Source organism: Mesoplodon bidens (assembly GCF_964165515.1).
Source record: "Mesoplodon bidens genome assembly, chromosome: 8".
Taxonomy (NCBI): Eukaryota; Metazoa; Chordata; class Mammalia; order Artiodactyla; family Ziphiidae; genus Mesoplodon; species Mesoplodon bidens.
In genome coordinates, this window is record NC_138165.1 from 36,996,467 (window position 1) to 37,140,645 (window position 144,179).

Genomic DNA, 144,179 nt, shown 5'->3' on the forward strand with positions numbered 1-144,179 from the left:
CCGGATCGTGATCCTATTCAGTGCACACAGAGCGAGTGCTCGTGTACACGCGCCCGTCCGCCATCAGGAGGACTGAAACTGTAAACACAAGCTGGTATTTTGGTGTGATCACGCTAATATGGCGGCTTGCGAGGTCAAGGGGTGGAAGGTGAATTATGGATCCAGAATTTCCTTGCTTTTGTCAGTTTAAGTCAGGCTGCTTACGTAGTTGCTGCTTTTCCAACTTGAATAACTCGGCTCTTTTAAAGAAATGAAGACCTACCTTAAATAATTAGAGGGACTGCACCGGAGACCTGTCTTCCCAGGAAAGTAGTGGAAGTCTCATTCCTCAGAACCTATAAAATTAGACCATGAAAGACGTGTAACAGTCTAGTTCAGAACGTAACCGTGTGTTGGTCACGGCAAAAAAGTGTTGGGTAGGGCTTGGGTAGGGCTTCCCTGGTGGCGCAGTGGTTGGGAGTCCGCCTGCCGATGCAGGGGACACGGGTTCTTGCGCCGGTCCGGGAAAATCCCACATGCCGCAGAGCGGCTGGGCCCGTGAGCCATGGCCGCTGAGCCTGCGCGTCCGGAGCCTGCGCTCCGCAATGGGAGGGGCCACGGCAGTGAGAAGCCCGCGTACCGCAAAAAAAAAAAAAAAAAAAAGTGTTGGGTAAAATAATCCAATGTCTCCTAGAGAATGGCCTTGAGGACACAGGGAGGGGGAAGCGTAAGCTGGGACGAAGTGAGAGAGTGGCATGGACATATATACACTACCAAATGTAAAACAGATAGCTAGTGGGAAGCAACCGCATTGCACAGGGAGAGCAGCTCGGTGCTTTGTGACCACCTAAAGAGGTGGGATAGGTGGGATAGGGAGGGTGGGGGGGAGATGCAAGAGGGAGGGGATATGGGGCTATAAGTATGCATATAGCTGATTCACTTTGTTATAAAGCAGAAACTAACACAACATTGTGAAGCAATACTCCAATAAAGATGTTAAAAAAAATAATCCAATCCCTCTATAGGACTTCATATCTCAAAAGAAAACCATTTAGGTGGCTTGTTTTCCTGTGAGAAGTTCACTTAACCAAGAAAATTGGGGGGGGAAAAGTTGATTAATTGTTCAGTCAGTGTACCCTATAGAGAAATGGACCAAGTTTGAGATGTAACTCAGCATACTTTTCCCACCTTATTATTGAACAAAAATTTATTTTTGCCATTCAGTTACAGGTAGATAATATATCCTTAACCAAAGTTATGCTAGATGGGATCTTCAAGATTATTTGGATTTTGAAGTACTACAGAAGTATCGTCAGTACAAAAAATATCAGAAAGGTATCCCAACTCACCCCAACAAGGACAAGAAAAAAGATCATTAAAAGCAGATTTGCTGGAGCTCAATTCCTATAGAAACATATGCTAGCTAATAAATAAAATTATTTTTATAGTCTCATTAATTTCTTCATACAGGTACAGGGAAATATAATCCTTTCAGCCTGTTACTTTTTTTAAAGTATAAAATTACTAAAATCATCAATGTTAGAAAGATGAATGGTGGTTTCAATACATGGGATGCATTTATCTTGCTCTTGGCTCTTTTGAGTGAAGGTTACATGAGGACTGGTTATATTTTTAGTAAAACAATTTAAAATTTCCATTCCAGCTGACAACAGACATTTCTTTCAATGTGTATTATTTAGATTTGTGTGAAAAATAGTCCTAAAGTAGAATTCAGTTATCAAACTGTGTTTGTTTGTTGTCTACGTCTGTTGTGCATGTTTGTTGTTCTGTGTACAGAAGTGGAAAACAGAAAGAAAATTTTCTTCTTTATATGTGAAGTCATTTCCAGTTCATTAGAAACAAAACTTTGAAAAAAAGTTCAAAGAAGGGAGATTTTTCATCTTAAGGTGAACAGGCCAATAATAATAATTGTATATAATAATTTTCTATATATTCAATATATATTTTTTAGTTGTTCCATTAGGAACAATCATTCCTGTGACAACACTGCAATTTCTAGAAGTAAAAAGTTCAGGTAGTCCTTTGGTCCATTATAATCTTAGAGCTTTCCATAAGCATGAAATTATCAGCCAACCGTACATTGAGATATGTGGAATTCCCTTCTCTTAAAACCCATTTCTGATTAATGCATAACAATTGACCACTTCCTCCTTTCATGTGCATGTGTTCATATGTAATAATATATGTAATGGATGTATGTAAATAGCTATATAAGAAGCAAACCTATAAAAATAACTAGAATAACTAAATAATCCATACTAGCTTATTTTAAGTAAATTCATTTTGGGCTTATCTTGTCTATCCTGTTACACCATCAACTGTTTCAAAATCTGAACTACATTTAAATGAAGGTTATAGTTCCCTCAGTATCATTGATTCTGCTGGCCTCGGTCAGTAATGATTAAAAATGGAGGTGGAGGGAGGTAAGAAAATAGAATGTAAGGAGAGGCCAACGTCCTGAAGGACTGTAAAGACCTCAGTAGAATTTTCCATATTTTTAGAAATCACTAACATATCTCTTATTACTTGGTCTACAACAACATCTTCAGTTTTCCATTGATTGTAGACAACTGTTTTTTTTTTTGGCCGTGCCTCACGGCAAGTGGGAACACCAGACAGAGAAGTCCCAACATACAACGCTTTTAGGAGGAGAGAAGAGAGAAGTAGATTTAAAGAATAAAGAAAATAATATGAATGATGAAAAACAAGCAAAAAGCCACACTATTTCTTGCTGTATTTTCCTGCTTTAAGGGTTTTACCTGCCTCTTTCTTCCTTGGAATGTTTTAATAGAAAAATGTATGAAAGTAGCTTATTTTCTACTTATTTAGTTAAAATTCTTCTCTTCTTGATAAAATGGGTGGCGATTTCTTAATTTGAATAGTTAGAGCAGAAGAGGGTAGCCATCATTAGATTTTGTATCATTTTACTACCTTAATGCCTTTTAATTTGAAAAACTGTGATAAGTTTTATGAAATGATTATTTGGCTAGTGGTTCTTCTACTGACTAGATCAGATTCTGTAGAGGCTAAGGGGACAGGTGATGCCTAAATTTGCTTCTTAATAATGTTAGAAGTCAGCTCAAAAGATCATTGAATGAGACAACCTCAGGCCTCAATCATGAAAAAATTTTCGTCTTTTCAAGAAAGAAATCTGTTCAGATTAAGTTAGGCTTCAGAGAAAATAATGAAAGACTTAGTTTAGATATTAGAAGTTTTAAAAAGTGGAGATCAAAACCTGTAGCTGAAATCTAAGTGAGAGTTTACATAGAGCAAGCATAAGTTTAAGCATTTATAACGTTTAAAAAGTTTGCCTTCTTTCGGGGGCCTCCCTGGTGGCGCAGTGGTTGAGAGTCCGCCTGCCGATGCAGGGGATACGGGTTCGTGCCCCAGTCTGGGAGGATCCCACATGCCGCGGAGCGGCTGGGCCCGTGAGCCATGGCCGCTGGGCCTGCGCGTCCAGAGCCTGTGCTCCGCAACGGGAGAGGCCACAGCAGTGAGAGGCCCACATACCGCAAAAAGAAAAAAAAAAAAAAAAAAAAAAAAAAAGTTTGCCTTCTTTCGAAGGCAATTTCTCATTATATGTGAGAATTTCTCTTCCTTATTCATTATTTAAAATATTTCTCATATGATAATATAGAAATAGGAAAATAATTTTATAACAAAACATTAGATTGTATACAAGTATATGTAAAAGAGAATAAGAAATGACAAGAGATAAGTAATGCTTTTGTATTTTAATTTGAACAAAGGCATGGACAAGACAGTCTCAGCAATAAATACCATGTGTGAGGCAAATAAATAGGAAATAATATATCACAATGGAATATACATTAATAAATATTAATACCTAGTGGGATTAAAGCAAAGTAAGATAGACTTAAAGAAAAATATTAAACTACTCAGATATTAATCAATATAAGACAATCAGATAAAATCCTAACATGGGATGTATCTACTCATTCAAAGAACTATTTAAGAACTATACTATCTTTAAGTCTTGGTAGAAATGATCAGCTGCATCTCCCTAGAAGTTTACCAGGAGGGACCAACACTCCAGGTTCACGGTGGTCTCAACACCACATGTATGAATAGTATCCATTGGATTAAATAGAAATTTGTTACTTTGCCTCTAAACAAAGAGGGGGACATAATCTGTACAAGGCATTTTCTAGGCATATCTTGATTTATTTCCCTTTTTTATTCTTAAGAGAGTTTTCTTTGTTTACTCCTTGTAGCCTTGTAATGGGTGGGATGTGTGAAGAGAGGAATGGCAGAAAAGACAGAGCTGTAGAGAATAATTATAAATACATCATACTTTAACCATTGTTTAAGAAGGAAAACTTTCTTTGTATAAAGAAGTATTGTTTAAAAAATCACAGGTTTTATTCAATTATTGAATATACAAGTGCATGCTCGTGGTTAAAAAATTTTTTTTTTTTTTTTCCTGTATGTGGGCCTCTCACTGCTGTGGCCTCTACCGTTGCGGAGCAGAGGCTCCAGACGCGCAGGCTCAGCGGCCATGGCTCACGGGCCCAGCCGCTCCGCGGCATGTGGGATCCTCCCGGACCGGGACACGAACCCGTGTCGCCTGCATCGGCAGACAGACTCTCAACCACTGCGCCACCAGCGAAGCCCTCGTGGTTAAAATTTAAAACAATATACCAATACATTAGAGTAAAAAGTGAAAGCACTTCTCAGCACCTTTAAAACTTACCATTTTGGGCTTCCCTGACATATGATTAAATGAAAACAAAACAACTTTACTTCATTCTTGCTTTCTACCAAAACACATTTCTTATGATTGGATCTAAATTAATTGACAGGTTTGTGTCATATTTTTGAAAAATGACATTTATTCTTCCTTAAAAATTCTCAACTCATATATATATCACACTCACACACACACACACAAGAAACAGTCAGTGCCTCATAAGACTAAAAGCAAAGGATGTTTCATCTCCTCCCAATCGCCTTTTTACTGGGAATTTCTTGGGTTTTATATTACATACCCCTTTTTAAATGCTTTGAAGATGCCCCCTTTCAAACTTCAGTATTTCAGAACTAGCAAATAACACTTAAGAGGGCATTTTATTTTCAAAACTTGGGTCTTTGGAGGACAACTTTGAATATATGGCTCTAAGTCTCGAAGTGATGCTTAAAAGTACATTTAAAACCCTGAATTTCTATGTTATAATCAAGAATGAATGGGTATACTTTTAGCAGCATTTTATTGGATGCTTGTGTATAATAGCCCAAAATGATCCACATAGCATAACTGATGTATTTCTAATATATTCATTGCTATTTATTAAGAGGAAATAAGAGTAAATTAGACAACTCTGCTATTTTGTTGTTTTGTTTTTTTTTTTTTGCGGTACGCGGGCCTCTCACTGTTGTGGCCTCTCCCGTTGCGGAGCACAGGCTCCGGACGCGCAGGCTCAGCGGCCATGGCTCACGGGCCCAGCCGCTCCGCGGCATGTGGGATTTTCCCAGACTGGGGCACGAACCCGTGTCCCCTGCATCGGCAGGCGGACTCTCAACCACTGCGCCACCAGGGAAGCCCTGCTATTTTGTTTTATGTTCAAAATGTACATAAATGTGTCAGTTTATTGCTATGATGAAACCATATAATAAATATTTATGTTAATTCATTAATGAATAATACAGATTAAAGTGTTAGGCAACTTGGGACTTACCTGGTGGTCCAGTGGTTGAGACTCTGCGCTTCCAGTGCAGGGGGCACGGGTTTGATTCCTGGACGGAGAACTAAGATCTCACATGCCGTGCGGTGTGGCCAAAAAAAAACGAAAAGAACAAAAACCTCTCAAATGACGTCTTTCTTTAAAAAAAAATCTTTCTCTTTAAAACAAAAAGAAGTGTCAGGTAACTTGAGATAAATTCATAGGCTCACACTGTCAGAAGAGTTCATTTGGTTTGTCACTGACCTGCAAATGACAGTTTTAACCAGACTGATAATTGCTTATTCTCTTACTTATAAAATATAATATTTGTCTTTCCAGGAATAGAAATTTTTAAATCTTTCTTGGTATTTATCTGTAGTGTTTCCTTGACCTAACAAACAATGCTTCCTTATAAAAGTCACATAAAACTGTCTGTTTTAATAAACATCTTTTTCTTATTTAGACATGAAGAACCCCTGCTCAGCATCTTTCCTCTGAAAATAAATCTTACAGTTGAATACCAAGCAAGTCACACCTTAGTCTTTTAAGACTGACTAATGGCAATTCCTTAGCTTTCCTGAAGGACCTGAATTAGATCTTCAGCTATTTTTTTGTTGTTATTTTTTCGACTCCCATAAATTTCTCCACATCCTTTAAAAATGTGATATAAAACAGGAAGTAATTTTCAAACAAAAGTATAACTAATACTTGACTTGTAAGTAGTTCCTTAAGTAAGTAATGTAAGTACTTACTTAAAGTAGTTCCTTAATATATACTCCAGAAGAAAAAGAGGAATCAGATAAGATAGTTAATTCACAAATATAGAGATAATAATAGACCATAAAACATATGAAAACATGATAAAATAGACCAAAAATATATGAGAAAATGATAAACCTCATTGCTAATCAAATTCTGGAAATTAAGAGAACAATGAAATACCTTCCCCACCCATCAGATTATAAAAGATTTTTTAAAATAATATTAACACTCAGTATTGGGAAGGCTTGAGATAAAATCACTATGACTTTCTGGAGGAAAGAGAGGCAGTATGAAATCAAAAGTCTTAAAATTATGCATACTCGTTGATCTAGCATTTCTGTTTCTTAAGGAAATAATGTGTCAAATGTCAAAAGATGTTTTAGAATGTTCATTGTAAAATACTGAAAACTAAACGTTGCTCAATAGAGGATTGATCAAATAAATTATGGAACGTCATGAAATAAAATATACATTTCAATGGTAACCACTAAGAATTATGAAGATCTGCATTTATGGACATTAAAAGGCAGCAGTGATTATACATTAAAAGAAAAAAAGAGGCTATAAAACAGTAGGTATAGTGTGGTCTCATTTATAAATATATGAAATATATATGAATAGAATTAATTCTTGAAGAGTAGGCAAAATATTTTGTTTTAATTAATTTATTTATTTTTGGCTGCATTGGGTCTTTGTTGCTGCACACAGGCTTTCTCTAGTTGCGGCGAGCAGGGACTACTCTTTGTTGGGGTGCGCGGGATTCTCATTGCGGTGGCCTCTCTTGTTGCAGAGCACAGGCTCTAGAGCACAGCTTCAGTAGTTGTGGCGCACGGGCCCAGTTGTTCCCAGGCATGTGGGATCTTCCCGGACCAGGGCTCAAACCCACGTCCCCTGCGTTGGCAGGCGGATTCTTAACCACTGCACCACCAGGGAAGTCCCTAGGCAAAATATTGACAGTAGTTTTCTGGATGATAGGGTTATGGTTGAGCTTCAAAAAAAGAAAGTATTTTTTCTATATTTGAATGCTTTTTACAGGGAGAATGTTAAATATTTATAGTTAGGAATAACAGGAATAAAATACTGTACTTTTGAAAAGAAAAAATATGAAAAATAGCAGTATCTTCTGCTACAAATATGGCAAAAAGTCTACAGGACTCAAAATAGGTCATATCTATAGTCTCTTCCTTGTCTAGGTTCTCATAAATTATTCATAGAAATCTTATCTATACTCTAATAATCATTTTTGTTCATTACTCCTTTGCATTTCTTTTCAGAAAATGACAAGTATTATATTCTACAGTCATTCATATTTCAAGGGATTCTTCATAACTGGTATTTTCTCAAGCCATGTTTCTATGACTCAAAAAATCATATAAATGAAAACAATTATATTAAGTAAAATTAGAATATTTCTACCTAAACTAATAATTTTAGCCTGAACTTGAACTGACCAATTACATTAGGATTATTTTTAAAGTCAAGAAAATTAAAAATCAACCATTTCTTTCATTTAAAGAAAAAACAATTAGAAAATAGTCTTCCATGAGACAAATTAACTTTACAAACAATGGCAATTATGCAATATTATTTATGAAACATATCTTTATATTTCTATATATCAACCGTTATAGATACATAATTTACATATAGTTATAGATATATAACAGATAAACTACAGGGCTAAACTAATAAACTACAGGGCCTGTGTAGTACCCATCTGAAGAAAATTACAACTAAATAAACTACAGGGCTTGTGTAGTACCCATCTGAAGAAAATTACAAAACTTTTACTGAGGAACATAAAATTTTTTGAAAAGTGTTCTTATATGGGAAAATGATGATATTATAAGGATGTCCCACTTCATTTATAAATTTAATGTATTATAATTCTGTTTAGAATTTCAGGTAAATTTTTTAATACAAACTGCTTAAAAAAGACTACTTTATAGTAAAAAACAGAAGTTCCACTTTCCCACAATGTCCATTACCATTCGTCAAAGGTAATCACTGTTAACAATTTTTTTGTCTATTTTCCAGAAATTTTGTACATATCTATAAGGCATGTACTCACATACACATGGGCATGCAGACACACTTCTATGCTCTTTCTTACTTTTTTTTTAATTCTAGGAGGGATAATACTATATACACTGTTCTACAACTTGCTTTTTTCACTTAATATATCCTGGGCATTTTTCCATAGCAAAATATATGTTCTCAAGTGAATTTTTTAACTTAGTAAAGTAATTCTGAAGGATATAAAGAATAAATAGGCAAGGATGACAAAGAAAACTTTCAGGGAAAAAAAAAACTACTTAAGAGGGACCTGCAATTCCAGATGTAAAAATGTATAAAATAGTATGGGAATTCCCTGGCGGTCCAGTGGTTAAGGCTCTGCGCTTTCACTGTCAGAGGCATGGGTTCCATCCCTGGTCGGGGAACTAAGATCCTGCAAGCTGTACGGCGTGGCCAAAAAAAATAAAATAAAGAAAGAAACATACTATTAAATACATCCACAGCACAATGTGGTCCCTCAGATAAAATAATCAAACAATACATACACACACACACACACACACACACACAAACAGTATGGTAAATTAAAAAATAAATAAATAAAATAAAATATTGTGATAAAAGTGGAAGATAATCAGTGGAGCAGAAATTAATCTAAGGATTGGACCCTGGAACATAAAAGTTTTCATCTTGATTCAAAAAGTCTTTTTAAATCAGTAGGAAAGAAGTATTATTCAGTAGACATCCAGAGACAATTGCTTAACAACTGGAAAAAATGATCAAATCCTAACTTCACATGATAAACTAAAATAAATTGCAGATTGATTAAAGCATTAAATGCATGAAATGAAAACAAAAAACAAAACAGAAATAAAACAAAGTAATCAAATGTATCAGAGAAAAATATAAGTGAATAATCTTTGTGAGGAATATTATTTAAATGTAATAAGCAAGGATAGAAATTTTAATAAAAACATTTGAATGAGAATTTTAAAATAAAGTCAGTAACAAAATATGATATTAGCTTAGAAAACTACTTGTAAAATGTATGGAACAGGGTCAGTGTATCCTTATTATATGAAGAACTATCATAAATTAATTTAAAAATATAAACATCCCAAGAGAAAAAAAAATGGATGAGGTTTAGGAAAAAGCAAGCCATAATGAAATGATATAAATGGCAAATAAACATATGAAATATATTAAAAATTTCAAGTAACCAAAGTAACAAAAACTAAAAGAACAAAATGTTTTTCAAACATCGAATTAAAGAAGATTAAAAACCTGGTAACATTTAGTGCTGGTGAAGGTTTGGATAAGTGGACACTCTCATACATTTCCATTCTGAAGGACACTTTGAACTTAAGTAGCAAAACTTGTAAAAAAACAACAACAACAACAAACTTTTTGACCCTGAAATTCTTCTTTAGGAAATTTATCTGTAGGAAATAATTATAGATGTATGCAAATATTGTCTACAGAGATGTTCATCATAGCATTGTTTATAACGCAGGAAAATTAGAAACCACCAAGTACAGTGTCTGAGAACTTAGACAAATTATGGTGCACTAGATAGGCATTCAAAATAACTCTGTTGAGAAATATTTAATGACGTGGGAAAATATTTATGATATATTTTAAGTGAAAAGTGTAGCTCATGTGTCCTAGTTATTTTAAACATATGTTAGTGCATAGGAAAATATGCTGTAAGGATATAGTCTAAAAACTTAACAGTGGTTCTCTCTCTAACTGGCTAAGTTATGAGTGATTTTATTTCATTATATTAATTTTCCATAATTGCCAAAATAAACACTTACTAGTTTTATAATCAGAAGTAATGTTACAAAAATAAGGTACGTTAAACAATTATTGAAGATGTAGACATTGAAATTTATGTTTTTCCTCAAGAGACTGGTGGTTTTGGGTTGCTTTGTGTTGTTTAGGAATGATCCGAGGCCAGCTTCTAGGCATTTCATTGAAAAAAAATCAAATAAAGCATTATAATAAAATTATATGTTGATTTTGTAAAAAATAGGAATCTTTTTTTCAGAGGTAAAATATATTTTCAAATTAGTATAATTAAAAGAATTCAATTAGCATTATATGCCTTTAAATAAAGATTAAATGGCTCTCCCTTAAATTATATTATGTAGTTCAGCTTCATTTTTTAACTAGTGGGAACACAAATAAGTATAATTTTATAATTTGACAGTAGCAGATCATTTTTTAAATAAAAAATGTCTAAATATTTTTCCATATACTATCGCTAGAGAACAAGTCATACCATAAAATATGGCAAATAACTTCTAGGAAAAGTCTTCATTTGTTCTTTCCAGAAATTGCTGACAACTGATTTTGTGACAAGCATATGTACATATATTATACTGAAAATAAAATTAATGTAAACTTAATGAAATATTGAAATTATGAAGGGCAAAGCACTTGATAGTTAAAACTTCATAGTTAAAACGACCCATTCTTGCTCATATACCCTTTCATTTTCTATTTATGTTAATAAAACAAACTTTGCACAATCCTCAAATGACAAATTAATATAGACTCCCAAATAGCAAATACTGTGCATTTGCTATTGTGTAATTTGGCTGGCAGTATGATAAGCAACAACCTGAATGACAGGTAAATAGGAGGGGGTAAATTCCAAGCACTGTCTGAATGAGAAGTGCAACTCATTTTCCATAACCCAGGTGCCTTTTTAACACATCAATGCATTCTCCATCTGAAAACTGGTGTTGGTCCCAAAGGAGAAAACACTGCCCTCCAGTGGTCTTCACTGGAAAAATGGAAATAGTTTCAGGTACCATGACTGCAGCATTTACGTAAAACACTGTGAATATTTATCCAGTCTCATCTCTGGCTATATTTCTTAAGCTGAAGCCTATGTCTACAACCGAGCATAAGGACAAAACATCCAAAGTAAATTCTAATATATAGGTAGTTACTCTAGTTAAATAGAAACATTAACTAGGAGGAATAATTGTGGCATATGATCGCCAAAGCTGACCATTTATATGACTATCACAATTGGATTATGTTAGCCACCTATAGCTTCTCACTTCCCAGATAAGGGAGAAGAGATTTCATCTCTATGTTTCCCTTGTTGGCCAATTTTTTAGCTAAAAGACATTTAAAATTGTACAGCAGGCAGAACCCCAGGGGACCGAACAGTGTTCCAACATCCTTAAAGGCTTCCCATCACTTGAAAAACCAAATTCTTCCTCCTGTTTCTTAAACTAACCAAAGTAGGCAAAAGCAATTTTGAAAAGTCTTTGTGTCTAGCATTGGAACTTTCTCGTATTTCACACCATTATATAAATGTCACTCTAACCTATATGTATCACAAATGCTACGCTAAATTAGGGCCAAATTTGCAACCTAGTTTAACTGGGTTTCCTCTTTTTGCAAATGCAGTTTTTGTGTCTGCATTTAGCAATGCATACAAAACTGTCCATGTAGCTAACTGCTTCGAATTGCTAAATTTGAGGATGGATGTGTAGATCGCCTGAGTCTTTATGCATGTGCCAAAGCAATCCTGTTCCTAGTCATATAAAGACTTCCCAATCAGATGGACCTTGACTACACTGCTACATTCTTGAACTACTTCATTGACTCTCTTTGATTTAGTAAAGGAAAAATGGAATTTTAAGAGGAGAGAGATGGTTTTCTACCCTCCATGCCTCTATCCTTCAGATATCAGAATGGAAGTGCCTTACATGATGAGAGTGCAGAATTGAGGGTTCCACAGCCATAGGGGCTCATCCACTACCAGCTATTTGATTTAAACTTAGCCTCATTTTCCTCATCAGTAAAATAATAATGCTTGTCTCATAAGGTGGTTATTACGATTGAATGAAGAAATGTATGTGAAGTACCTAGCACAGAGAACCAAGAAATTATTTTATTCTATCACCATAATTTCCTAGACTATTAATCCAATGGCCAAGGGCTTCCCTGGTGGCACAGTGGTTGAGAGTCCGCCTGCTGATGCAGGGGACACGGGTTCGTGTCCCGGTCTGGGAAGATCCCACATGCCGCAGAGCGGCTGGGCCCGTGAGCCATGGCCGCTGAGCTTGCGCGTCCGGAGCCTGTGCTCCGTAACGGGAGAGGCCACAGCAGTGAGAGGCCCGCATACCGCAAAAATAAATAAATAAATAAATAAATAAATAATCCAATGGCCAAGTAGATTACCTAGAGGCATGATTTTCTAAAAATATTATTCTCTTAGCACGTTGAGTAAAGGCTCCTCATTCAGTTTATTATATAGAGTCCTCCAGATAGATTCTTCAAAACAAATACCCTGTGCTAAGATAAAATATTTTAGCATCATGTTCAAATATAGCACCTTTAAATATGAAGTTTTTTTTCTTTTCACTCGCACAGAAGGTGGTGTCTATTATATATTCACCTGGATTCACAAAGTGCTTTAGAGTTAAAAAAAAAAAGTCAAACATAAAACTTATAATTATTATGAAGGTGGTATAGGAATTAGACATATCTGGGTATATTGTAGTGAATTATAATGTTTCTGGGCTTGAGAATATAGAGTTCCACAACCATGCCCATTCTGGTTATTTAACTCAACTGAGAAAATATACACTTCAGAAAGAAATATTGCTTTCTTTCAGAGATTAATGCACCTTCCTTTAAGATGAAGAAAAACCTACAGACACATTTTAATAAGACTTCTCACTGGCTGTTGTAAAGAGTTTTTACTGAGCCGTGGTCCCACATCTCCATCTCCTCCCACTGTGCACAGCTGCAGCATTAGAAAACAGGATTTCTATCTGGAGAAATTAATTGAGTGCTGTCCTCACTGTACATGACATCTCACCAATCATCTCATGATGCTCTGTCAACGTAGAATTTTGATTAATCAATATAGCTCTTATAATGCAAATTGTTTGTGATTTAAAATAGTAGGATATATTGAATGGAGAATACAGTGATTTAATAAATATTTTATATTTATCAAACTCAGAAAATTTTGAGATGAAGTTTCGTTTAAAGATGGAGCAAAGTAAGTACAGCTAGATATTGCAATAGTGTATATGTGTTACACTGAAGCCCATATATAAGCTTGATCTGTATATCAATAAATGCAAAGAAAATAAACTTTGGTTAAAACAGTTATAGCTAATCTAAATTAATCTCAAAATTCGACAATGAAACATGAATTTGTGACAAACATCCTGAATTTTTAAAAATGCGTCATATTTGTAACATTATCAAAATAATCTAAAGTCAGAACACTTTTTCTGGGTATAATTATATAATTATTATAATTCTCTACCTTAACAGATGACAATTTTAGAAAACTCTAAGTACAGTTTCTAGTATATGTACTAAAATAAAATGTAACAGATAGACAACTCATCATAGTATAAGTAACACATTCAAATTTAGTAATTTATTTTCCAGGTGGAAACCAGGCTTCTTGGAAGACTTCAAACTATGCCAAATGGTCTGATTTTACCATAGAGGTACGCACTAAAGGACTAAATTTACTTCTGTGTAATTTTTGTTAACTACATTTTACATGCAAATGTCTATACAACCATGTTAATGAAGTTATGGAGAAGGAAAGAAAGTTGGCATTCCCATTGTTCTGTTTTATTCAAAAGCAACTTGTCAATTGACTATATATCATTTTAAACTAGTTTTCATTTAGTCATAAGAAAACAGAAAAGTCTAAGAATGCATTCTAATTGGATCACAAGTCAAGAAAAATAATACTTATGAATAGAATTTAGGCTTGATAATTTTTCTCCTATACCTTATAATCTTCAGAACACAGGATACTTTTATTGGAATCAGACCAAAAAAGTTCTGTTAATCATAAACATTTAGAAAAGTGCAATCTACCGACCCAGAGGAACGGAGTTTTGTGCTTCTAAGGGCTAAAAATTTTCTGTACCCCAAATGGGATTGGTGGTTGAATTGACTGTTATCCAAAATTTTTTTCCAAGTAGTGTAAACAAACATATTTAAATTCCACACGAGTGAAATTCCTATTAAAAATTTGATATTCAAACTTCCAAGCGTTAATAATCCAAAACTTGCCTCAGATTATAAAAGAAGTGTTTCCAGGGTGTAAGAAAAAGAATGTTTTTAAGCTAAAGGCACACTTGATTTGCAGTAAAACTGAAAGTACTAATGCCAGAAGCATAGGTGATAGAAGGATAAAAAGGCAGAAATAATGGTCGCAATTCTGCATTTATGGTACATGTTACAGCTAGGACTGTATCTCACCCTGAGACATCTTGAAAATAAAGCAAAATAAGACCTACTTCACCCTTACACACTGAAGGGAATCAGGATCCTGACCCAAATTTCAAACTCCCGGAACTTGGAAATATCTGTAAAACCCCCAACACCAACATTTCTGAAACCTGCCACATCCCAGAAAGAGGCAGATCTTCAACCATGGAAATATGACTATTAAGAATTCACAGATTATCTGAAACATTTGCTAATCACCTCACCCCCGTGCTAGAGAGAAAGGCTCAAAGCACTGGGAAAAGCCTGCTGTGAAAACGCCAGGCCCTTCTTGGGGCTTAGGTTGTCAACCTATTCCCAGCCACAGCTATTGTGTGACTGTATCAGGGGAAACAGAGTACTTGTGTGTGAGAATTGGGGTGCAGTGGGGGGACCAGAATGTTAAGAAATTTAACAAATTCATACGATTTTTTTCTTTAAACATTTTAGAGTGTTGTGTTTATACATGCTGGGCAACATAAACCATAAATCTTGCTGGATTTCTGCAAACTGCTGCGTGAAGCCCACAAACGGCATTCCTGTCAATGGGAGGAAGAGACAGACAGAAATCAAGACACAGACAGGCAGCACCCCAGGACGTGAAGCCTGCTCCCACTGCAAGCTGTAGTGGAAAGAGATGATGACATCCAGAACAAAATGTCTTTTCCACGAGGATGCTAAAGCTCTTCCTTTGTGTTCTCTGTGCAGAGAAAGAATGATCAGTGTGGAAAGGGCTTCATTTCCACCCTTTTCTGGAATCAAAATATAAGGGGTTTTAGTTATTTTTAAACTTCTTCCTTTAGAGTCTATTGTTATGTTCCACAAAACAGACAAAACTCAGCAAGACAACAAAGACTTGATCTGTAGGAGAAAAGGTAATACAGAGCAAGTCCTCTCCAGAGGGTAATTAATCCTTAGTCATTCATCCTAGAAGTCCCAGTTACAGTTAAGGTTAATGTTCAGGTAGCTTCTTTCCATTTTCTTAAAAAAATTTTTTTAAACATTTTTTTTTTTTTTGCAGAATGTTATACTATTAATTGCCAATTTGCATATGTGTGCAGCTGCTGTTTTGGCTCTGAACTCAATCCGATAAGCTTGCTGGAGGTATCGCAGAGCACTTGGCAGCTTTCCTATTTGAAAAGAAAGCCTCTCCCCACTACAGAACAGCTGATCGTCTATCAGCGATAGACCCTGATGGCGTGAATTACAATTACACTACTTTTCACACTAAATCTGGGTGATAGCTACTTGGAAAGAAGTTTCATCATTTTTTACCACAAACTGGAAAAAGAATTACATGGTCATGCTGTGCTTTTAAAGGCAGTTTGGTTCACTTTTGTCTATTTAACACCTAATTCCAAGAAGTCCATAGGCATCCAGATATCTGAATGGCGCGTAATGAATTCACTGTTTAGATGGAAGATTTTAAAAATCTACCTCAAATTACATTTATTAACAAGGCGACCAGGAAGTGTTAAAGTTGTTAGACGCTTCATTTATTAAATAATTTGTGGGTATTTTCAGTTGTCATATCTAGAGTCATGGGGTTTGCTTATTTTTTTTTAATTAGCAATCCAAAACAATGCTACTGCAATTTAACAATTCATCACATAATCTTGGGCTCTTCAGTTCTGCTGTTAACGTTAGATAATTCAGATGGTTATTTTGATCTGTTTATAAATGATTTGGGTTGCACTGTGTTGTGAGGGGGCTGCAGCAGCCCAGGCAAGTCTTTCTCATCCTCCTTGCATTGCTCAGGGTAGCTGAGGGGCCTTCCCAAAATGCGTTTGGGGAGTTTAGCGTCTAGCAGGAGGAAACCAGGGATGGGGGCAGGGAACACTAAAATAACTGGATTTAGTATCATTACTAAACTTCTTTATTAATTTACATTCCCTGTCTGCTTGGAAAACTGAGGAAAGACCTCTTTGCCAAAGTGCCGTCTTATCAGATGCAAAGAGCATGTCTCTCGTTTCCTGGGAGGCTAGAAAGTCCTTTCTTCCCTCTCCTTGCCAGAACAACCCAATCATCAGAGAATGTAAGAAGCCCCCAAACATCCCTCTTCTTCTCAGTCTCCCCTCAAATCTCTTCCCCTCCCATCTGACATTTAACTCCATTTGTTTAAAGTAAACTCCCGCCCGCCCCCCCCAAAAAAGGAGTTAAACCCACCTCAAGCATCAGAAGTGGAACACACTCATCCTGACGTAGTGAACCTAAGAGAAAAATAGATTTTGTTTTCCTTTTTTAGTCGCTAGCTTTATTAGATTTCTCACTCTCACAGATTATCCGAAGATTACCCATTGATTGATCGCCCATAGAGCTGCATTTGGTGTAAAGAAAAAACTCACAGCTTTATTGGCTCCCAGGAGACAAAACAAACAGAACAAGATATTCATATTAATGCAAACAATGCAACAAATGAGGGGAAGAAACGCCCGGCTGAAGCGAGTCGTCGAGCGGCCGACCGGGCCGGGAAGGGCGGGGCGGGGGGCTGAGGGTTCCGGGCGCCCCCAGCCGTCGGTGCCCGCGTCGCCCGCCGCCCACAGGGGCCACGGGGCCAGGCGCCCGGCTCCAGGCCTCGCGGGCCCGGGCAGGCCCCGGGCGGCGAGATAAGGCCTCCAGGCCGGGCCTCCGGAAGGGCCTGCGCGGGCCCTCACCCCTTCCCGGGGCGGGCCTGGAAGGACCTAGAGCTCCTGGCTCCTCTCCCTTCCCTTCTTCCCGACGCTTCTAAGGGCCCAATTCCCGAGTCTCAGTTTCCCTTGGCACCTGGGTCAGAGGTTGGAGTGAAGAATTCCCGCTGCGCCTCCTCGCCCACCTGGGCAGCCTGGAAGGAGAGGTTAGCAAGACTCCAGAAAACCCAGGGGCAGGGAGGAAGCCAGGCAATACGCGCCCTCTCTCCCTTTGAAAAGCTCACCTTATGCTGGAGGAGACTAGATCAACACACACGCGTTTCGACACAACGCAAAACATTGTAAAATCAAAAGCGAGGAGAGCAGTGTGTACGGCAAAGCCTGAGAGCTATTTTAGAGGCACTGAAACTCTCCTTGTGGAATGAGAAAGGAAGAAAGAAAATTCCGGGCACAATAGGGGTATTTGCTCTACCCCTAATTCCCTACCCCCCACCATGTACAAAAAAGCAAAAAAGTACGGGAAAATCTGTTAGGTAAGATTTGACTTCACATCTTTTTAGTCAACAAGATATTACAAATAGGGGTGCATAGGGCATACTTACGGTAAAAAAATTATTTGCTGTTTATCTAAAATTCAGATTTAACTGGGCATCCTGTATTTTTATTTGCTAAACCGGGCAATCTTAACTAAAAAATACTTTATCGAGGAAAACTGTACGAGAAGCAAGGCTCTTTCTCCGATGTGTATTAATCAGGATATTCGGGACATTTTTAATGGGACTTTGCCTTGGAGAGGAAATGAATCATCCCCACAGCACACTTTCCCAAGGACATGGTGGGGTGGAAGAGGATGAAATGACTGAAACACTTGGAAACGTCCTTATATTTTGGAGGAAATGGCAGAGTTTTTTGACTCTTGTTGACTCTTATCTGGTCAATGGACCAGTGTCCCTTCCCTGAGGCTGGCTCCTTTCCAGGCCAGTCCAGGGTACCATAACACCGCCTAGAAGTGGAGTGTCAATTACAGTGGCACTCCCATATTGGGATCGTGTATTTTTTTCTAACTCTTACTGTAGAGCCACATTACTCCTTGGTATTAATTGTATTTCGAAAGAAACTAAGTTGGGACTTGACAACTTTAAAGATGGCAGGGTGGAGCAAAATCTACTTTGAAATTTATCAAGCATTCTAACCTACAAGTAGATCTTATCCAGGCCTTGCCTCCTAGATGCTGAAGGAAAAGACTTTCAAAATGCCAGTGGTAAAACCTCAGGATATTGGAGTGAGTGTGTGTCTGTGTGAGAGAGAAAGTGTGTGTTTAAGTGTGTCACAAAGCTGCTTAGCAGAGGAAGCCTGCTGCTTGCATTTCTTCCTCAGTCCTGGTTGGAGAGAGATTTTTCAAGGAAGCTTTATCACCCTTACTGATACTTCGGATTCCTAGTGAGCTTGCCTTCCTTTTAAGCCAGTTGCTTGAAGTTGTATGAATACACCCACACAGGATGCCCCTTTCTTGCTGGCAATTAGTGCTATTTAACAACTGCAAACGGAGAAACTATTTGTCTAATGAGAGCTGTTTTCAGTGTTGATTCACCAGCACTCTAGCGAAGACAGTGTAAAGCTGAGACCTCCTGGTGAGTCTCAGGTCCATCAAGACAAGTGAAGGCCACCTCTTGAAGAAAATGAAGTCTCTGTTTGCTTTCGAGAATGTTTTAGTCCCAGACTAATAGTTTTAGAAAATATATAGGCTCACTTCCAGCTCATACTGGTTTACTTTTGTTTTTCTTTCCCATACAAACTATAACCTTTGATTTAGAATTTGGATTATTAAACGGTTAGCATTGTGGTTTGGGTGTCACGGTGAGGTTTTAACCCCATGCTTTAGAGGTACAAATCCTTTTTACCTTCTCTCCTACCTCAGATTGTGTCTCACGCTGCAAAATACATTCCAACACTTGCTGTCTGTTCATTGGAGCAGGCATGAGGTATCTCAACACTCAGTTCGCTAAGATGCTTCCTCTCCCAGCAGACACGTTCTGGGGCCCTGTGTTAGGGTGGTGATAAATTGATAATCCCCCTATAGTAAGTACAACCCATCCCATGGTCAGGGAATGTCAGGCTCCCTACTGTCTCTGTGGTTTAGCATAATGGGTAGTATCTTTGTGTACAAAAGATTCCAGATATAAGGTAATTTAAGCGTCCTATGAAGTCAAGTACAAAGCCAATGAAAAAGTATATCTTTTTTGAGGTAAAGGATTATTATGGGAAAAATAGTGGACTGAAATGCAGGAGAGCTTGAGCTGGGTTCTAGCTTTCTGAGTGGGTTTGAAGGACTCATTCATTCTCTTTAGACACAGCTTTGTTTTGCTGTTTTCTGGGTTGGTTTTTTTTCTTTTGGTCCACACAAAAAGAAAGTTGGATTAGGCAATCTATAAGATTTTATTTCTAAAACAATTATTCCTTGAATTAATAAGCAATAACTCATCTTTTGTACACTGTTTCCAAAAGATATAAGCAAGATATTTTAAAAATTTATTCATGATATAGCCCTAAACAACAAAGAAAGCACGGGCAGACTCCAGGTTATCCGGGCATTCCAGATCCCAAGGGGATATTCAAATGAGGGAGACCAGTTCAACATCAAGGGCTTGCATAATCAGGTGCAAATACTCTGGAAAAGTGTGAGTGACTTAAAGACAAACAGCCCTGTACAGACAGGACAAAGGGATAACATGTTTGAGAACTTATACTTCAGTCCTATTTGGGAAACTTGACCTCAGAAAGAAGAGAATTGCAATAAAGCAAAAGCTAAAGTTATTTAATAAATATACGCAGCATCCTCATTCCGAATATTCTAGTGCTCGCTGCACTTTAAGTGTATGAATTCACTCTGAGACTGGAGGAAATTATCAATCTAATTGTAACTGGTTCTAGAAATAACCTAAGAGACTTGCTTCCTTATATATTATCAGTGTCATTAGGTGAAGTGTCTTTTAATTTGAGGCCCTCCTTGAACTGTAAGCTCCAACAAGCTTTCGCTAAACAGACTTCATTCACATTCTGAATCAGGTTTTTGTCTCACACATATTAACTTTTACAAAACAGAAAGAAACAATAGAGCTTATTAGGAAAAACTTGTTTTGAATAGTAAATTAAGCATAATGGAAATAGGCACATGTTTTAGCACGGTTTCCCCCCACCTTTTTACCAATTGAACATTTACATCTTTTTCAAAGTGCTGTGATTTTCCCCTTAAGTCTTAAGCTGGCACCACACACTTTCAATAAATGAGACTTAACATCACTTGTATTTACTGAGAGTAATCATTGTAATACTGTGGATTCCAAATGCACAGCCTTCCCTAAAAAGAGTTTTAAGTAGTCACCCCTAAACTGTATTAATCAAGTCATTGTGGCATTCTAAGAATACAAAGAACTACCTAATTTCAAAGACAGTGTAAAATCAACTGTCAGTTTTGACTAGATTCAAATGATGCCCTGTTCTCGAGACTGGACACCTGTACATTCAGAGGTACACCTGACTACATGGTTTGTTATTGAGAGATATGTCCCAGGTGGAGGCACTTTCAAAGCCAATATATTTTCTTTATAACTGGTGTCAAATTGATGTATATATTAAAAAATCTTGGAAAATGATCTCAAAAAGGAAGTAACAGCCCAATGAGCCATATGTTCAGGGAACCTAACAGGTTTCCATTGGGACCAAATTTCACTTCACCTTTTTGTCCTTATGTGCAAATAAAAACTTATCTGTAAATACACCATTAAAACAATCATGCAAATTTGTGAAGTCTATAGACGGAGAAGAAATTACACTAAATCCATAATAACCAAGTTGTTGGAAGGTAAAGGATTTGATTATATATTAGAAATACATAACACAACATGGAATTGAACTAAATTTATTTGAACTTATAGGTTTACCACATCAGAGAGAGACACTTTGCTTACACAGAATTGGTTAATGGAGAAAAGGCTGATGAATAGTTAATAAATTGCTTAATTTTGATGCTGATGGAGCATCTGAATCTCCACGTTTACATTAAGAAATGTAACGTTAATTTTTTTTTCTGTTAGATAGGTTGATATTTTAACAGACTGAGATGCCAGGGAATTTTCCAAATGCCAGCTAATACTCTAGCACTAAAAAGTCTGTAATGTACTAAGGGCAGAGAGGCCTACTTAGTGGTTCTCCCAAAAGTGGAAACCAGAAAGCATTAACATTTATTTACACACAATTCTTTATACAACTCCTTTTAAGAATTTTCAATTTTAAAACTTTTAAACATTCTGTATGATTTCAGTAGATCCTAACAATTTTGCATTCAGCTATTGTATTGGTATGCCTGGGCATATTCTAAAAGGAAAAATTATTCACTCTGTGTGTTTGTGTAGTTTTTCATAGGACTAGGTCAGGGATGAAGATAGAAAATACCAAAATTTACTCAGGTCATTTTATTTTTTGTGTTGTACTTTTGTTATGAAACATTTCAAACAGAGAAGGGTAGAGAGTAATATAAACGAAACCGTCATATATATATATGACAGTTTTATCAAACTTTCACATTTTATATTGATTTTTTTAAACAAACAATTGTGTGTGAAGTTATGCAATGGTAAAGGTCAGCAGAACAAAAATTATACTGCATGGATTACCTTTCAACTGCTTTCCTTTTCCATGTCTGGCTTGAGGGAAGGAAGTCTTATTATGTTAATTTAGACACCTGGTTAACTAAATAGTACGGAACACACGTTAGAAGAAACTGCATTCTCCTTCAGTCCAAATTCCTACCAGTTCTCTGTAGCTGTGTTTCACTTAACCTACGTAAGCCATAAGAACGTCAATGTTTCAATGATTTTTAATCTCTAAGGGTAGTTTATGTAAATCTGTAGTAGTAAAAACGTACGAACAAAAGTGTATTTTAAGCAAAAGCTCAACAATCAGCTTTTAAATTCAAAAAGTAGACAGAACCTCAGGTCCTGGGCCTGCCTCAACAGGTATAAGGAGACCTTTTCCAGCAGAGACTCAGGTTCTGGTGGATTATCTGTCCAGGGGCAGCCACGGCCCTGCGGTTTTGACCAGCTTTCCCAAGGCCAGAACGCGGAGCGGAACATTCAGGCGGGGAGCCGGGCTGCCGGAGATGCCCCGGCCCGGTCCTGCCTCTGGTCACCGCGGCGGAGGGCGCCGGTGGCCGGTTTCTTAAAGGCTTTCTTTCCCCCGCAACGACTGAATGGTATGATCTCCGGGGGTCCGGAAGCCCCTTAGTCTAGTCTTGGGGTCAGGAGGTCAAGCCTTGGAAGCACAACGAACGCTCAGGCCCTGTATTTGTCTTCCTCTCGGTGCTTACTAAACCATGTAAGTCCAGTTGGGGCCTGGCTGGCGAGGGGACGTTGCTGAGGTCTGCGGGGCTCGACCCGGGAGACTCTGCCGGCGGTGACCTCTTCCGCGACCGGCGAGGCTGCTCAGGGCGGCGGCGGCGCTGGGGCTGAGTCGGGGGCCTGCCGTCGGTCCGGGGACCTTTTCCGCCTTCCTGGCTCCGACTCTCTTCCCACCCCTCGCCCTTCCTGACTTCGCCTGGCTTCCCACTCGCTGCCCACCGCGTTCAATTCACCAGCAGAAAGCGGTGGGCGCGAGAATGCAGGTTCCCCGGCCTCTCCTCCAAGACCCACTCTCAAGAGGCGCGCGGGGAGCGGGCCGGCCCTCGGAGCACCGCGCGGGGCAGCGCTCGCCAGCGGCCCGGACCCCGGAGGGCGCCCGCGGGGGGCAGCGCGGGGGCTGCCGGGCCGTGGTGGACGCGGTGGCCCGGCCCGGGCTCCACTTGCCAGCGGCGGGAAGGACGCGCGGGAAAGAGAGGGAGCAGGAAGCGGGTGGCGGCGGTGGCGGGCCCGCTGGAAAGGAGGGAGCGCCGCAGGCGGGAGGGGGAGCGCGGAGGAGGGAGGCCGGGAGAAAGGAGGGAGCGCGGCAGGCAGGAGGAGGGAGGGCTGATTAGCATGCAGCAGCGCTCGCGCGCCCGGCTCCATTGTTTTAACACCTCCCCTCTCCTCCGCGCCAATCTGTCACCGTTCAGCAGGCGAACGCTGCTGCCTCAAATGCTGCTCTTCTCAAATGAGACGGATAATTAGTTGCCCCGCACGAATGCCGCACTCTTCTCACCCCTGATTGCTATCACCTTCTTGCTCCTGGCAGTTTTGACACCTCGTAATCAGCCTGCTGCTTTTCTCTTTTCTTCCCGACTTCTGCTTCCCTCCCCCACTTTCCGTCCTAGTTTATTTATTTATTTATTTATTTATTTATTTATTTATTTATTATTTTAAATGCAATCCTGGTTCCTATTTGGACGAGGCCTCTGCCGAGTTAACCTTCTGCGTATACATGTGTGCATATAGATGTATATATAAAATAGTGTGCGTGTGCGTGAGTCGGGGGCGGGCTTGCAGTTTTGCGGGAAACACTGCTTCCACGCGGAGAGAATTCTCTTCCCCTAAAGATATTTTTGGGAAGGGAGGAGTTGGGGAGAGGAGAGGGACGGGGGGTGGAGAGTTAGGGAGACCTCAATTAATGCTTTAAAGATCTCTTAGAAATTAACAAACTGGGGAGTCTCGGAATCTGCTGTCATAAGCGTGTTTCCCCCTCTCTCCTCTAACAAGCACTGACAGTCTAATTACTGTAACTACAAGCAGCTGTCGAGGCAGCAGCCCGGGAGAGAAGGCGCCACCGGCTGAGCGCACCCGGCCTGCCCCTGCGCCCGGCGGAACCGCCGAAACCCGGGCCGCCTCCGGGGAGGCTGGAGAGGAGGGCAAGGCCCCGCACCCAAGAGCCCCGCGAGCAGAAGGCGGGCCTGGGAGCCAGCGGACACGCTTATCGTTTCATATTTATAAAGTCTTTACTTTGAAGGTTAAAAGATGTGAAGAAAAAAGGAGGGGACGTGGGGGAGTGGGAAGAACATCTCCCGAGCTTCCATCCACCCCTTCTCTACCTCCTCGAGCTCTCCCTCCCCCCGTGTTGGTAAAATAACCACGCAACCCGGGGCTGAGGGGGCGGGGTGAGCCAGCCTGGAGAGTAAGAAAGCAGATGTCCCCGCTGGCAGCAGCCTCAGCCTCCGGGGAAAGCTGCACCGGGGGGGCCCTCCCGAGGACATTCACCTCCCACTTCTCAGGCATCCCGCTCACAACTGCCTCGCCTCGGCGGGGGTGGTTTTTTCAGACTCAGCGTTTCGCGTGTGAAGCTTTTTTACCTGGGAACTGTTCTTACCCGGCCACGCGTAGCAGATGCCAAGATGCAGCCCCTACACGACTCGGAACTAAGACAGAGGGGAGACCCGGCGGGTGCCCAACTCCACTTTTCGAGCTGCAGCCAGCACCACCTCTGCAGTGCGGGCCCGGAGCCTGTTCTCCAGGCTGCCTGTCCCTTGGCCCGAGAGGGCCTCTGTCCCTCGGAAGCCGGAGTTGGGGTAGCTCTGGAACCCAATAGAAAACAAGAGTTCCCCGCTTACTAAAAGTGGTGGAGGTGTCAAAAGGGTGGACTGGAGAAGAGTCAGTGATCCACTTCGAGTCACTTTCTGGGCCACAATTTCCTTTGGTTGTCAGCAGGCTAGTAGATGTCAACTGTGTGAGAGGAACTCTTCCTCACCTAGAAAAGAGAAGGAAAAAGAATCCCCTTTCATGAGATAGGTACAGTGGTATATTCTGGCTGGAACACGCTGGGAAGTTTTTATGTTTAATTTTGCGCGTGTGTGGGAGGAGTGAGCGAGAGGGGAGGCTGGCTGGGCGGGAGGTAGGGGGGAAGGGAAGAGACTGGGATAATTGTCTAGGCATTTCCATTCAGCCCCAGCGGCAATGAAAGAAAGATGTACAAGCCTCAGAACCCTTCACAGTGAATGCCTAATAATGGCTATGTCACCTTGGTGAGGAAGATGTCAGTGTGATGTGCTTGGCACCCTGAGAAGTCGAAGCACCACTCTCATTCTTCCACAAGTTAAGGCTCTTCACTGTGGCACAGGTGATACCTAAACAAATTGTTCCAATCCCTTATCTGAAACCCTCCAGCTTTCTACAACACTCGTTCCCAAGAAGGCTTAAATTTCTGTTTTGAGAGTTGCAAATCAGTGTTTACTTCATAAAATGGAAGCCATGCCTCGAACATTTTAAAAAATTAAGTGTGGGGTGGGGGAGGGAAGAGAAACCTAAAAGACAAGAATCATAGGGAAGAAAAATGAAAGGGAAGTCTCATTTTAAACAAAATTCTGCAACCCTCTGGATTTGGTATCCTCTTTCTTAAATATCTTCCTCTCGTCATCAGGCAGGATGCTACCAATGAATTAACAAATTTCTCAACAAGAATGTGAACATTTCTAATATAAGTTAATTAATATGGATAATCCTTACAGGGTTTTAGATTTGCTCCCATTAAAGACAAATGTGTTTCTTTAGTAAGTTTAGTTTGAAAAATAATTTTAAAATTCGAAGTGATCTACTAGTTATAATAAAATGTCACCAGATCTGGTATCACCCTTCTATCAGATTACTGGAAAGAAACATGAATTTTATGAATTTCCCCCAAATGTGATTTATTTATTTATTTAAGAACAAAGAACACATTATCACAACATAAGTAACTCTTTTAATATTTAACTAATTTCATCATGTTGCTATACGTATAGTAAAAATTAAAACCATGTCTATTATTTTTTTTTAAAAAGAGTTTAAATAATCCTACCAGTGATCTTATCACTGAGCAACAAATGTCTTAGGTTTGGTATTTACTCAGATGTTTAACTTGTCTGCTATTCTCTATTATTGGTTTATTCAAAAAGAACACCCACAGCATAAATAATTTAATCTTTTAAATGAAAACAAGTGAAAAAACCCTATAAACATTTGACATCACCAAATTCAATAGATCTAACTGGAAATCCAAGCAATAAGCTTAGACATTTGAAAAAAACATAAATTATTGTTACACAATTCCATAAGTCACATACATAATTTTGAATTAGGGCAATAAACACTGTAAACATGAATACAATGAATTAGTTTTGTACAGAATGATCTTTTAAAAGGTAATAAAAGAAAGTTACAATATAAGTTTAGAAAAAAATTCAAATAGCTGTGACACTGGACTTTTCAATAAATGATCTTGAGCTAAGTTTGCAATCAAGTACATAATATTACAAACCCAGAAATCATCGCATAGAACTTGATATGTCTGTTTTCAAATGCGTCTTAAGTCTCCCCATTAAAGTGTGAATTAAGATGCCGGAGGAAATCCCCCCTGGATGTAATGGATGGTGGGAAAACTGCTTGACAGAATTCACATACTCGAGGTATATGCAGTTCTGAGCCTGTGCCACTTAGTACCGATAAGTCACTGTCTTGATTAGGAAAGGGCTTCCAAACGGGCTGCAGGAAACAAATAAAAACATCTTCTGTTATTTGTATTTAAAATCAACTTGCACTGAATTTCAAATTCAAATTTTTTGAATCGGTTATGTGCGAATATATGAAATTCCCTAATATGAAAGCGAATTACCTTTCCTTTAGAATTGGCATGACGACATGACTCAATTCTCTTTTTCATAAAGGGCATAATTTAACATTAGGAATCCCTTAAAATACACATTCATGCACTTTATCTTCACACATTAAAACATCTTTCAGCTTTAACACCAGCATGTTTTAATACCCGTTATCCCAACGGGTTTTGGAGTTTTGGAACAATAGTCAATAATTGAGACTTTAAAAAAATTAAATTCTATCTCTTCTATTTTATATTGGAACTTTAAGTTATAGGACCTTTATTAATACACAGCACACTAGACATGATGTGTGTGTACATGCATTTTGATCAAGAGCAATGTAATTTCGCTACTATTTATAAGCAAATACACAATGAATAAATCATATAGAAATAAGTTCTAATTTTTGAAAATTTTGTAAAAGTATGAAACAAATTCTATTGATCAGTTGTTTTTTGAAACCTCAAATATTTAATCGTTCAACAAAGTCCAACATTGGATGCATTCTTTTGACTTCTTATTTTGCTCCTGTTACAAGCGCATACTTTGGCCTTCTTACCCTTTCTTGTGGCTAACTAAAGTGAAGCCTGTCAACAGTTGCCAGTTAAAGGATTATGGGAAGCATAATTCTACAGAGCTACCTCCATTACTATAAGCAACACCTACATACTCTTAACTGTACTTATTATTAAAAAATATTTAGAAGGGCCAGAAAAAGCATTTAGTTCAAGAGTAGGTGCTCAATATATGTTTGTTGACTGGAATATCTTATTTTCCTGAAATGTTGTAAACCAAATTACTTCTAAAATTTGCTTTCTTATCTTGACATATCTAAATTCTGGCACTTTGAGGAAAATCACCTCGAAATGCCAACTTAAAGAGACCCCTTTGTGTTCCTGTTACTAATATGCTTTTAAAATAACCACCTAGTTCAACTCCTGACATAGTGTTAGTTTTCATTCCCTTAACCAATCTCTTTCATCCTAGTTAACCAATCATTACATAAACAGTATATCACTAATTGAAGCATTTGGGTTTCACGACATCACTGTCTTCTTATAAACATTTTACTGGACAGCTGTGTACAGTTGATGTAAATATACAAAGTCTGTCTAAGCACCAAGATACATTCAAATATCAGTACAGAGGGTGTATAATAACACTGACTCAAATACTTTTGTGAGAAGTGGCAATTTTATTACAAAAAACAGTAATATTAAAATACATATTTGAAATCTGGAGTAAAATAATTTCCTCTCTTCCATGATAAAAGAAAAGCAGTAATAATTGTGAGTATATAACAGAGTTAACTAGATTTAAATTTTAGTGTTGGCAGTTTAAACAAAAAGTACAATTGATTAATATGCACCACTCTAATGGGAAATTGATATGGATATAAATAAAAGATTATTATGTTAAAGATACTTTAAATTAAGATCTATAAAATAGTAATAGACTCAGAAGCAATTTAGCTTCTAAATTTGATGAGCCAATCTTCTACTGCCAATTTATTTTCAAAGTCCATACTTATCCTTCTCTATTAGGAGCTATTAGTTCGGATTTGAGCTTTTCATAGAATTCAGTTGGGACCCCAATCACTGACTCAGCAAAAGTAGGAAGAAAAGAAAATCACATAGAGCAAAAATAAGCAGATATATTTTAGACTTTATTATGATAGCTGAATGTATAAAAAAAGGTGTTAAGTAGTAATGATTGAGATAAAAGTAAAAATTTGAAATATGCAACCAAAATTTCACTTCCCTTTGTTATTATCGACAACTCAAGAATTTTGTGTTTCTCATAGTAGCTTTATTAAAACAAATAAAACAACAAAATGTTTTAAAAAACCCATTTTAAGAAATATCCTTTGAATCCTAAACTGTAACATGGCCTTCAAAACAAACGAATTTCTTTGCCTTTCTGCCAAAGTATCAATTATCTAACCTTATGCCCCACGTCTTGTGACAGCTCAACATCAATTCTCCTGCATTTTTTAAGCTGAATACTTTTCCACCAAGTTGTAATCACATACCAGCTGTTTCCCTTGCTGTAGCCTAGAAAGCAAATGCACAATGCAGGGTGCCATCTACTGAAACATGAATGCACAGACTAGTAAAAGAACAAGCAAGAGATGTAATGGAGAAAAAAATAACAAGCATTAGAACTGATGCACTTCACAGCTCCACAGGAATTCTACTTGCAATAAATGAAATTGTTTAATCTGTTTCATTAAGTAGTAACTATAACTGTGACTATGATGTGAAATAAGGTACAATGTAGAACATAAGTGAGTTTATAATTAAAGCTTATTGTCAGAGATGCCTAGTTTTCTCCACTACTAAAATATACCACAGCTTGACTATTGGCTTCTTTGTATGCTGATTTAAAAGTCTATAACCTATAAAAGTACTTATAAAGCCAAAGGGTATTAATCAAGTTGTTGGTGTTTTTTGGTTTTTGGTAAATTAAATATCTCAAGGCAAAGAGAAATCAAACAAATGTCTGCAAGTTATATTAGACACTTTTACCAATCTGCATTTTTTATGAGCTTCTGTTTATTGTAACAATTACATATTTTCATTTGCCTTCAGGCATTAAACACCTTTTTTTTAAACTTAAAGAATCATTTTGTAATAGAACCTGAATAAAAGGGAGGGTAGGAGTGGATTGGCGTGGGGGGCTGTAAGTAGTCTGCAAGCTTTAGAAACATGAAAGTATTTGATTAGAATCATACATATGTAGAGACTGTTTAAAAAATATATTAGGCTGCAGATTAGAAAACAAAACCAAAACCAAAACCAAACCTTACAGATCTACATACTGTATAACTGAGAATGTAATAGAAGTATTATTTGAAAGACAGTTCGCTTATTTTCAGAAATAGAAACATACAATGTGATTATTTACTTATTAAAAAAATCATGCATTCTTGCAAAGATAAGTATGATACACACAAACTTTTTGATAAAAAAATGCCACCTGCTTCACAGAATGAAATTTAATAAAGAATCCTATTATAACAATGATACCGAGTTAAAAGCTTTGAATAAGGGACTAAGTAAGAAAGTGACACACACTAGATATGGATAAGGTTTACATGTATTTTAAAATGTGCCATAAATTTTAAGGTACTTTATAATAGAGCTTCACCATATTCATCTTTTAAATTTCATGTCATTTATTACAGGACTTGGATATTTTTATTGAAAGCTTAACTTCGGCTAGTCATTAGTTTAAAAAAGGTGTCTGATAATCTGAAAGCTGCGTATCTGTGCATGCATGGCAAAATGTGTGTTCACACTTAATATATTTGTTAATGCAAAACAGTTACCTGCTGCGGTCCTCGGATAGCTTTTCCTGGGGAATCGAGTGAAGGAAAAGGTGCATCAGATGGGTCCTGAAGTGGGAATGTATTTACATATAATGCATTATGGTCTCCAGGTGGCAAACACGGAGCTCTATCCAGAGTTGTCCTGATACAAGTATTTACAAGATTTGAGGGTTTTGTTTTGTCAGTTGTTTTAAGGTTTTGTATAGCTGAAGCTATGGGGTCAATTCCCTGAATTTCAAATAAAGTTTCTTCTGTTTTGACAAAGTTTCCCGGGTTGTCTCTGGGCTCCATATTAAATTTATCCTGGCACATAGCCTCACATGAGGCAGGAACAAGGACACTGGGTCTTTCTGGAGTGCTATGTAAGAAAGTAGAGTCACTGTCCGTAGGTGGAAACTTGACATTGAATTTAGAAAGTGATTCAAAAGAGGTGTCTTCCTCATCTTGGCCCAGTCCTCTTGGTGCGACAGATGTGATGCATGGTGCACCTCTATTTATATCATCTTTTGCCTGAGGCTTAAATAGCACTTCTTGTTTATCTGTTTTATCCGTACACTGTATAGGCACAGAGCACTGTGTCTCTGCAGGGGAAAAAAAAACAAAAGGAAAACAGTCGCATTTCAATCCTTCTTAAAAATCTGAACGTTCAATTAGCTTTGGATAGATGAGTATTTTTTCTACTGGCTTTTACAGCAACTGAAGACAACTCGGATTTTTTTACATTTGCTACCACCTTACACAGAAATATTAGCAGTCTTCAGTGGGTGAATTGGAACGTAGCTTATTAGTCACAGTTTAACTACTTTGTCTTTTCCTAGGTCCTTGTGCTGTAAGCCTTGCATCTTGTTCACAGTTATACTGCTCTATACTTAAAAAACATTTGCTTGTAGTGTATACATCTAAACATTTTGTCAGTAATGGAAGCTGCAACTGTGAGCTTGCTTAGACAAATAAGTTATTAAAAGGGAAAACCCTTACCAGGCACATATATAGTATACAGGTTATGAATCTATATGAATTAGGTCATTTACTCCCCCTAATATCTCTGTGTGACAAAGTGTATCACCAATCAGCTTAGCCATTGTCTACTCTTAATACTATGTGAGGGCGTGGTGGTGGCGGGTGCTGGGAGAGAGAAGACTGGAGGCAAAAGAAGGATGAAATTTTAGAATGCATGTTCAGAAAGCTCTATGTGAATATATGATTTTCTCTTCTTATTAGAAAAAGACCTCTGTAGATAACAGGTAGATATCAGGTAGATACCAGGACCTCTGTAGCTCATTTATCTAGAAGCCACTTATCCAACAAATTCAGCTCTCTAGGACATAGGCAAAAGCTAGAAAGTAAATAGTGCTTTTCAGGAGTCAGGCTAAGAGCCACAAGGCCCACAGATGAATTTTGCTCTTATTCTCATTTTAGATTTATTCTAACAAGCTTGATGATGTCTCCCTAGTTCATAGCTGGTAACAAGCAGCAAACTACAAGGTATGGATATGAGTTGTTGAAAGCAGATATAGATATCAATAAGAGCTGAAAGCACGAGAGGAGACAAGAAAAACAAAAAAGCAGATGTAAGAACTCAGAAAACACTACAGTCTAGTGTAGAGCCAACAAGGGCTACATTTTTCAATGCAAAAAATCAATGATCAAAGCACTCTCCATGTTGATGATACCGAGACATTAGAAAAAGCTAGATTATATTCCACAATGTTACTTCAAGAAGACAGTGAGGGACTTCCCTGGTGGTGCAGTGGTTAAGAATCCGCCTGCCAATGCAGGGGACACGGGTTCGAGCCCTGGTCCAGGAAGATCCCACATCTGTGGAGCAACTAAGCCTGTGCACCACAGCTACTAAGCCTGTGCTCTAGAGCCCTCAAGCCACAACTACTGAGCCCGCGTACCCTAGAGCCTGTATGCCGCAGCTACTGAAGCCCACGCACTCTAGGGCCCACGTGCCACAACTACTGAGCCCGTGTGCCACAACTACTGAAGCCCACGCGCCTAGAGCCTGTGCTCTGCAACAAGAGAAGCCACTGCAATAAGAAGCCTGTGCAGCACAACAAAGGGCAGCCCCCTCTCACCGCAACTAGAGAAAGCCTGTGGGCAGCAACGAAGACCCAACACAGCCAAAAAAAAAAAAAAAAAAAAAAAAAAGACAGGTTGGAGGTTGGTAATGTGTATATTTTCATTAAATGGACAAAGGGTAAACATTTTATTTTAAACTAGCACTTTAAAAAAGTAGTCATCAGTGAAGTTACACATTAACCAACGATGCCTATTTGAGCAGACGGTATACAGAGCACTGCGCACAGTGTCTGTCCAGATTTGTAGGCAAGGAACAAATGTCAGTTCTCTTCCCTTCCTTTGGTCTTTGCAGTCTTGTGACACTTTGCTCTCTTTTGCACAGCACATTCCAACACAGATGTTTTCTGTTTGGACATGATAGTACAATGCCAACAGCTTCTTTGGTTCACCCTGTTATATGCCTACTAACCTCTCTTTAGTGTGCACCATCTTCTCTTACTGGATTACAGCAGCCTTTGAACCACTTCCTTGCCTCTAAATTTTTCTCATATCCACTCTATTGTCTACACTGCTTTCCCCAACCCTCTCTTAGTTTTTCTAAAATACAAATCTGGTCATGTTACCTTTTTAATAAAACCTTTTCATGGTTCTCCAAGACCTTCAGCCCTAAAACTCATATAAAGCTGAGCATGACTGGCCCTTTGTCACGTCTCCACGCTGTCATCTTTCACCACATCGGCTCTACTCCTTACTCCAGCTGTAATGAACTTCGGTACAGTTGTCCAAACAGCCATGCTCTCTTGTCTTTGGGCCTTTGCACATGCTGTACAGACTGCCTGAACTTCCCCCTTCCATTACTCTTTGCCTGACTCTTATTTGTCCTTCATTTCTTGGCTTAGGCATTAATTTCTCTGGATGGTTCTCTCTGGTTTCCCAAGGCTGGTTTAGTCATGACTCTTGGGTGCCCTGAGGACTATACACTGCATTGTATTTGCAAATATACCTCTTTCTCCCATTAAAGTAGGTTTCTTGAGGTCCTAAACTATGTTTTGTTTCCCACTTATCTCCAGTACCCTGCCCAGTGCCTGCACATAGTATGCCTTCAATAAATGCATTCTGAATGAATCTGTGTTCTCCTTCCCACAGAGCCTAGCATAATAATATACATTTACTAGATAATCTGTCTGTAACTAGGAGTGGTACAGTAATTGAGACCAAGCTCAACTGCTGTTGTTTTTCCTGGTAGTAGACGTAAGAGTGGCAGGAAGTTCTAGGAAACAGTACTTTCTTTGTAGATTACAACACCTGAGAAGGAGGAAACACTTATCAAAATGTTCTTCAGTAGAACAGGAGAATAAAGAATCTGCTGCTGCTGATAATGACAACTATTAACATATACAGCACTTCTATGTGCCACACACTTATAACCATTGTTTGTGCATTAATTTGGGGGTTAATTCCAGGGCTACACAGCTAATGAATGAGTGACAGATCTGGAACTGGAACCCAGGCAGCCTAGAGCCTGTGCTCTGAACCATTATGATAAATTGAACATGCTGGTTTCTACATTATAGAGAAGAGTCTCCAAAATGACAGAAATGTGCTTTGAATTTCTTTTCCAGTAGTAGATATCCCCTTTGTGAACAAAACATGGAAAACCCAAACAGGTGTAATAAAGCATATATTTTCTTTTAGTATAGCTAGCTGGCATACCTCAACACATTAAAGTAATCTTTTGAATTAATCTGTTCAAGCAATGAGAGTTACTATTTACAAAAAAAAAATTTTTTTTTAAACGTTAAGATTTCTAAGGTTACTAGAAATTCAAGCTCAGAAAACTTAAAAATCAAACAAGGTGCATGAAAGCACTTGTCATTCTGACACTATACTAAGAAACATAATCAGGTGAGCTAACTGTCTTTCTATTTTGTTTACTTCAAGACATGTATTCCTGCGAGGAAAAAAAAGTAAAATGAGAAAATTTTTTAGGTTTCTAAATTTTAAGTATAGGCGGTTCATTTGGATGACTTTTCAGTTTAATTACCTTGTATACTGACAAAAGAAAAGGATCTGAGGGTTGTTTTAACCTCTAGTCCTATATTCTTGTCTCCTGATTGCCACTAAAATATGATCCTACTTCATGGACCAAAGAGTATTATTTTTTTGAAGCCACAATTACTTAAACATACATTTTACCTTTGTCCTTTCTCAAGACTACTGTCATGTGGATGAGAAGCAAAAAAATAAAAAGAAAATGTACAATTCTACTAACTCAGCAATTTATGAATTATATCTGTTTACTTAAAAGGAAAAATCAAATTTTAACAAAAAAATAACACAGGGGACAATAATGTTAAATAAACTCTTTCCAGCTGTATTATGCAAATCACATTTAAAATAGTTCTTTTCCATTTGTATTCAATGTAGTGTTCACTCTTAAAAAACCTGAATAGGCATCTTTTTCCAAAATATTTCTTTTTCTTTCTTTCCCCCTTTGATCTACTACTGTCAGAAGCATAATATTTGATATTGTGGTTTGTTTGGAGCCAGCAAAACTCCACTGGAGTCTGTAGCACAAAAGACCTAAAACATTTCAAGAATAATGTTGTATTTATTATTTGTGACACAGTTAATATAAAACATAAGAATAATGTTAGGAAGCAGTTTTAGTGGGAAGGAAATTGAAGTTAAACACTCAGTATTCTAGTTGACAGATACATACTCAGATTTAGACTTGTGCAATTTAAAAATGGTCAAAGTATTAAGCCATTGATAACGGGGTAGGTTCTTTGTGTAACAATGAATATGTCACCATTACAATGTTTTGATACTATGCTGATGTTCAAAAAAGCATGATTAATTTTAGGTACTACATCTCTATAGCTAGTAGATTTTAAATAAAGATAATTCTTTTATTGGTACTTCAGAAGTACCTAGTGTCTTTAGTCTGCACAAAAGATCAAATTCTCAAGAAAATGACAAAAATTAAGGTGGAAACATTAGAGTTCCTTTTGGGGAAGCAGAGGGAAGGGAGGGGAAGAAGTAAATTATGTTTGTCTACAAAGGTTGTTTTGCTTCTCCAATAGCACACTGTGTACCTTTTCTGAAAATAAAACGGTAGTAGTAAGCAAAAAAGTGAATTTACCCTATAAAATGATTTTTTAAATAGCCTAGCTATAAGAGCTGTAAGAAGTGGAAAGTGATCTTTAATTAAAGGAGTGTTAGCACTGCTGCAACATCTTTCAGAGTAAAAACTGTAAATCACAGCTCTTGGGAACTGTAGGTAGAATATCTCAAATCACAAGGGTAAAGGAGAATTTATCATTATAAACCATCAGTTTACCTTCCTTTTGTTTACAGGGGTGCATGGTAGCCCGATTCAATCCCTGGTATTTTGCTATTCATATCGAACTACTGAGGCAAATACCAGGAAGCCGGTCTGGGGTTTTAGGGAAGGGTGGAGCTTCTAAAAAACACACTGCAATATATCTGTAAAACAGATATTCCTTTTAAGTTATATTTTGTACTTAATTTGTACTTTGTACCTACAACAGAACTGGTCTCATGAAATGTGAAATGTTTATTTCTTCAGTCAAATTACAAGAATCTATCCATGGTGTCCAATTAACTTTCAGGCAGAAGTTAAAAACAAACCTAATATTATAATTTTACTTAGCTCATATGTGATAGTGTAGCTTCAAGGTTGCTTACTAATATACAAATTAATGTTTAATAAGACCCCCAAATAGCAACTGAAGACTTTGAGAGATATATCCTATATTTATTTTTCCAAGGTGGGACTTCTCATTAAGATGATTAGTAATTATGTCATTCAGTTCAATCTACATAGTGCCACATAAAATAGAGAGGGAAAAGGCCAATAATTATATAATGCAATACATTACAGAATTTAAACAGTACTTACCAATTATAAGTGGTGAGAAGCGCAAGTTATAGATCCTCAGCACTTAATAAGCATTTAGAAACATTTTCACAATCAAAAATAAATCAGTTTCAACCAATAAAATTAATATTACTGTACATTAAATCAAACCTTACCAGTTACAGTGGCTGGTACATTAAGTTTGCTTAAGTGGTCTTTTTGTGCTTTGGCTAGCATGCATATTCTATGAAATTCTTCTTTCAGATCCCGGAAAGTCTTCTCTATATAACCTCTAAAAATAAATCAACATTTTAAAATGTAAGGCTATATCTTCAAATTTTAAAAATCATGATTGAATTTACATAGCACTTTTTAATGTACCACAAAATAATTACTGAAAGGTTCAAGTTAAAGAAAAATCATTTTACATTCCTAGAAAATGTTTCCTAAAACAACTTTAATATTTGGAGAGCCAGGTACAAAGTAAGTGATAAATGAAAGTTCTAATACATAAATGTAGCAAAGACTAGCACACCTACTTATTCATGTATCACACTTATGCTGGCTGTCTCATTCTTACATTAATAATTTCAGTGTATTGACTTTTTGTCCTCTGAGAACATCTTAAATAGAAAAAATTAAATATTCCTCACTTTGATAAGGTTAACATTAAGAGCCATCCATATAAAGCAATGTGGCCATAGTACTTGTTCTATTGAAACAGGAGAACTTCAGAGAATTCAGTTTTTAGACCCATCTCTGCTATTAACTGTATGACTTATTTAGGTCATTTTAACATGGAGGAGCCTTGAGTTGGTCTCTTCTAGTTTTAAAAGGCTGCTTTTTCTTACAATTGCTAAAAATTTAAAATATGTACATAAAAATATATTTCAATATTTATAATTTGTAGGGTTGGCAAAAAAGGATACAGAACTACCTTTCATGGAATAAAGGAATGCCAAGACTCCTTGGTGAAGTTTCTTTTCTTGGAGAAGAAACCTCTTGTCTTCTTACCTTAAAGATATAAAATGATTACCACTTTAAATTGCTTCTAAACTCAAATGAGAATGGGTTAACAGAAAACACAATAGAAAATTTATCTTCCTCAATGAAAAATAAGTTTAGTTAGCTTACAGATATATATATATATGGTACAATAGATTTTTTTTTTCAACGAGAACATTCAGGGAAAAAGGAAAATGAAAGTAGAAAAATAAGATGAAGACAGGAAGAATTTCTGGTAACTTCTTCAATTACTATTTCCAGTATTGCTAATTCAAGAAATTTCATCAAATTCATATTTGGTGAAATTGCTACTCTGATCACCAAGCATCTGACATGACTAGAAACTTTAAGAAAAATATCCATGTGAGTTTACTTTTTTTTTCCATTGTTGGCCTATACATTTAAATCAATGTCTTTGTATTTTGTTATAGATTCTTTGCTGAGAAATGCGGCTGTATTAGAGGAATAAAGAAAACCAAGTTACAGCTCCTTAGCATTTAACAAACATTTTAAAGATAGTGCAATTATGTATTTAAGCTCCTTTAACACAAGTTCCTGCCACCACCCTGTGGCTTCCACTGGTATTACATTCATCATGACACAAAAGTCAACATTTAGATTTTTAAAAAATCTTCAGTCATACCTAGAGAACTTTGTGTACCTTTTAAAACTACAAATTGATAAATCCAAATATTTGAAGAAGTCCTAATATTGTTCAATCATTTATAATTCGGCCAAAACTGTATAGGGTCTTATTTAAGTTCAAATTCAAACCAGTGTTTTATATTAGGTGACTTTTTAGATTTTATTCAATTAAGGTCATTGTAGCTCTTACTAAAATGGATGATTTTACTTCATTGTTTCTTATCATCTGAGTACATCTCCCTTATAATCTTGCTTTTCAAAAGGTTCTTTCAATTTCTTAAGAGTCTTATTTGTTCTTTAGGGAGAAAACCTGATTCCAGTTTGTTTCTCTTAAAATTAGTATCTTCTCCAATTTCTTCAGTTTATTGCTCTACTTTTTCAGCTTTTTCTAAATACTAGTGTTTGCTTACCATTTCTAAAGTAGTGTATTACTTTACAGTAATTAGTAAAATATAATCTTAGCAACCCAAACAATTTTTTTTATATATTATGTCATTAGACTTAGGTAAAATAAAGATCATTTGCTGCTGCATACTTTTTGTCTGACAAATATTTAGGCCATGTCTTCTTCTGGATTAAAATTGCTTTATTGAGCTTTATAAAGCAGTCATATCAAAAGACATTTTCACATTCACAGTTTGTTTTTAAAAGCGGTAGACAAGGCTTTTCTTTAGTGTTATGTGCAATTAGAACACTCAATGGATTTTAGTGTGGACTAGGAAAAAAGGCAACATTTTAAAGCTAACCAATCATTCAGGACGCTATAAGTATAAAAACAAACTCTTAAAAGGTTATATTATATTAAATCTATAGCAACAAAATCAGAGAAGAAGTACTATTAAGAGAACAGAAACATTTGACAATTTAAGATATTAAATAAATAATAAAACAAGTGATTAATAGAGTAATTAATCTTTTAAAATTTACTATTTGAAGTTCTCAACATGAAATAAAAATATTCTATTAGGAGCTAGAAAGAACCAAAAAGAAGTGCTTCTGTAATTTTAGTCTGAAAATGAAGATAGTTACAGAAAACAGTAATGAAGACTACTCCAATTTTCAAAGTACTGATTTTGACATAACGTAGGAATGATTGCTTCTGAAGTTAAAGAAGCCTAAAAACTAAGGGGTGGGGGTGGGGGTGGGAAAGAGGTGAAGGAAAAGGCAGGAGAAGAATGATAAATTTTAGCTGGCTCGCCAAATAACTGGTGTTGACTTACTTCTGTGACGTTTAGATTTGATAACTGGTGTGGGTGAATTTATCTGGAAAAGATTTCTTGCTTGTGATGGCAGGGGGTAAAAGGAGGACTGACTTATTGAGGAATTTCTATGAAGTATCTAAACTAAGGACTTCAAGCTTCTTTGGGGTTAGGAACAGTTCTGCTTACTATCATTTTTGTTATCATTATTGAAGAGACATATTACTGATTGTACTGAGCAACACATTGCACCTTCTACCATTTGCACCAAATAAGTCTATTGATATATTTCAAATGAAAGTTTTATGTCCCCACATCCTAAGAAAAAATTTTGAAAGAGACCATAACATGTTAGTTCAAAAAAAAGCAAAGCAGTTCTCTGACATTTTGAAGTAGGGTTTATCTAAAATGGGTATAGAATGTTAATATTATTTTCCACTGTAGCAATCGAACACAACTTTCTGAAAAAGATCATTTATTTTTTCAAAGGATTTAGGATTAGTATAGCTAACAGCAACTCCAACACTTCCCCCAGAAACTCAGACTTTCTTTTAAATGCTAAATGATCTTACCTAATGAAGACTACTCGGTTTGCTGAGCATCCCAGAGAGTAAGTAAACATTAAAAGAGATAATTTGTATTTTTCAAATATGATCCAGGTGGACCCCGCACTGAAGGAAGTTGAAGTTATTACAACTTCAAATAAGAAAGCAAGAGAATTCTGAACATTATATTTTAGGAGATTTTAACATTAAATCATTCAACAAATGAATTTATTTTGAGGTACTAAAACTTAAAATACTTAACATTATAAACTGTTCCAAGTACTAGTTTGGAAATGGCGAACTTGTGGAATGAATACTGAAATAAGAGTTTTACACGTCGTACTTTTCATTTACACTTCCAGTATGGCACTGGGTAAGTCATTCAACTAAATCATTAAGATAAACCCATTTGAAGCAGTTGGAAGACGTTGTGAAATGATTCCTTAAATTTCCTCTTATGTAAATTGGGAGAATTTGTTTTAGTGTAAATCAATTTAAGCTTCTCATAGATGTGTATCATATATAAAAAATGTTCTGTTCAAGACTTAGTTGAATATGCAATGATATTTAAGAAGGAGAAAAAACAAAAAGTGGCTAATATTTAATTAGTTCAAAACCTTCTTATTCTTAATGCAGCGATAATGGAAAATGTTGTTGTGTTGGAATCCAAGATCTGTTAGATACCAACATTTCGAAGAAAGAAATGTATATTTTCCCCAATGCCTGCCTTTTTAATATTTGGTACTAAAAGTGAAAGTACTTTTTTTTTTTATAAATCAATGTGAAAAATACAGAAATGATTCACAATAGCCAAGATATGAATTCAATTCTAAGTGTCAATTGATTATGGATGAGTAAAGAAAACGTGGTATATATACAATAGAATATTGTGTACACACACACACACACACACATACATTTTAAGGCCAAACACATCAGCTTTAAAAAAAAAGGAAATCCTGTCATTCGAGACAATATGGATGAACCTGGAGGACATTATGTTATGTAAAATAAGATAAGGCAGGCACAGAAAAACAAATATAGCATGATCTCACTTATATGTGGAACCTAAAAAAGTCAGACTCATAGAAGCAGAGTAGAACGGTGGTTGCCAGGGTTTGGGAGGTAGGGGAAGTAGGAAGATGTTGAGTACAAAGTTTCAGTCATGTAGATGGATAAATTCTGGAGATCTAGTGCATAGCATGGCAACTCTAGTTAATACTACTGTATTGTATACTTGAAATTTGCTAAGAGTATAAATCTTAAATGTTTTTACCACAATAAAAAAGAAAAATAACCATGTGAAGTGATGGATATGTTAATTAGATTGACTGTGGTAATCATTTCATAATGTATACATATATCAAAACATCATGCTATACATTGTAAATGTATAAAATTTTAATTTGTCAATTTATAGCTCCAAAAAGCTAGGGGAGAAGAAGAAATGCAATAAAAATTTTTAATCAGAATCATGTTTTTTCTTAAAAATTTTAAGCAACTAAAGTCAGCAAAATTAAATTGAGTTATGGAACTTTTAAAGATAATTCAATTCAAACTCATTAATACCTCTCATATGGAAGGAATCTAAACTTTATTTATTTATTTATTTATTTTGACATTGTACCAATTTATTTGATTGCCTGAAGCCATATACTTCAAAAGGAAATTAAAAACAGAAACGTTCTCTTCTTTATGGTATATAAGATAAAACAACCTCTTAGTTATTTTTTCCATTTTTTTCCCCCGGAATCTAAACTTTAAAAGGCTAATACTGAATAAAGGTGGTAAGTCTTCAATGATACACATTTAACCTATAGCAATGACTATCACTTTATTCCAGGGTTCATATCAAAGATTCTCTCTAAAATTTAGTTGAGATCCTTTCATGCAAAAGGAGTATTTATTTTCAGGTGGCTCAGGCAACAGAGTGTAGCCAATATTTGATTTCGTTTCTGAGATTACGCTTTAAAAACAGAAAAGAGCTATGTTCTTACTTGGAACAATGTCAACCAAGAAGTTAGCCCAGGTGAGATGGGATGGATTAGTAAAGGGAATATAAACTGTGGAATAGTTATAAATACTAACTTAATAAAATTTACTATAGGAAAAGAAAAAATGAGTAGTGGAAAAAGAAAGTGAAAATAAGGATTCACTTATCACTTAGATTTTTGAAACTAAGAATGAAATGTTAAAGGAGAAACTGAGGTTGAATTTACCAGTTTTATATATATTGAAACAAAAATGTTACAGTGAAGTCAAGCATTGAATATGGCTGAATTAGGGAGAAAGTGAAAAAAGGGCTGAGAAAGTGAAGAGCTTAAGGTAGAAAATAGGAACAGAAAAAAGTTACAAGAGATTTGATAAGAATATAAAAGCATATTAAAAAAGAAGTTTGAGGACAAAAGGTAATTTAAAAAAATACACAGAAATTGTATTTATAAGAACTTATGGCCATGTGAAATCTGTGGTTCTCTCACCCTCAATAATATTACTGAAAATCTAGAAAAGCAAGAGGAACACAAATCCTAGGAGCCTTGTCTGTTCCGCATGACACAGTGTGCTAGGCAAATCCACTGCCAGTGCGGGAACAATTCCAGGGCAAAATGGGATCCATCCCAGAGTTCTGAAGGAAGAGGCAAGAAAATAAACAATATAAAAATAAAATTAAATATCCCAATTACTTCCAAGTTCTTTACAAGGTTTTGGTTTAATGTAAATCCCCCAAAACTTCTATCAATTCAATGTTACAATAAAACATTAAAAAAAGTTATCTTTCTGATTAATTTTCTTAATAGGAAGAAATATCTAATTGTGGGAATGCCTTTTTATGCAAAATAGAAAAATAACTTAAGTGACTAATTTAAAAAAGTAAGGTTTCCCATACTTCCTTCACCCCTTCTCTGAACACTACTTTAAAATGAAATGATTTGGGAAAATCCTTTTCATTAACTACTACTTTTTGGTCATACCACTACCATGGTGAACAGAAAATATCTTCACGAAAATAGTTGTTATTTAAGCAATTTGCATATATTAATTATTTAACTAAATCCACATAATCTTGTGAATTAAGTACTTTAATTTGATTTTAAAGTTCACTATAGTTACTAAGGCTCTGGAGAGATCAAATATTTGTCTACAGTCTAGTAGGTGGAGTAGCTGCAACTGGAACCCAAGCCTTACCGCCTCAGGCTCTTAACCTCTCAGTTTACAGGTCCCGACTGCTAGAGAAGTGAAGTAGTAGGGTTATCTAGCATGGTGAGGAAGATATAGAAGGGTAACATTTACACACTGCACCAATGCAAACTACTTTTAAGACTCTAAAACCTGTCTGTCATACAACAAATATATTTCTCAGTGAGGCATAGTTATAAGCCAAGTTTTGATGTTTAAATACTGCCTAGGGAATGGCCTTTGGTATGGCCCTTTTTGTGCTCAAGAATGTCCAAGAAGAAATTTACACCCCAAAATCACCCTAGATAGACTTACTCAAGTTCTGCCAAAGCAGTTTATGTGTTAACAGAGGCAATTTGGCAATAGCTTCTTAACCAGAATTTCACAGTTTAAGTATTTCTCAAACTTGTCATTAAAAGTTAACCATTTGACAAAGCATGACAGTGGAGTACCTTACTGTTAATGCTATCCTCTTGAAACCTTAGTTCTCTTCCTGCCTTCCTAACTACCTCCTAATAGATGACTGGGCATATATAGTAGCTGACTTAAAATCCTTGTCTGATAATCTCAATATCTGCATCATCTCAGGGTTGGTATCTGTTCCCTTGAAACTGGGTCATATTTTCTTGACTCGCCATATGTTGAATAATTTTGGACTGTACCCAGAACATTGTGAATATTATGTTGGGGAGATATTCGGTTATATGGTGCCAAAGAGTGTTGATGTTTTTGTTTTTGCAGGAAATTAAGTTGGTTAGACTCAGACTCCAAACTGTCACTCCTCTGAAGAGCAGCAGCTCAGATCTCAGTTCATTCCTTTATGCTTCAGCTGCAAACTGTTTTCAGTTTGCCCACACATCCTTGGTTTTAGGGAGAGCCAGAGACGGGCTGAGTTTAAATACAGAACTTCAGGTTTACTTTCTCTGGCTCTCTCCTTTATGCGGCTCCTTCCTTCTCTGGTGACTGTGGTTATTCTGGGCTCATTTTCCTTTCTGGTTCTTCCAGCCAGAATGGTGGTGGGTTTTCAATTGGAATTTTAGCCACTGGAATTGTGGCCACCCTCAGGACAAAACCACAGAAAACTTGGAATCTCACATTAGTGACAGTGCTTCACAGCAGTGAGCAGCTCCTCCTTCTTGATACCTTTTTGGCTACCAGTATAATATTTAGGTTTTCTTTTTAAGTTTTGGTGTTTTCATTGGTCCCTGTCCCTCTTAGACTAAAAATGTGGGCATTCTCTAAGGTTCACACATGGGTACACTGTTCTTCCCTCATTATACACTTTTCTTATTGTTCATTCTCGTGTTAAGTCTATTGAGTATTCATTTCCTAAAGTCTGTATCTTCAGGCCCACCCTCTCTCTTAACTCTTTTATTATTATTATTTTTTTGCAGTACGCGGGCCTCTCACTGTTGTGGCCTCTCCCGTTGCGGAGCACAGGCTCCGGACGCGCAGGCTGAGTGGCCATGGCTCATGGGCCTAGCCGCTCCGCGACATGTGGGATCTTCCCGGACCAGGGCGCGAACCCGTGTCCCCTGCATTGGCAGGCAGACTCTCAACCACTGCGCCACCAGGGAAGCCCCCACCCTCTCTCTTGATAGCCATTCTCAATTCTCTTTCAATCCAATATATTTTCACTTGTTCTGTTGTCTATTGTAGAGCACCACATTTTAAAATGTAACATAATCAGGAGCTTCCCTGGTGGTCCAGTGGTAAAGAATCCGCCTTACAATGCAGGGGACGTGGGTTTGATCTCTGGTCAGGGAACTAAGATCCCACATGCCGCAGGGCAACTAGCCCACATGCCACAACTACTAAGCTCATGCGCCTCAACTAGAGAGCCTGCGTGACGAAAACCATGGAGCCTGCGTGCCACAACTACAGGGCCCACGCACCCTGGAGCCTGCGTGCCACAACTAGAGAGAAGTCCACGTGCCGTAACAAAGAGTCCGTGCCACAACGAAGACCCGATGCAGCCATAAATAAATAAATTAAAAAAAAAAATCTTAAAAAAATTTTTTTAAATAATCACCTTTTCCTCAAATCTGGTTCACACTTCTAATCTTCATTTTCCTTTGTTAATGCAAGGCCATTCTCCTTAAAATAAAAAAATCTTAGGGAAAGATAAAACCTTAAAGAAACTGAAATTAAGCATTCCTAGGAATAGCAAAATTCAAAATAAAACTAGAGGTCTGATAAAGGGCTACCAACTTTTTACTTTGCCAAGAAAAAACTTAGTAAAAACAACTAACTAAAGATCTATTATCTTCTTCATGTAAAAGAGAAATGGACATTTATCAAAGAAGTAGAAGGGAGAGTTTTAGATTCAGCTTTCTTAAAAAGTTTTCATTCTGTCCTCAGGACAAGATGAGAAACAAGAGCTGGGGACAAGAACAGGGATTCTGTGGCTGCAGCATGGGGAAAGAGGAGGAAGAGAAAATGTTCAACCAGCAGCAGCAAGAAGGAAAGCAACATTTACTGTGGCCACTGGTCATCCAGCAGGAATACATTCTAGATGACACTTTTTAGGGAATCTGGACAAGTCAGTGACCTCCTACACATCATTATTTGGATGAAATATAGAGGGAAACATGCTGCTTTAATGTTAAATAGTGAAGAGCAATTAGAGGTAGTAATAACAGTGGGTAAACCCATCCAATAAGGAATATAAAAATCACACCACTATTGATAAGCACAACAGGAGAGAGAAAACAAAAGATACCCATCTCGGAATTATTTGGTTTTCCAAAAGGAACTTATCAGAGAAGAAAAAAAAATCATAGTTTAATGACTTACAGAATGCCTGGGAACTACCTTACAATAGTTTTATCAGGATTCTAGGACCTATCTATTTATCTTAGAGCTGAGTATCAAGTATATGGAAAGATGTCTAATTGGCAAAGAAAAAAAATCTTTCAGGGAAAAAGCTTTCATAACATGGCAAGAGTGCCTTAAGCAAGCAACAAAGACACTGAAAACACTGAAAGAACACAGCACATTAAGTGCAAATGATAAATAAGGTGTGCCCTCCCCATCTCTCCCCCATCAAATTCTAGCAATATCTTAAAGGGGGCTACAAATTCAATAAGAGTTATTAAAATACAATATTGGGAAACATGCTAGCTAGAGATTCTATGGTAAAATGAAGCTAAGTAGTTTTCTTTTTGGCCACGTTACGTAGCTTGCGGTATCTTAGTTCCCCAACCAGGATTGAACCTGGGCCCTCAGCAGTGAAACTGTGGAGTCCTAACCACTGGACCACCAGGGAATTCCCGCTAAGTAGTTTTCTTACTGTTGATTTTGGATCCTATAATACATTCTTGTGCCTTTAAAAATTACCATGAAGAATACATACTATGCAACATTTCACAGGTCTAGGGTCCTGTGGAATAGCTCAAGAAATGCATCAGGCACCACACCATCTTTTAACAGCATAACCATTTGCATGTGCAGGCATCCATCTGCGTCCACCTTGTGTCCCCCACCATGAGACCAATGCAAATATAATGCTCTAGCTGCTTGCTGTTCTATAATTACCAGAGACCTTTTCTACTCTGATCCAGGAGTCTCATGTCTTCTTCCAGCATCCATGAAGTTATAACTTATTAGCTTGTAGGTAGGGTAAAATCAAACCCCAGACCCTGAAACTCATGGGGTCAACAACTGTCACAATAGTATTAAATATTATTTGCCTTTTTTACTGTGCTGGCATTTATACTGATGATACAAAAGCAATGGTGAGTAAAACTGCTGGTGCCTGAGTATGACCAAGGCCATGTTACCAAACTGTACTCATTGTATTCTTCAATGCCGTATACTGGATCAAAAAAGAAGCCAGTTTCACCTAAGAATATCCTTGATGATGACACAGTAAAAACTATTAATTTTATTGAATTTTGATCCCAGGCTAACATTTTTTAGTATTCTGTGTGACAAAATGGGAAATATATACAAAGGACTTCTATTTCATACGGAAGTACAGGGGGGAAAGCACTTGTGCAAGTGTTCGAGCTGCAAGCTGTACTAGTCACTTTTTTAATGGAATGTCATTTTCACTTGAAAGAATGATTATCATGCAAGCTATGGTTATTCAGACATTTTCTCAAAAGCAAATGAAGCTAGCTTCCCACTTTAAGGAAAACAACTGAAAAGATTTGTTGTTTACGAAAAAATTTAAGTTTTTAAGTGCAAATTTTGGAAAACTTATGTTATAGTAATCTTGACAGCTGCCCAGTAAAATGACTTTTCTGATGAGATCAGTGATGATGTTAAATGTGAGTTAAAATATTATATCATGAAATAAGTCAATATTTGGAAGTTGTGCACAGCTCCCTGAACCAGTATTTTCCAAATGACCAATTCATGATGCTACAAAATCATACATAAGTAAAAGATACATTCAAAGTACAAGACAGACCAATGGCTTTTAATGTACCAGAAGAGTTCACTGGTTTCATACTGCAGCTAACATTAAGATATTACCACTTGCGAAGTTTTGGTATAGTATCAAAGGAAAATATCTACAATTTCTAAAAAGGTTATTAAAATACTCTTCCCTTTCCCAACTACATATCTGTGTGAAGCTGGATTTTCTTCATGTAATTCAACCAACCAAACAAAAAAACCCCCACAACCCCTCCCAAACCACCCACCACAACATATCACAACAGATCAAATGCAAAAAGCATTTCTAACTAAAAAACAAATATCTTTTTGTTTTTTGGCCATGCCACGTGGCATGTGGGATCTTAGTTTCCTGACCAGGGATCAAAACTTCACCCCCTGCATTGGAAGCGCAGAGTCTTAACCACTGGACCACCAGAGAAGTATGAAGAAACAAATATCTTTAAAACAGATTTTGAGAACTTTTAGGATGACAGATTATAATATATTAATAAGAGAAACTAGATTATTTTGGAGGGCTAGCCCCAACCTATGAGGTTGAAAAAACAGCCTTTCAGGCCTTGGTCAAGATAAATCAGGGAAGAACAGAATACAGTAACTCTGTTTAGTGGGCTCTGGAGAAGAGTAGCAAAAGAAAAATGGGAAATGTGAGAAAGGGTACAAAAAGGGGAAATAAGGGGAGAAATACCATATTAGAGCTATTTAAATCTGCTTAGAAGCCAGGGAAGAGGATTTAAAAAGTGATATGCCATTTCTCATTTTCTTCTCCCCTCAAAAATTATTTCTAATATAATAACAAAGCAAAAACTAAAATTATGTATTAAATTAAAAAACAGAGACTCACCAAGATTAACATACAGAAATCTGTTGCATTTCTTTACACTAACAATGAAGTATCAGAAATGGAAAGTAAAAGAACAATCCCTTTTAAAATCCCATCAAGGGGACTTGCCTGGTGGCGCAGTGGTTAAGAATCCGCCTGCCAATCTTTGCAAATGATGCGACCAACGAGAGCTTAATTTCCAAAATATACGAACAGCTCATACAACTCGTTAACAGAAAAAAAAAAAAAACCAATCAAAATATGGGCAGAAGACCTAAATAGACATTTCACCAAAGAAGATGTAAGATGGCCACCAGGCACGTGAAAAGATGCTCAACATTGCTAATTATTAGAGAAATGCAATTCAAAACTACAGTGAGGTACCACCTCAAACTGATGAGAATGGCCATCGTTAAAAAGTCTACAAATAACAAATGCCGGAGAGGGTATGGAGAAAAGGGAACCCTTTTGTTGGTGGGAATGTAAATTGCTGCAGCCACTAGAGAAAACAGTATGGAGGTTCCTTAAAAAGCTAAAAAGAGAGATGCCATATGATCCAGCAATTCCACTCCTGGGCATATATCCGGAGAGAACCATAATTCGAAAAGATGCACGCACCCCAATGTTCACTGTGGCACTATTTACAATAGCCAAGACATGGAAGCAACCTAAATGTCCATCAACAGATGAATGGATAAAGAAAATGTGGTATATATACACAATGGAATACTACTCAGCCATAAAAAAGAATGAAATAATGCCATTTGCAGCAACATGGATGGACCTAGAGATTATCATACTAAGTGAAGTAAGTCTGAAAGAGAAAGACAAATACCATATAACATTTACATGTGGAATCTAAAATATGACACAAATGAACTTATTTATGAAACAGACTCACAGACATAGAAAACAAACTTATGGTTACCAAAGGGGAGAGGGGGTGGGGGAGGGATAAATTAGGTATTTGGGAATAATAGATACAAATTACTATATAAAAAATAGATAAATAACAAAGTCCTACTGTATAGCACAGGGAACTATATTCAATATCCTGTAATAAACCATAATGGAAAAGAACATGAAAAAGAATATGTATATATACATATAACTGAATCACTTTGCTATGCACCAGAAACTAACACAACACTGTAAATCAACAATACTTCAATTAAAAAAACAAAAACAAAACCAGAGACTCAGAACAGGAAAGAGTTAGGATGAATTAATAATTCAGATTTGGAAACAATTTCTACAACAGAAGTGTCAATGTAAACATTAAAATGATTTGGATATCAATTTTCTTAGAGTCTGTGATATATTTATTATGACACCTTGGGGAAAAATATGAACTTTAATGAATAAACTTGTTGAATAACTTTTTTCCTTCTAATTATTATTCTACCAGAGAGTTTATAAACAAAGACTAATCTCCAGAGAAAAGTAATATAGAAGTGTTACATATAAAAAGAAGGTATATTTGATCCAATCTCTAAAAACAAAACCAGGGGGAATGGGACATTTGCTCTGACCAAGAAGGTAAGTTGCTACATACACACGTTTTCTCCAATCCTCTGTAATCCCCAGGCTAGGCTGTCATGTGCCATTGTATAATGGGCATTTCTATCTAATAAAAGATGATGAAAAGAAAGAATCAAGCCTTAAAGGAATACAGGAATAATTTTTTTGTTTGTTATTTACAAAGGTGAGTAATACAAAGGTGAGAACATAAGCAGTCATATTTTTTTTAAAGTTCCTCTCTCAGGAAAGGTACTATGTGTTTTGGTAATGTAAACCATATTTTACTTGGCCAAGGAAATCACTTGATAGTTACATATCTTGACTAATGATATAATTTCTAACTTCTGTTCAAATAATAAAAACATATTTAAAAACAGGTGTTTTCATCATACATCTGTATACGATACTCTATTTTAAAGCATTTACAATGTATATAAATCCAGGTACCTGACAATAAACCTAACCTATAAATAAATATAGTTTAAGAGACTTGCAATAGAGAAAGTATCTAGACGTTGAGAGAAGCTATGGGGGCCTGAAACTCAGATGGAGATCCCTAAGTGGGTGGTGCACCTGAAGTCCAGAGTATATGAGATATGAACAGTTCAAGGATGGACATGTCATCCAAGACCTAGACTTGTGAGGCTAGGATTTTATAAGCTACAGAAGGCCAGACAGCAGAACAAGTTAAAGTTCATACAGTGTCTGCCAAAACTGTCATATATAATAAATGGAGGAATACACCATGGGCAAATGCCTTTCACTGAAGAACCGTCTACAGAATAAAGAAACAAAAATAAAGAATAAGGAAACAAAAAGAAGCACTCTCTCCTCTGAAGTGATGATTATGTAATTTTAAAAAGTTATAGTAAATGAAATTGCTCTTTCAAAACCCTCAGTTTTGTTTTGTTTGTTTATTTATTTACCTTTACTTACTTACTTACTTACTTACTTTTACTTACTTACTTACTTACTTACTTACTTACTTACGGTACGCGGGCCTCTCACTGTTGTGGCCTCTCCCGTTGCAGAGCACAGGCTCCAGACGCGCAGGCTCAGCGGCCATGGCTCACGGGCCCAGCCGCTCCGCGGCATGTGGGATCTTCCCAGACCAGGGCACGAACCCATGTCCCCTGCATCGGCAGGCGGACTCTCAACCACTGCGCCACCAGGGAAGCCCCCCAAACCCTCAGTTTTAGCTTTCAGTTTATTTAATGTTCTCCAAAGTAGCCTGGAATAATATGGGTTCTTGCCTAGAGATTATTCTTTTTCTATTAAAATGCTGCACAAAATTTAAGTTTACATATCTATGCACATACTACCACATAAGCAAGTTAAGAATTTGTTTTCTTTCCCCTACTTAAACTAAATGTTGAGTGCCTGATCAAGCCTACCTTCAGCTCACTGGGCATTTTTATTTTTAAATTAAGGTCCTATATGTTTTATCTGTACCATAAAATGATAATTAGGATTTCATTTTGTCATGTAATTAGGACTTCACATTGTCTTTTAATTTGCTTGCTAATTGTTTTGGGTCTCCAAATTTTGTTTCCCCAACCAGACTGTAGCTCCTTAAAGGGGAAAGATCTTACTCTTTTTTTTTTTTTTTTGTATTCCTATCAAGGACTAGCAAGACTGGGAAAATAGGAGTTCAATAAATACTTCTTGTCCACTCAACCATAAAAAGAAACGAAACTGAGTTATTTGTAGTGAGGTGGATGGACCTAGAGTCTGTCATACAGAGTGAAGTAAGCCAGAAAAAGAAAAACAAATACCACATGCTAACACATATATATGGAATCTAAAAAAAAAAAAAAAAAAAAAGTGGTTCTGAAGAACCTAGGGGCAGGACAGGAATAAAGACGCAGATGTAGAGAATGGACTTGAGGACACAGGGAGGCGGAAGGGTAGGCTGGGACAAAATGAGAGAGTAGCATGGACATATATACACTACCAAATGTAAAACAGATAGCTAGTGGGAAGCAGCCGCATAACACAGGGAGATCAGCTTGGTGTTTTGTGACCACCTAGAGGAGTGGGATAGGGCGGGTGGGAGGGAGACGCAAGAGGGAGGAGATATGGGGATATATGTATATGTATAGCTGATTCACTTTGTTATAAAGCAGAAACTAACACACCATTGTAAAGCAATTATACTCCAATAAAGATGTTAGAAAACCCCCCAAAACTTCTTGTCTAACTGATTGACAAGTCAATTTTTAGACATCAGCTTTCTTCAAACATGTCAGAGCTTCTATGTTTACTTGCAATTACCAGGTACAGCACATCCTACTTCCTTAATGTTAGCACTGACGGCAGCTCCACAGCTCCATCACTGTTTTACTATTCTAAACCTATAAAATCTTTCCTGCTCCTCAAAGCTACCATGTATCTGCTGATCTAATCACAATGATAGCTACATTAGAAATTTGCCAACTGTCTAACTGGCATTTTTCAGTAACAACTGCATTCTTTGTATTTTTAAACTTTTGTTTAAAGCATATAACTCAGATGAAAAAAGATGTATAAAGAATAAATTATATATAGAAAATCAGAAATAAAGCATAAAAACATCTCTATACACATGAACACATGGTTTCTAAATAATTAAAAGTTCAAATAAACTCATATAATATATACTTTGTATCTCAGATCCTAGAATCTGAAAAAACTTTACAACATTCAATAACGTCTATTTTGGTTATTAAATCAGGACTTTAAGTCAGAGGGCAGTTTAGAGTTATTGAATGAATGAGTGAAGAAAATTTACCAACATCACTAAATTCTTTTATGTATTCTACATTTTTGCTCTCTATATTTTCTTGTGTCAAAACACTCTAGACGGGCTTCCTTGGTGGCGCAGTGGTTAAGAATCTGCCTGCCAATGCAGGGGACACGGGTTCAAGCCCTGGCCCAGGAAGATCCCACATACCGCAGAGCAACTAAGCTCCTGCGCCACGGCTGCTGAGCCTGCGCTCTAGAGCCCGTGAGCCACAACTACTGAGGCCACGTGCCACAACTACTGAAGTCTGCGCACCTAGAGCCCGTGCTCCGCAACAGGAGAGGCCACAGCAACGAGAAGCCCGTGCACCGCAACGAAGAGTAGCCCTCGCTCACCACAACTAGAGCAAGCCCGCGCACAGCAACGAAGACCCAACGCAGCCAAAAATAAATAAATTAATTAAATATCATTAAAGAAGAATAAACATAGTTATATAAAATAAAACACTCTAGACTTTTGTATAACTTCCACACACACAAAAAAAGGGATAGAAAGATGACAAAATCTTTTGTCACACCCTACACACCTAGGGTAGCATTTAGTTTGCAACTGAAGTGGTTCCCAGAGCCATATTATAAAAAAATCTCGTTTCCAAGATCATAAAAATGATCCAGGGGAACTCCCTGGCGGTCCAGTGGTTAGGAGTCTGCGCTTCCACTGCAGGGGGCCTGGGTTCGATCCCTGCTCAGAATTTGTATTTATATTAAAATATAAAATTTGCTAAATAATAACTGCTATCATGACATATGTTACTATGTCTGACAATGGTGTCCTGCAAACAAGATAGTAGTCTTTGCCAAGAATAAGTGTATGCATTTCTGTGTTATTTGATTTCTTATAATTTTTAACTTTTAAAGTAATAACATGCAACAGTTTCTTGGTTCTCTAAAGCACTGCTCAGCTAATCTCCTCTGGAAAGTCTATATTCATATTAGAACTTTTGAAATGATTCTCAAGATAGTAAGCTATGATTACTTCTTTGCTCTGAGATGAATAACAATAGGATTCAGGAGAGTCAAATTCATTATTAAATTCTGCCAGGTTCCTTTAACTCTCATTAATATTTATCATATGGTAAATGATGTACTATGCTGCCCCCACACACACCCTTGATCTTTTGGTACCCTCTTCTGTATACCACAATCTAAAATCCCTGTGATGCTTTTATTTTTATTTTTAAAAATATTTATTTATTTAGGCTGTGCTGGGTCTCAGTTGTGGCACGCAGGCTCTTTTAGTTGCGGCATGTGGGATCTAGGTCCCTGACCAGGGATCGAACCCGGGCCCCCTGCATTGGGAGCGCGGAGTCTTAACCACTGGACCACCAGGGAAGTCCCCCTGTGATGCTTTTAAATACAGTATGTCTACAAAATCTTTGATAATCTTTTTTTTCAAGAAGAAGAACTTATTTTCTTATCTCTGGAGCACTTAGTGACTTGTTTCTAATGAACAGAATAAAGTGGAAGCAAAGGTGTGATTTTAGAGACTAGCTTGTAGAAAGCACTGTGGCTTCCTCCTTGCTCCCTTGGATCTATTTCTTTCTTACTCTGAGGAAGATAGCTGGCACACTGTGATGAGAGGCCCATGTGGTGAGGTATCTTGCCAACAGCTATCTTGGAGTGAGCCATCTTGGAAGTGAATCCTCCAACCACCGTTAAGCTTTCAGGTGACTGGAAGCCCTTGGCCACATTCTGACTTCAATCACATAAGATCCTGAATCAGAACTATCCAGCTAAGTCACTCCTGAATTTCTGACCCATAAAAAGTGATTGATAAATAGTTGTTGCTATATATTGGGGTAAGTTTGGGGTACTTTGTTATATGATAGATAATACAATGAATCCTATCTCAACAAGAAATACAGTACAAACTACAGTGGTGTACAAGAGGTGAAACACAAGTTTTCCATTAAACTGAGTACTTCTCCTCTAATGTCGCTAAACTATAAGCAGAATACTAAGGGTCATCCAATGACACAGGTTCTGCGACCTTGACTTTTTTATGTCCTTTTAGAAGTCAAAGGACTCTTGCATGCTCTTTGTGTAGGATTTCTATGAACAGACTAAACTATAAATTTCATGTTTCTCAAATACCATTTTCTAAAAGGTCCTCTTTTCCCTCAACATATTCCTTTTTCCTCCACTCTATGTGTCTCATTTTCCAAGGCAGCCATAGTTGCCATTTGCCATAATGTCTGGGGGTCTTTCCCTTTTCAAATATCCTAACCAAGTCCTAAACAAGGTAAACAGTCCTCAAACTACCCACCAAAAATAGGAGGAGGTAAGGACTGTGAGTGGTTAGCAGTAGCCTCCTTCTGTTGTTGGTTCAAAACATTTCTATTAAGTCACTAATTCATTACAGAGGCTAGGCCAACTGATTGGGAATGTAATTTTTAAAATCAGTTAAGCTGTTTATGACACAGAGAACTATATTCAGTATGATAAATCATAATGGAAAAGAATATATATATATGTATAACTGAGTCACTTTGCTGTACAGCAGAAATTAACATAATGTAAATTAACTATACTTCAGTAAAAAAAATAAAATCAATTAGTTTTTGAGAAGGCTAATAAAATAAAAGCATATTGAAAACAGAAAACTGTACCATTATCTTAGCCATTTCTGCATACTACCTTCTAGGTTTTGTCTAGTGTGTACATGCATACTTTGACAAAATTGCAAGCAACCAATATGGAATTTTTTCATTTTGGAAAAACCTTAATGATATCCATGCCAATCAAACTCCTTCAGGAAAGGATTTCACTTGTATTACCTAGAAGTGTATTTAATTATAACTTAATTAGCTCAGATCAACATATATGCCAATGGAAAAGATTTTAATTTCAATTGGCCAGTATTTTTCTAAATTAGGACTAATTTTTGCAACGCATATATAGCCAGCTCTTAAATATTCAATAAATCCAATTTATCCATTCTTTTAGAATATATTTCTTCTCTCTAATCCTTTATATGTTTAATGTTCATTAGCACTTTGGCTCTAGATATATAAAGGAAGATGAGAAAACTGAAATATAAAACTGCTAATTTTTATTATAGTACAAGAAGATTGAGTTGATGAGCTATTCAAGGAGTTAAATATGTAGCTGTCAAATAAATCTTTCCCGTTAGTAAAGATAATTAAAAGAACTCACTGAATTTAGATTTATTTCCTACTTGGAGCTTTATATTTTTCCCTCTTACGGTCTGTCCACAATTAAGGTTATAATTGATGCAACATTATTAATTTTTTGGAAATACCTTTGACATGATTTCTGTTACTTACACTTAATTTCAGCCCAGCTGTTCAGATATATATATATTTGAGACATAAAGACATCTTACAAATTAAAACAAACATAATTTAAAAAAGAAATCTGTTTGAAGGTTCTCTTTGAACACTAATTGACAAACTCTAAAACTTTCATAATGACAAATTATCCAAATTCAAAATAAACTAAATTATTAATATATCTTAGAGCCTTTCACATTATCCCCTTTGTTCTAATCAACATTGCTACTTTCAAAAATACTTTCTATGTACTTGAACTGGAGATATTTTATTATTGTCAAAGAAATGTTATAATTGGAATAAATATAAGAATTCTGACTAAAAATTGATGATAAATCATGACATTTAGAAGTCTCTGAAACAGGAAAATGGTCTGCAAATATTATTTACTTAAGCACTAAATTTATGTCAGCATTTTACAGTAGTTCAATGATTTTAAAATGTACTATAATAGGTTCTATCACAAAACTGTATTCTAAAAGTCAGAATCACTGTTTCTGAATTTTGTCTTTTGCAAAATAAACCCGAACATGTTCCAGTGGCACAGTTTCTTGTGTTTGCTAGCAGTTTTAGATAAACGGAAATTGGAGTGGGGGTGAAGAGAGCTGAATGATTCAAATAAAAAAACCAATAATGATTCTAAATAAAGAAATATGAACTGGGAGATACTGTAGGGAATTTTTCATTCTAAAATTTTTATTTATAGGGAACTGTCAAACTGGATTTCTCAGATTTCATGTTAAATAAAAACAAGTTAAGATAGTCTTAGTTATGGGATAAGTAACTGAATAACCTTGACACACAAAGTTAAAATCTCCTACCTGATTTAGAAGGAAATAAATAAATAAATATAGCACTCTTGACTTAATTGTCTTGTGGTTGTTAAGTATCCTCATTTGTTAGGAGATATTATTTCACTCAAGAGCTGTTTCATCTCACTAAAACCCAACTCATCTCATTAAAAAAATTCATTTTTAAACATAAAATTCCAATGATTCAGAAAAGCATGGAGAATACAATATACATCTATATCTCGACCACCCTGATTTAACAAGCATTAAGATTCTGCCATATTTCCTTCAGAACTTTTCTTTAAAAACAGAAAAGTTGGGGCTTCCCTGGTGGCGCAGTGGTTGAGAGTCCGCCTGCCGATGCAGGGGACACGGGTTCATGCCCCGGTCTGGGAAGATCCCATATGCCGCGGAGCAGCTGGGCCTGTGAGCCATGGCCGTTGAGCCTGCGCGTCCGGAGCCTGTGCTCCGCAACGGGAGAGGCCACAACAGTGAGAGGCCCACATACCGCAAAAAAAAAAAAAACAGAAAAGTTACAGATATACCTGAAGCCCTCTTTATTCCTTTCCCAGAATCAGTCTCTTTTCTCCCCACCTTCCTTTTTCTAAAGAATACCCTTCCTGCATATGTTTTTATACTTCTACTACACATTTAATATTTTTATAAATGATGTCATGTTTTATACTTTTTAAAAATCTAAATAAATTATTCCCATTTTTTCGTTTTGTAATTTCCATTTTTTACTCAACATTGCTTTTGAAATCTAGGTATATTAATATATAAATATTTAGTTTAATTTTTCTAAAATGTTTAATTGTAAAGATATACCATTCTGCTACTGACGGATGTTTAGGGTGTTTCTAACCAATGTACCATGAACATCTTTGTACACATTTCTCTGCAGATACGCAATATTCCTTTTTATATTGCTTCCATGAAGACTTTAGCTTAAGCTAGTTAGGCAGATTTTGTTTTTTAATTAAGCACAGGCAAATGAAAAAACTAGAATGCTATTTTCTAGCCCAGAATCATCTGTGTCTTACTATCTTATTTCTTTCTATGTAAAATCTTTTATTTCTTTGGTAAACACCTGTGAGATAGAAAAGAGAATACTAGGAAATAGGGAATTTAAGTCTTTATTTTACTTGGAAATAGTGCTTCAAATATACTTAGGAACATGTAAGTTACTTGTTTGTATATAAAGAACTTCTGTTTAGAATTCCAGTGGTGGATCCATTTCAGGAAAATAAAATGGGGAAGATGTGTTATGTGTTATGCACCACCATTTAAATTTTGATTCTTGCAATAGCAGTGTTAGGGTTGAAAAGAATCTTATCCACTTTCTCCACCATTCCTGCCCATCCCAAATGTGATAGAATACTGACTAAATAATTCAAGAAGCCCGATTTCTCATTTATTTCCTTTAGGGAATAAACCGGCAGCGCAGTCTACCTTTGATTCTTTTTCTTTTGGTATTCGTGACTTTACATTATCATGTGGCTGATCAAGAGTCAAATTATTCTTCCTTGCTTCACTGTCTTCAAGCAGGGGAACACAGCCATAACTGTTATCTGTAAGACAAAAACCTCTTAGACATAAGCGGGAAATCCTTGTTTTTGGTACCATCTGGAAAAGTAAAAAGAATACAAACCCAAACCCCTAATTTTTAAAGAGTAGAGATTTTAAACTATGAATTTTAAAAATTCTTTAGATAATAGTTACTTTGACAATTTAGATTTGCCCATTTAGATTTTGGCATATTTGATTCATATTGTTTTACTTTCATTCCTACTAAACACACAAAACCCCTACTCTTCCAATATCAATAGTATATAAAATATGTAGGGCTTCCCTGGTGGCGCAGTGGTTGAGAATCTGCCTTCCAATGCAGGGGACACGGGTTCGAGCCCTGGTCTGGGAAGATCCCACATGCCGCAGAGCAACTAGGCCCGTGAGCCACAACTACTGAGCGTGCGCGTCTGGAGTCTGTGCTCCGCAACAAGAGAGGCCGCGACAGTGAGAGGCCTGCGCACCGCAATGAAGAGTGGCCCCCGCTCGCCGCAACTAGAGAAAGCCCTCGCACAGAAACGAAGACCCAACACAGCCAAAAATAAATAAATAAATAAATAAATAAAATGTATTGAATGTTTAAAAAAAAAAAAAAATGTAGAATTTAGAAAACTAGAAGTATGTTCTTTGTATCTTATCATCAGCAATGTAATTAAACTTTTATTTGTCATATTTTCAGGTATGCATTTCTTGTTTATGATAATTATTTGCATAATACTCTATGCTTATTATTAAAAAATGAGAAAATGCAGACATGCTGAAAAGAATTAAAAAAATAAAAGCTACCCACAGTTTTTATTATCTATGAATTATTCCTGTTAACATTTTGGTTTATATTTTATCAGAATTTTTCTTTTCCAATACCTATAAATTCACAAAAGAATCTTTTTTTTTGCATAGATAAAATTACATTTATTTTTTATCTTGCTTTGCTCAGTTTGTTATATATCATGAATATGTCTCATGTTTGTAACTGAACACCTATTATCACTTTTCTTGGCTACATAGCTGTTCACCACACAAATGACTGTAATTTAACTGTTGAACATTTATTTCTAGTTTTCCATTATTAGAAATTATACTGTGATGAGCATCCTTGCATATATACCTTGAGTACTTACAGAAATATTTTCTTATGATATATTCTTAGGACTTGAATTTTTGGTTTAAAAGGCACAGACATTTTAAAAGCTTTTGCTATTTATTGACAAATTGTCTTCTAGGAAGTTTTATCAACTTAAGAGTTCCACCAGATAATATATGTGAATGTCCATTTTCCCATTCCCTGCAACTGTTCATTTCTAAATAAACGTAACTGTACCACAGTTATTAAAATATCAGAACTATTGAGAAACAATGGAGAAATAAAATAGAAAAACTTAACTTCCATCTTTCTTTTCTCCCAGAGGTTTAAGAAATAAATAAAAATTTAACATGAACATACCTTGACTGGAATTCACGAGAAGTAACTGTGATTTTAGCTTGTCAATAATAGTTTGTTGAAGTGACAGCTGTTCCTGTTGCTCACGTATTCTCTGCTCATAGTTCTCAGTCTGCTGACATAAAAACCAGTTAGCCTGATATTTACTGACAGACATGTACATACATTTACTGTCCCTTAATAATTACATATAGATATGAGTTACCCATATTGCCATTTCCCAGGTACTGGAGCATTTATTTATGAGCTAAAAATAGGATCCAATAATGCATTTATAAGCATTACAAACATAAGTGATTTAAAATGCTTTAAACACTGTAAAATTTTAAAAATCTTCTTAATTAAAGAAATTTCAGTTAAGAGTTCAATGTATAGTTTCTTGGATAAAAACTATAATTTAGAATTTAATCCTTAATAATAACAAAAAAAGCATTGAATGACAAAATGGATATTATATTAAAGTTATTCTATAAAAATACCCACTAACTTTAAAAAGTGAAGATTTCATGTCTTTTAAATAAACATACTTTTGAATTTACTTTTAGAGTACAAAAACACAAAGGAAGTAGCTATAGCTAAAACACTATGAAAATCAAAGGGATGTGTACAAATTATAAAATACATTGATCAGAAACTTCTAAGATTAAGTTTTAAGAAGTCAAGAGAACACATGGTTAATCTCTAGTGGATATCTTAAACTCTACAATTTCCCTTATATTTTTAATCCATTCACCTTACTATTTCATTGCAGTGGCTGTGAGAATTAAGCAATGAAAGAAGACACGAGTTTGCATTAGAGAATACAAATGTTGCAAACCCGAAATTTGAAAACGTTCCATTACAATTATCAAATTAGCACAAAGTCTGAAAAATATATGACCAAAAAATAATAGAGAATTCTTTAACAATTTCTATCACTAGAAGAACATATAAATGACTAAATTGTAAATTCCTTGAAATATGAAATGGGGTTCTAATCATCTTGGACTGTCCTTCAATAGATACTAAATATTCTATTTTGAATTGATACTTAATCAAAGTTCAAAATTAATGAAGCTCTATTATTTTCAGAGATCTATAAACCTAAAGTTCTTTATATATACAGCTGTTCCTAGGTTCCCAAAGTAAATTAGCTTAAGAAATGAAAGCAAAATACCACATTTTCCCAAATAAAAGGTGAAATTTTATAAGTATTACACTTCAAACATGAGTAACTGACAAAGCTGGTAAATAACCCAAGTGGTGTGTTGTCTTTGCATGTTGCCTGAGGGTAGCACCATATAACTTGATACTCCCATAGAACTCTGCAAAGTAACTTACACATAGGAGGAATTCAGTACATGCTTATTGAAAAAATAAAATAAAAGAAATAAAGAATCCAATTAAAAGAAAATCCCAGTAAATTTTATTATTATGAATAAAAGAATGAGTCTTTTGAATCTGTCTGAACCATATGTCCTGTGACTAGGAGTCTGAGAACAGAACCTTGGATACCATATTCCAGTCGAGGGCCAGGCTTCCCCAAATAAGACTTCTTATTCCTAAATAAACTTACATCCAAGTCCCTAGAAAGAGTGGGTAGGTTGACTGTAAGAAGGGTTTAAACCTCTAATGCAAATTCTGTAATACTTTAAATTTACCTGGCTACACAGAGCCACCCGGGCTGAGGAATCAGCAAACACGCTAATATTACAGTCTGTACTATCTACTTCTGTGTATTTAGAACTTTCTTTAAAGAACTCAAAAGCTTTTCATAAATATCAATGAAAAATTACCCATTCTTTCACTATTCTTTGAGAGCTATATATATTCTACTATCCAGCATTAAGTAACCAGTACAAAAAACTTAGTAAGTTAGAGACAGGCCCAGAATAAATGTATAAGTTATTCAAGCCTCAGTCCATTCTCCATGTACTATATATTTTCCCCCAACCTTAATGAAAAAACAAATGACTTGCATTTTCTCTTGGAATCAACTCAGAAAGCCTCTGCCAGGTAATTTTCATCTTCTAGTTTTTGGCTTAAAAACATACTTTAGCACATCTGCATATAACATACTACAATACATGAATAATGCTGAAAATGTTTTAGCTGGAAAAAAAATCTATAGATCAACAATAATTTCAAGTTGAAGCTTTGAACTATTTCTTAAACAACTTAACAAAGTACTTTATAAACTTAAGCAAATTCTGTAATAATTTAAAAACCAATACTCTGGAAGTATAGCAGGGGAAATAGAACAGCAATGACCCATGTTCTTTTACTGTTCTTTCCACATACTTACATTATATCAATTACAGTAGTCTAGCCTAAATGTTTATATGTATGATTTCCCTTTAGACTATGACCTCCTCAAGGGCAGAGACTATTTTCTCCTGAGTACCCCATCTCCAAAGTACAGCAGAGTACCTGGCACACACTGAGATGCTCAATAAATATTAGTCGAATAAATAAACTAATTAAGTTTTATAAGGAAATATAAGAGAAATAGATATGCCTTCAGAAGTAACCTGAAGGAATGGAGATAAGGTTTTGCTTACATTTCTATAAGGAAAATAGGAAAAATAGAGACAGTAGGTCAGTAGGTAAATAAGACAAAAGGAAATTAAGTTTCAGAAGATGGATGCAAAAAAAAAAGGCCATGTCTGAAGATTTTCTTTTTCCTTTTTTGGAAAAAAAGGGAAGCTTATACTCTCAGAAAAAAACGTACTAATTTGAGAAGAGAAAATACATATTTAGAAAATAGTATAAAGCTTCTGACCACAAGGCTATGAGAGGGGAAGTCCAGAAGAGGATACTGTATCAAACTAGGAAATAATCAGCAGAATTCAGTTTACTTGCTATGTTTGGAAACTAACAGGAACAAGAAGTTTTTTTTTTTTTTTCTTTTTAGTAAATGCTTTTGTTCACTGAACAGATGTTAACAAACTTACTATCTGAAAAGTCTTTTTAAAAGGTCAGATAATTGTTGCACTGTCACAGTATTTTTTTTTAAAAAAAAAACAGTACAATTAAAAAGCAAGTACATTCCAGCACTACCAAAGACCCAACAAAACAGAAAAATCACTAACAACCACATTGAAAATGTACAACAGCAATGTCTTGTCAACACTTCTGTACAGAGCACAGACATGACAGCTAAAACAGACAGAAGAGAAGATGCTTTTGACAGCCAGTGTGTGTGAATGATTCTTTGAGTCAGATGGCAGCAACAAGTTACCAACTAGGAGATCTGCATGACAACTAACCATCCATCTGTATCAAACACCATCTGGCCGAGATGACTCTGGCTTCTGTGTATTTGACACTCCTTCCAGTTCCAAAGACTAGCAAAACAAGTGGTCTATCAGCATCTAAAGAGGTAAACAGGTACTTAGGTACTTGGTGCCAGAATGTACTTTGTATTCTTTCTCAGTGTTCAAAAGCAAAACTTAAAACAATGGTGATTAAATACAGTACACATCTTGAATTTACTATAAATGGTTGTCCATACATACTCTCAACTATCATAAATAAAGCAAAAAGCTTATCTTAAGAAATGTCCCTTTATCCAGGCAAAATTTCAATCCATCTTCAAAACTAAGGCAGCATATTCTCTATAATTTTGGACATACAGCTGCTCAAGTTTTCATGGGTTTCATAAATATTAATATAGAGTTCTATAAATTGAATTTTTTCCTACTGCTGATACTGAAAATTCTCACTTTTCATATTTTCCAAAGCACGTATTTCCTAACTGGGAAAAAAAAGTTCAAGTGTCCTTAAGTCATCCATAATTCTCTAAATAGGTCAAACATTATCTCTTCTCATCCTCAAGAACTAATCCCAATATTCTGAGACATACCATTCTTTTCCTCTAAGTATAAAAAGAATAAAAATTTTAGTAAATATTGAATGGATTAAAAGAAAAAGCCTTGGTTTAAAAACCTTTCAAACTGTTCCAAGATTAACAAAGAGAACAAAATCTTTATTGAAGGATTTGCTTGGCTACCACAAAAGCTCTCAATAGGAAGCTCCACAGTTCATGAAGGAAGATAATTAAATATTAGTTATTCCAATACATAACACTTCAGACACAAACTAATTGTCTTATCTTGAAACTTTGGTAAACAAAAACCAACTTCAATTTTAGGTTAAAAAAAAAAAGAGATGGTATAGGATTAGCAACTCAGAAATCTGGTTTACACAGCTCATTGCTAAACCATTCTCTGCTGTATTCTCCTATAACTTGGGAGTTATAAACCCTGCCCTCTCCCACCTTCCTGATACCAAGACTTACCTAGGAGATCTGCAATTTGACAGATCAGATTATCAATCTGATTATCTACTATTAAGTGACAGTGCTATCACCAATTTCTCTGCATGCCAAATGGTAAATTATTTTTATTTTACAATATTTCATTTTGGTCCTGATTAATTTATTCAGCTTATTTGAGCCTTGGTTTCTTTCACTTTGAAATGAAAATAATATTTGCTTACAGGATTGAAGGAGATTGCTTATTATGGCACATAATAAGCTCTTTGCAAACATTAGTCACTTTCCTGTAATAATGAACGTTTCCACATAATATCTATTACTATAGCATGTAGTGCATATGTCCATTAACTAAAGCTCTGATTATCACTGTACATAGGCAATTTGTCACCAGACTTACCACACAACCACCCCATTCTCTAAGCCAGTTTCTTAGTCCTTCTAGTTCACTGTAATCTAGGACTCAGAAGCTTCTCTTCAAGAAATCAGTGTGGTATCTCCATTGAATCAAAAACATTCTGTCAAGCAAAAAAACAAACTCTGGTTGTTCAAAGTTTACAAAGAGACAAAATAGGCTCAGAAATGATTAAGAAATAAAATTGTAGTTAAAAACTACAAAAGTAGCACGTTTGTTGAAAACAATGCAAAAAACAACAAAATGTCCACCATCACCACCATAAGAAAACCCCAGATACGTACAAAGTAAAAGTGACAGTCTCTTCCTTTACTTTGCTCTCCTTTCCTCCTCAGAGGTAATTACTACTGACACTTTGGCATTTGCCCTTCCAAAACTTCTGTGTACATGTGTATGTATCTTTTTTTAAAAACATGAACCGTTCTGCAACCAAATTTTTCATCAACACATTATCATTATATGATCATTTCACTGACTATTTACTATGCTCCAGAAATTAGAGAGCTTTATTTCCTCTATCTCACTTAATCCTTAAACTAACCTTCTGAGATTATTTCCCACATGTTATAGATGAGAAAACTGAGGCACAAAGAGTTACAAAATAACCTGCTCAAGGTTTCTCAGTAGGTAGTAGAGCTGGCATTTGAATACAGGTTTGCCTGACTACAATGCCCAAGCCCCTAAATAAGCACCATGGCTAGACTCATGTGAGTCTATCTAGCTCTACCAAGGTCCTCTTTTTGCTATATATTCTCCCTTCAGGCAATCTCATTCCCAGTGGTTGGTTATTTCCCAGACTTTCAAATTCTCCTTCTAGCAGAACCCTCCTTTGAACTCTATATCTATGTGGCCAAGTGCTACTGAAAAAGCATTTCATATTTTACTTACTCAAATCCGATGATCTCCTCTCTCCAACTAACAAACCCCTCAAACCCCCCGCAACCCCACCAAATCTGTCCTTTTCTAGTATTCCTTCTCTCAATACATGGCACCGCTATTTATCCAGAAAGCTACAACCATCCTTGACATTTACTTGTTCTATTGCCAATCTACCACCAAGTGTCAATTTTAATCTTAAATACTCTCAAATCTATCCACTTGTTCATTTCCAATGTAGACATAACAGTTCAAGCATCAAACATTAATGAACTACTGCAACGGCCTAACTGCCCTTCGTAAATCTGTCAGCCAATCCACTCTCTACACTGTAGCCATAGTGTTCTTTGCAAAATGTAAATCTAATCATAAGACCCACTCTTTCCTCCTCCTATGCCTCCCCCCAAAAAACCTTAAATGGCTCCCTACTGATTATAGAATAAAGAACCAAAAATCTTCAATATGGCCTCTAAAACTCTACAAAGTCTTGCCCTTGACTCTTCTCAATGCATTATTTCCCTTATACTTTCAGTTCTTTAGGCCAAAGGGTCTTGTACCTGGAAAGCCCCCCAACCTTGCCCTTCCACAATCACTTCATAAAAATTGTCTTCTCTAAATTAGGTCAAATCCCTAACAGACATTTTAAAAGCAGTTTACTTTTCTTCCTAATGCTTACCAGAGTTTGAAACTTTACATTTACAGGATTGTTTGACTAGTCTCTGCTTAACTAGTCTATGCCACCATTTCATGAAGTAGGGAGCATTTCTGCTGCTCATTGTAGACCCAGTAACTTAGAGCAGTTCCTGATACAGTACATTGAGTAGGTGCTCAAAATAATCTTTGAATTGGTATCATAATTTAAATATTCCTAATTATTAATGAATCTTCTTGAATATATATCCTAGCATACCTGCCTAAAAGTTCTGACAGGACATATTTCTGAAAATTAAGATCTGGAACAAAGGCTACAAACATTTTAAATTCTAATAGATGGAAAACAAGTTTATGGCAAAGTACTCACAATGTACAATAAAAGAAATAAGGCTTCGATCAGAAACAGCCAGAAGCACCTTTATTCTAATACCAGTAGCTTCAGTAGAAAAAAAAAAGAGTGAACTACTTTATTCCCACCGACACTTTACACCAAGATAAATGTTTTGAGGAGCAAAGAAAGGAAAAAAGGAAGAGTAGTAAACAATAATGAGGCCATTCACATCTTAAGTGAAAATAAAGGCATTTTAAAATAAAGTAGTAGGGGGCTTCCCTGGTGGCGCAGTGGTTGAGAGTCCGCCTGCCGATGCAGGGGGCACGGGTCCGTGCCCCGGTCCGGGAGGATCCCGCGAGGATCCCGCATGCCGCGGAGCGGCTGGGCCCGTGAGCCATGGCCGCTGAGCCTGCGCGTCCGAAGCCTGTGCTCCGCAACGGGAGAGGCCACAACAGTGAGAGGCCCACGTACCGCAAATAAATAAATAAATAAATAAAGTAGTAGGGCTTCCCTGGTGGCGCAGTGGTTGAGAGTCCGCCTGCCGATGCAGGGGGCACGGGTCCGTGCCCCGGTCCGGGAGGATCCCGCATGCCGCGGAGCGGCTGGGCCCGTGAGCCATGGCCGCTGGGCCTGCGCGTCCGGAGCCTGTGCTCCGCGGCGGGAGCGGCCGCAGCAGTGAGAGGCCAGCGTACCGCAAAAAAATAATAATAAATAAATAAATAAATAAATAAATAAATAAATAAATAAATAAAGTAGTACGTAAAATAAAGGCATGTTAGGCCTTTATGCATTCCTTTAAAACATGTTTTACAAGCTTTAATAGGTAACATAAGCCTTGAGAGTTTACATTTCACATGGGTCAAGACTAGCTCTAGAATAAAGCAATCGGACAACACAATCCTTATGACTTTACATTTACTGTCAGAAAAACATTTAGAACTGTAATTTTTGATAAAAAGACAGCATAAATTTAGTCTTATTTGAGGTTTTCACCTTATACCCACTGGTTAGTCAATAAGGCTCTCTGCTTAGCACACAGGATGATTTGAAATATTTTATATCCTTCACCTTACTTATCAGTACAAAGAAAAAGCAGTTTTATAGCACAGCATCTGAACTATTTTAGAATTAAGAAAATTTCTTCCTTTCTATACAAGTTATTGTAGATTTTTCTCTTTTAATCAAGAACTGGGCAAGAAGAGACAAATACTTCTTTTCTCAACAAGCAGATATTTTCTGATTACATAATACAAATACAAAGGTTCTGGGGACAAGCAGATCAAATGCAGGAAGTTTTCTGTAACTTAATCATTTATGAATATGGTAATCTGACTTTTAAATTGGCAATCAGTTTTTAAATTTTCAGATGTTTTTATTACTTTATTAATGATTCTTCTCTTGGTCAATGAAACAATAGAGGGTGCTTAAGTCTTTAAAAAATATATTTGGTTTCTCCCACAGGACAGTGGCAGAAATGAGTGACAAGCAACTTGGTATAATAAAACTGATTTAATATTTAATTCCACACTGTGGAATCTTCTGATATTTGAAACTCCCTAGGCAACTTAACTAGTCAGTCACAAGATATGGCAAAGACTGCTAATTATTACCACGTATGCATTCTCATTCTTTCTTTTAGTAATACAGACTTTTAAGTGGGCACATGATCATCCAGCTAGAGAATATATTTACTGGCCTTCCCCACTACTAGGTGTGACCATGTAACTAAGTTCTGGCTAACAGGGTATGAACAGAAGTGACCTGTCCAAATTCTGGACTACATCATTATAAGGAAGTTGTTTGCTCTTCCCCACTTCTCTCTCTTCTTACTGGCAGGGAAATGATAACAAGTGGAGCAGCCACTGTGACTCCAGAGAGGGAAACTGTAATTGAGGGGTGAATGAGCTGCCTGACTAGCTCTGGCTACTCACTTCTGGACTGTTACATGAGAGAGAAATAAACTTCTATCTTATTTAAGCATGGTATTTCCTGATCTCTTTGTAACAATAGCTTATTCTATCTGCACAAAATTCAGGGGCCAAGCCAACTCTACCAACTGCCCTATATAATAATCTCTTCTCTTATTCTTTAGCACATTAAAAGTTGTTTATGTCAGGGGCTACTGTGATTAAAATATTCCTCTACTTTGCAACAGTCAGAAGACCTTTTAGTCTGGGTATACCTAAGTGCTTATACAAAGCAAGAAACAGAATAAGCCATATTAGACTGTGAATCCTTTAAAAGGTACATTTTATGTTTTATGTATCTTTGAATCCCTAGCATTTATTATGTTCCTGGAACATCATAAATTATTTGTAGGACGAATAAAAGAAATATGAATGGCAAACTTCATACTCTAGCCTCTCTTAGTAAGAGATGTATAAATCACAAAGTAAGGATTTATCCAAGGATAGGGAAGATTATATTTGGTTATTTATAGCAATGGGAAGAAAACAGTTTGAAAACCTGGAATGGGCTGTGATTTAACTAGGTTAGTATAATGAATGTGGACTTTTGAGTCAGATAAACTGTTTCAGTATAGATTCTGCCACTTACGTTAAAAAATTAACTTATTTCTGAGAGTCTCAGTTTCTTCATTTGAAAACGGGGCTACCAATGCCAACTTTGTAGGGCTGGGAGTATTTACATATAAAGTATGTGACTCTTGTAAAATATACTCATTCATAAAAAGTTAATTCTCCTTTCTGCTTTCCGAAGTAATAAGAATTTAAGGATTGAAGGAGGGAAAAGGATACAATTGGTTCAGTATTTTCTGGGATTACCTGCCATTTTAATATGGTCTAGAATAAAGGCTATACTGTAAGGAAGGGCTAAAAACAGTCATGTTTTCTTACAGACTAGAGGTTCTAAGACAAACAATTTAATGTCATGGTGGTAGGAGTGCCTAGACGTAACAATGGAAAATTTGGTATAGATAAGAACACCTCTTAGGGGCCAGGGAAAGTAAATATACTTGATGATCAATAGTAGGATATTAGTAGAAGTATGAAGGATCATCCTTTGAAATTTAAGTGAGGTAATTTAGGATAAATAAAAGGCAGTATTATTCCACACAGTACCTTATAAAACTCATTACTCTATTAATATGGTATAGGTGGGAAAAAAATAGTGGATATATAAGTTCAGGTCTGACATTCAGTTTAATGTGCCTTCCAAGTGACAATAAGATATATGGGTCTAGAGCTCACAGGGTAAATCTGGAGTAGGGAGTTAAATTTAGGAGTCACTGTCATAGGTATTTGAAGCCACAGGAGAAGATGAAATAGCTCATACAAGAATATAAAGTAAGATGCAAAGAAGGCCTTGAATAAGTCTAATATTTAGTGACCTGGTAGTAGAGAATAAACCTACAGAGAAGAATGAGGAAATGCAACCCAAAAAGGAATGAGAAAAATCAAATATGGTGTCTGAAATGTTAAAGAAAAATAGTGCTTTAAGTAAGAGGTAGTACAAGAGATATGATCAGTTATTAGATGGAATGAGGTAGTTCTGTACATGTGAACTGGAAAGACTATGGATGGTTTTAGGCAAAGAAGTCATAGACATGAACTCTGTGGTCAAGCAATTTTCTTTTTTTTCAAATCATAGTTCTACTACTTATTAGTGATGTGGTTGTGGGCAAGTTATTTCACCCTTTTTGTACTTCAGTTTCCTCTTATGAAAGATAATGCTTCCTCGTAAGAGCTGTATAATGATTAAATCAGATGACTGTAAAGCACTTTGGCAAACGTAAGCCTCAGTAAATCTTAGTGATGATGATGGCGAAGATAAAGATATTTAAAAAAATTTAAAACCTTTTTCAAATTAGCATAACTCCATTTTTGAAAAAACATGATTCACATATTCTGGAAGGATGTACATATATTATTAACAATGATTACCTCTGGGAAGTGAGGGAGAGGACCATCACTTTATATTCTGTGTGTCTTGGATTATTTGCATTTTTTTCAATAAGCATGTGCTGCTTTTGTAATTTTGGCCAATAGTATTTAAAAAAAATCACTTACCTGCCTTATTTGTCTTTGTCTCCTTTATTGATCTGGAATACTCAGATGTCTTTGCTTGACAGAATGTTCTTAAATGGATGCAGCACATTGACTTTTCAAAGAGGAGCTTCTGAGTCTTAAACTGCAGTGAACTAGAAGAAATGCTGTGAGAAGAACTGACTTGGAGTATGGACAGCTAAGTGGTAAAAGGCAGGCGAGTCTGTACAAACTGATGAATGACAGGTGAACAGCAATAAAACATAGATAGTAGGAGAATCTAGGCTACACTGATTTTTGTTTTTTGGTAATAGATTTTTTGAAAGTTGTGGTAAAATATATGTAACATAAAATTTGCCATTTTAACCATTTTTAACTGTACAGTTCTGTGGCATTAAGTACACTTACATTGTTGTGCAACCATCACCACCATCCACCTCCAGAACTTTTTCATCTTCCCCAACTGAAAATCTGTCCTTTGAAACACTAATTCCCCACTCCCTTCCCCCAGCCTCTAGGAATCACCCTACTACTTTCTGTCTTTCTGAATCCAACTAGTCTATCCATTGTATGTATATACCACATTTTGTTTATCTATTCATCCACTGAGGGGCACTTGGGTTGCTTCCACCTTTTGGCCACTAAATAAGGCTGCTATGAACTTGGGCATACAAATATCTCTTTGAATCCCTGCTTTCAGTTCATTTGGGTATATACCCAGAAGTGGAATTGCTAGATTACATGGTAATCCTATGTTTTGTTTTGAAGAAACATCATTTATTTTCCACAGTGGATACACTACTTTACATTCCCTTCAGCAATGTACAAGAGTTCTAATTTCCCCACATCCTCACCAATACTGATTTTTTTTAATTTAATTTTTTATAATAGCCATCCCGATGGGTACAAAGTGGTGTCTTACTGTGGTTTTAACTTGCATTTCCCTAATGATGTCAAGCATCTTTTCATGTGCTTATTGGTCATTTGCGTAACTTCTTTGGAGAATGTCTATTCAAATTCTTTCCCTATTTTTTAATCAGGTTGTTTTTTGTTGTTGAGAGTAGGAGTTCTTTATATATTCTAAATATCAATCCTTTGTCAGATAAATGATTTGCAATTATCTTCGCTCATTCCTTGGGTTGCCTTTCACTCTGTTGATAGCGTCCTTTGATGCACAAAAGTTTTAATTTTGATGAAATCCAACTTATCTAATTTTTCTTTTGTTGTCTGTGTTTTTGGTGTCATATCTAAGAAGTCATTGCCAAACCTAATGTCATGAAGCTCTCCCTCTATAATTTCTTCTAAGAGTTTTATAGTAGCTCTTGCATTTAGGTCTTTGATCAGATTTAAGTTAATTTGTATATGGTGAAAGGTAAGGGTCCAACCCAAGAACACAGACTTTCCCCCATATGTTTCTTCTGATTTTTTTTTCTTCTGGCTGCTCTGTGCAGCTTGCAGGATCTCAGTTCCCCGACCAGGGGTTGAACCGGGCCATGGCAGTGAAAGCCTGGAATCCTAACCACTAAGCCACCAGGGAACTCCCTCTTCTTTTAATTTCTTTCAGCAACATTTTGTAGTTTTCAGTGTGTAAGTCTGTCACCTACTTGGTTAAGTTTATTCTTAAGTATATTATTCATTTTGATACTATTGTAAATTGAATTTTCTTAATTTCCTTTTCAGTTTGTTTAATGTTAATGATTTCTGAGTGTTGACTTTGTACCCTTCAACTTTGCCGAATTTGTTTATTAGTTCTACTAGTTTATTTGATGGAATCTTTTGGATTTTCTACACACAGGATCAAGTAATCTGAAAACAAATGGAGATAATTTTTCTTCTCCCTTTCCAATTTGGCTATTGCTTTTCTTGCCTAATTGCTTTGGGTAGGACTTACAGTGCTATGTTGAATAGAAGTAGTGAAAGTGGACATCCTTGTCTTGTTCCTGATCTCAGAGAAAAAGTATTAGGTTAGCTGTGGGTTTTTCATATATGGCCTTTATTATGTTGCAATAGTTTCCTTCTAGTCCTAATTTGTTGAGCGCTTTTATTTAAAAAAAGGTGTTATTTTATCAACTCTCTGCATCAATTGAGATGATCATGTGGTTTTTGTCCCCCTCTTCACTCTGTTAAAGTGGTGTATTACATTGACTGATTTTGATTACATTGATTTACTTGACCATCCTTGCACTGCAGGAATAAATCGCACTTGGTCAAGGTGTATAATCCTTTTAACATGCTGTTGAATTTCATTTGCTAGTATTTTGTTGAGGATTTTTGTATTAATATTCATAAGACATATCAGGCTGTAGTTTTCTTGTAGTGCCTTTGTCTGGCCTTGGGATTAGGGTTGCTGGCTTCATAGAACTGAGTTAGGAAAGTGTTCCATCTTGATCAATATTTTGGAAGAGTGTGGGAAGGACTGGTGTTAATTCTTCTTTGAATGTTTGGTAGAAATCACCAGGGAAGCCATTAAGTTCTGGGCTTTCTTTGTTGTAAACTTTTTGGTTACTGTTTCAACCTCTTTACTAGATATAGGTCTATTCAGATTTTCTATTTCTCCATGTTCCAGTCTTGGTAGGTTGTGTGTTTCTAGGAATTTGTAGATTTTAGCTAGGTTATCCAATTTGTTGGTGTACAATTGTTCATAGTACTTTTGGAATTCTTTTTATTTCTGTAAAATTGGTAGTACTGTCCCCTCTTTCATTTCTGATTTTAGTTATTTGAGTCTTCTTTTTCTTAATCAATTTGGCTATAGATTTGTCAATTTTGTTGATCTTTTAGAAGAACTGATTCTTGGTTTCATTGGCTTTATTAGTTTCTAGTCTCTATTTTGTTTATCATTGCTCTAATCTTTATTATTTCCTTCTTTCTGGTAGCTTTGGGTTTATTTTGTTCTTTTTTAAATTTCTTAAGGTGTAAAGTTAGGTTACTGATTTGTGATCTTTCTTCACCCTTTCAGCACTGCTTTCACTGCATCCCATAAGTTTTGGTATGTTGTGCTTTCATTTTCATTTGTCTCCAAGATATTTTCTAATTTCCCTTATGATTTTTTCTCTGACCCACCGGTTATTTAAGAGTGTGTTATTTAATTTCCACATACTTGTGAATTTCTTAGTTTTCATTCTGCCATTGATTTCTAGTTTCATTCCAATGTGATTAGAAAAGACACTTTGTATGATTTCAATCTTTTTAAATTTATGGTGCCTTTTTAATGGCTTAAAATATGGTCTTAGAGAATGTTTCATGTAAACTTGAAAAACATGTGAATTCTGCTACTGCTGGGTGGAATATTCTGTATATGTCTGCTATTTCCAGTTGGTCCATGATGTTGTTCCAAGTCTTCTATTTCCTTATTGATCATCTTTGTCTGGTTGTTCTATCCATTAATGGAAGTGTTGAAAGTGAGATATTGAAGCCGCCTACTGTTACTGTAGAGTCATCTATTTCTTCCCTTAAATACTATAAATGTTTGCTTCGTATATTTTTGAGTTTTGATGTTCAGTGCATATATGTTTATAACTGTTATATCTTCTTGATACAGTGATCCTTTTATCACTATGTAATGTCCCTCCTTTTTTTGTAACAATTTTTGACATAAAGTCTACTTTGTCTGATATTAGTATAGCCACAATTGCTCTCTTTTGGTTACTATTTGCATGGAGTCTTTTCCCATCCTTTCATTTTCAATCTATGCATGTTTTAAAATCTAAAGTGAGTCTTTTAGACAGCACATAGTGGAATCCTGTTTTTCTATCCTTTATGCTAATCTATGTCTTTTGAGTAGGGTGTGACCCATTTATACTTAATCACCCATAGGGAAGTACTTACTTTTGTCATTTTGTTCTTTATTTTTTGTATGTCTTATAGCATTTTGTTCCTCATTTATTCTGCTACTGCCTTCCTCTGTATTTAGTTGGTTTTTTTGTAGTGACACACTTTGATTCCCTTCTCCTTTCCTTCTGTGCATATTTTATATTTGCTTTGTGGTTATCACTGAGATTACATATAATATCCTGAAGTTATGACAATCTATCTCAAATCGACAACAATTTAACTTCAGTTGCATCCAAAACCTTATGCCTTTATAGCTCTGCCCCCCACTTTGTTATTGATGTCACAAATTTCACCTTTATATACTGTGTACCCATTAATATAGACTTAAAATTATTTTTTATACATTTGTCTTTTAAATCCTGTAGAAAATAAAAAGCAGAGTTACAAACCAAAACTACAGTAATACTGATTTTTATATTTGTCTATGTATTTACCTTTCCCACAGGACTTTATGTTTTTACTTGGCTTCAAGTTACTCTCTAGCACTCTTTCACTTCAACTTGGACATTCCTTAGCACTTCTTGTAAGTCAGGTCTAGGGGTAATGAACTCCTTCCACTTTTGCTTGTCTGGGAATATTTTAATTTCTCCCTCATTTCTTAAGGACAGTTTTGCCAGATATAAAATTCTTGGTTAATAGTTTTTTTCTTCAATACTTTAAATACATCATCCCATTGTCTTCTGGTCTGCAAGGTTTTTGCTGAGAAATCCACTGACAGCCTTATTGGGGCTCCCCTGTACATGATGAGTCACTTTCCTCCTGCTGCTTTCCAGATTCTACCTTTGTCTTTCAACAGTTTGATTATAATTTGTCTTGATGTAGGACTCTTGGATTTATCCTACATGAAGTGTGTTGAGCTTCCTGGATTTGTATATCCATGTTATTCCTTAAACTTGAGAAGTTTTATTATTTATTCAAATAATCTATTTCTTCAAAAGAATTTCTCTCTTCTCCTTCTCCCATGATGCATATATTGCTGCACTTGATAGTGTCCTATAAGTCCCTTAGGTTCTGTTAACTTTTCTTTCGTTTTTCTTTTTGTACCTCAGGCTCCATTTTTTCAAATGACCTGTCTTTAAGTTCATTGATTCTTTCCTCTGCCTGTTCAAGGGTATTCCTGAACCCCTCTAGTAAAATTTTTATTTTGCTCATATTATCGCTTTCCCGATTTCCTTTAGTTCTTTGAGTCTGGCTTCCTTCAGCTCTTTGAGCATATTTACAACAGTTATTTTAAAGTCTTTGTCTGTTAAGTCTGATGCATGTGTTTCTTCAGGGGCTGTTTCTGGAAATTTATTTTGTTCTTTTGAAAGGGCTATGTTACTGCCCTGGTGGTCCAGTGGTTAAGTGGTTAAGAATGTGCATTTCAGGGCTTCCCTGGTGGTGCAGTTGTTGAGGGTCCGCCTGCCGATGCGGGGGACGCGGGTTCGTGCCCTGGTCCGGGAGGATCCCACGTGCCGCGGAGTGGCTGGGCCCATGAGCCATGGCCACTGAGCCTGTGCGTCCAGAGCCTGTGCTCCGCAACGGGAGAGGCCACAGCAGTGAGAGGCCCGTGTACCGCAAAAAAAAAAAAAAAAAAAAAGAATGTTTATTTCAGCAAGCCTGGCATCTCACATTAAAATGGGAATGATTATGTTGTCTCTTGAGGATACAGATGCCTCTGTAACCCCCTCATATGAAGCTGTCTAGTGTCATATCAAACCACAGGGGTTGGGTGATGGAGTTAGATGTGGGAGAACAAAAAGATAAGTATGATCTTGCTTCATTATTGCCACTTCTGGGCCATTACTCGTTTAAACTTAAGCAAAAGACCATTCACAAGGCATTCAATTATACCAGTCTCTCCTCAAAACAGTTATCTTCCAAGATACTAGTCATTCCCTCACATTCAAGAATGTTTGCTCTTCCTTTCACAACAGTCTCTCTAAATGCTCCTAAACCTACCACCATTCTGGGAGAATTGCTCTAGTCTTAGAGTTTCTTGAATTCCTCAATCTCATTCCAGCTACCCACTTTTATGACTCATTATGAAGACAGAAGATCCTAAACATCAATATTTACTCATTGACAATAACCTATCCTTTGAACTCTCACATTCTTCTACTCCCTCTATATCTGTTCTCTCACTTCATGAACACTTCAGCCATAAACCTTCTTTTTGTTCTTAGTCTGTTAGATTCCTCCTAGATTAGCTTCTTTCTGATTTTAGCTTATATTGCAAAGCACATAATTTCAATTGTTTTAGTATGCACTTTCTGGCCACCTAACCAGAAATTCTTCTACTCTTAACTCTACAATCTCTTAATCCTGGATTTGGCCACCCACTTGTTCTACTTCTATACCAAGAAACTTGCTGAAAAAATAACCAGCAAACATGGATTGACACCACCAAAAATTCACGGTAAAGGCTGGATGCAAAATTTTTCTTCTTTCTTTTCTTAACTGAAGCTTTCAAGTCTTTATTACCACTTTCAGAATATCCTAAAATCATTTCACTCAGTAGATGACCTTATCTTGTATTTAACAGGAAAAAAAATGGACTCTCATATGATAACCCTATTTTTTATTTGATTTTTTAAATTGAATAAATTTGACATGTAACATTTTGTAAGTTTATGGTGTACAGTGTGTTACTTTTTTTTTAGTGTGTTACTTTGATACATTTATATATTGTAATAGGATGGTTATAGTCATATTTATCACATTAAATAATTGTAGTACAATATTATTATCTATATTCGTCATACTGTGCATTGGATCTCTATGGCTTATTTACTACTTGTTACAAATTTAAACACCATCAGTCTTATCTGCCCCCTCCAATTCCTTAGTAACAACCATTCTACTCTCTGTTTTTTACAGGTTTGACTTTTTTTGGATTCCAGATATAAGTGATTCATGATAACCCTTTTAACTTCCTGCCACCTCCACCTCTTATCTGCAAACTTATTTTCATTTGCAGCTATTTCTCCCTCTTGTTCCCTCCAATTCTTAGAGGAATGGGTGTTTCTCCTCTTGTTCATAGTAAATTCCTTAACCTATTTCTGAATCTCTAGCGACCAACTGGTTTTCCTTATTTTCTTCCTCTTACCCTCCTGTCCTTCATATATTCTTTCACCCCATACATATAACTCAGAAATGTTATAAACATTCAAGGCTATGATGAAATCTGTTGTTCTATAACCTATGTCTATAATCTCCAATTCAGAACTCTACCTAGGCTTTTAGGTCCATAGTTGTAACCATCCATTGGACATTTTCACCTGCATGTCCCATAGGTAACCAAACCTAATAACTAAAATCTATACATCTTATTTCCCAATCCCTTAAATCTGAACCTTCTTCTCCATTCTTGGTTTCAGTTCATCAGCACCACGATTAATCCAGTCTTCTCTTCCAGATACATGGGTATCATCTTAGAATCTATGCCATCACCCTCAGAAGTGGCCTACATTCAGATGCCACCTGCTTTTCATTCTATCTCCTAAATAAAATCTTAGATTTCTTCCCAAATTGATTCCCAATGCTTAATTTAAGTCCTCATTTTGATCACTTGAAATGATTGCATTATTTCTTTTGTAAATTGAAGCATATGTACATATGTATTTAATATATGTATATTAACAGAAATATAATTATATATATATATATATATAAATGCAACTTGATGCTTGCCACTTATTTTTATATTCCTGGATCTCAGACCATTGCTTAACATCAATGTATGTTTGTTGAGTGATTTCCAGACTATTCTCTATCCTATTTATCCTCTATCCCACTGTCGGGAAGACTCTTCTAAAGCATATATTAAATCCTTCAATAAATTTTGAATGAATAAGAATACAGTACAAACTACACAGTCATAATCATCGAGATAGGGCTCTAATCTACCTTCACAGCTTCTTTTCCTATACTGCCCTATAGTTCCTTTTGGAGCCATAGGATCACCTTATGGTACACAAAACATACCATACATTCCCTCACTTCCAAGGTTTTATTATATACTATTCTCTCTCTGCTTGCAGGATCCGTCTTCCCTAATTTACCCAACTCCTCCTAATCTTAGCTAAAGGGTTGGGCTTAGTAGTGGGCTTATGACCTGATCCTTCCAGACTGAGACAGATGCCTCTTCTCTGTGCTCACATATTATCCTGCACAGATCTCTACTGTAGCACTTAGTATCCTATGGTAATAACTTGATCTTCCTTTTATACTTATTGAAAGTTCCTTAAGGACATAAACTATATTTTATTTCAGTATTCTCAGAACCTCATTAAGGACCCAGTACACAGCAGACACTCAATAATGTTTCTTAAATAAATCAGAATATTTAGAGTTTAACATATAAGAATATATAGTATGCAGTTTTTCTTCCCCTGTTCTTGAGAAATGTAAAAAAATATTTCCCTTTCCCCTCTTTAAGATAATTGCTGCTGTGAGTGAAGGTTTCTTCCATGGCAGATAAGAGATTAAATTACAGAAGTTTTCAACTGCTTACCACTGCCCAGTGCAGAAAGAGGAGGAGACAGAGAAATTCCTGTGTCTGCCTTAACCCAAGAATATCTCAATACTCCTTTTCCCTAATTCTGTGTTTCCTAACTTTTCTAGGACAAGTACAGCATTGTTGAAGTTTCTTAATGAACCTAATGGGAAAATGAGAATAATAAAAGCTGGGAGTTTTTGTTTTGTTTTTTAAAAAGTGATTATGCCTTATACATGAACTAGAAAGGAAAAGAAATCCAAACTTCATTTCAATAATTGAGAAAGTACCTGTCATTATCCCATCTCTGTTTCTCTTATGCACCCCTAATGAAGACCTCTAGCCCATTAAGTTTACCTATATAACTGTGAGTATTCTTTTGTAAATCAAAAGGAGAATCACAAAGAATAATGATAATTTCTGAGGAATGCAGTGAAGTATGTATAACAGCTAGTTTTATAATAGATGTATCAAATGGAAAGGAGGAAGGGAATTGTGTAGTTCCTATATTTATGGAAGAAACTAAGAACTGCATGGCTAGCATACTTCTTAGACTTCAGAATTTCACAGGCTAGTAAATTTTTTTTTTAATTGATGGAACCAACATAAGATCCTCCACTTTCAACTGCCTGTGCAGGAATAATTCAACATAGCAGGCCTTAGGCTGTTTATCTTCAGAAAGGCCTATTTGCAAGGCTGGGCCTTGACGGCATCTGGGAACTTGATTTTTTTTTTTTTTTTTTTTTTTTAATTAATTTATTTATTTATTTTTGGCTGCGTTGGGTCTTCATTTCTCTGCGAGGGCTTTCTCTTGTTGCGGCGAGCGGGGGCCACTCTTCATTGCGGTGCGCGGGCCTCTCACTATCGCGGCCTCTCTTGTTGCGGAGCACAGGCTCCAGACGCGCAGGCTCAGTAATTGTGGCTCACGGGCCTAGTTGCTCTGCGGCATGTGGGATCTTCACAGACCAGGGCTTGAACCCGTGTCCCCTGCATTGGCAGGCAGATTCTCAACCACTGCGCCACCAGGGAAGCCCTGGGAACTTGATTTTTGAAAACATTTAAGTGATGATTCTAAATGCTGTGCCAGCCTACTTAGACTGTACCATGAGATTTATGGTAAATAACTACCTTCCTTCTGAGAATCTGAAATTTTGGTTGACAGAGGGTGCCTATGTAACCAGCCCTTAAAAAAAACCCAAGCTCTTGAGTCTCAAATGGAGTTCCCCATGCCAAAACACTGCAAGTGTGTTGAGTGAATTTTTGAAGCTGGAGAGAGGGTGCTCTGTGTGACCTCTCACAGGAGGGAAAGAGCATAGGAAGCCTGCACACAGATTCCTCTAGACTCTGCCTGATGTCTTTTTCCATTAGTGATCTGGCTGTCTATCTTTACAATGTCTCTGTAATAAATCTTAGCTCTGAGTATGACAGTATACTAAGTCCTGTGAGTCCTTCTAGAGAATCGCAGAATGTGTGTATGGTATTGGGGACCCCCAAGACACTAAGTAATGATATTAAACAAGCAAACAAAAAACTCTATGATCATCATTCAATGAATATATACGTTAATAAAATTTTGCTCTTTATTCTGACAGTACTGAAACATGGAAACAGTATCAGAATAAAGGACAGAATTTTAAACGGAATAAATTTAGCATTTTAAGAAGTTCATTACATTATTCTCATTTTTCTCATTTTGCCGTAGACCAGTGAAAACCTTATAATGGACCAATAACAGACATGTGCCTGGTAACTACTAGACCAAGTAATTTTTGCCTGGGTATACCTTTCTTCCAATTTACTTTCTTTTGAAACTGAAAGCACTAAACAGAAGTTTTATGTGTACAGGAGTAATTTTAAAAAGCTGAACATTCTGGTAAGTCACTAAAGATTTCACTGAAATAGTTGATTTTTAACTGTTACATTTAAAGAATGGAAGACTATTATAAATTAATAACAAATTTAGTTCCAGGATATTTTAAGATTTGTATAGTCCTCTCACCAGCCAAATAACCATGTAAAAAAAAAACACAAAAAATAAAACTAGCTGAGATAGTAATACTTCTGACTTTTAGTTTGTCATTTTATTTAAAAATTATTTATGGAAGATAACATTCTTATCTTTCCTCAATACAATCACCTTAAAATGAATTCTTCCCACAGGTCACACAATGTTTTTAAAAAAGGTAGCAAATAAAAATCTCAAATTTCATCCATTAATATATCACTGTGTTTTAGTTCTTCAAGGCACTTTCTAACAATATAATATTTTCCATTGCACAACACTCAAATTCCATTTACCAGGGTAAATAACTTTCCAAACCAAAACCACATACCTTTTGCTGTAGTTCTTTTACTGCTGAATCTCTATCCATGCATGCCTGTCGAAAGGCTTCATAAGCTTTATTGAGCTGCTCGCCAATGTTTTTATCCATTCCTCTCTGTCCTGTAGCATCACTATAAATGATGGAGTAAATGACAGGTCTGGAAAATAATTGAAAAATTTAGATAGTTATTAAGTTATATAAATCTCATTTAAAGAATGTACCTCAAAGACAGTTCTATATGGTTTATCATGAACATTATAGCACCAAGTACTATAAAGTTTTATAAAGGCAAAAAAGCCTCATTTAAAATCCTGATCAGAAATATTGTGAAACCTTAACTTCTACAATTTTTAAATATTCTTTACTAATGTTTAAGGAGCAATTAGGGTTCCAGTTCATAAAGATGCTACTTTGCAAATGGTATTCTATAAATGCAAGCTAAAAATGGAAAAATATAAAAGGCCATTTGTTATTCATCTTTATTACAGAAATGCACAACAGGATTAGCAATGTGAGAAGGGACTTCTTTTTACTAAATGGACAGTTATTCCCACTTACAAGGTAAATGCCTGCTACACTGAAATTAGAGCAAAATTAAGTAGATAAATGTTTGTGGATGGAGTTCACACTGTTGTTATCACAGAGCAATTAAAATGTGTGAAAATGCTCTTATTTTAGCACAAAATCTAGGGAGAGCTGCCGTTGGACTCTACATTAAAAAAGAAAAATCACATCCCATCAGTCTTACCCCAATGCTCTATTAGTTTGCCAACTTTTTTGCTATTTCTGAACTACAGGTGATTTACTCAGTGGAGGTAATTTACTTTTATCGTCTCAACTTGGATAACATCTCTAATGACATTCCCTGACTCTGAGCAGAGGGTCATCTAATGACTGATTCTTCCTGTCAAGCTGTGAAAACCACACCACAGAGCCTTTCTCTTAATCCTCTGAAAGCCAGAGTAGACAAAGTTCTCTATCAGTCATAGGGGATTTTGGGGGGTACCAAATTATTTCACTCCCTTATGATTAGAAATCCTTCATAACAGTCTCTAACCTTTTATAACACCTTTATTTTATCGTCGGGTATACATGCTTTAAAAAACTTTCAGTATTTTACATTAAGATGTTCATATAACATAAATTCACCATTCTAAAGTATACACTTCTGTGGTTTTCAGTATATTCACAATGTTGTGTAACCATCACCAATATCTAATCACAGAACATTTTAATCACCTCAGAAAGAAACCCTGTACCTATTAGCAGTTAGTCCCAATTCACATCTCCCCTCTATCCCCTGACAACCACTAATCTACTTTCTGACTCTATGGATTTGCCTACTTTGGACATTTGGAGTCATAAAATACATGGCCTTTGTGTCTGGCTTTTTTCATGTAGCATAAAATTTCCAACCTTTATCCATGTTGTAGCATGTAACAGTACTTCATTGCTTTTTATGTCTGAATAATATTTCATTTTATGAATATACTATAATTTGTTTATTCATTTCTCAGTTAATGGACATTTGGGTTGTTTCCACTTTTTGGTTATTTTGAATAAAGCTACAATTTGTGTATATACCTGTGTGAACATATGTTTTTAATCTCTTAGATATATGCCTGGGAGCAGAATTCCTGGGTCAGATGACAGTTATGTTTAACTTTTTGAGGAACTGCCACAAAAGTTCCAGACGTTTCCACAGAAGCTGTACCATTTTATATTTCCACTAGCAACATACAAGAGTTCCAATTTCTCCACATCTTCACCAATAATTGTTGTCCATTTTAAAATTATATGCTAGGATCCTAGTGGGTATGAAGTGATACTTGATGTTGAGCATCTTTACAGTGCTTATAGGTCATTTTAAAATTATATGCTAGGATCCTAGTGGGTATGAAGTGATACTTGATGTTGAGCATCTTTACAGTGCTTATTGGTCATTTGTATATCTTCTTCGGAGAAATGTCTAGTAAAGTCCTTTGCCCACTTTTCATATACACATACATATATACATATATAATTTGTAATATTTTCTCCCATTCTATAGGTTATCTTTTCATTTCTTTGATAGTGCCCTCTGACAAAGTTTTTAGTTTGATGAAGTCCAGTTTATCTATTTTTTTTTGTTCTTGTGCTTTTCATATCATATCTAAGAAACCATTGCCTAACCCAAGATCACATGGATTTTTCACCTGCATTTCCTTTTAGAAATTTTATAATTTTAGCTTTTTTTTTAAAAAATAAATTTATTTATTTATTTATGTATTTTTGGCTGTGTTGTGTCTTCGTTTCTGTGTGAGGGCTTTCTCTAGTTGCGGCAAGTGGGGGCCACTCTTCATCGCAGTGCGCGGGCCTCTTAATGTCGCGGCCTCTCTTGTTGCGGAGCACAGGCTCCAGACGCGTAGGCTCAGTAGTTGTGGCTCACGGGCCTAGTTGCTCCGCGGCATGTGGGATCTTCCCAGACCAGGGCTCGAACCCATGTCCCCTGCATTGGCCGGCAGATTCTCAACCACTGCGCCACCAGGGAAGCCCTACAATTTTAGCTTTTACACTTAGATCTTTGATCCATATTGAGTTAATTTGTATAATATGGTATGAGGCAGGGCTCCAGATTCATTCCTCTGCATGTGGCTAGCCAGCTGTCCTGGTATCATTTGTTGAAAAGGCTATTCTTTTCCCACTGAATGCCCTTGGCAGCCTTGTTGAAAATCAGTTGACCATAAATCACAATGCCCTTTTAAATACCTAGGTAGTATTTCAATCCCATCAGCCAGTCTTTCATTTTAAGATACTAAATACACTCCTAAGTTATTTTCTAGGCTTGATAAAAACAATTTCAAGGATTTTATTATGGGGATTACAGTGTCTTTACCTTGTGAAGCAATGAAAGAATGATATATTTTTTAGGCACTCCACTTGAAATTTGTTTTTACTGCTACCTCTGGTAGATGGAAAAGATGAAATACTGTTAGGATAATTAACATTGCCAGGATCTCTGACATACCATAGACACTATGGAAACATGAGTAATTAGCATGAACACAAAGCATCACTTTGAGTATTTATTTAGATACTATTATCATTCAAAAAATTGATTTAGGGTGGCTTAAAAAAACACACAAGATTAAAAATAAGTATATAAGCAGGAAAAGAAAAATAAGGGTAGGTAGCTACAGGGACTATAGTATACTGTAATATGCTCATGCAGAAATTAGACGATTTAAGTAGCTAAGTGGCTAGGTTGTCTATCACTGTCTTAATAAGCTGCAGATGTCATAACAAATTGTCAATGTAAACCACACCTATATTTATCTGGGACAAACAAGAGGCTTGAATTGGGAACCCATCTCGTTTCTTGTTTTGTTCTATCACTGACTGACCCTGTGAGCTTAGTTCAGGGCCACTAAATCTTTTGGGACTCAAGTTTCTGTCTCTTCAAAACAAAAAAAGATGTCTGGATTCAATTTCTAAGGAACTTCTTTGTTCTATAGTTCTTGAGTCTGTGAATCTAAAAATGCATGTCTGTTTCATCAAGAAGGTGCATTCTTGCTTTAAAAAATGTAAATACAGTACTAAAAACAGCTGCATCATATGCAAGTAAATCATGTGCAGCCTTCATTTCAGTTCCTTGAATTAGATCACACAAATGTCACTAGGAAGAGTTACTGAGTAAATTCCACATGGAGGCATCCTATTTTTTGAAATAAGAATGTATGCTGGGAGATATGATTCAGGTCAATACAACTAAATAAATGATACATTTAATACCTATCTCACAACAAAGAAGAAAATTGGGTGTTAGATCAGTGACACTGACCAGAGAAAAAGGAAAGAGTCTCTGGGACCCAGCTAATTAAATTGGACAGATTTCAAATATTAACACTCTGAACTTTAAAGCCACTTGTTCCTCTATTTTTTAAAGCATTTGTTAAGTGTAAAATTAATTTCACAATTTAAGAGGCAGTCACAATTCAATTACATTTTGGTATGCCTTCTGCAAAACTTGCCAGGCTCCAGGGAAATGGTTTTATTTACAATAAACATGCTCAAACTCAAATCAAATGGCCACTCTCATCCCCTAAACCCAGGAGGTCCAAGCTAGAGCCAGCTCTGCCTTGGAAACATTCTTCTAGTTATGGCTTCACTCTTTTAAATGTATTTTAAGGAAAGCCTTCCGTGGTAATTTATTTCTGGGTTTGGTTTACTAGTTTCCTCATACCACACAAGGAAAAACTTAACTCACTGATGCCCGAGACAGTATATCTGGGTGGGCAGAATACAAAGCATCCCACCCCCAGGGTAATCCTGGCTTCAGGATAGTCCTGTCACACCTACCTCTATTCCTCTGACAGAAGTTCCTTTTTTCCTTTGGGTTATTCCTGTAAGATGGAAAATGGAGGGTGACAAGTTCCTATTCTGCCTCCCAGGTCCAGCATGTGCTTGCACAGGAAGAAGTACTAAGAAAATCCCTGGGCATCAGGCTGCTTCCTCTTTCATTGATCCTTGGTTCATAGTGAAACTGTTCTAGGATAGGAGAATCAGCCTGCATGAGGGCAATAATTTTATTTTCCCTTGGTAAAATTTCCCAGCTCCAACAAAGGTATGTCAACTACTAGGGCCAAACTTTGATTTCAATAAAATATATACCATTATGATTCAATTAAATTAGAAAAACTGAAGTACTTGTTTGCTTAATACATGTAAGGCACTATGTGGGATGCAGCAAGGGGCTTTAGGGATAGTGCCACTTTAATGTTGTGTTCCTTTTACAAAGTTTTTCACCAGCTCTTCATTTCCTGTTACTGGTATTCCAATCTGACTGATAAGGCTCAGAGGAGTTAAATGACCTGCATACAGCTACAAAGCTATAAGCAAGTGACTGGGACTAAATCTTTGAAACTCTTAGTTCAAGGATTATTTATTAAAGCCAGCTGCAAAGTATTCTCCTAAAATGCCATGATGGATGTTTCATTCCATAAAACAGTTACTGAGTGCCAACAAAAAACAAAGCCTGGGCTGGGCGCCACTGATGTAGTGAAAACAAAACAGACATGAAACCTACCCTGACGAAGGCACCATTAGCTGTAACTTAAAGAATATATATGAGTACCTGGAGATATTAAAGGCTAGAGTTTGGAAAGGAAAGTGCTCACTTCTATTTACAAGGTTTAGGAAAGGCTTTGAGAGGTAGATGGCATTTGACTTGGGTTTTGAATTATGGGTAGGAATGACCTCACCCATTCCTTTTATTTGACTGTCAAGTAGCAGTCATCCTTTCTAAAACAGGTTCCTGACAGCTATAAAGATGTCTTTTTGTGCTAGATAATATCCATTCTTCACTAAAATAGCCCAGGATTACATACATTTCTTATGCATTGTTCAGTCTGAATTTCCAGATCAGGACAACTCTGAAAACCTGAGACAATTCTTAAGTATAACAATTATGGTTACTTATAGAAGTGATTAATTAGGCTAGTGCTTGTCCATGATGCTTGAAAAGAAGCAAGGGTAGTAATGAAATAAAGGACAAGTCCTATATCTGCTCTGGACCTCGATTTTCCTTGCTTTTAAAATGAAGGGGTTACAAGACAATCTCCTTCAACTTTATGATTAGACAGCATTTCTAAACAAATACAGAGTATAGAAGCTTTTACTTGGCAAATAGTGATTTATTTTTCCTCATAAATGATATCATAGATTTAAAAGTTACAAGCCAGTTGATATGGTAATTCGTTTAAAGATAGTGAGAAGTATGGAATAAAGTTATATGGGATGTCCTAGAAGAGATACGATACTGTGAAAATATGTGATATGAAAATACATGATGTACCACTGTGAAAATGAATGACTTTATTTATTTCATAACAATTATATAGTCCCTCCTAACACTTTACTAGGTAGAATGAAAAAAAAGTACAGGCTTTGAATTCAGATCTCAGATCTGCAGTTTTCTAGCCATTTACTTAGCTTCTCTGAGTATTAGTTTTCTTATACATAGTTTGTAGGATTATTGTGAAGATTGAGATCATATATGAAGCAATATCTGTTAACTGTTCCTCAATATCCATTCTCTCCTCTTCTAGTATTCCTGATTTTTAGCTGATGTGGTCATGTGACTGTCATTGGCAAGAAAGTGTAACTTCCAAGACAAGCTCTCTTCTTTTTCCCTTTCTCAGTTGGATGGAATATTGTGATTAGTCATCCGAAACACTGTGGTGAGGGCAACACTTCCAGGATGGTGGAACAAGGAGATGTGGAACAACAAGAATGAAGATGCCCAGGTCCTTGACACTGTGGAGCTGCCAGATCAGCTCTGGACATCTTATACTTTGAATTGTAATACGTGAGAGAAATAAAATATCTGTCTTATTTGTTCAAGCCACTGTCTTTGGGGGTCTCTTAAGAGAGGAGCTGAGCTGTATCCTAACTGGTACAATATTCAAGATTGGTTCAGTGCCGAACACACAGTAGGTTCTCCTTTTTCCATGGGAAAGAGACAAAACTCATAGTCTTTGCCTTAAAACTCTAATTAGAGCTTATAATTTAGTAAGGCAGAAACACATGGAAATGATTAACCATATTAGCAGGTCAATTATAAATGTGTAAAAATGTATAAGCGTATCTTGAGTATCTTGATAGGTATCTGGGAAACACAGGTAGAAGCATTTGTAGGAACTGACCCAAAAGCTCACTCAAGATTTGTACATTTCATTGTATTTAAGTTTTATCTCAAAAGAAGAAGAAAAGAAAGAACTGTTAAATAAAGAGTATAGGCAGGAAAAAGGCTCAATAGAAGGAACAATTAACATGAGAGGAACTGTGGAAGGCTTCACAGAGGATCTGACGCTTATACTGGGCCCTGAAATATGAGAAGGATTTCAACAAGTAGAGAATGAGAGGGGAAAGAACATTCACTCTGAAAGAGCAGAGGCTCTGAGAAATCACTAGTATAGTGCATTTAGGGACTGCTGGCGAGTATTGTATTTATGAAAGTAAGGTGTATGTACAGATAGGATGGAGAGGTCAGGGTGCTAAGTCAGGGTGCTAAGACAGGTGCAGAGTCAGGGCCACCATGTGTGACTGTGTGGCACTGAAAGAACCCTATGGGTACCATTCATGTAGACCATAATTGGAAAGAGTTACACCCTAGAGTTACAGAGTGCACTAACTACATAAACTATACACAGCAGATTAGATACGGCCAGATTGCAGTAGACCTTGAATGTCACTCTAAGCAATTTAGACTTTAACTTGCTAACATTAAGGAATAATGGAGGATTGTCAAGCAGGAGATGGATATGTTTTAGAAAGATTAACTGGATACCAGCAGGGAATATAAACTAATGAGGGAGACAAAGTGAGGATATCCTTAAGAAACTACTGCTGTATTCTGGGTGAAAGATGAGGGCTTAAACTAGAGTAGGGAAAATGAAAGATGAATGGATTCAAGAGACATTTTAAAGGTAGAATCAACAGGATTTGTTGGCCAACTGGATCTGTACAACAGACAAGAAGGAAGCATTCAGGGCCCAGCAATTCTGAATCAGTTGGCCTGGGAAGGAGTCCTCTAATCTATATTTTAATAAGTAAGGTAATCAGGTTATTTTGTTAAAGATAGTTTACCAGCCATATTTTTCAAAAATTAGGCAAACAGTGATGCTAGTCAGCCACAGGGAAACAGGAAGAAATACTGAGGGGGAGAGGAGAGGATATTGAATTCAATTCTGAACAAAAGTGCTAACAGAAACATAATTAACAACAGTCAGGAAAAATGTACCAATTGAGTGATAATGAAATCTAAAGGAAGAAATGATGGCTAAGTATTCCTTCCCTCCTGCTTATATTCTTAAAGTTTTTAATGTCCTCTGATACTCGTTGACAGTCAACCAGGCCAAAATCTTTTTACCAAAAAAGAAACAAACAAACAAAACCCTTACATTTTTTAAAAGAAAACAGTGGAGAGAGAAAGAAGCAATACTTGTTATTGTACCACTTTGTGTCACAAGATGCACACTTTTTTTCTCCCAAATATAAACCAAAAAAGAGGATAGGCCCACTGGACAATGTCAGAAGGAAAACTAGGATATGCATAAAATAGTAAGGCATTTTAGTATAAGTCTGTTACCTTACATGAAGAGATTATTAGCCAAACAGGTAGGAACGTTATCTGATGTTCTGTTCTGTTAACATTTATACGGTGTTAAATAACAAGAAAAATAACTTTCTGGTAGAGTGTTATTTTTCTTAAGTCTCTCTCTTCTACTCTACCAAATTTATGATAATGAAATAGTATTATTAATGATCTTTCACAAGAGTAGAATGTTTGTACCTATCTTCTGGTTTTAATTTAAAAAGTGTGAAAAAATATTTTCAGTAATCTTAAAAAGGTCCCCCCAACCAGAAGAGATGACACAGGATGCACCAGATTCATAAAGGGCAAAGTTGTTTTTGAAAAAGAAGTAGTTAAAATCTCATGAGTTCACAGATTAGGGGCCCCTCCAGCATCTCTGAGTCATTTACTAAATCATAACCACTACGAAAGGACAGAGCTCTTCTATGAAAAGAGAATGAAACTTCGGGAGACAGAGGACCTTTTCACAAAAAGGCCTATTTTCTCTTAAATCACAGTTGAAATTGCTGAGCAGTCATTTAGCCTTGAGAATATTACCAATGATAAATGGGAACAGGCAAAAGCCTACATAATTATAAGCTGTACTCTGTGCTCTTAATTACCAGCACAGAACTCTATGGCTCTTCATACCCCTGCTTTTAATTTCCCTGAGGACACCTAGAGGCTGCTGGGCAAATGTTTGCAAGTCACAACTTGTCTTATTAGAAGTAACTGAGAGAACTCCAGTGAGAAAATAAATAAGGTTTCAGAGATATCCACATCTCCATTCCTAGTCATTCCCAAGATGTTTAGGTTGTGACTTTAAATATATAATATGATAAAAGGTTAAAACCAGATACAATATTTTTATACCATGCAACACACTTTCTTACTCCTATTGTTGAATACTCCTGAATACAGGACTAAAAATCCCTGGGTAGCCTGACAAACCAACTTCTCAAACCTGCCTCTGTGCCAAAATTACCCAAATCTCTACCCTTTTCAGGGCCACTCCAGTTTTCCTCAAATGTGAATATTCAGATCTAGTTAAGTCCCAACACTTGTTATGCTACCCTACTGTGGAGGAGCAAGAGTTTATTAAAAAATTTGATTCTCTGTTTCATTTCCTTTTGCAACTGGAAAAAATGAAAAGATGCTATAAAATAAAGATTCCAAATCTTATTTTTAACTGAGACCACATCTTGTGTAAAATGTGTTAATTTCTCTCTTAATACAAGTCAGAGAATCAAAATTAAAAAGCCTAGTCAACCAAAGATAAAATCAGAGTTGAAGTGCAGAAAACATGTCCAGTCTAGATATGCTTGTTGATGGGTGAGAGTGAATAAGCTGTAACCTTTCTGTGGACCTCAGTTCCCTCATCTGCCCCAGTTTAGAATGTCTGGGGTACAGCATGCTGTAGGACATGGGTTCCCAACCTGTCAGTACATTAGAATAATCCAGGGCAGTTTCAAAAAACAGATCAGCCATCCCTGTCCAAGACTTCTTGGATCATAATTTTTTTGGTGGAGGGGGGCCGGTAAGGGGAGGAAGAGGGAGAAGCAAGTGTGATAGATTTAGAATCACTGCCATAGGGGATCAAGTCATAACTGGAAAAGCACTGTACTCTGTAAAACACTACACAAATATGCACCAAGGCGGGAAAATAGGCTTTCATAAACTGTCCTTTTGTTCCACGGTGATCTGCTTTATGAACTGTTCCAAAAGAAGTGTATAGAATTGAGAAACAAAAATAGCAGTTGCTAAGGTAGATATTCTTAAAAAAAGAAAAAAAAAGGTATTTTGATACTTTGGCAGATGGTCCAGAGCAACAGCACTCTTGTTGATCTTGGTTCCATGAAATTTCCACAGTTCATCAGTCTATGTGACAACTGTTTTCTCTATTAATGGAAGAGACACCATTAATGGCATTTGCACTGAAGTTCATGCTGAAAGAGAAATCTGAGTGTGACCAGAGCTCTTCTCCCACCAAGCAGTCCTTATAACTTGATTCTACCCCTACCAATACTCTAAATCATCTCAATTCTATTTAAATTCTCTAACTATCTACAGATAGTTTAGAAAGGGCATAGATCCCAGTGCCATGCCTTCAATCTGAATAGGCACACAGCTACAGTGTCATGCCTTCAATCTGAATAGGCACACAGCTATGAACCAGAAGGACAATCTTAGTCTTATAACTGAATGGGAAGCTTCCCAACAGTGGTGGTGGTTCCCTATTTCCTCCCGGGAAACATTAGGGACAGGGGTAGAGACTGACACCTGCTGAGGTAAAAATTGCTTGCTGCTTGACATAAACCACCTTATTTTAATGTTCCCTTTCCAGATAAGGAAAATGAGCTTCAAAAGGTTAAATACGTTGCCTGAGGTCAACGAATTAGAAAATGGAAGACCCAGATAAACCCGGGTCTCTTTGATGTGAAAGTCCAACATCCTAGCTCTTTTCACCCTTATTTAGTTTCTATTTTATTTTTAATCAAAGCATAACACACCTACATTTTAATGAGTAAAATAACTTTATAAGGTTTAAGAAAAACAGTAGTACCTTACTCTCCTCCCTTCCCATTTCCTGCTTCACCTTGGCAACAATTTTCAGCTCTTTTGGTTGATTCCTCTTTTTTTAAAAAATAAATTTATTTTTACTTTATTTTTAATTTTTGGCTGAGTCAGCTCTTCGTTGCTGCACGTGGGCTTTCTCTAGTTGCAGCGAGCAGGGGCTACTCTTCGTTGCGGTGCACGGGCTTCTCATTGCAGTGGCTTCTCTTGTTGTGGAGCACGGGCTCTAGGCGTGTGGGCTTCAGTAGTTGTGGCACGTGGGCTCAGTAGTTGTGGCACGTGGGCTCTAGAGCACAGGCTCAGTAGTTGTGGCGCACAGGCTTAGTTGCTCCGCGGCATGTGGGATCTTCCCTGACCAGGGCTCAAACCCATGTCCCCTGCATTGGGAGGCAGATTCTTAACCACTGCACCACCAGCGAAGTCCCTTTTGGTTGATTCTTTTTGGTATTATCCCTAAATAACATGCTAATATTGCCACTACTGATTTTTCAGTTTTACTTGTCTTCCCACTATGCAAAATAAGGATTCAGCTCTCTTTAAAATCTCCCCTCCCTTTATATCCTCCCCATTCTCCTCATATAGTTATATCCTATTTTTTGGTTAGATTTGCATTCTACTTTAACTTTCTTATGACTACGTAATGCTATTCACTGCTGAGCCATATAATATACTATGGCTCCTTTTCCTTTCCTGAAAAACATTTTTCCTGAAAAAACTTCTTGTTTGTTTTATTTCTTATTATCATTACTACAACTCCTCAATCCATTGAGACACTTCAATTATTCTATCAATTTCATCTACTTAGAAGAATCTCTCCTTGAGCTTTCTGACTTGCTCAAGTCTAGATTTGTTGATTTCTATGCCTAGAGGAAAGCCTTCATCTTGAGACCTTCTTTCAACTTGAATTTGATGATTCCCTTTATTCACCTCTCTCTCTAGCTGAATCCCTCATTTTCAGTATCCCGAATCTTCATCCTTCTTGTTTTACGCCCCAATTTGGTGGAGTAAACCCTCTAGTAGCTTCCTGATAAAGTGCCTGCAAAGTAAATTTTTTGAGACCCTGCGTAACTGAAAATATCTTTACCCTCAGATTTAACTGATAGTTTGCCAGGTTATGAGTTCTAGGTTGGAAGTAATTTTTCCTCAGAATTTTGTAAGTTTTACTATGCTCCCTTTTGTTTTTGTTGAAGTCCAGAGCCATTATGATTTCTGATCTTGTACTTAACCCATGTGGAAGTTCATCCTTCAGTTCTTGCAAATTTTCTTGAATAACTTTTTGGGCAATTTCATTCCTTCTGTGTCCCTTTGTGAATCCTACTATCTGGATGTTAAATTTTCTGAAGTGGTACTCTAACTCCTCCCACCCTCCTTCTTCTTTATTTGTTTGTTTATTTATTTATTTTTAGCTGCATTGGGTCTTCGTTGCTGCGCGCAGGCTTTCTCTAGCTGTGGCGAGCAGGGGCTACTCTTTGTTGAGGTGCACGGGCTTCTCATTGTGGTGGCTTCTCTTGTTGTGGAGCATGGGCTCTAGGTGCTCGGGCTTCAGTAGTTGTGGCTTGTGGGCTCTAGAGCACAGGTTCAGCAGTTGTGGCACATGGGCTTAGTTGCTCTGTGGCATGTGGGATTTTCCTGGACCAGGGCTTGAACCAATGTCCCCTGCATTGGCAGGCAGATTCTTAAGCACTGTGCCACAAGGGAAGTACCCCTCCTTCTTTTTATTTTATTTTATTTTTTTTTTTTTTTTTTTTTCTTTTTGCGGTATGCGGGCCTCTCACTGCTGTGGCCTCTCCCGCTGCGGAGCACAGGCTCCGGACGCGCAGGCCCAGCGGCCATGGCTCACGGGCCCAGCCGCTCCGCGGCATATGGGATCCTCCCAGACCGGGGCACGAACCCGCATCCCCCGCACCGGCAGGCGGACTCTCAACCACTGCGCCACCAGGGAGGCCCCCTCCTTCTTTTTAAACAAACATTTCTTCCCTTATTTTATAGATAAAAATATCTTAAGCCTGTTGTCTTTGACAGCCAGCATTATGATACCAAATGATATCTAACCAATCCTGAATAAAAAGTAATAATCAAAGAAAGTAGTGGTGCTTTTGAAGCTCCATTGAGGCTGTAGGTGTATGAGCCAAACAATGTTCTACCACCAATTGCCCAGTTCAACCAGAGCAGTTCAACTGTGATTAGTTATATACATTGGGATTTCAAGTTTGAAAAGAATCACAGGCCTAAAGGTAGATATCCACCACCTCCACCCCTAAAATGATTTATAAATCTTTATCAAGTCTCCTTTTTGTGGACAAGTAGAGACAAGTATGGGTGATTTAGTAAATAGAAAAAGGTCCTCTGCTGGGTTTCCCCCACTGCTGAGACTATTCTGCTTCTGGGTAAGTGTTCTACCAGGGTTCACACTTGTGGTAAGAGGCCAGTTTAAATCTACAGAAGCTTCAGGATGGGGGAAGGATCACATAGAGTAACTATGACGTCTTCCACTCTGCCCTAGAAAAGAAAGTCACCTGCTTTTTCCAACCCCTCGGGGTATGAATAATAATAAGAGTTCATATTCTATCTCAGAAAAGTTGCCATCTTAGCAAATGAAGAGGTGAATAAGTGAGATACATCCTGTCTTTTCTCCATCTTAGCTCTATGTTTGCCTCCTCACTCACAAAAAGCAACAGAAGCAAAAAGCAGAAAATAAGTCAATAATGTAGTATATACACATAAATAAAATAACATCCTCTGTCTTAGACGGTTAAGGTAAACCTTTAAAGACACTAAAAAGTATGTGTGTTTTCCTTGCTTGAAGAGAGGAAATGGAAGAGAACTGTCACTCCTGACATTTACTTACGATCATTTCCCACTTTTAAGAAAGTTCCATAACACAAGCAGCCAATTCCCCAAAATGACAGCTTGCATTTCTGTTCTCACTTTCCAGGTTGTAAACTTCGGTTATGGATATCCCCATAGCACACTGCACTGCACTGTTACTGTGTTCCATTCAGGCAGCTAAAATAATAGAAACTTAAATATCATAGATCCAGCAGTGTCAGAATTCGGATTTTGTATTTTTTTCATAAGCTGGATTGCTAAATGCATCAGGGTAAACAAGGTAAGACAATCCCACTGATCAAACCAAAAGCTCCCCAGACCAGGTTCTCCACTTTGCTGGATGTTAAAACTTGGTGAAACTTTTTGTGCTATCTTCTAAGAGTTAAAAGAAGACTTTACAGCCAAAGACCACACCCATGAGTCTCAGCTTTGCCTCATTTCCTTTTTTATCTCCAGTAGGACCTCTCTCAAACTGTTTATCAAATTCTATGGGTTGAAGTGCAAAACTAAATAGTATTAACACCAAAAAGGAAATTAGGCATGTGATGTTCTACCCATCTGAGGTAAACATAAACACTGCATTGCTCAGTTAGCTTGCTCAGCCCATGTAAGGGGTATCCTCTCTTCTGAGTAGGGGCCATGTTAGAATCTACAGATAGGGGAGGGGGAGTTATCAATTTAAAATGGCTATTTAATATTAAAAATCTGTTTGCATAAATCATATAAAGAAAGGCTCTACAGAATATTCTTGGATGGGGAAAACTGCAAGAGAAAGTTTATATTCAGTATGAGGAGGTATAAGAGAGGACTTTGTGGGAAGGAAGGGCACATACCTCCTAGGATTTGTGGTATTTTAATGTTTATAAAAAAGGAAATATGGATTTAAAAAGGTTGAAAAACATCAATATCAAGGGAAAGGCATTTCTACTTTAGGGATAGCAAATATATAAAATCATGAAATTACATTAAAGTAAAAGCCACATATTTATTAACTATAAATATTAAAACCACTTAAATATCCCACAAGAACGGTTGATTTTCTTCAAGCAATTTAAAATAGTATATTATCTTGAAGGGACCTGAGTCCCTGATTTCTGCCCTTAGAGCAAGTCATTCGCCACAGCAAAATTACCTGAGTGCGTTTATTCTGCTGCTCAAGAGAACAATTCTCCATACCTCATTCTACTGCAAATATCTCAAGCATTCTTATAACTTCAACTGACTAAGTAACCATCAAAATGGAACTCATATTATTTTTTAGTCTACTCAATTTCCTCTAATTCCTTACAGGAATGACTTGAAAGACAGACTGTTTTCACTGTTAACGACCTATTTTCAATAGACCCTTCTTTTTCGCAAAGAAAAAGTATTGGTGGTAAGTGAAAGCTATTACAGATCATTGGTGCTCAAACTGTCTACTCTCATAATTTAGTAATGGTAATTACCATCATAGAGAGTGTATCTCTGAAGGTAAAAGGAAGAAAACTGAGGTTACTGTCCAGGACATTTTCCCCATGAGACAAATAATTATCATTGTTATTTACTTCCCAAACTTTTTTCTTAAAAAAAAGTAAGTCTCTTAGGGAAGTTTCTCTTGCTTGTACAATACAACAATGTGAATACATTCAACACTACTTAAAAATGGCTAAGGTGGTAAATTTCACCACAATTAAAAAAAAAATGTTTTTATAGATAGGGATTGAAAACCTATAACATATGCATTACTAGGTCCCAAAGGCTTATTTTCAGTTGCAAAGGCTCTGGAACCACTGCCTGTTCCAATCCTCCTCAACTTTTTTTTTTTTTTTTTTTTTTTTTTGCGGTACGCGGGCCTCTCACTGTTGTGGCCTCTCCCGTTGCGGAGCACAGGCTCCGGACGCGCAGGCTCAGCGGCCATGGCTCACGGGCCCAGCCGCTGCGTGGAATGTGGGATCTTCCCGGACCGAGCACGAACCCGTGTCCCCTCCATCGGCAGGCGAACTCTCAACCACTGCGCCACCAGGGAAGCCCCTCCTCAACTTTTTTGAACAGCTGTCAAACACTGCATGTAATTCAGAAGACTCTGTACACTAATTAATTAGTCACCCACCCACAAGGGAGTTCAATATATATTCTCTCCTATCCTTTTTTGAAAATGATTCAAAATCTTGGTCCTGGACCAAAAAGAAATTTGGTTACCTATTCTTGGTAATAGTCTCCTCTTTCCCTCTACCCATGACTGAAAACCAAAGCGGCAAGCGTAAGAGATAGCATGGGAGGAATGGCAGCCACAACATAAATCCAATAGAAAATAGAAACTAGAATTTGGCTTGCCATAATTAAACACAACCAAGTTGAAATTGAACAGTTAATATTTATTCATGCTCAGAAAGGTGTTAGAAAACAAAAGGATAAATAGTAGGAAGAGCTAATCAGCTAAAGCATAAGAATACGGTTGGCCCTTGAATAACAAAGGTTTGAACTGCACAGGTCTACCTATCCACGGATATTTTCAAGAGTAAATATTATAGTACTATATGATTTGTGGTTGGTTGAATCCCTGGATGTGGAACTGCCAGTATGGTGGAAACACAGATATGGAGGAACCTTGGATACAGAAGGCTGACTGTAAAATATAGGCAGATTTTCAACTGAGCAGAGGATTGGCATGCCTAACCCCTGTGTTGTTCAAGGATCAACTGTAGTTAGAATAGTGAAGTTTTACATCAACAGGCTATCTATTTTTTACCATTTCCTTACAGATAATAGGTATGCTTTTAAAAAACATGCAAGTCTTTATTTATTTAGGGCACACTCCCCCCCAAATTATGCCAACAATTATCTGTTCTAGATTAATAGATGATAATTTAAGATACTCAAATATCCAAGCATTGACATAATGCCTGTATTCTTCTGTAAATAACATTTACGAGTGTCTTGAATTCTCCTCCACAGTTCACAGATGTACACTGCTAAACTGCATTATCTAAGGTAATAGTCTTGAAAGCAATCAAAAAGTATTTAAAATAATCATTTATAAAAGTTAATAACTCTACCAAAGATTACATAATACAGTACTATTCACATATTAACAGTAAACCGTTAGCTGAGTAAAACGGTGGGCTTTGGTTAGATGGTTTGTATTCCTTAGAAGCCAGCCCTGTTCTTATGTGTGTGCACAGGCCATGTACATACCTAGACTGTGCGACTGATTTTCACTTCATATTAAATAAGTAAAAGCATGCTGAGCTTGCATATGTTCTCAACCACTCATTTTGAAACTCCCCTATGGGATTTGGCTAGAGTAGAATGTCAGCTTGGTTACTACCTCTAAAGCAAGAAATTTCCTGGCAAAATTGGGAAGCTGATGACAACAAAGTGAAACTCATGCTTTCTCAGTTGAGTTTCCCTCTTGGTTTCTTTCAGGGCATAGAAGAGCTTGCCCATGTAGAAGCAACACTCTTTCCTTCATAAACTGGAGTAGAGAAGAGAAAAAACAGTAAAACACTTTATTATCAGCCTCAGTCTACCTACAGCATTTTCCCAGAACAGGGGGGGAAAAAAAAAGGTGGGGGACAAAAATAACCAGGATCAGTACAGCAGTTCTCCTTTCTTGACATTATTGGTGTTTCACACCCTTTCCTTTTATAAGGATTTACTCTAAGGAGTTTTTGTTTGTTCGCCTTTTAAAGTTCTGGACCTTTTTGCTGAATATTATTGCTGTTTTTAAGAACAATGTACAACTGACCCTTGAACAACATGGGTTTTAACTGCATGGATACACTTATAGGTGAATTTTTTCCCACTAAATATATACTACAGTACTATACTATCTGCAGTTGGTTGAATCTGAGGATGCAGAACCTCGGACACGGAGGGCTGACTATAAATTACATGCAGATTTTCAACTGCTGGTAGGCTCGGCACCCCTAACCCCCAAGTGTTATTCAAGGGTCCACTGTACTTTCAGATGGGTTCATGAGTGAATTCTTTCAGACCTTCAAATAGAGAGCTCTTAAACTGTATTTAAACTACCTCAGAGCAGAGAAAGAAGGAACTCTTCTCAATTCTTTTTAGAAAAGCAGCATAGCCTTGATATCAAACTCTGCCAAAGATAACAGTAAAAAGATAACTACAGATGAAACTCAATTACTGATTTTAAATAAAAATGTGACCGAAAAGAAACCTATATGCTTAAATATTACACAATGACTAAGTGTAAGGTTGGTTCAAAAACTAGAAATCAAGGGTAAAAATGAACTTATTTACAAAACAGAAGTAGAGTCACAGATGTAGAAAACAAACTTACAGTTACCAAGGGGGAAAGGGGGGAGGGATAAATTGGGAGATTAGGATTGACATATACACACTACTATATATAAAATAGATAACTAATAAGAACTTACTATATAGCACAGGGAACTCTACTCAATACTCTGTAATGGCCCATGTGGGAAAAGAATCTAAAAAAAAAAGTGGATATATGTATAACTGATTCACTTTGCTGTACACCTGAAGGTAACATAACATTGTAAATCAACCATACTCCAATAAAAATCAAAAACAAAACAAAACAACAACAACAAAAACCCTAAAAATCTACTAAAACAATTTTCCATTCTAATAGGTCAAGGAAGAAAAGCACATGATAGGCCATGATAGATGCCAAAATGTTGTATGACAAAACTCAACTTCTACTCCTGATAAAAATGTTTAGTTAAGTAGTAATGAAAAGACATCTTGACAACAAGAAATACACAGACCAAATGAACATTCAACCTCTGTTAGTTAAAACTGCTCTCCAAGTGCTAGCCAATGCAAGCAGACCAAAAGAAAAAACAAAACCAAAAAAACCCAACTTTAGACACAATCCAAAATCCATCCCCTGCAAAAATCCTAGTAACCAGAAATATTAAAGACACTTCCTTGATAAATAAAATTATTTGAAATTTACTCTAAAATTCATATTTAATGATGACACAGTAAAAACATCCACAAACTAAGAAATATGATAAGGATGGCCTGAATCAATGTTATTATATACAACTGTTCCGGAGAAGCTAGAAATTTATTAAACCAAAGTAAGAAAGAAGTATAAAGAAGGAGATAAGATTATATTTAGATGACTCTTTTCCTAGAAAATTCAAGAGAAAAAATTTATTATAACTAATAAGTTTAGAAAGTTGGCCAGATATATAAATTATCTACATACCAGTCACAAAACATTAGTGGATGGCTAAACCCCCCCAAAAAAGTTATGTTTTAATGAAACATAAACAGTTTACTTTAAATTTTACCTGAGAAGAGAACGCAATCACCAAGGATATTTTGAAAAAGGCAAATGAAGAGGGACTTGCTTTATGAATTACTAAAAAGTGCCTAATCAAAGAGATTGGTATTTGTATAGGAAGAGGCAAATAGAACATAGCAACAGAAGAATCCAAAAAAAAAAAAAAAAGGCTCATGTACAGGTGGAAATTTACTATATTAAGGTAGTATTTCTAGTCAGTTGGGAAAGAATTGATTTCAGCAAATGATTTCGGGAAAAATGGCTAAACCCTATCTTATACAATGTACAAAAATAATTTTCATATGTTTTAATGAGTAAAGCATACAAAACTATAAAAAGAATTAACAGACAATACAGGAAAATATTTTAATAATTTTTGAGTAAGGATAGCATTCTTATGCAATACAAAACCTGGGCATTTAAACCAGGACTGACAGTTCTTGAAAATATTTGCCATATAATTCACAGAGGATTAATATATCTGTATCCTAATGAAATACGGATAATTTTGTAGAACAAGGGCAAAATATATAGAAAGGCCATATCAAGAAATGGTTAACTACATATGGTACATCCAGGCAAAGGAATACCATGCTGACATTAAGATAAAGTAGAGCTACATGTGGTAAGATTTCCACTATATATTTTTCATCTGAAAAACCAAATAGAACTGTATGCGTATATAATCTCATTTTCATAAGAAAGCGAAACATGTTTACGTACACATAAGAGAGATGTGGAAGGCGTTGGAGTACCTGTGGTTGGGGAGAAGGCTGTGAAGGAGTTACATTTTCTGCTTTATGCATGACTATCACTTTAGAGTTCTCCTCCCCTCCCTAATGAGAGGGGCAAAATAATTTTTCAGCAGAATACAGAGCTTGCTTCTCTGCTACCTCTCGTTTGAAATGTGTATTCCAACCGTGGTAGGGAAGCAGATCACGTTATTTTCCTTCACTTTCATGTCATTTCACTTCCTTTACTACCGTTTCTCTCTTAAGATATAACTTGTCAAAAGAATCTGTGAGATAAATGACACTTGACATAGCAAAGGCTGCTCTACTTCTGCTTGTTACAGCATAATAAGAGACACAAAGACTCTTTGGTTTGAGTGTCTTCCCCCTTCTTTCTTCACTTCGTGACAAGCACAGCTTGTGACACCCGTAACTCGTCGCTAGTCAGTTTACGCCGCGCTGGGGATTCCACCTATCGCCCGGTTCCCACTGGGGGCAGGGTTTGCTTCTGCTCTTTCCGCCTCAGCCATCTATTCTCTCCGTGACCCTCGGGGAAGTTACCTAACTTCTCATTGACAAGGCTATGATGACACCCCACAGGAAAGCTGAGAGCGGAACTGTGCAATAATCTTGGGGGAAAAAACAACAAAAAGAACCGACGAAGTTTTCGGAAGAGTAACAACGATAGTACTAGCTTCTGCAAGGCAGCCCGCGTCCTCAAAGGAGGCTGGGACCTCCAGGCGGGGTCCGCTGCTCACCCTGACATCGCAAGCCCTGCCTCCCCGGTGGCTAGACAAGAAGTCAAGTCACCGAGAGCAGCCGACGCGGAGTCGGGCAGGATCCCTCGCCTGCTGCCGTCGCAGCGGGGGCCGTCGTTGCTGCGCTGACGTCGCGGGCCCGGAAAGCCCCTCCCGGGTCTGCTCGGGAATGGGGACCCAGGTGGTTTCTCTCGCACTAAGTCCCTCCCTACTCTGAGAACTGGTTGTCTCTGCAGCTCCTCGGCTTCTCTCCCTGCGGCGCCCATACGGCCAGCGTATCCCTCTCGCTCATACACACAAGTTCTCCGTCGCCGTGCCCGACGGCTTCGGACACACCAACTAGCTCACGAAGTTTCTTACTCACAGTTCAGGGCTTCCGCGCCGGTCTCTCACGCCTCGGGTCGCCGGCGCCCGGCGGAGGGACTCCAACCGGAAGTTGTTTTCCGTTCCAGTTCAGAGGGCAGCGCCTGCGCGCGGAGCATTAACCCTTCACCCTCCACCTCTCCAGGCCTACCCTCTCCGGCCCCGCCCCTACCCGCTCCGCCCACTCTCGCCCTTGTCCCGCTCATCAAAGCCAAGCCCCGCTCATCCAAGCCCCTCTCATTCAAGCCCCGCCCAGCGCAGCCCCGCCCCTCCTCGCACGGAAAACCACAGCCACGGAAAGGCGTACAATGTCAAGTTTAAAGGTCACCTGAGTGTGTTGGCTAGCTTTTTGCCAAACAACAAATAACAGGGTCTAGCATCACCCAGCGTGTGAGCTGAGAATCACCTGAGAATTACGCAAGAATCACCTGAGAGGCTTGTTAAAGATGTAAATTCACCCCTAGAGATTCCCAGAGTTCAGAGCAACTGGGGTGAAGCCCAGGAACCCGAATTTTCAACATATCCCTATATGAATGTGATTAAGGTGATTAAGCTCCACACTCTGAGAAAAATTACACACACACACACACACACCCATTTGTTTTTCCCCCAACTAGTAACACCTTTCATTAAAAGTACTTGCTAAAGTTGAATGATTGCTACATGCAAGTAGACGTTTAACATTTCCCATGACTTATGATTCCCCATTATTCCATTTCCTAGCCATGCTTGAATATTCTCCAAGATAGAAAGTTTAGACAGATACCTCAGGAAAAGCTTTAGCTCGAATACCTACTACCTCAGGCAAGTTGCTTAACCTAATGAACATTGATACTCTAAAATCTGACAAATGACAATGATAACCTATTTCACCGGATGGATGGTTGCAGAATCAATCCGTAATGTAAGCAAAAGTCGTGGTAAAGTTCAGAATGCTCTGTAAATGAAAGGTGTTGTCTGGAGTCACTCATGTCATGCTGGCTCCTTCTCACCACCAAGGTCATCCCTAGGACTCCCTTTCAGGAAAAGAGCAGTCAAATCCACAGCACATGTAGAAGCTTCCTGAGAGCACTGAAGGCTGGGACTCTCCACATGGACTGGAGCATAACTGTTCTGGGTGAATGCATGTAGCACTTTCAGAAGCTTCCATGGTGATGACCTACTATTTATTTAATTAAGCATTATTTCTAAAACTCACTATTTTTGCATATATCTGACCAGGGTTAATGGTGTTTGAAAAAGACTTTATCACCAAGCACAAGCATACTAAGGGTGCTGAAATAGTGATTTCATAGCAAAGATTAAAATGACCATGAGTACTGTATATTGTTGTCAGGCAGAGCCTGCTCTAGAACATAGCTCTATATCCATAGACTTGATGAAATTTCCAAAGTTGAGAACAGTCCTATCCTAGTGGTCTTGGCTAAGCCATACCTGGACAGGTCTTCAGTCCATCCAAGAATCTTTATTCATCCTGAGAGTTGCAAGCCTAGCCCTGGAATCTTGAACTCCTTTTTTTCTAGTCATGCTGTCCCATATAACTTAGAAGCTGCTATCTCCCAGGGGAGTCCAGGATCTTGCTCCTCTTAGGATAGTATCTTTTCTCTGTTAGAGCAGAAGGATGGGGTTCTGACTGCCTCAGTTTCTCCCTACATTTCTGAATCATGGATGTTTATACTTCTTTCCTTAGGCCAGTAAGTCCAAGAATTTTAAAACTTGCCAAATTGAAGTGTATTCTACTTGGTTCACTTGAATATTGGGCTTATTTTTTAAAGTCAAAGCCAAAACATAAGTTAAAAAACATTTTTTTAAAAAAAACCAGAAACTTCTTGTGTATAGCATTGTGACCAGTTGAACAGTTTTCTTGTAATAAGTAATTGAGTTAAACATGACAGTACAGCACATTTTTAAAAAGAATTTTTAAGAGTAATTTTAAGTTCACAGTAAATGTGAGAGGAAGATACAGAGATTTACCACATACTCCCTACCCTGAAACATGCATAAGACTCTTTCATCATCAACACTTCCCATTAGGGTGATATGTTTGTCACAATTGATGAACCTACATAGACATACTATTATCATTCAAAGTCCATAGTTTCCATTAGGGTTCACTCTTGGTGTTGTACATTTGATGGGTGTGGACAGAGCATAATGCCGTGTATCTATCATTATAGTATTATACTATACAACAATAATTTCATTGCCCTAAAAATCGTCTATGCTCCACCTATTCATCTCTCCCTCCCCCTAATCTCTGACAACCACTGATCTTTTTACTGTCTCCATAGTTTTGCCTTTTCCAGATTGTCATATTGTTGGAACCATACAGTAGGTAGCCTTTTCAGATTGGCTTCTTTCACTTAGTAATATGCATTTGAGTTTCCTCCATGCCTTTTCATGGCTTGATACATCATTTCTTTTTAGCACTGAATAATATTCCATTGTCTGGATGTACTACAGTTTATTTATCCATTTGCCTACTGAAGGCCACCTTGGTTGCTTCAAGTTTTGGCAATTTGAATAAAGCTGCTATAAACATTAGTGCACAGGTTTTTGTGTGCACATATTTTCAACTACTTTGGGTAAATACCAAGGAGCGTGATTGTTGGGCTGTAGAGCAAGAATATATTTAGTTTTGTAACAAGCTGCCAAAGTGTATTCCAAAGTGGCTGTACCATTTTGCATTCCCACCAGCAATGAATGAGAGTTTCTTTTGCTCCACATCCTCATCAGCATTTGCTGTTGTCAGTGTTCTGGATTTTGACCATTTCTAATAGGAGTGCAGTGGTATCTCATTGTGTTTTAATTTTCATTTCCCTGATGACATATAATGTGGAGCATCTATTCACACGGTTATTTGCAATCTGTATATCTTCTTTTGTGAACTATCTGTTAAGGTATTTGGCCTATTTTAAAATTGGGTTGTTTGTTTTCTTATTGTTGAATTTTAAGAGTTCTTTTTATGTTTTGTATAGCAGTCCTTTATCAGATGTATCTTTTGAAAATATTTTCTCCCAGTCTGTGTCTTGTCTTTTCATTCTTTTTACAGTGTCTTTTGCAGAGCAGAAAAATTTAATTTTAACAAAGTCTAACTTATCCAGCACTGCTTTTGAGCAAATTGAAGGAGCTACTTTGACTATTTCTAATTTAAATAGTAGAATTTAATAATACACTCAGAATCTAAAACTGAATTCATGAACATTTTGAAATATGAAAGTGCTAAACACTTTAAATAAGGAAAGAAAAAATTAAACACACATTTCTTAACTATATATTTTTATCTCTTTCCACTCCCATGATGTTGTAGTCATGAAGAGAAGTGGCTGCATACTGCTCCAATGTCTGAAACATGCATAAATGCTGCGGTAAGTGGATGAGTTTGTGCTAAAACAGTGTCAAACATTTTCCTTTTTTTATAATGATGATGAATTTTTTAGAATTGACATACAATATGTTTTATTAAGGTTAGGAATTGAGTTCAGATATTCATTTGAGGAGTAATTCTTTAAAAATGACATAATTTCACTCTAATTTTCCTTACATTATTATATACCTCAGGTTAACAAGTAGTACTGGAGGATAGGGTGGAATGAAAATGAGAACTGCAGCTTTATTAAAACTATTTCAGGACCTGTTTTCAAAATTGCTTAATATTTTATTGAGAGCTCTGAATATAAATCTAGAAACAAGGAAAGCTGCCGGTATAAATACTTACTACAACTAACTTGGAATGCCAGGTATGCATCAATGATCTTAGTCAAATCTTTGATGTGAAATATCACTATTAATAGAATCTGGTTGACTTCTGATTTAGGATGACATCTGGACTAGCTGTTTTTGTCTCAGACTCTCTAAATTAAATTCCTAATGAAAAATCAGAAAAATATGAGAACTCATAATAGCATCAAAACGCAGGATTGACGACCAGACCCAGCGCATAGGCTGAGAGGCTGTGCCCTGTACAGGGCACTCGGCTGAAATAGGTGCTCACTTGACAAGCCTTGCTAACTTGGGCTTGAGCCTTCCAGAGTTGCTATAACCCTGCTGATAAGCATCCTACTGACAGAATTTGACAAGATTTTCCACCACTTGCAAGAACTGTAGGGCTGAAATAGACATGAACTTTGTTGTTTGAAGGTGAACAAACCTGTGACCCTGAAGGATAGTAAGAAAGCTATCTGCCTCATGGCACCTACTAGTGAATTGGACAGTAACCCCGCTACTATGTGTCACCTGCAAGTACTATTTTACAACTTGTTGCCCCGTTGTCCCCCATTAGTATGTTTTTTTATTATCTATTGATATTTTGGAGCTCTGGTTTGGAGTATACCAACATGATCCAAATGGGAGTGGACAGATGTGATACTCTGTATCTAAGGATATGTGAAGCAAATAATGGAAGAGCCTGGGCAGACAGAGCTGTGTGTTTGACTCTCTGGGAGTTTAGTTTTTCATACATGGCTCCTATCAGGGAAAAGACCAATGATTTTTTCCTGATTAACCAGGAATTCTCTTCTTCATATTAAAACAACTAGGCAATAAGAGTGAGGGATCTCTGCCTCAGGCCAGTATTCATAGTGACAAAGGTTGGTAAATGTTAGCCTTAGGTCCAAAAGTTAGCTGTGAACTATGCATGTCTTTATGTCTCCCAGCTCAAGATCTGTGCTGAGGAGCTAATAGAAATCAGGAAGATAATGAGAAGAACCAAATAAAATCCACACATCTGGTTAGTAAGGGCTACACAAACCTTGGAATGAGTTTAATACAAGATATAATATACTTGTATTAATGAGTGTAATACAAGATAAAGCATCCCTTTGAAAAGACTGTGCTGCATAAAAGAAGAAGAGCAAAGTCCACCCAAATCCTGAGAAAGTGAAGACTCTAGAAAATAGTTTGCCAGAAGCATAAGTAAGTGGAAAGAATCCAATTTGTATTTTCTGGAATACAAGAGTTGAAATCTAAGACATGATATTGAGCTAAGCTAAGAAGGGAGAAATAAAAACAAAGTTGGGTACGTTAAGGCTGTAAGGACACAGAACATTCAACATCAAAATTCAAATATTATTTGAACATAATAAAAAATAGAAGCCATACTGCAGAATGTTAAATCAATGATTAGAGAAAAAGCTTGAAAAACTCTCTCAAAGTGTGAATGGAAAGGATAAATAGATGAAAACCATTAAATGTAATAGTGGAAAGATAGTGCTCCAACTTCTGAAAAATAGATCCAAGTAAATGGAACAGAAATAGCAACTAAAGATATATCAGAATATATCCAAAGTAATACTTTGATATAAGACAATCAGAGATGAAAAGAACTCAGTGAATTTTGAAATGTATTAATGAAAAGAGCATTTTGACCTATCCTGATAAAAATTGTAATGTTAAATTATGTATCAATTCATTCATTTATTCAGGAACTAATTTGTGAGTGCTTGCTATATGCTAAAAGTTAGGGCTACAAAGGTTACCAAGACACAGTTCTACCTTAAAAGAACTTAGTGTCTACTGTGGATGATATACATACAAGAAACAGGCAATTGCTGTACAATGTGGTATTACACCATAACAATAAGGGTAAGAATAAGGTACTCAAAAAACACATTGGAGAGGCCTTAGTCTAGTCGTGAGGGGTGAGAGAAAGCTTTCTGAATCTAAAGTATGGAAAAAATTCAATAAGAATACAGATTAAAAAATGAAACTATTTTCAAAGGAAGAAAAAAAATGAAAAATAGATTTAACTTCAATGTTAAACTTCAGAAGCTGAATAGAATAACACATACAGCAGCCTGAGAAAGATTTGACTTACAAAGTCTATACCCACTCAAATTATCATTTTCATAGGAAAGGAACACTAAGACATTCTTAGATACCTTATAGTTCAGAGATATTTCACCTATGTCCAAAATAACTGGACATACACTACAGTTAGTCAGAAGGGAATCAAAGTGCAAAAACTAAGAAAGGTGAAATTCTGATATAAAAGAAATATCTGTAAATATTTGAAATAATTTAAATATTGGATTAGGTAAAAACTTGTTGCAAATATAATGAGAATATTAATAGTAATCTTTAAGATATAAGGTCCAAGTATAAATAAATAGTTTAGTAATAATTTGTTCTAAACTTCCTGATTATAGCAACAAAAACTCAAGTGGGTAGAAGAGAGGTGGCAGGAAGGAGAACGTTCTAATTTACTCATTTTCTTATCTTCTATATGTGAAAACAAGGAAATGATAGGCTCTCATTCTAACAATGATATTATAATTGAACATATATTATTTTAGGTTTTTAAAAAAATATAAAGGTAAATAACTACAAGTAGAATTAAAAACAATTATACTCCAATAAAGCCATTAAAAAATTACTGTTTATGTTTATGTTTTTGGCCACACCTCATGGCTTGTGGGGCCCAATTCCCCCACCAGGGATTGAACCCTGGCCCTTGGCAGTGAGAGCAAGGAGTCCTAACCATTGGACACCATAGAATTCCCCATTTTTTTATGCTCCTCAATAGAGGAGAAAGAAAGGAAAACATTGCTCATGTAATGAAGATGTAAAACTCTTCCTTCCCAGCATTTTGTCAATCATCCAATAAGGTAACTCTTGTGAGCACTCCTCTGCAACAGTTTTTTGCACGCATATACTCTGTCCTCACTGTGAACTCTGTCCTCACTGTCACACTCTGACTCTACTGACACCCCTTGCTCAGGCCATCATCAAATTCATATTTACCATACAATCTCCTAACTATTCTCCTAACTTTTTCTCTTGTCAAATTCTAAATTTTATTATGTTCCTTTAGCACCTAAAGTCACTTTCTATTAACCTTAGAATAAAATCCAAACTCTAAACATAGTATGAGGTTTCTTCTTACTTCTCTAGACTCATATCCTGCCTCTTCTTCTGGCTTCTTTCAACACCTCGAATGCTCTGTGTTCTGTCTTTTTCAGGTGTTTGCTAGTGTGTTTTCCTCATCCTAGAACATGTTTCCCTCACATTTTGCTTGGTCTGTGAAGGCCTCAGCTGAATGGTCTGATTCAAAGCAGGGCCCCACTTGACTTCTCTTCCAGGTTAGAACTATGGGCTCCTATTTCACCCTGTCCTTTCCCCTTTATGACATGCCTCACACTTGAAATTCCAAGACACATATTTGGATGTTTTTGAAGTTAGGATGGCTATTACAATATTAAAGAAACTTGTAACACAGTCTGAGACCTAGATGATCATTGTCCTCACAAAGGCAAACTCAAGCTGACATAGGCTAATGCAAGCAGGCTATAAATGAGAGTTCTCACTAAAATTGCCCCAGTCGTATGTTGGTATTGCCATTTACTAACCATATGACCAACCCTGAGCTTCAGTTTCTTCTCCTGTCAAGTATAGATTATAATAATACTGGCCTCAAAAGTTGTATGTGTATGTGTGTGTGCACAGTGAGATAATATATGAACAGGGCCTGAATTATAGGAGGAACTCAATAAATATTAGCTAATACAGTTGACATTTGAACAATGAGAGGGTTGGGGCACCAACCCCCCTATGCAGTTGAAAATCCACATATAACTTTACAGTCAGCCCTCCATATCCATGGTTCTGTAACTGCAGATTCAACCAACTGCAGATTGTGTAGTACATGTTTATTGAAAAGAATCCACGTATTAGTGGACCCATGCAGTTCAAACCCATGTTGTATAGATAATATCTGTAACTTAAGTAGCTGGTTCTACATGCAGTTGATTTTTAATTTAAGTAAGTAGTCAGAATTATCATTTAAAATGTCTTTAAAATTTCACCCTAAGGAAGTGTAGAGATTGTACTTACTAGAAAAATCTCTTACTTTAAATCAATTGTCTTTCATATGCCCAAAAAGCCAGAGGAAACTGTGGACCAATAAACCAAAGGAAATCAGAAAATGATGTATGAACAAGATGACATTATCAATAAAGAGATAGAACTTGTAAAAAGGAACCAAATAGAAACTCTGGAGCTGAACAGTACAATAAGTGAAATGAAAAATTCACTAGAGGGGCAACAGATTTGAGCAGGCAGAAGACTTCGGTGAATGTGATGATAAGACAATTGAAACTATCTAGATAGAAGAACAGAAAGAGGAAAAAAAATAAAGAAAAGTGCATAGAGCCTAAGAGGCTTGTGAAACATCACCTTGTAAGCCAAAATATGCATTATGGAAGTTCTGAAGGAGAGGTGAGAGAAAAGGAGCAGAAAATATATTTAAAGAAATAATGGTTGAAAACTTCCCAACTTGATGAAAGACTGAATCTGCACATTCAAGAAGTTCAATGAACTCAAGTAGGCTAAACTCAGATTCACACTGAGACACATTATAATCAAACTGTTGAAAGCCAAAGACAATGAGAGAATCTCAAAAGCAGCGAGAGAGAAGCAACTCTTTATTTACAAGGGATCCTCTGTAAGATTAACAGCCAATTTCACTTTGGAATCATGGAGGCCAGAAGGCAGTGGGATGACATATTTAAAATGCTGGGAAAAAAAAGAAATAGGTGCCAACCAAGAATTCTATATCCGGCAAAACCATTCTTCAAAAATGAAGGAGAAATTAAGACATTCTGAATTTATGAAAAACCCACAGCTAACATCATACTCAATGGTGAAAGACTGAAAGATTTGTCCCTAAGATCAGGAACAAGACAAGGGTGTTTTTTTCACTACTGCTATTCAACATTGTCATGGTAGTTCTAGCAAGAGCAATTAAACAAGAAAAGGAAAAGGCATCTAAATTAAAAAGGAAGAAGTAAAACTATACCTGCAAATGACATTATCCTACATGGAGAAAATCCCAAACAATCCACAGGAAAGCTACTAGAGCTAATAACTGTATTTAGCAAAGTTGCAGGATACAAGATCAACACTCAGAAATCAGTTGTGTTTCAATATGTTATCAATGAACAATTCAAAAAGCAAATTAAGGAAACAACTTAATTTATAATAGCATCCAAAAGAATGAAATGTCTAGGAATAAATTTAATGAAAGAGGCAAATGACTTGTACACTGAAAACTACAAAATATTGCTGAAAAAAATGAAAGAAGACCTAAATAAATGGGAAGACATTCTGTGTTCATGAATTGGAAGAGTTAAAATTGTTAAAATGGCAATACTCCCCAAGTGATCTACAGATTTAATGTAATCTGTATCAAAATTCCAATGACTTTTTTTCAGAAATGAAAAAGCCAATCTTCAGTTTCATGTAGAATTGCAAGGAGCCCTAAATAACCAAGGAACATTGAAAAAATTAAAAGAGTTGGAGGACTCACACTTCCCCATTTCAAAACTCATTACAAAGCTACAGTAATCAAAACAGTGTGATAAGAGCATAAAGATAGACATATAGACCACAGGAATAGAACTGAGAGTCCAGAAATAAACCCTTACATCTATGGCCAATTGATTTTGAGCAGGGTACAAAGACCATTTAATGGAGAAAGAATAGTCTTTTCCACAAATGATGTTAGAGCAACTGATATCCATAATGAAAATAACAAAACTGGACCCCTAACTCACACTATATACAAAAACTAACTCAAAGTGAAAAAGTAATCTAAATATAAGAGCTAAAACTATACAACTTAGAAAAGACGTAAATCATTGTGACCTTGAATTTGGCAATGGATTCTTAGCTATGATACCAAAATCATAAACAAAAAAATACAATCAAGAAAAAAATAAATTGGACTCTAAAAAATTTTGAAAACAAACTTTTGTGCATTGAAAGACATGATCAAAAGGCGATCTGTAGAATGGGAGAAAACGTTTGCAAATTATATATTTCATAAGGGTCGTGTATCCAGAATATATAAATAACTCTTTTATTATATTAGCCTAACAACAGAAGGACAACTCAATTAAAAAATGGGTAAAGGACTTGAAGACATTTTTCCAAGGAGACTATACAGATGGCCAACAAGCACATGAAAGGATGTTTGACATCATTAGTCATTAGGGTAATGCAAATCAAAACCACAATGAGGTACCATGTAACATCCATTAGGAGGACTGTAATAATAATAACTTAAAAAACAGAAAGGGGACTTCCCTGGTTAAGGGAAGTCCCGCCTGCCAATGCAGGGAACGTGGGTTCGATCCTTGGTCTGGGAAGATCCCACATGCTGTGGAGCAACTAAACCTGTGCGCCACAACTACTGAGCCCATGCGTTGCAACTACTAAAGCCTTCACGCTCTAGGGCCCACCTGCCACAACTACTGAGCCTGCGTGCTGCAACTACTGAGGCCACATGCTGCAACTACTGGGGCCCACGCACCTAGAGCCTGTGCTCCGCAGCAAGAGAAGCTACCGCAATGAGAAGCCTGTGCACCGCAACGAAGAGTAGCCCCTGCTGGCCACAACTAGAGAAAAGCCCACACATAGCAACGAAGACCCAATGTAGCCAAAAACAAAAAAACAAAACAAAACAAAACCCCCAGAAAATTACAAGTGTTGGCAAGAATGTGGAGAAACTGAAACTTTCATGCATTGCTGGTGGGGACATACAATGGTTCAGTCATTGTGGAAAACAATTTGGCAGTTACTTAAAAAGTTAAACATAGAATTAGCCCACAATGTGACTCCACAATTCCACTGTGATGTATATACTTAAAAGAATTGAAAACAGGTAATCATACAATGTAAATGCATGGTCATAGCAGCACTGTTTACAATAGCCAAAAAGTGAAAACAGCCCAACTATCCTGTCCATCAATAGATGAATGGATAAATAAATGGTGTATACACAGACAACAGAGTATTATTTGGCTATAAAAGGAATGAAGTACTGACATATGCTACAACATGGATATATCTTAAAAATACTATGCTAAGTGAAAAAAAGCCAGACAGAAAAAGTCACAGGTTATATGATTTCACTTATATGAAATATCCAGAATAGGTATATTCATATGGACAGAACACAGAACACAGTGGCCCTCCGGAGAGCAGGAAATGCAGAGCAACTGCTTAATGGGTTAAGGGTTTCCTTTTGGGGTGATAAAAACGTATTGAAGCTAGATAGAAGTGGTGGTTGCACAACATTGTGAGTGGACTAAATACCATTAAATTGTTCATTTTATAATGTTTAACTTTGTTATGTGAATTTTACCTCCATTTTTGTAAAAGGAAAAAATAAGGAAATCTGAATAAACTATAAACTGAGTTAATAAAAATGTATCAATATTGTTCCTCAATTGTCACAAATGTGCCATACACTAATATGTTAATTACAGGGGAAACTATGTTGGGGAGCAGGGGTGGGGGGGAAGAGGCAGGGTGGTACACGGGAACTCTCTGTAGTGTTTGCTCATTTTTTTCTGTAAATCTAAAACTGTTCGAAAAAAATAAAGTCTGTTAGGTAAAAAAAATCCAAAAAACAAGAAAAACCTTTACTGTCCTAAATAACTCTTGGATCAGAGAGGAAATAAAACTGCAGTTAGAAAAACATAAAATAATAATGAAATAATGTGAAAATGATATAAACGTGTAAGAACAGTTAAAATGGTACTCAGAAAATTCCTAGCCCTTGGTGGGAATGTGAATTGGTACAGCCGCTATGGAGAACGGTATGGAGGTTCCTTAAAAAACTACAAATAGAACTACCTTATGACCCAGCAATCCCACTACTGGGCATATACCCTGAGAAAACCATAATTCAAAAAGAGACATGTACCAAAATGTTCATAGCAGCCCTATTTACAATAGCCCGGAGATGGAAACAACCTAAGTGTCCATCATCGGATGAATGGATAAAGAAGATGTGGCACATATATACAATGGAATATTACTCAGCCATAAAAAGAAATGAAATTGAGCTATTTGTAATGAGGTGGATAGACCTAGAGTCTGTCATACAGAGTGAAGTAAGTCAGAAAGAGAAAGACAAATACTGTATGCTAACACATATATATGGAATTTAAGAAAAAAAAATGTCATGAAGAACATAGGGGTAAGACAGGAATAAAGACACAGACCTACTAGAGAATGGACTTGAGGATATGGGGAGGGGGAAGGGTAAGCTGTGACAAAGTGAAAGAGCGGCATGGACATATATACACTACCAAACGTAAGGTAGATAGCTAGTGGGAAGCAGCCGCATAGCACAGGGAGATCAGCTCGGTGCTTTGTGACTGCCTGGAGGGGTGGGATAGGGAGGGTGGGAGGGAGACGCAAAAGGGAGGGGATATGGAAACATATGTATATGTATAACTGATTAAATTTGTTATAAAGCAAAAAATTAAAAAAAAATAAAACAAAACAAAACAAAACAAAAAAAAAGAAAATTCCTAGCTTTAAATACTTTCATTACAAAATAAGAAAGAAAAAAAATAAACGAACTAAGCATCCAAATCTAAAACTGAGGAAAAGAAAAGTAAAATAATCTAAAAGTAAGGAAAGGCAGTAAGAAAATAGTAATAAAGGTAAAAGCAAAAACTAATTATTTTAAAAAGCTAACCATAAATGAGATACATCCAAGAGATTAACCCTTTGACATGTCCAATCAGGAAAAAAAGAGAGAAAACATAACGAAAAGGGTTATCCATATGGTTATGGAGACAGTAAAAATTACAATACCATGTATACTAATACATTTGAAAAATTTGATAAAATTTTATTTATAAACGACAAATAACCTAAACTGTGCAAAAAAATGGCATAAAACCTGAATAGTTCAATAACAATAGAAAACGTTGAAAAGCTTTTAAAGAATTACTTCTAAAAGTGCGTGTCAAGGACAGAGTGCTAAGATATGCTCTTTAAACATTTCAAGTCCCACGAAATTTTTTTAGAACATGGAGAGTTTTGGTTATCAGAAAATAAAAATACAGATGAATTTCACTTATGAATAGGAATGCAAAAATTCTCATTTATTCTTTTTCAGTATGTATTTTCTTAATATAAATTGGTGTAAGATAAATCAATTTGGACACACATTTTGCGCACCACTGTTGGTTGTAACTGAATTGTGGTCTGCAGCTAGCAGTGTTAAAATAGGGAGAAAGCTTTTTGCACAATGTGGAGGAACAGCTACTTTCTTTGAGTATTGGTTGCTCTGCCTTGATAGGGTTCCTTGGCTATGCCACATTGTTTTCATTCTTTTCTGTTAATTTGAGTTGTGAACTGAATTGTGAAGCCAAAATAATAGGGGAGAGGCGTTTAAGCATGTGGATTGAAGAGAAAATGAGGAAATGTGTAGGTTTGTTTTGTTTTGATCAACCAATTTATTATCTTAACCAGGGCAATAACAAAATATACTTTATAATTATAAACCTACTTTTATTACCGAGGGATGATTTTTAACTACATGTAATTTTTTAAAAATACAATTACTCTATCGTGTAACAACAGGGCACTATATAGTTTAAAGTAGAAAAACCATACAGCTGTCTCTGATGATATCAAAAAGACAATGAATATAGTTTAATATGAAGTCTTGATACACTTTTAGCAAACTAGGGTTAGAAGCATATTTGGTAGTTATTTGGTCTTTATGATTAATGTGTTTATCTCAAACCAACAGCCTACGTCAATCTTAATGTTAACCACTAGGGAAATTCCCACTGAGATGAGAACATGATGAGGTTGGCTGCTATCTCCTCTGTTATTAAACACTGTTCTAGAAGTTCTGGCAAATTTCACCACCAGAAGAAAAAAAGAAGACAAAAGTAAATTCTTCCTATCTAGGCTTTGCATGTGAATTACCTAAAATAATTTAGAATAATTTAGAAATAAATAAAATATCAATATAATGACTGGACGCAAGATAAAATTATGATATCAAGAACTTTCCTAAATGTCAGCAGTAATTAGTTAGAAAATATAGTGGAAAGAATACCCCTATCAAGATAGCATCCCTATGACACACATGAAGAAGATAAAATATATTGGAATACATTTTATAATAAACAAACAACCTATGTTTCCTGAGGCCTTAACACATGGAGAGAAAGAATGTTTGCAGACAGTAAGGTTCTCTCCTGTAAGGATGATTATTTTCTTCAAATTAGTGCATAAGTTTCATGAAGTTCCAACCAGCTCTTTTGGGGAGGAATTTAACGTATTTGTTTTAAATCTTCCAGTTGGCCATCTCTTTCACTGTCATAAGTGTTTAAGAGAAATAATTGGATGTTGCTCTAGTTGGCTGCTAGCAGGAACTTCAGTCAGGTTAGACCTGGTATACAGGCCTAGGTCCCCCCTCCTGCATGGAGGCAGACTAATGTGTGCACCTGTGCCCAGGTGGAAGTGAGTCCTGGAGGGAGTGAGGAGATGGGGTGGGCAAGTGAGGACAAGGAAGACCTAGGAATGAATTCTAAGCTTCTATGAATGACTTGGCTTCTCTGTGATCTTGGCCAAGTATTGTCCTTTTCCCCCCATCCGTTTGCAGTTTAGATAAGATAACTCAAAATACTTTTTCAGTATTGTAAGAAGGCAGGGCAGTGGTAACAGAGAGCCATGGAAAAAGAAATGATGTGGATTTTATGGTTAAGCTCTGGCTCTACCACTTACTAGCTGGGAGATCCTGTGATCATTTCCCTGTAGCAGACACTCAATAATGGCAGCTATTAATATAACAATAGTAATGATCCTTGAGGTTTAATCTTTTTGAACTACCTACTTATTCTTAAGTATATACTATACAATCTTTAATATTCACTTTTTGTGAAAATAAAGGCCAATTGGTAATAGAATAAGACTGGATTGCTATTATTGTGTAAATTTAAATGTTCGAAGGTAGGAAATGCAAAGTTTTCTATAAGGTTACTACTTTACTGTAAAGAAATATTCATGAACATGTGTTTCTTAGAAGATAGAAAAATAGTAAATGTGAGTTAATGTTTGAATGAACACACTGGATCAGGCCAGAATTGATCTTTAAAAATTTAACCAAAAAAGTATGAATATATACAGTATTTACTTTTCAACCTAGTAAGCGGTATACAACTTAACTTATGCTAAATATATATCTTTTAAGTCTTATGTTATAAAAACCACTCACTGGAGAAAGCTATATTCCAGATATAAACTTAAAAAAATCATTTCAAATAAAGACATAAATTCTACTTTAAAAGTTGAGAAGAATGCAAAAAGATCACAGTTTAAAACTTTTTCCTTTAGTCTTGGCTAGGGACCCCATTTTTAAAAGGCTGAATTTCCAACTGTGGCAATGAATAAAAGGCATTAGTGAATCATGTCATAAATTACTCACTTAACAGAAGGAATTGTAGAGCAAATCTGCAGCACTTCAGTTTAAGACATCCAGGCCACCTTGCTAGCTTGAGAATCGGTAGGAACTACTAAAGTTTTGATTACCTCTTCTCCAGGTTACAAGGTTTCCTTCACTGTCTAGTGCTTTTAAAGAAGTAGGCAGTTACAGAGTCTGGAAGTTTCATCTCCAGTCTCTAGCAGTGCCGCCCAAACTGTTCTGAGATCTCCCTTGAGTTAAACTGGGAACTTCCACTGAGAAATCCCCCGCCTTGAAGACTTCCTTTTTTGTAACTTTCAACAGCCAATCATGGCAAGATATTGAAATGAAGCAAAGACTATCAGAAAATGTTCTGTAAACCACCGTAGCTGTAGCTTTGACTTCCTTTTGAAGCAAAGTTACTTTACTTGAAGAGCTAGGACGTTTTAACAAAAATCCAGAAATTGTAAACCCCAAATTATATTTGGATTAAGCACATTTTCATGTAAGAAAATTTTAAAGTAAACTTATTTGTTAAATGGCTTTTTTTTAGGTTTTAAGAAGTCACTTTTTAACCTGAGCAGTATATTTATAAACAGTAGGTGAAGACTAGATTTGAGTATAGTTGTCTTTGCTTCATGGCCTACAGAGGTCACTAGGATGAAGCCTAGTAATATTAAAGTTTATGCTGGATTCCAGAGCCTGAACTCATGTACTTAGAAGAGAGGTGAAACATAAAAGGCTCTTAAGAGCTTTTCTCCCTGGGACCTCAGATTCTCTCTTCAGGTGGATAAGCATATATGCCAGCACACTGGGGAAATGCGTTACAAATACATATATTCTTCTCAGGCTACTTGGAGCAAAACATCAAGTTCTACATGCAAATGGAAGGCAGCATATGCACCCCAGACATTTTTCTTTGTTATAAAATTTTAGAGCTGGAAATGTCCTTAGACACCATCTGTTCCATTTCCTTTTTATTACAGATGAGGAAACAGGAGAGGGTAAATGCTCAAAGTCACCAAGAAAGTTAGAGGCAGCACTCAGAGTAAAATCTGTCTTTTGAATCTGAGTGTATTTTTCTCAGTGTAGCAAGTTATTGAACAGGAAAAGGACTATAGCAATTGAGCAGTCTCCTTGTTCAACTCCTGCATTTTATAGATGAGGAGTTTGAGACCTTACCCAAAGGTTCGTAATTAGCAAAAGAACTAGAATTTAGAACTTTGGATTCTTGGTCTAGTTTCTTTTCTACTTTAAAACACCACCTCTTTTAAATTAGATGTTAAATAAACCTGAGTTATTTCTATTCCTGAAAAAATTATTCTATAAAAAGGAAATAATTCTGAATTAATCTAAAGTGATGAATAAGCTTACGATTAAAAACATTCCATTTACTCATCTAACATATCATGAAGTATTAATTTCCTTTAGCACCTTACATTTTATAATTAACTTACTGATCTCAAACATTAAACTTTCTTGTGTGTAATGGGAAAATAAAACCTATCTAATACTGTAAATACAGCAAATCAAAACAAAATAGTGAGATAGCCATTGGTGGAAGGAAAACTTTTTTTGTCAAGAATTCACACTTTTGAATTGGATTTTTAAAACAGGTTTTTAAAAAATTTTTAATTTTTATTATTACTTTTTAAAGCAGTGCTGATGTCTTAACTGGGAAATGCCCCTTTGATCTCTTTATTCTGTGCCCCCTCCCTCTTCTATTTACTTTGGCATGTGAGCTTGGCATGAGCCCAAGCTCCAGCAGAACTGGCTAATCCAGGGTAATTGGTCTCAACCTGGCAGGGCACTGTTTGCAAGAAGATCCCGAGGCCAAGACAGAGAAGCTATAGTTAGAGACGCTTGTGGAGGAAATTTTGGCTGCGTGCATGGAATTTAGAACCTCTGTCACGGACTGGTTCTGGCTCTAGGCAAAACATGTGAGGCGGATGGAAGTTTTTATCTTTGTTGTCTCTAGTGGTTCCTTTTCCTATTCCCTCCCCCTCCTTTTTTCCTCTCAGAGTCATAAACCATGTGACCGGAGCAGATAGAAATGCAGAGATTCCTGCCGGGGAGGAAGGAGCAAATTGGTACTGAGGGATTGGCAAGGATTAGGGTCCAATGATTAGAAGAGGGGGGATTCAGGGGGTGGGGAGCTCCCATCCCAAATTAGACGATGGGAGGCACAAGTCAGGTTCCCATTCAAGCAGAGGTGAATGGCCAAGGGTTTGCTAGTCAAAGAATGAAGAAATCACTACCAAGGGACAACAAGGTTCTCTAGGCAGGTCTGAGTGAAAGACCTCCCGAAGAAGAATCCCTGGAAAGCAGAATCTTCCCTGGGGATAGCGGAGGGCACAGAAGCCTGTGTTCTTCATTGCTGACTGGGATTCAGAGATAGACCTCCTCCTTCAGGAGGGGACCCAGGTGCCTGTAACTCTGGCCAAGAAGTTAGTTAGGCAGCTGGGCTGCATGCGGTAGGTGTTTAATTGGGAAACTCCGTTCAGACTATTACAAGGACACCTGCAGTATAAATCCGTGTTCCAGGCATGGTATTTGTGGGAGGAACAGGATTTTCTAGCCTCTGCTTGCTGGTGAGCTGATGCTACAGGATTTCATTGGCCCATGGCCGCAGCAGGGCTGGGATCTGCAGGGATGATGGATACTCTCTTTCGCTACCACCTCGGTCTCTATAAAGTGCACTGTGGGGAGTAGTTGGTATCACTACTTTGCAACTTAATGTAAATTTATTCCAAAGTGTTGCTCCAGTGGGGATACTTACATTTTCTCTCTTAGAGGCTTGTAGAATTAAAATGTCCTTATTTAACTGAATTTCTGGTCATAGTGAACAGGGGAAGGGGATTTGGTAGAAGTAGGGAGGAGGTAGGGAAGGGGAAATGTCCTTACTTCTTACAATTCTCCTACTTAAGCTGTAGCCTAAATTAATGACGGGCCTCGTATCAGTAGGTACATGCATTTAGCATGCTTACTCAGTAAACATGTATTATCTATTAGGTGTTACGTTCCGTGCTGGGTGTAGGAATTATTAAAATGCTTTTTCTTGCCTTTGAGGAGCTCATGATCTTAAGAAAGAGACAGACAGGCAAACAACATTTTCCTCCGCCCATTGCCAAAATGAGAGCAGAGATCTGTACAAAGTGCCATGTGGGCAGAGAGGCAGTTCTCAGAGCTAGAGCAACTCCTGAGGAGATACCTAGACACCCAGGAACTGAGCAAGCAAAAGATCAAGGGTTAAAAATCAATTTTGTACCTTTCTGCATATTCTCAGTAAATTCATTCTGATTTCTTTTAGGCTAACCTTGTGGCTTTCTGCTCATTTCCATAGTTTTATACGTAAAAATTTTCTAACATCTTAATTTGGTTTTTAACATTCTAGAGGATTATTTACAGTCTTGATGATAGGTAGATACCATTTTAGTGTTTTGGGTAACTCTCGTTACAAAACAAAGCTGCAAAGTGCACAGATAGCCTGAGCAGTTAAGAAGTAGGTTAGGCCTGTTATTTTTGAGACTAGGAATAAAAATCCGACCCTGGTTTCCACAATACTCTGTCATCCTCATTGTATGATGGCTACTTACTTTTGACTACCAAAAGGAAGAGGACACTTTGTGATGTATGATGAAATGAAGGTTGATAAAACTAAAATCCAAAAATATCTTGACAAACTCATGTTGTAGTCTGCTGCCACATGAAATATAACAGGAGTAATCGCTACTCTCACTTACAGCCTACATCACCCTACAACCATCCACCATCCTACAAACAAACAAAAAACACGAAAAAATTGCATAAGGCCAGAAAGGGGTGGTGAGATGCAATTTGTAACAGTCATACAAAAATGACTTAAGAGTTTCATCTGAGGTGGTAATATGGGGATGCTAAAAAAATTCCAAAATGAATAGGACCTTTGAATTCCCTCTAGAATGAGGGAAGCACTAGTTCTGCTTTCAGACACATCTTTCCAGGTACCACACTTTAAAAAGACCATAGACAAACTATTTATTAAATACTCATCCATATTATATATGTATGATTGCAGGAATGGAAGATATTTAGCTTAAAGAAAATGAGAAGGAAATAACAGTATTTATACCTGGATTAAATTCTTCTATAGAGCTCTAAGGTAAACCTCAGACCAGTAAGTAGGAGCTAAACGGAAAACAAATTTTGGTTCACTGTAGAAAGGTCAACATTACAATAGTAAGAACAATAGTAAGTTACCCTGGGAGATAATGAGTTCCATGTTCTGGGGAAAAATCAAGCATAGGATAAATGACCACTCTTGGGAATATTGAAAGGTTATTAAAATCTCAGATGAGATAATAAAGAGTAATACCTATATAGCATTTCCTGTGGCCCTGGCACAATTCTAAGTGCTTTACACGTATCACCTCATTTAATCCTTAGAAGTATCCTATGAGGAAGGTGCTCTTTTATAGACACAAAAACTGAGGCATAAAGAAAGTTAACTAATTTATCCAAGTGCATGTAGCTATTAAGTGGAAACCCAGATATCTGTCTCCAAAGTCCATTCTCTTAACAAATTCACTATAGTGCAGTTGGGATGTCCATTATAATGCACTTTATTGAATACAAATTCCTTCATTTACTGAGGGGACAACATTTTAGAGGCAGTGAAAAGAAATTCAGGTGTTTTCTCTGTCACTTTTTTTTTTTTTTTTTTTCATTACGCAGGCCTCTCACTGCTGTGGCCTCTCCCGTTGCGGAGCACAAGCTCCGGACGCGCAGGCCCAGCGGCCATGGCTCACGGGCGCAGCCGCTCCGCGGCATGTGGGATCTTCCCAGACCGGGGCACGAACCCGCGTCCCCTGCATCGGCAGGCAGACTCTCAATCACTGCTCCACCAGGGAAGCCCCTCTGTCACTTATTATTCCTTCTTATGTCCAGTTTTGAAAGCTTCCAGCCTGCCAAGAAGTTAATCACCTGAGCATATGCCACCTCCAATCCCGGCCCAACATCTACCAGTTTGGTCTTAGGATGGGCATGTAAGAATGGTATAACTGGAGACAGCAAGGTGATGGGAAAGGAAAAGGAGGGTGGGGCAGAAGTTGGGCTCCTGTGGAGAAGCGGAGGAGGTATTAGACTTGCTGCCTTTTCTCAAGTGTCAGTTTAGAAAAAAAGGGCAGCCTTGGAACAGATTCAATGCCATTAGTTAAGGAAGATGAGAGTGCACATTTTGTTTCTGCAGATTTACTTAGCCTTCAATTTTTTTCCTTTCTAATCTGTTATGGATTGCTAAGTAAATCTCATAAAAAAAAATCCATGATACTTTCTACAGGATACAAGGTGAACTATCTAGGTCTCCATAAAAAATCTCTATAAATTGACAGAATTTCATCAGGGAATGAAGGTACCTCACCACGGAAAGGTTTGTTTCAGGTATTATACATTCTACTTTCTCTTTTAGTGGCCGAGGTAGCAATAGTTTATTGCCAAATGGCCCTTTCATCTTGATCTATGTACTGGGATTTCTCTTGTCTGAGGTTAATGAGAATCACCAACCAAAAGAATGAGTCTCATAGGCACTTTCTTTCTAAGCTGAGAAACCCAGAAAATGATTTAGCTATTAGAATAGAGAAAATAGAAGTTACCTGGATCCTTCACAAAGGTCCAGAATTTATGAATGGTGCTTTTGCATTACCTGAAACATATTTATTTTGGATTTATAAATTTATGAAATTGAAATTGCTTAAGGTCATCAATAATTTTCTCTGAGAGCACACAGTACAGTAATTTAGTCCTGATATAGTTTCTAACATTAGCAGGATTAATAGTTCCAATTTGTAAGTCTATATAAATAAGGAGATAAAAAACATGTTAGCCCATCTATAGCCTCTACAACACAACGCAGTGAGAGAAGAGAAAAGAGGGAGAGACAGGAAGGATAATCCTTAAACTCTGGGTTTTTCTATGGCTTTAATAAAATTAGTAAGGCTTTCAAAGAACCGACCTTTGAAAACGATTAGCTTGACTCCAGGGGGATGTTGGGAGGATTAACCAGCTGAATCTTGCCGAGAGATTTCAAGGTTTCTTGTGTGTTATTTATTCTTTGGTTTACCAGTTACGTTCCTTTTTAGTTTGACCATATTTGGAGGGATGCCAGAGCCATGATGGAAGATTTAATAAACACGGGTTCCAAGTAAAATCACAAGCTATTGTTTGAGGGGGAAAAATTGAGGTAGTGCTAGAAGCGTAGGAGAAATTGTGTGTGTGTGTGTGTGTGTGCGTGTGTGTACATGCTGTTCTTTGGATAACCTTGTTGTATTCCTTTACTTCACAGGGGAAGAATCTGAGTGCGACTCAGATTGATTTTCTCAATTGATGGTGTTGACAGCTTTCTCATCTTTGGAATTAGAGATCCTAGATCCAAGATCATCTCTGACTTTACAATTTGAGGATGCTGTTAAGGTTTGGAAGCTGAGTGGAATGTGACTGGAGAACTTCAGATTACTCTGTTGGTGAATGGCCTATGTGCTTTGTCTCTTGTCATTGGGTTTCAGGTTTGAAAATATTGTTTGAATGGAAAAAAAAAAAAAAGCTTTCTAGAACACCTCCTTCCCAAGTCATTCATTTACTCATTAGTCCTTCATTCATCAATTGCTCTGTGCTGATCACCCCTGGACAGAGGGCATCATAGAACCAAGCTCCACAACATTTCTGTAGCACACCAGAGGAATTAAGTATCACCGCTTTGTTGAGAGACAGTCTAATAGAAGGGTTAGGCTCACAGTTTCTGGAGCCTTATTGTCTAAGTTTCAAATCCTGATTCCATTCTTGGATAGCTCCTTGCTTAAATCTTGTGGTAGTTTTGAGGATTGAATGAATGAGTATATCTAAAGCATTTATAACACTGAGTGCATGATGAGACTATGTGAGATTGTTGTTGTTATTTATTCTTTGTTACATTTGTATTCACTATCTCTATAAAATCATAATGTGAATTTACACAAGCTTTACAGGAAAAATAGACAAGGGAAATTAAATTATTTAAGAAATCTTATTATTTTTCTATGCAACATCCATATTTCTTTTTCCTTTTCCCCCTTATAGCCTATGTGCAGTTTGGGAAAACACCCCTGATTTCACGCGTAAGCTAGGATTGGCTTAAGCCAGTCAGCACATTACATTTCTCTGAACTTTGCTATTGGAGTGAGCATGTGACCCAAGCCAATCTAATCTGAGTGAATTTCAGGACTCTGCTTTGGAATACATAGCTCACTTTCCCTTCACCTCTTGACTTTCCTATTATGTAGTCCCCAAAGCACTTTTTTTTATTGTTTAAGCTAATTTGGGCTGGATTTTCTGTTACTAGCAACTGAAATCTTCTTGCTATAATACTCAGTATAGTAAAAAAGAAGTCATGAATAACAACAATAACCACAAAAAATAGTCTTTTGGAGAAGTTGCTATGCGGCAAGCACTCTCCTAGGTACTGATCTTTATAATAACTCCATGAGACAGGTATTATGATTCTCATTCTCTGTGAGTCAAAGAGTGAAACTCTGAACACCATGTGCAAAGTGTCATGACTGTAGACCTTATACTTCCAGCAGGTCCTGTTTGTGGCATATTTTTGTGCTAATATTTTTACAGAAAACAAATGTAAATGTCTAATTATTCAGGCATCCTCTTCCTTGATCCCCCAGATAATTTTTTAAACTAAATACAGAAGATAATCATTTGGGCACAGCAATACTGAAACTTGACAATTAAGGCCCTTGTGTATTGAAGTTTGAATTTTTAATTTTGTTTGTTCATTTTGCTTTATTTTATTCCAGGTTTAATATGAAAATCTTTTTTTTTCTAAAATTTGAATGTTCACTGCCTTTTTTTCTATCTCATTTATTGTAATCAAGATATTGGGCTCACTTGCAATAGATTACTCCGGCAGGAAGTCAAACTATTTTTCTGGTTCTTTGTATTCTTCGGGTTTTTAAACGAATGCTTTGAAGGTTTATTCCTCAGGAATGAAGATCTTTTCTCCCCTCTCTTAAATCAGTGAGAAGCCAATCAGGAAACAGACTCACTAGAGTAATTTAAACAGGGAAAGTTTTATATCAAGAATAATTAACTGTAACAGATGGTGATCTATGAAATGTAAAGATAACTCAAAAGAATACTCTAGGGCTCAGGAGGGTAGCCAAGGAGGGAACAAATGTGGAAAAGATCTCTCTTCCCCAAGGTTGAGATTAAGGAAGGCCACATTGGAAAAGGTGTGGCTGTGGACCCCTGGATTGCAGAGAATTTTGCGATCCAGTTGCCCAGACTAGGACTGATCCATAGATACTGGACAAGCAGGAACCACTCCTCCAAAGTGCAGGTGGACCAAGGCTGGGAAACTGGCTTCTGGGATAACTGTGAGACTCATTGGGAAGCTGTCAATCAAGATGCTACTGAAACTTGATGAGAAGCTGCCTGCACATGTGCCACAGAAACTTGATGAGGGTGAGTGCCACTGGAGAAAATGCAAGCATGAAGCTGGCAGCCATGAGATAGGAACAAGAAGCAAATGGAAGATACCAGAACCAGTAGGAGAAGTCCTGTTCCTCTTGTAGTGTCTCTCCAGTTCTCTTACTGACAAAGTTTAACATTGTGCTCATTGCAAAGAAGAAATATTCCAACATTCCAGCTCCATTTTTTTAGGGCAGACAACAAAGGTGGTTTTGGGACTAGGAAGCAATACAGTTTTAGCTGGAACACTTTTGAATGTAGGGGATTCGTTTTCATTTTACCCTGTGATATGTCAGTATTCAATGGTAGCTTTTATTTAAGTATATCATCTATATTACTTGAAGGTAGGTAAAATAGGTCTCTTATAAAATGTCTCTTCAGGTCCTCACCAAAGTCTTGGGGCTCCCCAAATCCTCCTTGACTAAGGTCCAAAATAGGTTAGACTTTTATTTGTAATATAAGACTTTGACCCCAATTAAAATGTAACTACCTCATGAAAGAAAACTGCTTTACTGTTATGGGTCATTAAACCTTAGGGTGACTGAAGACTCTAATGATAACCATTGATAAGGGAAACGAGAAATTTTTGAGGAACTAGGATGGGGGTGGTCACTGAAGAGGAACATGGGCTAAGAATGAAGAGGCTAGGAGTACAAAAGACAGTTTTGTCCATTTCTCAGTTTTGTCTAAACCGATCACATAGAGAAAAGGCAGGGAATAAGACTCTTCAAGATAAGGGAGATTTAGCAGTAAATACAGTTACTGGGAACTTTGTATATGATAGGATGGCTTAGATATTTTTGAAGTGAAATAATGAATAACTGAACAGTAGTAGAAGATGGAAAGTCCTCAACTGCATACAGTGGATGAAGGGGAGGGTAGCCTATGATGTCTAAGATGCCATCTGGCTCCAACACGTCAATAATTTTTCATTCTATTCCTTGGCATGATCGAATTTCTAACACAGAGCTTGTTTATGAGGGGACAGGACACAGGGGAAAATTGAGAAGAAAAGAAGGTGGAGTGGAGGTAAAGGTGGGGAGTGAAAGTGTGTGCCAGGATGGTTGCAGGCAGGTGGGCTGCAGAGACGACTTGCTCAGTGTGCAAGGCTGAAGGTGGGGTTCTTGAGAAGAAAAATGAAACTATCCAACTTGGAACAAATATAGTGAATTTAGTATTTGATGGTACATTCATTGTGGACATTTTGTTCTTGAATTAGAAGTCTTCTTTTTTTTTTTTTTTGCCCTAAGCTGAAACTTTCCCCTATCATTAGGGAAACTGTCCTGTCTCTTCTGAACTTTTCTAATCAATGAGATTCTGAAACACACAGTTTAGCTATATCTTACATATTCCTTCATTGTTCTAGAATTATTCCACATATTTTGAAAGCAAAGGCCATGACTTGCACATAATTTATACTCTCACGGCACCTAGAAGTGCTATGAGGTTAATGATATATTTGAGTTTTGATATATTATGAGTTAATTATATAATCAAAGGAAGAATTTCCTATTTGGCATTACATGTTAAGAAAAACTTCCTATAGCAACAAGACTCTTATTCACAGAAACAAAAGGCTAAAGGCTTTGGGCATTCACTCTTTTCTTGAATTGAATCCCACCCAGAAACTTAAGGAAACCACCCAATTGAATACCTTGGTCCTGCCCATTTATAACAATTATGGTCCAAATAAAACAAAGAAACTTTATGACAATGCTCAGTACGAGCTAAAGTCATGACTGGCAGGACTCCAAGCTTTTTTTCCAAGATCCTCAAAATAATTCAAGGCATAAGACGAGAGAGCCAAAAATAAATATTAATGAAAAAGATAAAGTGGGCTTCCCTGGTGGTGCAGTGGTTGAGAGTCCGCCTGCCGATGCAGGGACACGGGTTCGTGCCCCGGTCAGGGAGGATCCCACATGCCGCGGAGTGGCTGGGCCCGTGAGCCATGGCCACTGAGCCTGCGCATCCGGAGCCTGTGCTCTGCAACGGGAGAGGCCCGTGTACCGCAAAAAAAAAAAAAAAAAAAAAGAATAAAAAAAAAAGATAAAGAAACGTATTTATCAAGTAACTTCATTGTGCCAGGTGCCATACTATCTTAATGACTCATCTCAACCACACTATTAAGTAGATTTTTTTCTCACTCTGCAGATGAGAAAACAGAGATGGCAGGGTCACACAGTCACTGATGTGGAACCAGGATTTGGATTGAGGCCTAACTCTGGAGCCCAGGCTCTTTCTACCACATGACATAGTCTCTCTTGAGAAGAGAATCTATAATCATCAGAATAAGTGGGAAATGCACTTACTTAGTTTAGGTGCATGACCTGGGTCTCCTCAAAAAACAGAGAACATTTCCTTGAGGATTAAGTTTGTAGCTTTGAATGAAATTAGCTAGAATGAAGTGGGGCTTGTCAGGGAAACTGCCTAGACAAGAACCAGTTTTAATCCAATTGGTGGCCCAGCAGGGCAGGGGTGTGACGGGGAAGATTTTTTCCAGTTGCCGAAATGAGGGGGCATTATCTGGAAACAGGTAGTACCACAGATGGGATAGCTTCGGAGCCTTGTAAAGTTTTGAAGCTAAAAGTACCCGAAATATTTATTTATTGGGATTTCCCATTACACTTTTAAAATTTCTGTCATCTAGAGGAGACAGCTTTTGTATACACGCATTCTCTTTCTGAGGAAACGGTTATTTAATAGCTGAAAGCTCTGAGTAGAATAAATTACTTGTACTAGTATATGGGATACAGAGAGGTATAAAACATTATAATCTAATCTAATGAAGAGAAGAGAGATTAGAGGTGGGGAGATCAGTTAGGAATGATTATTTGACTGTACAATTAGCAGAATATGGGGACTGATTAAATGTGGGAAACCAAGGTTGCTGACGATGCTACTGGGTTTCTGGATGGCTGGAAAGTTGGTAATGCCGGTGCCTGAGTGCTGAATGCTTGCCAGACACCATTCTAGATGCTGCATGCAAATATTTCATTTCACTGAATCTTTGTAATCACGCTAGAACCTAGATGAAAGATGTAGAGAGAACAAGACCATGGTGGTGGAGAAGATTTGTTCACTTTTATGGAAACTGATATTCAGGAGGCAATCGAGCATTCATGTGGAGATATCTTAGCCAGGATTTATATTCACTCATAAAGTATTAAGGTGGTAAATCCTACCAAGAGTCTGAGGAGACTGGAATTGAAGTTCTGTATCTCAATCATTATTCCCCCTTTCCCCACAATTTTACTGAGAAATAATTGATATACACCACTGTTTAAGTTTAAGGTGTATGGCATGATGGTTTGATTTACAAATATTGTGAAATAATTACCATACTAGGTTTAATTAACATCCATCATTTCTTAAAGATAAAAAAAAATAAAAGGGAAAAAAAACTCCTTGTGATAAGAACTCTTAGGATCTACTCTCTTAACTGTCCTATCTATCATGTAGCAATGTTAACTATAGTCATCATGCTGTACATTATATCCCTCTTACTTATTTATAACTGGAAGTTTGTATCTTTTGACCACCTTCCTTCAATTCCCCCTTCCCCTCCCCCTCTGCCTCTGGTAACCACAAATCTGATCTCTTTTTCAACGATTTTGGTGTATTTATTTGTTTGTGTGGATTTTTATTAGATTCTACCTATAAGTAAGATCTTATTCCTTCTTTGTCTTACTTATTTCAGTTAGCATAATTCCTTCAAGGTCCATGCATACTGTCACAAATGGTAGGATTTCCTCGTGTTTTTGTGTGGGTGAATAATATAATATGTATATATCTCACAACTTCTTTATCCATTAATCCACTGATGAACACTTAGGTTGCTTCCATGTCTTGGCTATTGTAAATAATGCTGCTATGAACATGGGGAGGCAGATATCTTTTCGAGTTAGTGTTTTCATTTCCTTTAGATATATTCCCAGAAGTGGAATTGCTGGATCATATAGTAGTTCTATTTTTGATTTTTTGAGGAAGCTCCATACTGTTTTCCATGGTGGCTGTACCAATTTACAGTCTCACAGTGCACAAGTGTTCCCTTTTCTCTACATCCACACCAGCATTTATCTTTTGTCTTTTTGTTACCATTCCCTTTTGAAACTTCTTGACAAATAATTACTCTCTCTGAACAATTCCTGTCCCCAAACCCCCCAACCCAAACTCCACCCCCTGGGCCAGCTATAATCTTGTCAGGATGCATCACCTTGCCTCTTTTTATTTTTGGGGTTGAGTTTCTGGGTTAGCTTTTTTGGTGACCCCTGAGCAGATGTACAGATAACGTGGGCTCTTAACACTGTTCTCTGCTCTTGGGCTTCAGAGAGGGTATAGAGAAAATGGAACCCTCCTACACTGTTGGTGGGAATGTAAACTGGTGCAGCCACTATGTAGAACAGTATGGAGGTTTCTTAAGAAACTAAAAATAGAGCTACCATATGATCCAGCAATCCCACTCCTGGGCATATACCCAGAGAAAAACATGGTTTGAAAGGATACATGTACCCCAATGTTCATTGCAGTGCTGTTTACAATAGTCAAGGCATGGAAGCAAGCTAAAAGTCCATCAACAGATGAATGGATAAAGAAGATTTGGTACATATATGCAATGCAATGGAATATTACTCAGCCATTAAAAAGAATAAAATAATACCATTTGCAGCAACATGGATGGACATGGAGATTATCATACTAAGTGAAGTAAGTCAGACAAAGACAAGTATCATATGCTATTGCTTATATGCAGAAGCTAAAAAAAATGATACAAGTGAACTTATTTACAAAACAGAAACAGACTCACAGACTTCAGGAACAAAATTTTGGGTACTGGGGTTGGGAGTGGGGGAGGGATAGATTGGGAGTTTAGGATTGACATGTAAAATCCACACTGCTATATTTAAAATAGATAATCAACAAGGACCTACTGTATAGCACAGGGAATGCTGCTCAGTATTCTGTAATAACCTAAATGGGAAAAGAATTTGAAAAAGAATAGATATATGTATATGTATAACTGAATCACATTCTTGTACACTTGAAATGAACACAACATTGTTAATTGACTATGCTCCAATATAAAATAAAAATTTTAAAAAAACATTAAAAAAAAGAAAATCAGAGGCAACAGGAACAAGTCTACTTATACTGCTACACACATCAGTAATTTTACTATTGAGACAATTTAAACACAAAGTGTAGATTTGGGCTATATCTTTCAACAAGACAATGGCTTAATTTATAGACTTATTTGAAGTACTGCTTCAGTCAATATGGTTGAACCCAGTTTGGTGTGTAGAATTAGCCTCAGAGACTTTCATCACTCTTTCAGGGTGGTTCCCACAGACAGGCAATGAATAGACTGAGCAAATGAGAGTTATTTTGTTAGGCTAGAGCCAACAGAGGAGCAGATTTCCAAAACATCTATTTAAGGTCTTTTAGGCTTTCTTTCCCAGAAAGCCTGAATCAAGGGGCTTCACTTAGTATCCATCTACCTCTGGTCTTTTACATTCCTGATCCTCAAATTATGATCCAATTCTGATCTATTGTATTCCTAATTTTGGCATGATCAACAGACTCAAACAGCCTGTGGCCTGTGCTATTTCTAACCTTTACTCTTGATTTCAATAACCGTATTTCCAATCTTGAAATTACAATCTTGGCCTGATTCCTGCTTCTCCCTTGCTAGAGTTCTGGTTTCCGTGGCCTTGAATTTGCTTGCGTATGAATCATCCCATTGTTGTGACTCATCAGGAAAGATCCTGCCACTGCTTTCACAGCTTGCCTGCTAGTAAAGATTTAAGAAGTTAACATATCTCTAATCCCCCAAATCTTTTTTTTGATTTCATCTTTACTGTCATTGAGGTCAGTTTAAGACTGGGAGAAAACATAATTGCTTTGCCTTCCCTTAAAAGCCAACATAACTTCTTAAAAGTAATGATAGAATTAAAACCTGACAAAGACTTGGAGACCTGTTCCTCTTCCAAGTACTTACACTGCATGGGCTGCCTCATAAATGGGTTCATAAATGCAGCCCACACAGTGTAAAACAGTCTGTGGCAACTTGATAGAAATCAGAGATTCACATTCTGGAATAAATGAAGACTGGGAAAGATTATTTTGTCTATAACCTGGCGTTTCCTCAATAGATAGGAGAGGGGATTGCCATACTTAGACATGATAGAATCTATCAATATGGACAAGCAGGTGAGGGAAAGAAGCTGAAATGGGAAGGATGGATACAGAACTGCCCTTCCAGGGACAGCTGGCTGTCCTCCACGCAGAGCACAACAAGCATGATTTACACAGGGCTGGTTTTGGCAGGTACTGATTTTCTAGCCTGGTTCAAAAAGAGCCAATTCATTCCCTGAGCAAAGGAAGACCCTAGTCCTTGCTGTTGATGAGGAAAACATTACCTGCTGCCCAGAGTTCAGTTACTTAAGCCTGTAGTACCCAAAAAACAGTATATGGACTGTTGTCTATTATCAGACCACGTGAAATGAGGAGGATAATGTAGTGGTTTTTCCTCTAAAGCTAAATTTAGTCACTTTAAAGAATTGCTTTTTAGTCTGAGATTTGTTCCCTCCTACTTTATTTTCTTTGGTATTAATATGTGCTTTAAAAAAATAAAACAACAGTGTTAGTGGATGGTCATTATTGGTTTTTATATCTTTGCTTGGCAAATTGAAGGTGAACAACCTTATATTAGTCTCCAAAATATTTTTTGAAAATATTACTAGTTCATAAAATCCAAACATTTTGGAAGTTCTGATCTAAGCCACACACTCTCCAGCTATGTACCAACCGACAAGGAAATAGGAAACCTAATCAGGGAGAGACCATGTTTTTTGCATGGTAGCAAACAGAGTGTGGAACAAAAGTGGCATCGAATTCCAGACCCTATAAGTCAGCAGTAGGAGCTGCTGACCATCCTAAATGTCATCTATGGGTTTTCTATCAAAGCTATTTTTTTTGTTTGTTTGTTTGTTTTGCGGTACGCGGGCCTCTCACTGCTGTGGCTTCTCCCGTTGCAGAGCACAGGCTCCGGACGCGCAGGCTCAGCGGCCATGGCTCACGAGTCTAGCCACTCCTCGGCATGTGGGATCTTCCCGGACCGGGGCACGAACCCGCGTCCCCTGCATCGGCAGGCGGACTCTCAACCACTGCGCCACCAGGGAAGCCCTATCAAAGCTATTTTTGAGTACCATATGAAATTATTGCTGTTGTTTGGTTATTATTGATAGTAAATCAGGAAGATGAAAATCAAGGATTTCATGAGAAATATTGATAAAGCACAAACTATGATTACATAAATACAGATAAAATGAATATATAATGTTATCTTAAGTGTGTGACCATTTAAACATATTAGTTTACTATTCACTGTCAAGTTGGTGTCACAAAGAGATGCTGTCAAATTGTCTGGCCAGGCTGAATCAAAATCCACTCCCTTTGGGAAATGCTCCTCTTGGAATTGATTGTTTCTTTGTCTAAACTCTCATCATATCCATGTCAGGGATGCACATGCTGGACACTGGGTTAGGTTGCTGTGTTGGGAAGGATTCTAAGGCTAAATATGTGCTCAAAGAGAAAGAATGTTAGCAGTGGTCATTGATATCTTCCAAAGGCTCCAGAGGCAAGGTAGTGGGACATATGTGTGGTGGCCGTATATTTACCAACTTGGATCACTACCCTCACTTGATACGTAGCATATACTCCTCTAAATTGTAGCTATCAGTTAATTTACACAGAGACTCTCTTTCTTGTCACCATGGTGCTTCCTGTGAACTGAATATAAAAGTGGGTTTTCATAAAATGGATTGTGCTTTTCCATAGGAGCAATGCTTTAATTGTGGGATATATTTCTACCCACAGACTCAACATCAAATATACCAGAAATAGCAAACAAAGAAGGCCCCACAAAAGAAAAAAGGCCTTGAAACAAGAGAATTGCTTTCTTCCTTAGAATTTAGAGATAAAAAAGACCATCCATGTCCTTGCTACCTACGTGTGGTTGACAGATTGGCAGCATCAGCACCATTAGACTATTAGAAATGCAAAATTTTAGGACCTTGCCTCTGCCTTTTGACAAGATCCCCAGGCGATTCTTGCTCTGTCAAGGAAACCAGGATTTGGCAGAGTAGCGAACCGAACAAAGTCTATCATGACCACGGGATGAGGGCATTCTTAGCACAGGTTTCAGAGAGGAGCCCAGGGCAGCGGGGACACAGTGCCAGGCCAAGTCATCAGGAGGGCTGAAAGGAAGAGCTGCGTCATAGGAAATGCTGCCGGGCTGTGCCTGGAAAGTCAGTGCAAACTCACCGGGCTCCTTCCTGGGAAGAGATGATGTGGCTCTTCTAAAATCCCAACGAGCGCCTTGGCTGGAGTTGGGACTCAGAGATTAATCAGAGATTAATCAGTGGGGAGAGGTATAATAAACAAAAGGGGAGAGAACTAGTCATATCTTTTCCATCCTACTTCCCTCAGGCTGCTCATTAAAATCATCTGGGGAACCTTAGAAACCCTCTAGTGCCTGGGTAGCCCCCCCAAGAGATTCTGACTTAATTGGTCTCAGGTCTGTCCCAAGTGTCAGTATTTTTAAAATTTCCCCAGTTGATTGTTTTGTGCGAACTGCATTGCAAAGTCTGTGATATCTTATTTCTTTAAAGACGTTTAAAATAAAGACTTTCAGGGGAAAAAATAATAAGTGTTTACACTCCGTAAAAAACGCAGCTCTCCTATAGCATAAATACATGCTCACATAAATTAATAAAAAATTAGATAAGCATTTAATTAGAAATATCTTTTTATCGTGTTAGAACCTAGAAGGATGGGGGTAGGGGCATGAATCTGAAGAGCTAAATATTTTTCTAAAACTACAAATAAAGTCTTTATACTTTAAATTTCCTGTCGCAAACAGATACTCAGAAGTTTAAATTGGGGTTAAGAATCGGGAGGCCTGGATGTGATATGTGACCTCCTGCTAGTGATTAACCATGTTGACACTGATGAAAGCGTGGGTGAAGGTGAAGAGTGGCTGTTAATTAGACTGCCTTGACGTGGAGCAGCTCCACAAAAGGCTAATCCTGGAAATGCAGAGATTCTTTTTATTACCTTAACACCTAGTTGGAAAATTCCTATGAAGGAAAGGAGCAAGAAGCTAACGTTTATTGGGAGCCTATTCTGTGCTGTGCTAGGCTTTCTCATTGCATTTTCACAACTACCTTGTGAATTAGATATTTTTCAGAGGATAAAGTAGGCTCCCAGAGACTAAGTAACTTGGACATAGTAAATGGCAGATCAGGATTTGAATTCAGGTATGTCTATCTCTAGGGCCTGTGGTCTTTGTATGGCACACATGCTGTGTTCCCCAGAGGGCAGAAGGGCCTGTTAGATCGTGTTTTTTTGATATCCAAAAAGATATTTCCCACACATGATAGATGGCTGACAAGTATTTCTTTAGGAATCCACAGGCAAGTGGCATGTGAAACGCATATTAAGTAGATGTGTCCAGCTGTGTTTTACATTGTGGTGATGGACTGTGATCTGGCTCCTCTCACTTCCCATCACATCCCATCATTCTCTTTCTGGTAAATCTTCAACTATTCCCATCCTGTGGTATACTCCTTCTCTCCCTGTGGAGCTGAAGAGCCAAATGCTGGACTAACTCCCAGACTCTCTATAAATCCTATAACTGATGCTTCTGGCCTGACAGTCTTTGCCAGTTTAGGTGGAGGGTCAGATTGGACCAAGCCTGGAGACACCCAAGAGAATTCAACGAGTTGCATGGTGCTTGAGCCTTGATTTGACTTCGATCCAGGTGGAATTGGGATAGAATCATAACTTCAGATACTCTAATTCAGAGATTCATTCAGGCTTAACACTCAATAGTTAACATTGTGGTTTTCTAAGACTATATTTCTGAATTATTGATGGAACTGAATAAAACTATTGTCAAAGGTAATTCTGGAGCTGGCTCTTCTGTAAAATTTGATGTATTCAAGACTGCTTGAATCACTAGGGTGAGCTCATGGGAAAATTTTTTTGATAGCAACTCCGCAAAATGGACACTAAATATTAAACACCTAAAATGAAAACTGTAGTTTTCATTAGATTTGAGTGAGAGAAAGTGTTAAAAATAAGCAATTCTATAAAAAAAGTACCGGTGGTTAAAGAATTGATAGCAGTTGTAAGATTGGTTTGGCAGCAGAAGCAGTCTTGTGGTGGTTTGGGACAGCTGTAAGGGCACATGACTGTCACAAGTTATGGTTTCAATACTAAGCATGGTGTGAACATTCATTAATCTGGGTAAGAGTTAGCTAAGTGGAAAATACAGTTTGGGGACTAATCTGAAACTTAGCCAGTGCATTACTTTGGGATCTCCCCACCTCCAACTTAGTGTTTGACTGATTTCCTCTTTACTCAAAGTTTAGATGAGAGAGACAACAATGATGAGAATATTTGTGATTCACTAGGTACACAATGGTTCTAGGTTTTGTGTTAGGCACTTGTATGCACACATTAGTTCTGAAGTTAAAGCTCATAAATAGAAAGGACTTATTTCTTTATTTAAAAAGTTTTCTTCCAGTTTTATTCAGATATAATTGACATACAGCACTGTATAAGTTTACAGTATACAGCATAATGATTTAATTTACATACATCATGAAGTGATTACCATAATAAATTTAGTGAACGTTCACCATCTCACATAGGTACAAAATTAAAGAGATACAAAAAAGCATTTTTTTCTTGTGATGAGAACTCAGGATTTACTCTTAAAAACGTTCATATATAACATATAGCAGCGTTAATTACATTTGTCAGGTTGTACATTACATTCCAAGTACTTGTTTACCTTATAACTGGAAGTTTGTATCTTTTGATAGAAAGGACTTATTGTAGATACAAAATGCCAGCTTCCATCTTGTTCTCCATATTCTGAAGGAGCTATAGCATGTTCAGGGACACTAGCACCATTATTATTGAGCTCTCCTGGAACTGTGCTTGGGTGGGACAGATGCTAGAGTTAAGTCAGGGAAACAGAAGTCATGCTCTGCTCAGGAGTCTGTATTCCCTGAAGAAACTGAGTATCAGGCGTAGTCTTGGCAGGGTCTGATCCAGTTCCTTTGTTTCCCAGTATAGTTAAAAGTACAGGGGAAAAAACGCATGAAGAAAGGGAATAAGTCTGTATTCACAGGTTGTCTGCTATATTGAAGCCTTTCCTGGGCAGGCTTTTTTTTTTTTTTTTTTTTTTGCAGTACGCGGGCCTCTCACTGTTGTGGCCTCTCCCGTTGCGGAGCACAGGCTCCGGATGCGCAGGCTCAGTGGCCATGGCTCACGGGCCCAGCCGCTCCGCGGCATGTGGGATCCTCCCAGACCGGGGCACGAATCCGTGTCCCCTGCATCGGCAGGCAGACTCTCAACCACTGCGCCACCAGGGAAGCCCCTGGGCAGGCATTTTTGATGCAGTGAAAATCATGCAATCAAGGAGCTTTAAAAATAGACAAACATAGCAGACTCCTTCTCCCAGTGGAGAACGTACACTCCCTTCCAGGTGTTACATCAACAAAAGAACAGACGTAGTGAGCAGAGTTCTGACTCGATGTTGGCCGCCACTTAATCTCTTGCCTGAGCTCTTGTGTAGTGTACCTCCTGAATAACCATTCATGGCATCCCTGACACAAGATTTTATTTTATTTATATTAGCTTATAAGATAAGGGGATGGTTGAAGAAAAGTATTTCATCTTCAGAGTCTCAGTATCGTATGTTTTCAACTTGTATGTAGTGGGAAAAATTTCTCCCCTCCTAAGTTGAAACTCTAAGAAGAACAAAACAACAAAACCCCCAAAAGTCAGTGGCTTTTGTACTGCAGAGCAAAATTTATTGTGGATTCTACCGTGGGTTTCCAGAGAGGGGAAATGTAGGTACTTTCTGGAGGGTGGATCTTGGTGCTACCCCTTGAGAGACAGTGAACAGATGTAGGAACTTGAAGCCATTCAGGGAGGGAGGAGAAGAAGGAGATTATTGGGTTTCTAGTTTGAGAAGTGAGTTAAAAGTCTTGATGATAAGCATTTGGATATTAGTGGGAAGATGATGGAAATGAAAAGACCGTAATATGTTCATGTGAAATCTAGACCCCATCAGAAATCAAGGTTAACAGAATTAGTCACTTTCACTTATTCTCGTGTCATAATACTTACAAAATAGCATTGTTAATCTACTTGATAGAATTGTCAGAGGCTGCAGTTTGGATTCCCAAGCTCTATCACAATCTTCTTTAGCTGAAATTGTAGAAAAAATACATTAAATATATTTTTGAAAAAAAAATGGAGTGGTGTATTCATCCGTAATCTTATAACTCTGACCTTTTCTCTCTTAGATTTTCCTAAACACACACATATATTTAGTTGTAGTAATTATGTACATACAATTTTGTGCTCTACATTTTGATGTATTTTCTCATAGATATTTTTATATTGTTTAATAGTTTTCATAATGATCATTTGTAACAACTGCAAAATATCCCATTGAGTGGATGTACTATAGTTAACTCTTTTCCTATCGTTGGATATTTAATCCTTTTAGACTCTTTGCTTTTTAATAAAGGTAATCAGGCTATTTATGCATACTATATATATCTATATATACACATAAAATTGAGATATACTTGGTCTTTAGAAATCATTCTATTTAATTTAAAAACATTGCTTGTCTCTTGCTTGGCCTCTGCTCCTGTCTTGTATTCTGTAATTTAGAAGATGAATGTAATTACTAAAATTCTATTGGTGATTATTTTAAAGGATTAGTTCTCAAACTTTAGTGACTGTCAGAATCACTTGTGGGACTTGTTAAAAAGCACATTTCTGGCTCTATCCTTAGATGTATTGATTAACTAGATCTAGAGTGTGGGCCTAGACTTTCTTTTGTAGGTGTTATAGAGCACATTTGATAAGTAAACACTGTTTTCAGGAAAATTTAGGACATCTTTTAACACAATTGCTGTTAGAATTAACCATGGAATGCTTAGGTTCTATATTTGAGCTTAAGTAAACTTTTAAATATAGTCTGTATAACCTAGTGATTCTTATACCTGTAAGCATAAAATCTAGTTTTGACTTTATGTCATCACTCACCAGGCAGTAGAGAGGAAGTGAGACTGAGGGAATGAGGAGGAGATCAGCTGCCCCTGAGCTGGAAGACAGACAGGAAGGCAGTCCTGCCCACTGTGCGTGTGAGTTGATGTGGGGTGTGGGGAAGATGTCGTAAGAAGGACCCAGGGATCCCTGAGCTACAAAGTGATGTGATAAAGAGACAGCACACCTATTAGATTTCTTAAGAAATCTAAACAGTGATTTAAGTAAAAACAGAATATTTAAATACATGTAATCAGCTTTACAGTTTGATGAGATTAATGGCTTAAATTCATGTTAGCATTAAAAAATTAATATCTCCATGTTCTCAGAATGAAATATCTATATGTTTATCACACTTCCTTCAAAGGCATCAGAGAATAAAATTGTGATTAGAACCCAGTATGTTTTTATATGGTGTTCTTCTATTTTAGTGTGTCCATCATGAAACTCAACACATTTGTCAGACTGTTCTTTTTCCTTTATTTCTCAAAATAAGCAGTGAGTGGGCAGATATCTTTCCTACTTTATAATCACAGGAAGAGAAGCACTGGAAAATGAAATTTTTTGCTTAGAATCCCATACCAGCTAATTGATCTCTTTTCCTGGATTATCTGAAGGTTGAGGCCTTTATAAATGCTACAGTAGACTTAGCACTGTTTTCTGTGTGTCTCTCACATTTCTGCATGAGCAGAGACACAGACTGCCCTTTGCTATGGAATGTCTTTTCAAGAAGGTTTATATAGCAAACAGCCTTTGAAGACAGAGAGAGTGTTTCCCACCAGAACAAAGGGCAGGCATGCTTGCTGTCCAGTATAAAAGATCTAAGTTTCCTAAGTTCAAAGATCCTTTTCTGAAATGCAACCCACTGCATGTGCCGGCATCCATCTGGACCCATCTGCGTTGTCTCCTTGGGATTTGAAGACAAGGAAGAACTGACAGAAATATGTTATCCATGTTGCTTGCTGCTGTGCCGTGAGTAATAAGTCCTTCATCTCTGACCCAAGAGTCTCATGTCATCAGCCAACATTCATGAAACTATGGCGGGCTAACTTGTTATCTAATCAATAGGATACAATCTCACAGGCTTCACAATTCTTGACAACCACAAAATGGCATTCAGTTAAAGACTGTGGAATAGAATCAAGGCCCAGATAATAGACTCTGGGTCTTCTGATTATAAATTTGTGGTCCATGGAGAAGTTGGCACTGCCCCACAAAGTATGGCCAAAGAAGAAATAACAGCAACCACACATCCCCTGGGAGAAAAAGACACCTAAGTAGAATGCACTGCTAACAAATATGCTTAATCTATTTCATTTGTACTTGAAACTGTTGAATTTGGAATCACAGATATGTATGACCAAGAAATGTTGTGTTACTTTATTTCCTGCAAGTTACTAAGCAGGTTAAAAAAAATAGTCATCATTGTGCTCCTTTTCCTTCCTTCCAGAGGTTTAAATTTTGCTCAGAAAATAGAGGCAGAGCCAGTATGGTCACCACTGAAATGCACTTTGTCTAAACCGGTGAGGTTCCCCTTGAATCAGCAGCCGACCCTGCTGCTTCTGTGACACCTGGCTCTCAACACCATCTCTCCTGAAGCTTACGTTGGGAGGGAAGTGCAGGTCACAGGCTCCTCCAACCTCTTTCCAGATGAGGGGAAACCTCCTCTCTCTGTCAGGCCAACTTCTTTCTCATCATCCTCATAACATAATACCATAATGTTTACCTTCAAGGAGCTCTCAAGTATTGGAAAACAAAGTCAGAAAGGAAACACTGGGACTTCCCTGCTGGCGCAGCGGTTAAGAACCTTCCTGCCAATGCAGGGGACATGGGTTTGAGCTCTGGTCTGGGAAGATCCCACATGCCGCAGAGCAACTAAGCCTGTGTGTCACAACTACTGAGCCTGCGCTCTAGAGCCCGCGAGCCACAACTACTGAGCCCGTGCGCCTAGAGCCTGTGCTCCGCAACAAGAGAAGCCACCGCAGTGAGAAGCCCGTGCACCGCAACTAAGAGTAGCCCCCGCTCGCCACAACTAGAGAAAGCCCGCACACAGCAACGAAGACCCAACGCAGCCAAAAATAAATAAATAAATAAATAAATAACTATATTTAAAAAAAAAAAAAAGAAAGGAATCATTGGGCTCCTGGAGCAAAGGAAACCAAAGGGCATGGCTCTTTTTCTAGAAAAGGGCTTAAGAGGGAAGTGTAATTTGAGAATACAGCATGATTTCATATCTCAGTAAATTATCCTGCCACACTGTGCTTTATATTTTTTCTTTCTTTACATTCTCCTTGGATCCTTTCCTTTAATGAAAGTGGATAACTGGGTGGTAGTGATGGGATGAATTGGGAGATTGGGATTGACATATATATACTAATATGTATAAGATAGATAGGTAATAAGAAACGGCTGTATAAAAATATAAATAAATAAAATGAAAAAAAACCAAAACCGGATCACAACTTTCTGTAGAAACATAGGTTAAAAAAAAAAAAAAAAAGTGGATGACAAGTTTTAAAGTGTTGCATGGACCGTTTTAAAGGTGTAAGTTCCAGAACAGTAGTCTGGGGGTAGGAGCGGGGTTTAATGAAAGAGGCAGCACCTACAGAGAACAAGCAAAATGAATAGGAAACCTGTGGGTTTGTGCCTTTGGCTCTAGTCCTCTTTGTTCTCTTCAACTAGTAACCCTTCCTCCCTCTATCAGGCTGTCAAGGTAAAACCAACTAGCAGAATGCCTGCTTAGCCAACCCTTCTACGTTTGAAGACTATGTAAATGACAATAAAACACTGGCAGTATGTGCAGATTCTCTTGCATACTAGATTCAGAAAGGAAAATATGGTCTGTCTTGACTCTCACTGCTGTCAAGTGTTTAAATTGTCCTTCCAGCATATATTTAAAACACATTGTCATTGCAATGTTACCAAACAGTGAACAAGTCAATGTATCTGAGACCACGCAGTGATTGACACTCTCTAAGTCAAACAGAGCGACATGGAACCTCAGCCTGGGACTGCCGTTTCCAGCTCTGAGGATGGCTGACGCTGTTTCTGACAGTGTGGAGAGATGTGTTGTGTTGGTTCACAACCACAAGCTGTAGAGTCAGAAGGTAGCTTCCACTCCTTGGTCGCTTGGCACACTTGCTTCCCTGAGTGGGAAAGAACCGAGGCAAATTGCAGTGATGTCACAAGCACATTTTCAAGCAGTTGTTCTTTTTAATGTGAACCTTCGGGGGGTGATTTCTTCTTTTGTTGATTTTGGTCTTTTATTGTATTTGGTTTGGAGATGAGGAGCATGTCTGGGTTACATGCTCATGTAGGATCACTTATAGGATCATGGAGCGAGCCTTCTGGGTCGCATGGTCGCACGTGGGTGAGCAAGGTCCTTGTCCTCAATTTAAATCATTTGCTAAGTTGCTCACTAATCATCACAAGAACTCATCTAAGCTTCAACTTTAAAAAGTGGAATTTGCACCTGGAATGAAAGGTCCAACTAACCTTCTCAGTTAGAATGAAGTTCTAAGCAGCTGCCCACACCACCCTCTCAACGGAATTAGGATGAAACATTTTTTCACTCCTAGATTATGTGCCATTGTGGAAGGCAGAAAATGCATTTTGCATCCTTGTATTCTAAAGTGTGTCTCAGTGCCTGGCACAAAATACACGTTTGATAAATTTTTGTCAAATGAGTAAAGGAATGAATGCCGACAATTAAATAACCATGCAAATAAAAAAAGAGGCTTGGACTCCCCTGGTGGCACAGTGGTTAAGAATCCACCTGCCAATACAGGGGACACGGGTTCGAGCCCTGGTCCAGGAATATCTCACATGCTGCGGAACAACCAAGCCCGTGAGCCACAACTACTGAGCCTGTGCGCCACAACTACTGAAGCCCATGTGCCTAAATTCCGTGCTCTGCAACAAGAGAAGCCACCGTAATGAGAAGCACACCACAAGGAAAAGTAGCCCCCGCTCGCCTCAACTAGAGAAAACCCGCGTGCAACAACAAAGACCCAATGCAGCTAAAAATAAATAAATTAATTAATTTAAAAAAAAGAGTGTTTCGGGTTTCCTGGGTCTTATTTTCAGAGGTTACTCTTTCTAGGCCATTTTTTTTTCAGCTCTAATGACTACATCTCATTTTATTACATCTTTTATTTTTTTCTAATTAAGCTTACCATGGTTCACAAACCCTGGGAAAGTAGCAAAGTTATCCACTAAAGAGTGTTTTTTGACCCACATTCTCTTAGTAAGCATCCCTGGCAATGTTTTTGACTTCCCCAAAGAGTTGTTACATAGATTTTATATTATTTAGATGGAGAAAGAAGAGAACAACATGATCAATGAAATTAAGGCTTTTGCATAATTAGGGAAAAAACACCCTTTGCCTGGCACAATTTCAATCTTTTTCACCAGCTGCTAAGTCATTTTCATATCCCTAGCTGCTTCCTCCAAGCGCAAACACACCTGTTCTCCCAGCTCAGTACCCATTTTATGCTGGCTCCTTTTGAGCAGGAGATGTGAGTATTTTGACTTGCATTGGAGAGCTGAATAATCATCTCTTTATTCTGGGATGACAATAGCTGTCTTTGGCAGAGGTAGGCAGCTGTGTAGTGGTCAAACTGAGAGTTATCCTCCTGAGACTCTGAGTAGGACAGTTCACTGTCCTACTGTGAAATCTGTGAAAGCCCCTCTGACCTGGCTGAAATCTGTGAAATCTGTGAAAGCCCCTCTGACCTGGCTGTGTTTTATGCAATGCCCAACGCTTCATGTCTGGTGGCCAGTCCAGAGACAACCAATCCTGTGCTTCCATGTTTACTGCAGATGAAGTCCCCAACAGACTGGGTGACTGGCAGCCTAAGTGGCTCCTCTTTCTTTGGCACCCGAGGAAGGAACTTGAACTAATGCATAAAGCGTGCATAGCTTATGTGTGAATGGGAACAAAGCAAAAGCAAGTGTCAGAGATAAGATTAAGTGAGGTCAAAGGCAGAACATTTAGTGTGCTGACTGGCAGTGATATTTGACAAAAGTAGGGGCTATTCCCACCTCTGCTGTTCCTATTATAGTCCCATCAGGTACAGATGAATTATATGGAAGTCGGAGTTTCAGTTCTCAGTATCCTTAATGCTTTTTAGCTCAGAATGTTCAAGAGTAACTGGCTCACTTTTTATTGGGAATTGCTTATAGGTCCCAACCCCCATCTGATTTATAATAGTTTCCAAAATAATGGTGTCATTCTGAGGATTTTTTTTTTTTTTTTTTTTGCGGTGCACGGGCCTCTCACTGTTGTGGCCTCTCCCGTTGCGGAGCACAGGCTCCGGACGCGCAGGCTCAGCGGCCATGGCTCACGGGCCCAGCAGCTCCGCGGCATGCGGGATCTTCCCAGACCGGGGCACAAACCCGTGTCCCCTGCATCAGCAGGCGGACTCTCAACCACTGCGCCACCAGGGAAATCCTCATTCTGAGGATTTCTTTCCATTGTTCCACTCTGTATTCCTTCCATCTGGTTAGTACAGCACTCATCTTAATTAGTAAAATGCCATCCTGTCCCGTGCTCCTTTGCCAGCAAGTCATTCAGTTCCCAAATCACTTCTTCACCTCTATCCCATAGTTTAGTATTTTGCAGCAGAAAAACTGTAACATACCACATTCTTCTCCCTGTTAGGGAAAAGTGAAATCCGCTACAGCAGTGCTAATTAAGCCTTAGCTTTAATTTAAAGTGGCCCTCCGGAGACTTCTTAGCATACACTCAGGGTGTCATAAAATACGAAGCCACACTCCCTCTCCATTAGCGTCCATTGATTTGGGATCAACACCAAGCAGCAATAAACAGGCACAACATGTTCCTTTCTCTCCTATGCTGCCGGGCAGCAGCCTGCTCACTGGAGACTTGCTTTAGCAGCAGTAGCAGCAGCAGAAGCAGCATCCTTTAGGTGCCTGGGTTAAAGCAAATTGGGGCCAAATAAAGTATCTTGCTAGGCATCTCTCTCTCTCTAATCTTAGGTGTGTTTTATAGTTTAAAGTGTATCACGGCAGTGAGTTAACTGTTGAAATAACTTGTATTAAAAGGAAGACTCGATCACACTCAAAATGGAATTGGTTTGGCCAGAGGTGATTTTCGGCAGAAAGCAAACAGGCAGTGGAGGCTGCCGGGCAATGATACTGTGATTATGATAGGTCTATGAATCAAGCTGCTTTTAAAAAACCTTT

General features: G+C 37.2%; 1 protein-coding gene across 11 annotated transcripts; it reads right to left on the reverse strand.

The window, feature by feature from the left end:
* Positions 1–23,222: 23,222 nt before the first annotated feature.
* Positions 23,223–101,419, reverse strand: TANK (TRAF family member associated NFKB activator). Of its 11 annotated transcripts, none has more exons than XM_081241998.1 (10): positions 101,130–101,419; positions 80,501–80,648; positions 59,328–59,439; positions 57,767–57,885; positions 37,068–37,144; positions 36,307–36,422; positions 30,223–30,803; positions 28,836–29,000; positions 26,695–26,775; positions 23,223–25,006 (listed from the first exon to the last, which is right to left on the reverse strand). In XM_081241998.1, exons 2-10 carry the CDS (start codon positions 80,597–80,599, stop codon positions 24,968–24,970), a joined length of 1,389 nt encoding a protein of 462 aa, XP_081098124.1. In that variant the 5' UTR covers positions 80,600–80,648; positions 101,130–101,419; the 3' UTR covers positions 23,223–24,967. The 11 variants fall into 11 exon arrangements, with proteins under 11 accessions (XP_081098124.1, XP_081098118.1, XP_081098120.1 ...); XM_081241994.1 differs by lacking the exons at positions 23,223–25,006; positions 101,130–101,419 and adding exons at positions 83,367–83,435; positions 84,830–85,015 and having other exon boundaries at positions 25,963–26,775; XM_081241999.1 differs by lacking the exons at positions 23,223–25,006; positions 80,501–80,648; positions 101,130–101,419 and adding exons at positions 62,573–62,677; positions 63,980–64,097; positions 69,884–69,999 and having other exon boundaries at positions 25,964–26,775; positions 59,328–59,436.
* Between the last annotated feature and the right edge of the window lie 42,760 nt (positions 101,420–144,179).

Bases quoted from the DNA above. Each gene is read 5' to 3' on its own strand.
- TANK (XM_081241995.1), bottom strand. From the start codon at position 80,599: ATGGATAAAAACATTGGCGAGCAGCTCAATAAAGCTTATGAAGCCTTT. The intron at 57,886-59,327 runs GTATGTTCATGT...TTTGTCTTACAG, and splicing joins TCTCGTGAATTCCAGTCAAG to ATAACAGTTATGGCTGTGTT. The intron at 29,001-30,222 runs GTAACTGTTTTG...TTCTTTTACTAG, and splicing joins CTATCCGAGGACCGCAGCAG to TCTGTGCATTCATGTTTCAG.